The following is a 144,179-nucleotide window of genomic DNA, read 5'->3' on the forward strand; positions in this document are numbered from 1 at the left end:
GTAAGTCAGAAAGAGAAAGACAAATACCATATGCTAACACATATATATATGGAATCTAAAGGGAAAAAAAATGGTTCTGAAGAACCTAGGGGCAGGACAGGAATAAAATCGCAGTTGTAGAGAATGGACTTGAGGACATGGGGAGGGGGAAGGGTAAGCTGGGACAAAGTGACAGAGTGGCATGGACATATATACACTACCAAACGTAAAATAGATAGCTAGTGGGAAGCAGCTGCATAGCACAGGGAGATCAGCTCAGTGCTTTGTGACCACCTAGAGGGGTGGGATAGGGAGGGTGGGAGGGAGGGAGACGCAAGAGGGAAGAGATATGGGAACATATGTATACGTATAGCTGATTCACTTTGTTACACAGCAGAAACTAACACACCATTGTAAAGCAAGTATACTCCAATAAAGATGTTTTTAAAAAGTGATGGATCTTCTTACAGTTTCAAGGGTGAGTTTTGCCCTCCCCCTGAGTCTCCCTTTTGTTTGACCTCTCTTCCCTACTAACTCCTACTTCTTTCTCCCTTGCAGAAATAAAGCTGGTCCTTTAAAACTAGAAGCGGGAAGAAAAAACGTTTTCAGCATCCTCTGGCTGCCTTTCCCACCAGCTGCTGTTGCCATGGTAACCCACAGGTATCTGCCTGCTGCTTTCAGCTGTGCCTCCGCCCCTCCATGCCGGGTGTGTGGCTGGTCTTTCCCCTGCCCTGGGAGGTCCCAGAAAGCCACGTTTAGGAATCCCTTGTTCGTTCTTAAATTTCCCAGCCAGCCCTTCATATCCTTCCTGCTTTCTCTGTCTCTAACAATTAAGAGGTAGAAAGGACAATTCCTTCCAAACAGTCGTCCCCAAAGGGGGTGATAGCATTCATTCATTGACTCTATCAGTGTCTATGGCTGGCCTGCTGTGTGTGGGCACTGAGGCAAACAGAAATTTGTAAGTTTCAGAGTAGATGAAGAGGGTCCCTCATTTTGCATATGGGGAAACTGAGACCCAGAAATGGGAGGAGACTGCCCGGGTTCTACAGACAGCAGCAGAGCCTGTTTTAGAACCTGGCGTTCAGAACCCAGGTGGGTACTTGCTTTTGTTTTCATGAGCCTTTGCCAGCAACCAGCCACACGCTGGCCCAAGCCTTCCGTCTTTAAATGCAATGGAACCTTGGGTCCATAGGTAGTGAGCAGAACTGGATGGGCTCCCCGAGATTTTGTCCTGCTCCAGCTGCAGCTGGCAGGCTCAGAGCCCAGACCTCCTCAGGGACGTCCTTTTGGCCCATCTAAGCCAGGCCTTCCCCTGCTGCAGCCCCGTGTACTGCAGGAGGTGTCCAGGTGTGCGTGGAACCTCTTCTGCTCCCCCCATGGGCACAGCTGGAACGATTGTGGCTGCCAAGACAGCTCTGCCCCTCTTACCTGCCAGCCTCATCTGTGCACGCTGGCTGATGTCACCTGAGCCAGTAGCTATTCCCCCTGCCATTTTTTTTTTTTTTTTTTGCTTATTAAAACGCACAGGCCGTCCTCCTCTCCTGCACCATTCAAAGGTTTGCTCTGCAGCACAGACTCAACCTGCTCAGGAAAGGGAGGGAAGGAGGCAGGGCAGCCACACACAGTAAATATTAACTTGGAATGAAACACCAGCTCTGTATCCCCATAAGGTGGCTAGCTGGAGAGGCAGGTAGATACCGAAAGGCTCTGATCGCCTAATAAAGAATCCTTAAAAATGAGGGCCTGTTGATAATTGCTCACCCTCCAAGGAGGGAAATACCAAATGAAGACCCATGATGTGTCAGGCGCTGGGTGCGTCAAATCGATCGTCATCGTCACCATGACCACCACTTTCTGAGCGCTTCCTATGTGCCGGGTACTTGACCGAGCTCCCTAATTCTCGTTTTTATTTACATGCTTTCTCCCTTCTCTGCCCTCTTCTCCCTTCTCTCTTTGTCGTGCTCCTCAGGGACAACCACTTTCAATTGCTTTTGCTAATTCCTTTCATATTCCTGCCCATATCTATGGGCAATATATTTCTATTGCTCGACTTGGGCGCATTATCTCTTCACTTTCCACATGGAATTCCGTCCTCTTTACCACTCCCCACACCCAGCACATACGCATTTCCTGCCTTCATTCTCCCAACTTGGTGATTTTGCCATTTTATTTAGATCAGCAGCCAGTTTTGCATTATTAGAACAACGTGAATGCAGAGCCAAGCTGAGCCACGCGGTGTGTATGCGTTTGCCTTGGTGGGGGGGCCATGAAAACACACCACTCAGCTCTCTTGCTTCAGGGGGCACGACTGACTAATGACCTCAGCTGCTCCCCCTCTGACTCCATCTCCACGGTCACTCCAAGGCCTCAGTCCTGCAGCTCAATGACTGAGCACAGGCCCATTCCCACGAGACGCAAAACTCCTCCAATGGGCATCTTTGGCTGGAGAACTCCTCATCGTTCTGACCACTTCTTTCTGGAAACTGCACCACAGTCCAGATTTTTCCTACCTGACTTTCCTCCCTTCCCCCTCTTCTTCACACAGATCCACACCGCATGCGTTCCGAGGGCTCTCCCGCCTTCTGCTGCCCCCTCCCCCTCCTCTGCAGTTCACAGATATTCCCCCCATCAATCTTTTGAACAACTAATTCCATCTTGGTGTCCTTCTCATCCAACCTAAACTGTCATTCATTTTTTTCTCCCCCATACTCTCTGCTTAGTTTTTTTAATGTGCTTATCTCTAATTTAAACCTGGACTCTCCTGGTATGTAAGTGTCCTTCCAGTGTGTCCAAACACACCAGGTGATCTATCAATTTTGTCATGAAGAAACCTCTCCTGGAACCTTCAGACTTGCCCCGATCTGGACTGGCTTCCCTCCATCCGCCACGCAGCTGACCTCTAGGGATCTCCCTCTACCACCTTCCGGGGGATGCCCCTCACACCTGTCTTCTGTTGTACCCCATCTCCTGGTTTACGTGCCTCGCTCTCCCATGACTCACCCCCTCATTTCGATGTAGCACGTCCTCCAATAGCTTCCCAAGGAGAAGTGCGAGGGGTGTAAATTCTAAAACTGTCTGTGAACTTTAGTGATAGTCTGGCTGGACTTGTAGGTGAAAATCATCTTCCTTCAGAATTTGGAAGGCTGTGCTGCACTGTCATCTCACATACAGTGTTGGTGTTTAGAAGTTGCAAGCCATTCTGATTCTCAGTGCTTCCTGTGGAATTTGTTTTCCCCTCTGGAAGCATGTGGGATTCCACCTTGCCCACAGCATTCTGAAATTTCATGGCTATGTGCCTTAGTATGGGTGGGTCTACGTTCTTCTGTTGTCCTGGGCCTTGATGAATCCCATCACGTTACAGAACTCTGGTTCTGCTGGTCGTCACTCAAGAATCCAATACTGAGAGACGAGTATTGGGTACAAGGAAAGAGAGCTTTATTGAGAAAGCCGGCAGTCCTGCAATGGAGGAAGATGATTGACTTTTTCAACTTTTAGTGGAAACATACTCAGCCTCCTTTCAGAAAAGATCATATATACAACTTCCTTTTTTATATGAAAAAGTTATTTTCAGTAATGATCATGTAAGGATAAGTATTAATCATTTTAAATTTTTAAATTTTTAATGTCTTCTTTAGTTTTAAAGCAAACTATTAATGGTTAAATCAGAAGAATAAATTTCAAAGATATTATGCAAGTTCAGTAAAACATTTCAAGTAATAACTGAAATCTGCACTTACCAATCAAATGTACAGCATTCAATTCACACTCCCATTTACTGATTTAAATTTTAAGCATTAGTAAAATTCCATGTGGTCACATAGAATGACAAGGATGAAATAACTTAAGTTCTGTTCTGTTTTGTTTACAATTGTGTTTTTATTGTTGACTTTGAGTTTCCTTTATAAATGAGGGACTATTCAGACAGGAGACCCACTTCACACCCTAAGAATCTGGGACAGATCTGAAATGTTAGCAACTTGCTCTCAAACAATGCACATTGCCGAATCCACTTGTGCTGAGGGTTCTTTTAATTAACTTCTATGTACAAAAAAATATTAAAAGATGAGCAATAAAAAGGTGCTGTTTTGAAGCTTACATCTATCACGTTGCTGCGCCATCACCACCACTCATTTCCAAAAATTGTACCTTCCCAGATAGTGACCTTGTACCCATTAAAACAATTACCCGTCCTCTCCTGACATTCGTCATTCTACTTTGTCTCTATGAAGTTGACTACTCTCAGTACCTCATATAAGCAGAATCTTACAGTATTTGTCCTTTTGTGACTGGCTTGTTTCCCTTAGCATGTCTTCCAGGTTCATCCGTGTTGTTGCACTTGTCAGAATTCCCTTCCTTTTCAAGGCTGAATAATATTCCATTCTATAGATGCACTACATTTTGTTTATCCATTCGTCCATCCATGGACACTTGGGTTGCTTCCATTCTCTGCCTATTGTGAATAATGCTGCTGCAAATGTGGTTGTACAAATATCCCTTTGAGTTCCTTCTTCTACTTCTTTTGGAGATACACCAAGAAGTGAAATTGCTGTATCATAAGGTAATCCTGTTTCATTGTTTGAGGAATCACCATACCATTTTCCACAGCAGCTGAACCACATTCCCACCAACAATGCACAAGGGTTCCAACTTCTCTACATCCTCCCCAATGTTATTTTCTGTTTTTTTTCCCAATACTAGCCATCCTAATGTGTGTGAAGCATACTTATAATCAATTTTATAATTTTTGTGACGCTCTGTACCCAGAAGGTACGCCCTTGTTGCCTGTACCCAAGACTGACTCTCCTACCTCCTGCCCTTGGTACTTGGCCGACCTCCAGCAAGTAATGTTCTCCAGCAAATTCCCCTGTTTTCCAACATGGCGCCCTCGACATCCCAAGCCCAGAGCCCCTCTTTTTACCGTCTCCAGAGAATAAGGCTCTCATCTTCTGCTGGATCAGGAAAGCAGAAAGTCCAGTGACATGAAGTGTCAGAAGTGACACTGGCAGAAGTGGCAGAAAGAAGCTGGAAGTCGAATTGCTTCTTGAACTTTCAACCATTCCTCCTGTTTCTAGCCCCCAATCCCCCCCACTTCCAAAAGTACCATACACCACTTCTGCAATGTTCATCCATTGTTTCTCAGGTCCATTGCACTTAGGATTTAGTGCCTCTGATTTGCTAAATCACTTACATTTTGTCCCTTTGTTTCCCAGCTTCCAATTCCAGATCCCCGATTTGCTGCTGCCTCCTCTTCTTCTCCCTTTAGCCTTGATGGTCGAAGCCTTCTTAAAAATCCCTTTACTGTAATTTTGATGGGATTTCAGAAGACAGCAAAGCTAGACACATGTGTTCAATCTGTCTTCTTTAACTTCAAGCCTTTACTGGGCTTTAAAATGTATTGCTTAATATAAATTTTTCTATTAAAGGTGAAATTAAAAATGAGGAAACTGAGGCCCAAGACCACACAACAGGAAGTGGCAAGGCTAGGATTCAAAACCAGGTTAGGGCTCACTCCCCTCAGAGGCCATACTGCCTCTCAGATGACACAGCTGGACGTTGAGTCTGGGGCAAATAAGTAGTACAGGGAAGGTCAGGAGGATGCAGGTGCCACGGAGGGTGAACCCAGACAGGCCAGCTAGGATCAAAGTGGCCAGACTACGGCTCATAGCCAGCAAGGCCCAGGGTCCAGAAGTTCAAGGAGATAAGCACTGAAGATCGTGTGACACTGTGTGCTCATTCTCTTATGGCTGAGGCTGTTGGCTTCTGCTGGCCAATCCAGTAACCATGGCCTGGGACCGTGATGACTTGGATGGTCAAGGAAGAAATCCACAACTTGATTCCCTGCACTCAGTACAGAGAGTCCTATGAGCCATCCTACCCCAAACAGGCAGGGGTCCCAGCACATCCACAGCTTCCTTCAGCTCTGCCCTCAACACAGCACCACTGAGCACACCAAGATTAACTGCTTCCTCAGCATCAGCTCCTCTACCCTGCTCCCCCACCCCCACTCACAGACCCCATTTGGCCTATGTTTCCAGGGTCTTTCCGGCTCTACTGGGACTGTCTCCTGCTCGCACACACATACATCTACCACTGCTCTATACACAGTTGCCTTTTTGTATTTGCTTGTTTCTGATTTCCAGTTTCCTTTATTTGCTCAACAAACTTACCGGACACCTCTTACGTGCTGAGTCTTAGGTGGACGGCAGGGATGCAGAGGTGAATAAGAGAGCCCCTGCCCACAGGAGCTCACAGCCCCAGGGAGACAGGTAAACATGCAGTCTTTCTGCAGTGTGGGCTGAGCTGGGATGGAGGTGAAGGGGGCTATGGAAGTTCACGGAGGGACCCGAGTGCCGCAGAGGGAGTCATTGAAAGCTCCTCAAGGAGCGCTTTCAATGTAAACTGAAGCATGAAGCAGGAAGAGTTTGATTCTTACACCTGCTCTGTGGCAAGGACTGAGGCATAAATTTGGATTCATTTATTCACCCAACCACCCAAACTAATGTTTAATAGCTTCCACCATGTGCCAGACCTCACGTGAGTACCCAGCACATCACACCAGCCTGGGGATCTCCCCCTGAGCTCTCGGCTCTCTGGAACTCCCCCATCAAGAAGTCATCTGCTTTCCGAGGCCAGCCTCAGACCCTGAAAGGGCACCTCTACCACCTGGCACCATCTCCCTCTGCCTCCAAATATTAGTGGATTTCCCAGACTCGTCTGATTTTCCAAGGGGCCCTTGTATAACCAAAGTACCACAGTCTGACCTCCGAAAAATTACTGGAAAGTCTCTCCCTCCTCCTCCAAGCACGGAAGTTCATGCAAGATCATACAGAAGACGCTCTGATGAAGTAGCTAGATTGTGTGGAATTCGTTGTTGATGACAGCCAAGCCCAGAACACGTAATCCTGGAGGAAGTATCGGAACTGATTTGAATCTCTCTTCACAAAGAGGGGATCCAGGATTTAGAGTGTGACCTTGAACAAAACTCCAGTTGGCTCCTGGACTGGGCATCCACTCTGCATAATTAATTGAGAACATTGTCCTTATGACTGACCGGCTGGAAGTGATTATTTATCTTAATATTTGCTCCAGGTTCTGGGGATGTGCAAAGTGATTAAAGAAGGGGTTTTGGAAACAGTGACTTGTAGGTTCTCTATCCCTAATTGTTTGCTAACTGATTCACCATAATTACATGTAACATCTCCATGCTCCTTCAGGTAATACTTGCATAATATGGAAGCAAAACTGAACTTCCTAAAGTACAAATTCTGTGGGAGTTGAAGGCAAGCTGAGAAATTCCAGAAGCCATCACATATGTGACCTGCCAACCCAAGGCTCCCATCTCTTATACTACCCTGATTTGTACACTAACACGAGAAAAAGCGGCCCACGTGGAATTTTTGAGCTGGGTCACTTCACTGTAGGATATCCATGTGTGGTTAAGAGGCAGACATGTGACAGTGGGTGAGGCAATGAGTTAGCTCAGTTCCATCAGGAAATCTGGGTTATAAACGTGGTATTGCCATATTGTCCCTGAGTGTAGGAAAGGAATCTGGGACACAGAGAGTCTGACTGAGTCATCACGGATCTTCCTGAGCCCTGACCCATCCCTCAGGTCTCTCGGTTGCTGGACCCCATGTTACTTGCAAGAAGAGGAAAACAAAGTCCTGGTGCTGCTGTCGTCTTCTAACAGGCCAAGGGAGCCACAGCCTGGCACTCACCATTCAGCTCCCACAGCTCGCCCCTCCAAGCAACTGCTGAGCTGGGAATAGGTCGGTTGATTGGTATGGGGAGTAAGAGAGAGCCTTTGAGACACACGTTGGGACTCTCACATTCCCAGAAACCCCCATTCTGATTTGTCTTCTTTACGAGTCAGCACCACGGAGAGCGACAGCTCTGGTTCTGGACAACAAAAGACTGGATCTGTGATGACCTGAAAGGTCATGGAGTCTAGTCCCTTACACATGAGAACTCTGTGGCCCAAGAAGCAGAGGGGATTTTCCAGCATCAAGTTAAATCCAATTGCCGAGGGCAAGCAGTATTCAGCTGTTCCTCTGCCTGGACTCTGGGTTCCCTGGAGGCAGGGGCTGCCCCTAACTCATCTGTATCTCCAGAATCCAGCACAGGCCAGTCACAGAGGAGGTGCTCAATGGACACAGTTTTAACTTCTCTGTCGATCCAAATCCTCCCAGGAGCATCACCATAGGCCAGGCCAAGGAAAGGCTCCCTGGGGCTACGGCCCAGCCGTGGTTGAGAAGGTGTCTGTGCTTAGAGTTGGCATTACTATTTCACACGACAAACCTGTGAGTTATTGTGGCTTCTCCCCAACTATGTAAATTCTCAGCAAAAAGACTATAAATGCATATCCTCTGAATCTTTAATAATGCCTGACACAGATATCTGTAGGGTATCCACATGAAATGCTGCAGAGAGAGAGACAGAGGGACAGCTGGAAGGACAGAGACTTAGAGAGACAAAGATACTAAACAGAAAGTAGGCAGAACACTGTGCATCACTGAGTCACTACAATTATTCAACGGCCCACAAAACAAAAGAGGACCCCTTTGAGCAAGTAGGGCTCATAGTCAGAATTAAGACTGTCTGATCAAGAGCAGAAAGTAAACATCATGACTCACTGTTGGTTTAAAATCAACTCCCCCCAAACCCATACGCAAGACAAGTATTGATTCTATTCATCTTCCCTTCAGTGTACGCTCTGGGCAAAACCATCGCGTCCACACATTAGTCACTGGTTGTCACGTGCTTGCAGTGGAGGGACATGCTACTAAGTAAAGCCTCACAGCAGGAAGATTTACATCAGGTTTGCAGAAGCACGCATGTGAGTCACAGCCCTTGCGCCTGGGCCTCTCCCGCAGATAAGCTATTTGGTTGACATATGCCAGAGTTGACCAGCCGAAGGATGACAAAACCAGGAGAGATGAGCCTTCTTCCACCATTAGGAGACTCCCACCTGGATGGTCAAATAAGGGTCTTCAGGCTCCCACAAGGAAGTGTGGTTTTGTAAAGACACTGTTCTGATTGTATTTGGTTACTATTGGAGTCTACAAGGCTCTGCTTGGCCCACCAAGTCAAGCCCAGGCTGCTTAACCCGAATAGCAAGGCACCAAGGTCTGAGTCATCCTGCCGCTTTAGACTTGCCTTCTACCCAACATCAGCCATACCTTTGCTCTGTACTCAATGAACTTCTCAGGCATATGCAGCACGGCCATTCAAACCTCTGTACCTTTGCCCCTGCTCTTCCCTCCTAGGAATGTCTTTCTACTCTTCCCTGGCCCCCTTCAACTCCCTCGTCAGCTGGGGACTCTCAGGCATCTTTCAGGACCCTAGTCTGAGTCACACATCACTCCTCACCCCAGAGGTGAGCCTCATGTGTCCCCCCACCATAAGTTCCTACATTAGATGAATTTACTTACTGCCTCCATTAAGTTGCGAATCCTGAGGACAGAGGGTCTGTGTACTGGCTGATTGCCGAATAGCTCCACCATCCCCTATCCCCCCGATTTCACAACAGAATGAAATTTGAGAAAGTGATTCCATGTCCAGGGATGGGCATCTATTAGTCCAAGCTGTTGTGGTAACTTCATCCTCATTAGTGACGATTGGTCGTAAACCCAGGGCTAACCTCATCAGTGCATGGCCATGGCATTGCCCTGGAGAAGGTTGTTGGTTCAGAGGCAAGCACAAGAGCTTGTCCAATAAGAAGGAAGACAGGACCTTTACCTGTAGAGTTAGCAGGGAATCTCTCTCTCTCTCTCCCCTTCCCCCTCCCTCTCCCCCTCCTTCTTCATCTCTGTCTCCATCCCTACCTCTCCCTCTCTCCTCAACTCAGATTGGCCATGAATGAGGAAAAGCATTGACCCAGTGGCTCTTTGACCATGAGGAAAACCAGCCTCAGTGTGTATGCAGCTTCATGGATGTCAGAAGACAGAGGTGGGAGAAACCACCTCCTCCATGACACCGTGAAAACTCTTGATCTTCCAAACATGGGTTTCTAATTCTGCCGGCAATGCATTTCCTTACTATGTGAACCAGTCTGGGTTGGGTTGTCCATCACTCATAGCTGACACCCCTGAGTGATCCAGTGTAGTCAGCTTTGTATCCTAGTGCCCAGCACCCTGCAGGAAGCATGGTAACTGCTCAAAACCAAAAGTGTCAGCATCGCATGGCCAGGTTCTGTTGCCGCTTAAGGAAAGGAATGAATGAGAAAGAGGAGATAAATCAGCTGAGTGCAGTGAGTCCATCAACCACCAGGCTGGGATGGATGAAGGGCAATAATAACAACCCCCTCACACAGGTTCAACAGTGGAGCTAGTACTCACCATGGGTCTCCCTGGTTCCAAGTGCCCGGCTTATTTCTACCTTTGGTCCCACCTGGGGGCCCAGAGCACATGGAGGGCATTATTGGGACACACTGTGTATTCCATACTCGAGGTTCTTTATCAGGAAATTTTTTTAAGGTATATTTTAGAACTTGCCCAAAGAATATTATTTTGTATTCCTTGTGCATCAGAGTTACCAAAAAAAAAAAAAAAAAAAAACCTCCATTATCTTAACAAAACAACCAGGCTTATTTCTCCAGAGCCTCTGTTGATTATTATCAACTGTCAACATTGTTTTAATGCCTTCATGTCTTTGTAATCAATATCTCTTCCTGCTTCTTAAGCTTTTTCACTTACCTCTTTCATTCACAGGGAGGTGAATGAAATCACTGTGATTTGTCATATAAATATGATAATCATATTTATCATTTTTAATGTCTTGTAATAGCTTGACTTTGCATCCTCTGCTGTTGGGCATGTGGACTGCCCCTGGTTTGTCACTGGAACAGTCCAGTACTGATAGAACAGCTACTCAAGATGTTAATCTGCCAGTACTTTTTTTTTTTTTTTTTGGTGACTGCCAGAGGATAGAATGAAAAATAGGGATCCTGCGTCCCTGCCACCCATTGGTTTCAATCACAGTGCATTTGTTTGCAAGGACTGAAACTCGCTCAAGTCAGCAGAAGTAAAGAGAGGGGAATTTTAGTGTAGGGATAGAGGAGGACTCTTGGGAACCAAGCCTCAAGGGAGCAGCTAGGAACCTTTACATTTTTTTTCTGTTCTTACTATGCCCCTTTTTCTCTCTCTCTTTGTCTCCTGTCTTTCTCTACCTGTCTGTCTCTCCTTATCTGTCCCTCTGTCTATATCTCTGTGTCTATCTGTCTTTGTGTCTCTCTCTGCCTCTCTCTCTCCTCTCTTCTCCCTGTATGTCTCTGTCAGTCTGTCTCTCTGTCTCTATCTCTTTCTATCTGTCCCTCTCTCTGTCTCCTCTCTTCTCTCTCCGCCTGTCTCTCTCTTTGTCAATCTGTCTCTCTCTCTCTGTCTCTTGAGCATCTCCATCACCACCAGGCCCCCAATCCACACAGCCCTTCCGATCCAGTCCCATCATCAATTGACCCTGGGCTGAAATTCCTGGGGGATTGTGCTCATCTGGGGCAGACATGTAGTGAGGGGAGTCATGTGTTATGAACCAAGCCACCAACTTCTGTCTCTTCAACCAGTACTAAAGGCGGGGCAGTTTCCTTCAAAGGCTGGACCCTCGGATTTGAACCTGGCTCTGCCACCCACTGCTCTCTGACCTTGGGTAAATTGTGCCTCGGTAATGAGCTCCCTGTCAGTAGACATAATCAAGCTGAAAACCATCACTGACTGTGCTTGTCGAGCGTTTACTACATGCCAAGCATAGTATAAGCACTTTACATGAGCTAACTCAGTGAATATTCACCACCTCCTAAGATGAGGAAACTGGGGCACAAGAGCTTAAGTAACCAGCTCTGGACCAGACAACTAGTGTCCAGTACTCAGAGAAGTGCAAATCTAAATGAAGTACCACTTCCACTCCTCAGACTGTCGAAACAAGAACGTTGGGTGATATAAGTGCAGGCCTGGATGTGAGCAAAGTGATGCCCTCATGAGGTGCTGATATGAGTGGCATGTGTCATAGTCCTTCTGTGGAGCCGAAGCCTGGAGATGTTCATCCTCGTGAGTTTCTATTCAGTGACCCAGCAAGTCCACCTGCATGTTCATATCCCAGAGGAACTGTCCACAGAGACTCAAGGAAGCAAATTCAAAGATGTTCATTGCACTGTTGCTTACAGTGGCAAAGGACTGAAAGTAGCCCAGGCTTCCATCACTGGAGGATGGAAATGAACATGCCTTGTACACATTTATGTAGGAGTTGGCTCGATTTCTAAACCAGAAAGTAGAGTGAAAAACGTGGATTGGGAAGAGAGGATAAAGGAGGAAGAAAACTTGAAATGGGATGAAATAAAAATGTAAAAACTGGGAATCATCCTGAAAACTCAACTGCTCAGGGCTTCTGAGGATCACCCTGGGCAGGTGCAGAGAACTGCTGTGGACGCCAGATCGTCCCCTCTGAGCTGGAAGGTAAGGGGCCATGCAAGGCCTGCCGTCCCTCCATCCTTCTCTGAAAGAGGCATCTCCAGATCTCTTTGCCGTGCGTGGATGCGGCATCACATTTGTTCTGGACTTCTACCCATGTTTGGAATATTTAGCAAACACTTAAAAATCTTCTTGGTACTTAGGAAAGGATGGAAGCAGCTCATTTTTCACACTTGATTTTCTCTGTTAGGTCTGGTGGGAATAAAAGCCTAAGGGGAAAATGAGATGGGTTGAAAAAGAAACTTTGGGGAGCTCTGTGCTTCTCACACCCAAGGGCCCCCTAACACTATGAGAAACATTGTTTGCAGGATGCACTCTGCTCTCTTCCCGCAGGAGGCAAAGCCAGGCTCTGACCCCAGCTCCGTGGCATCTGTCAGCATCAGGACCTTGTGCAGCCCCCATGGCACAGGTGGTGGAAGTTGAGGCCCCAAGAGGGGACGGGGGGTGCAGTGGGTTGAATGGTAGTCCCCTCCCTCAAAAGCTATGTCTACTTGGAAGCTGTGAATGTGACCTTCTGAAGTCCATTCATGATGACTAGTTAAGACGACCTCAGAAAGCACAGAACAGAACGCCAGGGTAGATGGTCTCACTGAGCCCAGTCCCTCCTTCTGTGAACACAGTTCTCATCACAGGGCTGTAAGGATCCTGCTGCCTGCAGCAGAGTCCCACACTCAGCCTCGCATGCAAGGCCCTGCTGACTCAGAGACCCCACAGGCTAACACCCACCTCCCTGCAGCTTCTCCCGAGAGGATCACTGGCCACCCTCTGGCCCTGAAGACAGCTCCATTTCCACTGGTCTCTGGTACCCTGTTAAAGGGCAAATGCCCCAGAAAGGGAGCATGGACCAAGGCTAATGCAAATGGAGAGCGTTACCAGATTTTATGAGCATTAGGATCTTGAAGCTGATTAATTACAGAGAGAAGAGAAGGTGTCTGCTTAATTCCAGTTGGTTTTGCCCATCCCCCCTCATGAATCAAGCTGCCTCAGACATCTGAGCTGCCATGCTCATGAGCTGGCATGAGCTGGCATGACATCTGAGCTGCCATGCTCATGAGCTGGCATGAGCTGGCATGACATCTGAGCTGCCATGCTAGTGGCTTCATCATTATGAAATAGATTCCCCGGAATGGGGTTGCAAGGTTAAGGTACATATGAATTTTTGATTTTAACAGATGTTGGCAGATTGCTTTCCTGAAAGGTTGTAACAACTCACACTTCCACCCACAATGTATGAGAGAGCCTTTCTTCCTGAATGCCCTCTGGCAACAATTATCACTCTACCAGGCTTTGGGGGATAAAGTGCTATATCATTGTAACTTTAATCTGCATGTTCTTGACTGCCGGTGAATTTCCATACAATTTTTGGCCATTTGGAGTTGCTGTTGTAGACATCATTTCTTCATATAGGTGGCTTTTTTTTTTCAGCTGTGCTGTTTGTTCTTATCAAATTTTAAAGCACTGTGTATATATTGTATATATATTGACTGTCACCTGCGCTAGACATTTTTTTCAAATCTACCATTTGTATGTTTACTTTGTTCACGAGAGCTTTCTTACCATATATGTTTAAAAATTTTGTGTACCCAAATACGTCTACCTTTTCTTTTATAGCATCCAGATTTCTGGTCTTTGTTCGGAAAGTTTCTCCCACCCCTAGATGATACTTAGAGTTTATCTTGCAAATTTTTAACTTATCTTTTGAGACACAGTTTGTAACTGTGTCTCAAAAGATAAGTGAAAATGTTTTGTATGATCTAAAATGTTTTGTATGTTCGAAAATAGCAATTCAATTTTGTTTCCTTCTAAATGGAAAACCAGTTGTGTCGACATCATTTGTTCAAAAAATCATTCTTTCCACCATAGTGAGACACCGGTTTTATTATATATTAAGGTCTCATATTAAGTAGGACCTATTTTTTGCATGCTCATGCAAGATTCTGTTCCCCTGATCTATTGACGTAATCCTAACCCAGTATCAGATTGATTTGGTTACAGTGGCTTTGTAGATATTCTGACGTCAGGTAAGGTGAGTCATTCATTCTTCACCTATACCTTTGATGTATCTGGTGGGTCTTCTTTTCATGCCTACACCCACGTACTGTATGTGTGGGGACAACTATTAGGCATTTATTTTTCCACAAAAATGTATATGTTATATTATTCAATAACGTACTCCAGGGAGGGAAAAAGACTTTGACATTCTAATTGAAATTTTATTTCATTTACATATTTATTTTAGACAAACTGACATTTTTATGATAAAACATCCCTTTCTAACTCACAATATTCTTTCATTTGATCAGATCTTGATTTTATTATATATCCCTCAATGAGATTTTCTAATGTTCTTCATATAGATCCTGTCCTTATTATATTTATTTCAAAATATTCTAGAGGTTTTTTTTATCACTATTGCAAATGAAATATTTCTTCTTGTTTCCATCTCTGGATGCTGATTATTGGAAGAGACAAAGCCTACTGATTCCTGTATTTTTATCTTGTAACCATTTCATCTTTGCCATCTACTTTATTTTAAATATTTATTACTGGTTAGATTTTATTTTTTTAACCCAATATGAAAGGCTTTGTCTTCGAGTGTGAAAGTCCAACCATTCAAGCTTAGTGTAATAGCTGATAGACTTTATTCTATTCCTTACAGTTTATTTTATGCTCATTATTTGTTTCACCCTGTTTCATTTTTCCGTTTTCTTATTTTAAGTCACATGAATAAAAAGCTATTATTCATTTCTCCCATTGTTAGTTTGAAAGCTCTCTTATTCTTTTCCCTTCCATCAGTGTCTACTTATCCTTTGCCTGCTCTCTTCACCACGTATATATTTGCTACAAATATTTGGAACTAAAATGTTAACTAGTCTCCTTCACACCAAAGATGCATAGCGTCCCCACCAAGATGCTCTGTGTCACCCATACTTCCTCCTCACACAGTGAGATGGGTGCTGGAAATGTTTTCAATTTCCTCTTCTATTTTTCCTTCCACTTCACATAAGACTGTGAGGGTGCTTTCACTCTTCCCCCTCACCCCACCACTCCCAACTCTTAGGTTTTGCTGAGTTGGTTTTATATACTTTCAGTTGAGTAACATACATTTATATACTCTCAGCTGAGTAACATACATAACATACACACATACAGGCATAGCCTGTCCTTTCTATTTCAGGAGTCTTTATTCAACAAACATATTACATACCTCAGATAGTTTAAACTTATTTATTTATATTTAACTACACACAATTGTATATATAATATAGTTTATTACACACCACTGCTCACCATTGCTTCCCTTCTCTTCATCTCCTCCACCCTGAGGTCTCTTTTTGAGTTCGTTTATTATTTAATGAGCATCATTTTTCAGATGGATCATGTGGGTATACTCTTCTGGTGAAGGATGTCTTTGATGGAACCTAGGATTTGTGTCTTCATCCTTTGCGCTTAACTGTCTGTAGATGGTACTCCACTGTATTCAATCTTCTAGTTGATGCAGAGGAGAAGTCCAATGTCAGCTGGATTCTTTTTCCCTTGTAGGTAATTTGTATTTCTGCCACAAAGCTTGTAAGTGTTCTCTTTATCTTTAGAGTTGGAGGACTTTAGCAGGATATGCTTAAGACTGTGTCTTTTCTTATTAATCCAAACTGGAACTTGGCAAATTCTTTCAATCCACAGACTCAGGAGAGTTTTTTTGACTCATAAAAGTTGTCTTCTGTTATTTGTTCATCTACCCCTTTGTCATTTTCTGAAGTTCTTACTGTTCATGTGTTAAGTTCTTTGCATCTCTCCTCCTAGTCTTTTCTCTTTTCTCTCATGATTTCCAAGTTTTTATAGTTTTGTTCTGAGAATACAAATATTTTGAACACTTGCTCCTCTGAGCCTCTAACCTGGGTCTCAGTCTTGATCAACATCTCCTATTTGTTTTTCAACCTCAAGATCACATTTTTCAGTCCCAGAGAGTCTTAGTCACATTATCACCTACATCTCATTATGTTACTTTTTGTTTTAAAATTCAAGTTGTCATCTGTCTCCGCCAACCCTCCATTTCACTAGGCATCTTCTCCATGTATCATGACTTACCTCCCTCTCTCTGGCTCTGGGTTCCCTAGATAGGTTAATTTTTGTCACTCTTTAGAACTTCTGTTTAGTTTGATTATTAATGTGTCCTAAGCAGCAGAAGTTTTGCAGGTGAGAAGGTAGAGCTGGCAGTAGACCAATGAGCAGCCCCCTGCTAAGTAAGGCTCCTGGATAGAGGAGCCTCCCTGAGCTCAAGCCGTCATATGCTGTCCCAGCATCAAGGGCAAGGGGTGTTAGTCCATTGTTCTATTAATTCTTCAGCACTTGATTGCCAAGGGGACCAAGCCCATACAAGTAGGTGAATGTTGGCCTTTCCTTCATCCCCCCAGAGTCCTCAGGTCTCAAAGGGCCAAGCTCTTCCCACTGGACATCTTAAAATGTCCAGTTCTCACCCTGGAATTCCCATAAGGTGGTCTCTACGTCCTTGCTCGATCCCACAAGGCATAACACTTGTAATTGCCACAAAGCCTGGGGCCCCATTGGAATTCAGCTGTCTCTGGACTCCACAGGTGAGGCAACTAGAATGGAGAAGGGAGAGAAGGGCCTGGTCAGGTCACATATTTCCTGATTCTACCTCTTTATTATTATTTGTATTAAATATTAGGAGGGAAGATGGCACAAAGAAATTAGCAGAAGGGAGGAGCATTCGGCAATTCATCAAGATGTGAAGGAGGACTTCCCTGATGGTGAAGTGGTTAAGAATCTGCCTGCCAATGCAGGAGACAGGGGTTCGAGCTCTGGTCCAGGAAGATCCTACATGCCATGGAGCAACTAAGTCCGTACACCTAGAGCCCGTGCTCTGCAACAAGAGAAGCCACTGAAATGAGAAACCTGTGCACTGCAATGAAGAGTAGCCCCCGCTCGCCACAGCAAGAGAAAGCCCATGCACAGCAATGAAGACCCAACACAGCCAAAAATTTAAAAATTAATAAATAATTTTTAAAAAAAATATGAAGGAATTTGGGACTAATATTTATTGAGCACCTACTATGTGCCTACAGGCAGACATCAATGCTTTTGTACATTATCTCATTTCATCCTCCCATCAAACTTAGAATTAAATACATTCATCCCCAATTGTCTCAGTCAGCTCAAGCTGCTATAATGAAATACTACAGACTGAATGGTTTAAACACCAGATGTTTATTTCTCACAGTTCTGGAGCCTGCGTAGTCTGAGATCAAGGAGCCAGCTGATTCAGTTCCTGGTGAGAATTCTTTTCCTGGCTTGCAGACAGTCATCTTCTTTTTGTGTCCTCACATGACAGGAAGAAGCTCTGGTGTTTCTTCCTCTTCTTATAAAGGCACTAATCCCTTCATGGGGACCCCACTCTCATGACCTCATCTAAATCAAATTATCTCCCAAAGGCCCTACCTCCAAATATCACTATATTTAGGGTTAAGGTTTCATCATGTGAGTTGGGGGTGGGGTGGGGGGAAGGGTACACAAACATTCATTCCATAACGCCATTATAGTGAGAAAAGTTATGAATGAAAGATTCAAGTAGATTAAATATTTTGTTCAAAGTTCAGCAGCTAGAAGTGGCAGTGACGAAATTGAAACCAAGGTCTCCATTATTCCAAGGGTCATGATCTTTGTGCTACACCATGATGAGCAGAGACTTTCTTTTTAAAATTTTTCGTAAAAAAACAAACCAAAAAACCCCAAAAATGCTCTGTCCAGGACCGCTGGTTATTTTGTAAGGCTTTATAGCATTTGCTTCTCCCTGGGATGATGCTACTTGGAATAAACTTGCTGTTCCTTAGCAGAGACAGAATTCATTTTCCTCCTCTGGAATCTGTCAGAACTAAGAATAGGCCAGGGACCATCTGTGTATTTAATAACACTCTGAGCTGGGAGCACCAGCCTGGTGAAGCACCACCTTGGCTAATGGGATGAGACTGGCAAGGGAGGCAGAGAGAGGGCTGTGGCCACTTTGCTGAGGCAGGGCAGGAGATCACCTGTGCTTGCCTCTCAGAGGTGCTGGCCAGGCACACACTCACATATACACACATATACACACATGCGTGCACATACAAACACACATGCACATGAATTCACACACATATGCACATATCCTCATGCACACATACATACACACATATGAACATACACACACCATACACACACAACACACTGTGCAGTTTAATACCCTCTCCAACATGAAGTATGCTAGACTCTTTTATGAAACAGATTTAATATGGAAGTAAAAAAAATAAGCACTTCCCAGTTAACGTTTAAAAATTTGTCTTTTTAAAGATTCCTGATTTCTATATATTGCACAAGCAGCTTTATGCTAGCAATAAAGGAAATGAGAAAGAAGGGGAAACATTTGGTTAGAAACCCTCTAGTCCAGCCACACTTTGTCTTAATTCCCCCATGTTTCTCTGCATATCTTCCTCAGATGGAGAGTCTTTTGGCAAAGCTCCAATCCTTTCTTGCTCAGTCTTTTCCTGCTTTGCAGATTACTTTCAGAGTTATTTTTGTTATCATCCAGAGTTTAGTCCCACAGGGTGGGATTTCCTAATTTACTTTGTTGTATAAATACCCTTACTGCTGTATCTTTTTAGTTTGCAAATTTTTGCCACCATATATAACAGCACAGAGAATACTTTTGTGAAGTGGGGTTCTACTGTTTATGGAATACGTCTTAAGGATGAATGGATGGTCACTGGGTGGGCGATGGGAAAGGTCGGGTTAAAACTGTGTTTTATAAACTTCATCTTTGTGGGACCCTCAGGGACATCGAGAGATGCTATGCTTGCTGAATACAAGAAAATGAGAGGTCGAAAGACGGGCTGAGCTGGGAGGGTCTAGGCAACCCCACCTCCACTTCAGTTGGAGCCTTGCTTTCTTCTTCTATGTGTTGGACTCCTGCAGTCCATGTTGTTTCAGTAAAGAGTGGCACTGCTAAACACATGTTTGAACATTGGAGGTCAAAATTATTCCTAAGAATATTCCTATTCAGCTTTCATTTGTTCATTAATGCATATTCTCATGCATTTAATAATCCATGAGCGGGTATTTTCATTTATTTAATCATTCAGCAATTTTTGAAGATCCTTTATGTGCCAGGCTAGACATCAAAGGTAAAATATGGTTAGGAAGCCCCTGCTATAGGGCCCACAATTTACTAGGAGAGAGAGAGAGAGAGACACCGGTTACTGATTATGACGAGGAAAACTCAGAAGCCACCAGAGCATTAACTTACTTAATTCTCCCAAATGCCTTCTGGGGTAATACTTGTGATACCCCACCTTATAGATAAGGAGATTGAGGCTTAGTGACAAGTCAGAGATCACACGGCTGATAAGTGCCATGTGGGACTCAAACTGAATCTCTCTGACCAGAGTGGGAGCTCTCTACCACCATGCAGCCCTGCATCTCTTAGAGAGATGACTGATCAAAGCATGTGACACCTACTATACAGTATAAACCATGGGCTATAAGAGCTCCAAGAGAAAAGGGGAAAGTTGGGGAGGCCCAGAGAGGGTAAGTGACTCCAGCAAAGTTGCACAGCTAAGTTGGGAGAGAGCTGAGGTGGAACACCAGGCTCCTTGACTCCCAGTCCAGTGCTCCTGCCTCATCAAGCAAAGGACAGACCCCCGGCTCTGTGTCCTTAGGTGGGGAGAAGCCATGGATTTCCTGGGAAGTGATGTGCTGTCCAGGTCAAGGACAGCAGAAGCGACAACAGGAGAAATTTCCCTGGCAAGGGACAATGGAAATGCAGGATTTTACACAGCAAATCCTCTCGGGCTCTTTGAAAAACTGGGTCAGCTCCCAATCTGCATGCCCTCTTTGCCTGGAGTTTTCTACCTGGAACAGCATTTCATGCACCGCAGACATCATTACTGTCCCCCAGGGGACTGAACAGTCTGACAATGCTCCCCAAAGTTAATGACAAAAATTATGCAAAATCTCAGGGAAAATGTCCCTCACCTTGCACCACCCTCCTTCCCTCTGGGGCTGAAGTTCTAAGACATGAAAACCAATCTACTTTAACACACACCTCATCACTTCTGTACAGGATGAAAGGGTGCACTTGAAAGGGATGACAGAAGGCAGTGCAGGCCTCCTGGGGCTCAGCTTTATCACTACTACAGGTCGCAGAAAACGTTTCATTTGGGGAACAACAGTGCCCAGGACTGTGGGTCTGGATTACTGAGATCCAGCTGCCAACTCAAAGTGTGACCTTGGGCATGTCACTTCCCCCCAGTGGCCCTTAGTCTCTCCTCACTTGTCAAATGAAGGCATTGGACCAGGTGTATCAGTCAGGGTTCTCCAGAGAAACAGAACCAATAAGATACATGAATCTTTATATATGTATATATGTTTATAAATATATCCTTATATAGAGCAGAAACAAGAAGAACTGCAGTCCTGCAGCCTGTGGAACAAAAACCACATTCACAGAAAGGTAGACAAGATGAAAAAGCAGAGGGCTATGTACTGGATGAAGGAACAAGATAAAACCCCAGAAAAACAACTAAATGAAGTGGACATAGGCAACCTTCCAGAAAAAGAATTCAGAATAATGATAGTGAAGATGATCCAAGACCTCAGAAAAAGAATAGAGGCAAAGATTGAGAAGGTGCAAGAAATGTTTAACAAAGACCTAGAAGAATTAAAGAACAAACAAGCAGAAATGAACAATAAAATAACTGAAATGAAAAATACACTAGAAGGAATGAATAGCAGAATAACTGAGGCAGAAGAAAGGATAAGTGACCTGGAAGACAGAATGGTAGAATTCACTGCTGCAGAACAGAATAAAGAAAAAGAATGAAAAGAAATGAAGACAGCCTAAGACACCTCTGGGACAACATTAAATGCAACAACATTCTCATTATAGGGGTCCGAGAAGGAGAAGAGAGAGAGAAAGGACCCAAAAAAATATTTGAAGAGATTATAGTCGAAAACTTCCCTAACATGGGAAAGGAAATAGCCACTCAAGTCCAGGAAATGCAGAGAGTCTCATACAGGATAAACCCAAGGAAAACACACTGAGACACATAGTAATCAAATTGGCAAAAATTAAAGACAAAGAAAAATTATTGAAAGCAGCAAGGGAAAAATGACCAATAAATACAAGGGAACTTCCATAAGGTTAACAGCTGATTTCTCAGCAGAAACTCTACAAGCCAGAAGGGAGTGGCATGACATATTTAAAGTGATGAAAGGGTAGAACCTACAACCAAGATTACTCTACCTGGCAAAGATCTCATTCAGGGTCCATGGAGAAATCAAAAGCTTTACAGACAAGCAAAAGCTAAGAGAATTCAGCACCACCAAATCAGCTCTACAACAAAGGCTAAAGGAACTTCTCTAAGTGGGAAACACAAGAGAAGAAAAGGACCTACAAAAACAAACCCAAAACAATTAAGAAAATGGTCATAGGAACATGCATATCGATAATTACCTTAAAAATGAATGGATTAAATGCTCCCACCAAAAGACACAGGCTCACTGAATGGATACAAAAACAAGTCCCATATATATGCTGCCTACAAGAGACCCACTTCAGACCTACAGACTGAAAGTGAGGGAATGGAAAAAGATATTCCATGCAAATGGAAATCAAAAGAAAGCTGGAGTTGCAATACTCATACCAGATAAAATAGACTTTAAAATGAATAATGTTACAGGAGGCAAGTAAGGACACTACTTAAGATCAAGGGATCAATCCAAGAAGAAGATATAACAATTATAAATATATGTGCACCCAACATAGGAGCACCTCAATACATAAGGCAACTGCTAACAGCTATAACACAGGAAATCGACAGTAACACAGTAATAGTGGCAGACTTTAACACCTCACTTACACCAATGGACAGATCATCCAAACAGAAAATTAATAAGGAAACACAAGCTTTAAATGACACAATAGATCAGATAGATTTAATTGATATTTACAGGACATTCGATCCAAAAACAGCAGATTACACTTTCTCCTCAAGTGCACATGGAACATTCTCCAGGACTGATCACATCTGGGGTCACAAATCAAGCCACAGTAAATTTAAGAAAATTGAAATCGCAACAAGCATCTTTTCTGACCACAACACTATGAGATTAGAAATCAATTACAGGGGGAAAAAAACCCGTAAAAACACAAACACATGGAGGCTAAACAATGCATTACTAAATAACCAAGAGATCACTGAAGAAATCAAAGAGGAAATCAAAAAATACCTAGAGGCAAATGACAATGAAAACACGACGATCCAAAACCTATGGGATGCAGCAAAAGCAGTTCTAAGAGGGAAGTTTACACCAATAAATCCTACCTTAAGAAACAACAAACATCTCAAATAAACAATCTAATTTTACACCTAAAATAACTAGAGTAAGAAGAGCAAACAAAACTCAAAGTTAGTAGAAGGAAAGAAATCATAAAGATCAGAGCAGAAATAAATGAAATAGAAACAAAGAAAACAATAGATCAATAATAGATCAATAAATCAATAAACAATAGATCAATAAAACTGAAAGCTGGTTCTTTGAGAAGATAAACAAAATTGATAAATCATTAGCCAGACTCATCAAGAAAAAGAGGGAGAGGACTCAAATCGTTAAAATTAGAAATGAAAAAGGGGAAATTACAACAGACACCACAGAAATACAAAGCATCCTAAGAGACTACCACAAGCAACTTTATGCCAATAAAATGGACAACCTGGAAGAAATGGACAAATTCTTAGAAAGGTATAACCTTCCAAGACTGAATCAGGAAGAAATAGAAAATATGAACAGACCAATCACAAGTAATGAAATTGAAACTGTGATTAAGAATCTTCCAACAAACAAAAGTCCAGGACCAGATGGCTTCACAGGTGAATTCTATCAACATTTAGAGAAGAGCTAACACCCATCCTTCTCAAACTCTTCCAAAAAATTGCAGAGGAAGGAATACTCCCAAACTCATTCTATGAGGCCACCATCACCCTGATACCAAAACCAGACAAAGACACTACAGAAAAAGAAAATTACAGACCAATATCACTCATGAATATAGATGCAAAAATCCTGAACAAAATACTAGCAAACAGAATCCAACAACACATTAAAAGGATCATACACCATGATCAAGTGGGATTTATCCCAGGGATGCAAGGATTCTTCAATATATGCAAATCAGTCAATGTGATAAACCATATTAACAAATTGAAGAAGAAAAACCATATGATCATCTCAATAGATGCAGAAGAAGCTTTTGACAAAATTCAACACCGATTTAATGATAAAAACTCTCCAGAAAGTGGGTATAGAGGGAACCTACCTCAACCTAATAAAGGCCATATACAATAAAACCACAGCAAACATCATTCTCAATGGTGAAAAACTGAAAACATTTCCTCTAAGATCAGGAACAAAACAAGGATGTCCATTCTCACCACTATTATTCAACATAGTTTTGGAAGTCCTAGCCACAGCAATCAGAGAAGAAAAATAAATAAAAGGAATACAAATTGGAAAAGAAAAAGTAAAACTGTTACTGTTTGCAGATGACATGATACTACACATAGAGAATCTTAAAGACGCCACCAGAAAACTACTAGGGATAATCAATGAATCTGGTAAAGTTGCAGGATACAAAATTAATGCACAGAAATCACTTGCATTCCTATACACACAAGTTTATGATGAAAAATCTGGAAGAGAAATTAAGGAAACACTCCCATTTACCATTGCAACAAAAAGAATAAAATACCTAGGAATAAACCTACCTAGGGAGACAAAAGACCTGTATGCAGAAAACTATAAGACACTGATGAAAGAAATTAAAACTGATACAAACAGATGGAGAGATATACCATGTTCTTGGATTGGAAGAAACAATATTGTGAAAATGACTATACTACCCAAAGCAATCTACAGGTTCAATGCAATCCCTATCAAATTACCAATGGCATTTTTTACAGAACTAGAACAAAAAAATCTTAAAATTTGTGTGGAGACACAAAAGACTCCAAATAGCCAAAGAAGTCTTGAGGGAAAAAAACATAACTGGAGGAATCAGGCTCCCAGACTTCAGACTATACTACAAAGCTACAGTAATCAAGACAATATGGTACTTGCACAAAAACTGAAATATAGATCAATGGAACAGGACAGAAAGCCCAGAGATAAACCCACACACCTATGGTCAACTAATCTATGGCAAAGGAGGCAAGGATATACAATGGAGAAAAGACAGTCTCTTCAATAAGTTGTCCTGGAAGAAGTGGACAGCTACATGTAAAAGAATGAAATCAGAACACTCCCTAACACTATACACAAAAATAACCTCAAAATGGATTATAGACCTAAATGTAAGACCAGACACTATAAAACTCTTAGAGGAAAACATAGGAAGAACACTCTTTGACATAAATCACAGCAAGATCTTTTTTGATCCACCTCCTAGAGAAATGGAAATAAAAACAAAAATAAACAAATGGGACCTAATGATACTTAGAAGTTTTTGCACAGCAAAGGAAGCTACAAACAAGATGAAAAGACAACCATCAGAATGAGAGAAAATATTTGCAAACGAATCAATGGACAATGGATTAATCTCCAAAATATATAAACAGCTCATGCAGCTCAATATAAAAAAAAAAAACCCAATCCAAAAATGGCCAGAAGACTTAAATAGACATTTCTCCAAAGAAGAAATACAGATGGCCAAGAAGCACATGAAAAGCTGCTCAACATCACTAATTATTAGAGAAATGCAAATCAAAACTACAGTGAGGTATCACCTCACACGAGTTAGAATGGGCATCATCAGAAAATCTACAAATAACAAATGCTGGAGAGGGTGTGGATAAAAGGGAGCCCTCTTGCACTGTTGGTGGGAATGTAAATTGTTACAGCCACTGTGGAGAACAGTATGAAGTTTCCTTAAAAAATTAAAAATAGAATTACCATATGACCCAGCAATCCCACTCCTGGGCATATACCCAGAGAAAACCATAATTCAAAAAGACACATGCACCCCCAGTGTTCATTGCAGCACTATTTACAATAACCAGGACATGGAAACCACCTAAATGCCCATCAACAGATGAATGGATAAAGAAGTTGTGGTACATATATACAATGGAATATTACTCAGCCATAAAAAGTAACGAAATTGGGTCATTTGTAGAGACGTGGATGGATCTAGAGACTGTCATACAGAGTGAAGTAAGTCAGAAAGAGAAAAACAAATATCGTGTATTAACGCATATATGTGGAACCTAGAAAAATGGTACAGATGAACTAGTTTGCAGGGCAGAAATTGAGACACAGATGCAGAGAACCAATGTATGGACACAAAGGGGGGAAAGTGGAGGGTGTGTGTGTGTGTAATGAATTGGGAGATTGGGATTGACATGTATACAGTAATATGTATAAAATGGAAAACTAATAAGAACCTTCTGTATAAAAAATAAAATACAATTCAAAAAAATGTATGGGAATTATGAATATAATAACTTTATTGTAGAAAAATTCTTTTTACTCTAAGGGTAAAGATTTTAGAGACATATTTTGATTTTTATTCAGTAACCCCAATGTGGTAGGTATAAAAATATATATATATATATTTATATCTCATTATATATATCCTTACATATATCTTTATATATCTATCTACATATGTGTATATATATATGTCTTGATCCATACATATATGCATATATATCCATATATCTATATCTTTATATGTACCTTTATTATATAATCTATATCAATATTGATATATAAGGAGATTTATTTTAAGAAATTGACTCAGATGGTTGTGGAAGTTGAAATCTTTAGGGCAGGCCAGCAAGCTAGAAACTCAAGCTGGAGTTGATGCTGCAGTCTGAAAGCAGAATTCTTCTTCTCCAGGAAACTTCAGTTTTACTCTTAAGGCCTTCAAATGATCGAATGGTATGATGAAGATGATGGCATGATGGTGGTGCTGGGATGATGATGATGATGATGATAATAATAATGATGAGATATGATGATGATATTGATGGGATGATGAAATGAAGATGATGGCATGATGGTGGTGGTGGGATGATGATGATAATGATGATGATGGTGACATTATATTGATGGGATAATGATGGGATGATGAAGCGTGTACATACCCATGGATGCTGCTCTAATAATACCCAGTTTGGACAGAGGAAAAGATGGTCCGTGACAGGATACAAACTTGATGTGATCATGTCTGAGTTCTCATCCCTGTTCTATCACATTATAGCGAGTAGTTTAACCTACCTGAGCCTCATTCATCCAAGATATTTAGACAAGATTTCCCCAAAGACCCAAGGGATAGTCAAATTCTGCCCCTGACTGGCTGCGACTCCCCAGGAAATCTTTGAAGAAAATTTTGGCTCAGAGAAGAAGCAGACAGAGAAGGCTTTCTGACCAGCTACATGAAGAAGGCCAACAGTCACCTACACCCAGTGAACTTCTTTCCTGAGCTAAGCTGACTTGACTGACCTTGAGCTGATGTGGGTTGAGAGGTCTGCCCTGCTCCTACACCTCACAAGCTTGTGTCTGGTGTCACCTCCCTACCTCCCCTGACTTCCCCTCAGACTCCTTGCCTCTGAGATGTCACCCCCCCCAATTCTTTCTCTGCTTCCACCAGCTCCTCAGCTTCCAAAGACAGCACCCACATTTTTATAATGGCTTTTTAAAACATTTCCCTTTCTGCATGGTTTCACCTGCATATATACTTTAATTATTGAATTACCGTGAGCTTAAGAGTTTGAGTTCTGCTTTTCCACTAACATCATGTCCATTTAACATCATCGCTTGGGTTTATTTGCTGCATGTTATTTCTAATACCAACAAATCCCCTGGCATGAGGGCTGATTGGACTGCGTATCCACACTCAGAGTGTCAGAGGTGGGTACCATGCCAGGTCCATCTCAGCTTCCAGGGAGCGTGCAGCCTGATTTTACAATTTCATGCCCACACTTACTCAAATATTCCCTGATACTGGATGCTTGGGTTCATTCAGATTTCCCCTTTTGTAAATGATTCTAAGATTAATATCTTTGGGCATGGAGGTTTTCCCAATTTTTGGATCATTTATTTCTTGGACCATTTATGGAGCACCTCTGCACCATCAGGTGATCTATTTCAGCTTGGCAACATCTTCTTCTGGCTTCTCCACTGCATCTCAGGGGAAATGCACACAACCAATATTCCCAGAATCCTCTTCCAAGATGATTCCTATTTAGTTTCTGCAAAACAGAGGTCCTCTTGAGAATGAAAGGGAAAAGAGAAGAATCCATTAGTATTTGATACAGTTGGGATCATCAGTACCAAATATTCTTCATTTCAGGTGTCCACTGGAGTCAGCCTGCTCCAGTGCTACAAGCAGCTAGAATCAGGGATGGTGCCTCCCCTGTAATGCCAGAACCTTCATATTATCTCAGATGGACACTATGGTGTCCCCCGCATGTCCCCTCTTCAAGGATGATAAACACATCTCCTGGATTCGGATGGCTTACAGCTGTGTCCCTCACTGGGAACTGCCCTCCAAGTTGGGTAAAGCCATACCCAAGTTTATGTCCTCTCCAACGGATGGTCAGTGCCTAGACACATAGGCCCTACTCTCTTGCTCCAGTTTGGGACAATGAAGGGCCATCCCAGCTCCAGAGCTCCCCATAAGACAGGCTGAGGCCTCCAGGTAACCTCATTACAAGTCAACTTCTCCCTCCACCTGACCCTTCCTTCCTCACTTCCTTACAGGAGTATCTCCCCAAAACACTCTCCAATGGAATCTCACATACAACTCCTTCTCAGAGCCTGTTTCCAGGGAACTCAACCTAAGACATTGGTCTTTGCTGCCCAAGACTTTATAATGGTCGTGTAAATGGAGCAACCTCAGGGTTGGTTTGTTGTGGCAACTGGCACTAATTATCCTAACTACAACAGAAATTGGGACAGGAAGTAGACTTCTGTTGGAGCAACAAACCTAAAATGTGTGACTCTTCCTTAGTGGTAGTGTGACGGGCATTGCGGAAAATTAAGGCTTAGGATGGAAATATATCAATTCATTGTATTATAAAACAGCACAACATAGGGTCAAACTGTTGCTTGCAGTTACCTGGGAGGCAGACCATGGGCTTACTGAAATGGCAACTCCAGGGCAAGGATTGGAAAAATATCATTAGTGATACATGTTGGTTGCTATTGACTGGATTTGACAAGATATTATAAGAAGAGATGAGCTCAGCCAAAAAGAGGGCAATAGAGAGTCCAGAAAATTGGGGCCTTTCAGGGATGAAAAAGCCAACTGTTTCTAGATCCAAAACAGGAAGAGATGGGATCAAAAGAGGCTTTAAGATACAAAGTCCAGCCAAACGTCCCAGGAAAGATCAATCCACAGCAAAGATCAGAGTAAGACTGTGGGTTGCCCACCTGCTGCTCCAGATAACCTCAATGGGGCCTCTATTAAGTTGGGTGTAGCATGGGGCAAGGGAGCAAAGGAATAATGCAGATTGGGAACTAGTTTCAAAACAAGCTCTAGGTGCAGTTACTGAGTCATGGACCCAGCTGGAAGCAAATATATCAGTAATGTACTGTCTTTGAGGATCATATTACCAAAGAACTCACACAGCCAGGCTGAGGAAGCCTTTCACTGTTCAAGTCTTAAAACAATCCTTATGCCAAAACTTCCAAAACACCAAGTGGGCCAAGGAGCCAAGCAGTCCCCAGAGAGGGCTTATTTCTCAATGACCACTTCACATGCTACCAAGAAGTCTCATAAGAAAGGAGCCTCCTAGAAGGCTCTTCTAGGACTAATAGAGAACAATGAACAAGGGAATATCTCCCAAAGAGCAGAGTCGTTAAAATAGGGGCTTTGATGGGTCTTCCCTGTGGGATTTCAGAGCCATGATGGACAGAGACTCCTGGGTACCTCCCATCCTCCCTGTCTTCCAATGGAAGTGCTTATTGAGGTCATATTGTCCCAGTTCCAACATTATATCCTGGGTGTGGGATTGGCAAGTGACTAGTTTTTTCAGTTCAGAGATCCCTGGACCAAGAGGAAACATGTAGACCTGTTGGGAAAATGGCTGAACATTTTCAGCAAATCCTGGACTTAAAACTGGATGTAGCAACTGGAAGAGATTTTGGAGGAGGGGTTAAGCGGGTTGTGTGTAGGAGGGGAAGAGATCAAAGGGGTATTTGGAGCCCAGAGTGAATACTCAGTAGAGACAGTGCTCACCAAGTGTTCTGTGTGCTTTCCTACACTCCCCAGCTTTCTTTGCAGTTAGACTGGGGTCATGTGACAAGTTCTAGCCAATGGTTGGTGAAAGAAGTGACGTGTGTCTTTCTTGCAGGGGAGTATGCACCAAATGACATAGCTACAAGGTGCAAGAGGGGCCCCCTGAGCACATTGAACTTCACACAAGAAATAAATAGACCTTTATTGCATTAAGTCATAGAGATTCCTAGGTTTATTTGTTTCTGCAGCAGAGCCTAGGCTGTCCTGACTAATATTCCTACAATGTGCTATTTTCCTCAAATCACTGAGCAGTAACAGTAGATGAAAAGGTAATGCATTTAAGTAGTTAAGAAATTTCCAAAATCTGATGCTACTGGTCCCTGGACTTCTGGAACCTCTTCTGAACCAGTCCACAGGTTTGGTTGGATTCATTTTCTCTGTTGTTATTTCTGAGGAGTGAGGGGGGCTGGAGGATACCCTTCAGCTGATACCCTCCCTCCTCTTTCTGACTCCAGCCCTTCCACAAACTGTGTGGCCCAGACTCCCCTATGAAGGCCCCTCTCCCACTGTTTGTCTCACCAGAAAAGAGTGACAGGTTCCCAGACAATGATCATTACCCTTTCTGAAGACAGTCAGTCTAGGAAAGAGCCCACTCTTTGGGTCTGCAGCCCCACCCAGAGCCAGCCTTCTTAGGGCATTTCTCTCCACACTGTTATAGCTTTGTTCCAGTGCATTTAGACCAAGAGACTCTGAACCTTTCTGGGACATAGAGCCCTTTGAGGAGCATCTGTTCCCCATTCTAAGGATCTCTTTACCTAAAGTTAAGAATCTCAGGATTTAGAGCCTTAAACATGAAAGCCTGAAGGTATTTCTTCTTCCCAACTCTGATATTTAGGAGTGTGGAAAGTATGGGGGAATGATCCAGGCTCAGCTCCAGAAAGTGTCTAGGTCAGGATCCAGGCTCTGCAGATACCTGCCATATCTGGATTGAGAAGCCTTATCCATTTCTGCAAAAGACAGTTTCCCCATGAAGCCAGCCATCAACTGGCATGTGGTTTAAACAAGACTTTCTCATTCCTCCCTGAATAAACTTCGGCTTTTGAAAGTACAGAATCATCTAACTTATCCAGTAGTTCTTAACCTGCGTGTAAACCTGCCTTTAGTTTCAGGATGTTCAAAGGTTCCCTAAAGCCCTATCATGGGCCTCTTAGGGATTAAAAGGTTTTACCTAGAGAGGAAAAAAAAATACTCATATTTTAGGCTTTTTGTTAAATATATAAAAGGTCCTCCAAAGACTTTCTTAATGATGCCAATTTGGACCTTCTTTATTATTAAGTACACAACTTCAGTCCATTAAACTTGGAATCGTAGTGTTTCAGCAGTAGAGATGCTCTTAGGGATCAACTATCCCTGAAACAGGGGAGTGTCTGAAGGAGTTGCAGTGACCTCAAAGCCATAACAAAGTACTAAGTATGCCGGGAGCCTCATCTTCTAATTATTTCAAACAACTGATTCATTTTGATCTCTTTTATATTACGGAGGACCACATAAGGTTCTCTAGAGGCGGGGGTGAAAATATAGTTTAGCTGCTCAGCAATTAAATTACTGATCTCATTTAAATGACCTTCAACTTACTAATGGAGAAACTGAGGCTCAGACTGGGTTCTAGGATAAAGTAAGCCTTATTTTTTAGGTCTACTTTGTTTTATTTATTATAAACAATATTTGTTTATATATAAATACGTTTATAAATGTATTTATAAATAGTACTATCTTCAAAGACAAACCCAACCTAGTTTCCATTGCACTCTCTACTCCCACACTGGGTTACAGTCAGGTTTGAGGTTTCCTGTGAAACCAGGTTGTCTCATTTCTAAACTTTTGCTGCACTATTTCCTCTATCTGGAATGCCTTTCCTGACATGTGCTTGCTTCCCTGCCTCTCCATCCCCCAAACTCACCTGATGCACACGAGTCCATTTTTACAAATGGGGCTTTCTCTTTGCTTCCAGATAGAATAGACCACCTCTACCCTGAGCCCATGGAGCCTTCTGTCCATCAGCTTCTCATAAGTACTGCCTTGCCTTCTCAGCTGTGAGCTCTCTGAGCCCAAGATATGTGTTTCATTGTTTCTGTATCCCCTGAACTAGAATATATATTATTTTGAGTTATTCATGAGCCTTGGCTTGTGTGACTTTGGATTTAGGAAGAAGAGCCCTTTATACTTGAAGATTCCTGGTATGTTGAGAGACCATGCGAAGTGGGCAGCTGGGGCTACACTGGTCCTCAGGTCTGGGCAACCAACCACACCCTGCTGCAATTCCTTGCTCTCAGGGAGTCTTGTTCTTAAAAGTAAGGAAGCCTAAACTGCACACTTCTAACATAGGTCAAAAATGAATCTCAAAAGAAATTTTTTAATATTTTGGATTAAATGAATTAAATATTAATATATTATTTTAAAATATTTTGAATTAAACTTATCAAATTTATGGGAGGCAGGAAAATCAGCACTGAGAGAGAAATTTATAGATTGCATACAAATGTTAAAAAAGAAGAAATATCTAAAATCAATAATTTATGTTTCCACTTAAGGAAACTTAAAAAAGAAGACCAAATTAAGTCCAAAGTAAGTGGAAGAAAAGAAATTATAAGAATTAGAGAAGAAATCAATGAATTTGAAAACAGGAAATCAACTGAGAAAATCAATGAAACCGAGAGCTGGTTCTTTGAAAAGATCAATAAAATTGATAAGCCTCTAGCCAGCCTAACTAAAAAACAGAGACAGAGAGAAGACACAAGTTACTAATATCTGAAATGGAAGAGGGGACATCACTACAGATCCCACACATATTAAAAGGATAATAAACGAATACCATGAATAACTCAATGCTAACCACTCTGATAACCAAGATGAAATGGACCAATTCCTTCAAATATACAATCTGACAGAATTCACACAAGAAGAAATAGACTATCTGAATAGCCATATATATATTATAGGAATTCAATCAATAATAATAATCTTCCAAAACAGACAGCATCAGATCCAGATGGGTTCACTGGTGAGTTCTACCAAACATTCAAGGAAGAAATTACAATCTCTTTCTACAATCTCTTTCAGAGGATGGAAACAGAGGAAATATTTCCTAACTCATTCTATGAGACCAGCATCACCCTATTACCCAACCAGACAGAGACATTACAAGAAAACTACAGACTAATATCTCTCATGAATGTGGATGCAAAAATCCTCAACAAAATATTAACAAGTTGAATCTATTACTATATAACAAGAATTACACTCCACAACCAAGTGGGATTTATCCCGGGTATGAAAGTCTAGTTCAACATTCACAAGTAAGGGAGCCTAGAAAGAAAGTTGGGGGAAAGAAACCTAAGAGCTAAAAAGGGAGGATTTCCTGAATGAGCTCTCTCTTTGGAAATCCTCATGGAATAGGACAGGCCCTGGAAGACACTAATTCTGCCAAGGTTAGACATCTGAATATGGCGGGCAAACTAGATTTATAGTCAAGTTGTTCCCTGTCGTTGCCCCTCGACATTCAATGAAATCTTTGGAATTTCTTGTGGTCTCAGCTCAGGAATTCAAGAGCAGGGGCTTGGTCTTATGCAAGCTCCAATATTCAAGGGTGAAGGCAACCAGGTTGTCTCATTTCTAAACTTTTGCTGCACTATTTCCTCTATCTGGAATGCCTTTCCTGACATGTGAGGATATCTTTCTCCCAAAAGGCTCTTACTAAAACCAATATGAAAACAGAGCTTGGACGTATACTGAGCTATGGCCATCTCGTGTGTTTCTCCCTTACATCCACACAGACAAAGGAGACTCTTCACATACTAATGGCTACCGTTTACTGTGCACCTACTCTGTGCCAGGCACTTCATAAACATATTCCAATCAGTCCAGCAATGGTTGAGGTCCCCAGCTCTGATTTTGGAGGAGAAATCTGAAGCTCAGAGAGGTTAAGTGACTGGCCTGAGATCCACAGCAAATAGCAGAGCTGGGATTTGAACCCAGGTTTGTCAGATTCCAAAGCTTATGCTATTTCTATTTCCAGTTTCGCTTTGCACCTGCTGCTTTGTCCCCTCCCTGTTAAAGACAGCTCCACAATATTCTAATTTCCCTACTCACTCAGCCATTACCCCACTGCCTCCTGTGTACCAGGCACTGTGTACCATCAAAAATCTGGGACGACCAAGGCATGAACGACAAAGGGCAAGAAGACGAACTTCCTGAAATTTGCACCATCCAAATTGCCAAAGAAGATCTCAGTTGAATGTGAGATAAAGGCCAAGATGGTCAGTGTGCCCTTCCCATTTCAGCTTCCCATTTCCACTTGCCTGCAGTTGCAGCTTGGGTCTGCCAGTGCAAGAACTGGGGTTAGAATCCACACTCCTTCCCTGCCCACACTGCCACGGCCATGGTCATTTATCTACAAAAGTGTGACGGCAGAAAAGCCATCTCTGGCTCTAACCTCTAAGCTGACCTTCAAGGCCCAGGACTGGTCAGCTGGTGGAACCCCTGCTGTTCTTCCTGCAGAGCATTTTAACTGAATAAAGCACCCTTGGGAGCCAGTAGAATAAATCCATGGTGACGTCTAGGCAGGTGCTACAATAAGAGAGTTGGGGGCGGGTAAGGTCCTTCTGCCAAGCGTCGAATTACTGCGTCACGGCTGAGAAAATGTCATCAAACAATGTCATTGAGTGCTTTGCATTTTATAAACTCAAGTACAGTAGCTTATATAAAGGCACACTGGAGTGACACTGATGTTTGGACTTCGGGTCTCTGAAACGCTAATGGAAGCATTTCTGGAACCTCTACCTGAGCCCTTCCAATAACAGGAAACTCACTATTTAACACAGACTATTCTGTGTAGGGGTGCCTGGGAGTGGAGTTCCATCTCCTTCTCCACCAGACTCTTTAGGGCCTGGTCTTTATACCCCGCACAGCAGAAAGAGGCCTCTTTCCCTGGGCCCCAGCCAGGAGCTGGAAGAGTCTAGCTCTTTCTTCATCCGAGTTCATTTTGTTCACAGAAAGCAAACTCTTCCTTGGGGAAATTTAGCTGGTTAGCAGAGGCCCATTTCTTAGGCACTAGAGCTCCCTGCTGGCTACATATGAATCTTGCTGGTCCTTGAACATTCTAAGTTAGAAAGCTCCAAGTTTAAGATGTTCGGACTTCTTACTTGTGAAATCAAACCACACGCCACTCAAAATCCATGGAGAAGTAGGTGGTTTATTCCATAATGAGTGCTGAGGGTGAACAGTATGGAGGGGTGTGGTGGAGAGGATCTAATTAGATTCCACACTACACTGGCATGAATTCCAGGTGAATTAAAGAGTGACATATAAAAATATGGACTACTAAAAGAACTAGGAGAAAATATGCACATTGTTTGATTCATGGTGGAAAATGCTTTATAAATACAGAACCAAAATAAGATTTCACAGAGGAAAATATTAATAGATTTGACAAGGAGGACTATGTTCATTTCCTCGTGGCTGTTGTCTTGGGTTGAAACAGACATAGGACAGAGATTTGGTTTATCGCGAAGGGCTCACATGTCAGGGAAGGAGTGAGACAAGCAAGACTGGCAGAAAGAAAAGCTGAACTGCAGTGTAATTGCAACAGAGATGACCACAAAGGGAATTCTAGAACTAGGAGAGAGCCTCCAGCTGTCCTGAATCCAGGCAAAGGGCTCAGGCTTTTGTGCTCCCATATGGACCAGTCACTGGATGTGAGATGCCCTAGGGAGTCAGTTCCCAGGTGGGACTGTGAGAGCTGTGAGCCATCCATCAGCAGCCGTCCTAGCAGCTGGGGAAATGAGTGCCTCTATCCTGCCTTGAGAATCTGGGTGGCACACTACAGCGTCCAATACACCAGTATTTGACTTGCCCCTCTCATCCTACCCTTGGCGACATTAACAATGGATATTTTGAAATCATTGTCATTCTTACCCATGAAATCATTCATGGGTAAGAAATTGAAGAGTGTTTTAATTTACATCATCTTCTTGTTCCTATATTTACTGATTTTCCCCGTCTGATGTGACATGCCTAGTCAAATGCCTTGCTCCTTTTTCTACTAAACGTGGCTTCCCTATAAAGTGGAATAACCAATCAACAGAGGTAACGTGAGAGCAAACTATGAGTGGAAGAAGGCATGTCGTCTTCCGTCATCATTTATTGTAAAGCTTTAAGTGTATTCTTAAGAACAGAAAAAATTTACGTCCACATTTATTCTTACCCTCCATTCCAACCAGCTGTATTTCATTTTGATCCTATTCTCTTCCTTTTTGTTAAAAGCCCAAAGGCAACAACTTTGATGAATCCTGGCTGTCAACTGCTAAAATGATAATCAAGATCTTTTGAGAGAAACTTATCTTAGAGCAAAAAGGCACTTAGCTCCTTTGGGATATTCCAAAATCTAGATTTGATTACCAAACTTTCGTATCCCCCAAAATTGTATGTGTGTACTAGCCTCTTAAAAAAAAAAGTTGTTTTTTTTAAAAAGGCTTACCTTCTGAGCAAAAAAGATTATCACATTGTCAAGACATGAGACTTTTCTTTATAATGAGTGTAAATTTCACATGTTGGAATAGTAAAAGTGTTTTGAGAAGCGCTCTTGTTAAAATAGGCTTGGTGAAGTTAAAACTTTGAAAGTCACCTCTCTCAGAAAGAACAATAGACAATTCAAGATAGAAACAATGACACTTCCTGTTGTCACAGCAATTTAATTCAATTCCACAAGTGACTGCTGAGTCTCTGCTATCTGGAAGGCACCTGGTTAAGTCTGGGTGCTTTATGCCCACATTCCTCTATGCAGCAACCAAGGACCTTCCATGCTCCTGCACAGCCTACCATTCTAGACTTTTCTCCAGCCACACCCACCATGCCCCATAAAGTGCAGCCGCAGAGGACCCTGATATGGTCCCAGACGTGGCTCCCTGTCTCCCATCCTCCATAATTGTGGATGAGGTTCCCTCTCATATCCTCTTTCTCTACACAGTGAACTACTTCTGAGATCTCAGACTGCAGCTCAGATCCTCTTTCTGTGTAAACTGTTGTCTCGCCCTCTGTCCCCAGCAAAGTTCCTCTTCCTTCTCTAGGTTTCTGCGGTACTTTGTCCAACGCTGACCACAGTCTTTCTGAAGTTTTTGACAGTTGTTCTTTCCCACCATCTATGAGCCTACAGATTCTTCAAGGGAATGAGCTGTGCCCTCCAAGTTGTGCGGTGGGAAGCTGTAGACATTGTTAACACAAGTTTGTGAATGGGCACATGAAGAGATTTGGAAAGCAGTTAGTATTTACAAAATGTTTTCACAGAGTTGAAGTGATTTAGTCATTAAAACAGACATGCAGGCTTGATACTGTGTTATCCCATTTTTTTGTTTGGAAATAAAGAAGTTGAGAGACAGAAAGAGAGTGCAGGGATGGGGACAGGGGAGAGAGAAAGAGAGAGAGAGAGAATTAAAGAAGTTAAATTAAAGAAGTTCCTGCCCTCAAGGGGTTTACAAACTAGTGGGGCAAAGAGATATGATAACACTTAATAGTAATAGAAGCCTAAATAAGATACTGCAGAATGGGTCTTGTAGATCAAGAGGTAAAAGGGAAAATAATGTTCACTTTCATTTCCCTCCGAGTTAGGAAAATCCTAGCAGTAACTTAAACACACCACACAGGGGCAGAAGAAGCTCATTAGAATTAGGATTTAATCCTCAATGAGTTTGTTGCTGTTCATGCTTCTACATCGGGTAAAGACATGGAAGGAAGTTAGGTCCCTCACATTATTGAGTGCCTACTATGTGCCAGAAAGTTTACAGTTAATCATCTAGTGCAACTAATCCTGTAAGGGATTCTTATCTGTGCCTTTGACCCCCAATTCCCTCCCCATCCCTACATACCCTTCAGCCTCAGGGGTGCTGTGACTTGCCTAAAGTCACACATATGGTCTGCAGGGGAGTTGAGCTTCAAACCCATGTTGGATTCCAAAGTCTGTTTTTATTCCTTTCCTTTCCTTTCTTTCCTTTCTCCTTTTTACACTTTGTAGATTACACAAATAATACAAAAAGACATTCTCATTGTTAACAAAGATGTTCAAGATAAAACATATGTCACCCTTGACTCCCCCCCAGTCCCACTCCTCTCTCAAGGATAAATGCTTATATCAGTTTGTTGTGTCCCTTTCCAGAATCCTGTTCATGCATTTGAAAATATCGAGATATTTATTTGAACACAAATGAGTTCACACTGAATTGTTATTTCACTGATGTGGTATTTTTATTGATTTAAAGTGTGTCTTATACTGACATATTATATTTGAAATTTGATGATTTATAGGATTTGCTGCAAAATAATCCACTGGAGTGGAAGGAAATGAGATGACACAAGAGGGGTCTTGAGTTGATAATTGTTGTAGTTGGGTGATGAGGTTCACTGTTCTGCAGTTTATCATGCTAAAAATTTTTTATATACTCATAAACTTTCAGGCTCCACTTAGGATGTGGGAGAATGGAAAGAGCACTGCTTCCACCTTAACAAAAACAAAAAAAATGTAAAACAATCTGTAAATTCATAACTTTTCTTGAGCCCTCAGAGAACTGAGGTCAGAGGGTGACCCTTTAGTGCCACAGGGCAATAAACCCTGTCACCCTCAGGGCACTCGTGAAAACCCATCATCGCTATGGGAAGGGGACCAAAAAATGCCCTCTACTTTTGGGGAAGGCGCATGGTGACTGTCCATTGACCAGACCTACAGTTGGAGGTGGGTGGGATGACTGAGAAGGCCATATCTCCATTCCCAAGGGATGGAGCTCTTGCCTAAAACTGAGGCTTAGGCAGAACAAGAACTAATGCCCCCCGAATCCCCAGCAGAGGCAGGGGTGACTTTATGGGCATGTGACCTGTATAGTCACATGGAGCCCATGCTCAGAGTGTCCTGCACTTTGTTTAACACTTTGCTGTTGCCATCTTAAAATTTTTGATAGTTTTTGACCAGGGTGCTCCACATTTTTATTTTTCCCTGGACCCTTCAAATTGTGTAGTTGATCCTGCCACCAAGTGTCAAGTATCAAGTAACTGGCAGAAGAAACAGTAAACTTCAAGATAGTTTCATAAGCATTATCTATTCTGAGGAACAGAAAGGAAAAAGAGTTTAAAAAAAGAATGAGGTAAATGAACAGTTTCAGAGACTTATGAAACATCATCGAGTGTGCCAAAATGCACATCCTGGGGTATTAGAAGAAGAGAAAAGAAAGAAGAGGACAGAAAGTGTATTTGAAGACATAATGGACTAACACTTGCTGCTAAAATTTGATGAAAAACTTTAATACGCCCATGCAAGAAACTTAACAAACTCCACATTGGATAAACTCAAAACTTTCCACACCTGGACCCATTATAATCCAACTTTCAACATCCAAAGACAAAGAGAGAATCTTGAAAGCAGCAAAAAGAAGTGACACATCACGTACAGGTAATTCTCAATAATATTAGCAGCTGATTCCTCATCAGAAATCATGGAGCCCTAAAGGCAATGGGATGATACACTCAAAGTGATGAAAGCAAAAAACTGTCAACCAAGAATTCTGTATCCAGCAAAAATATGGATATAATTTGCTATAAAATCCAAAACTATGGATATGAAAGTTAAGATATTATCAGATAAACAAAGACTTAGACAATCAGTCAGTAGCAGCACTTCCTTATGAGAATACTAAAGAGAATCCCACCAGCTGAAAGGAAAGGACATTAGGCAGTAATTCAAGTCCACATGAAGAAGTAAAGAGCCCTGGTACAGGTAACTGCATAGTAAGTAAAAAGATGGTATAAATTAATTTTTTTATAATAACGCTTTTTCCCCCTTCTATCTGATTAAAGAAACTGCAGAAGAGTCAAAATTATAAATCTGTGTTTATGGTAGTAAAATGTATAAAGATGTAATTTGTATAATAATAGCACAAAATTGGGGGACGAACAGGCCAAATAGGTGCACTATTAAAATTCAATTGATATTAATTTGAACTAGATTATTATAAATTAAGATTTTAGTTATAATTTCCAGGACAGAAAATATCTATTTGTTACAAAATAATGGAGGAATAAAAAAGACCTAAGACATATAGAAAACCAATACCAAAATGGCAGACATAATTCTACCCTATCAGTAATTATATTGTAAATGGAGTAAACACTCCAAACAAAAGGCAGACATTGGAAAATGAATAAAAAACTTGGTCCAAGTACATTCTATCCACAAACAATACACTTTAGATTCAAAGACACAAACAGGATAAAAATAAAAGGATGGAAAATGATATAATATGCAAAGAGTAACCAAAAGAGAGCTGAAGTGGCTATACTAGACAAAATAGACTTTAAGACAAGAAATTGTAACTTGAGACAAAGAAGGACATTATGTAAGAGGGTCAATCCATCAAAGAGACATAAAAATTAAAAGCGTATATGCACCTAAGAGCAGAATCCCAAAATACATAAACCAAGAAATGACAGAATTGAAGACAGAAATAATTAATTCAGCAATAATAGTTGAAGACTTCAGTATCTAACATTCAATAATAGAACAACTATACAGAAGACCAACAAGGAAATAGAAGACTTGAATAATACTATAAGCTCTATTGGGTCTGTCCCTGAGAAAGACAAATGTTCCATGTAACATTTTTCAGAATAAATCATAAGTTTAGGCCATAAAATAAATCTTGACAAATTTAAAAGAATCAAAATCATACAAAGTATTTTCTCTGACTAAAATGGAATGAAATTAAAAGTCAATAAAAGATGGAAATTTGGGAAATTCATATATGTGGAAATTAAACAACATACTCCTAAATAAGTAATGGAGTAAAGAATAAATCACAAGGGAAATTAACAATTATTTTGAGATGAATGAAAATGGAAACATAATATACCAAGATTTGCAGGATGCAGCTAAATGGTGCTAGAGGGAAATTTGTAGCTCTAAATGCCTAGATGTAAAGCAAACTAAACCCAAAGCAAAAAGAAAAAGGAATAAAAATTAGAGTGGAAGTTAATAAAGAATAGAAAAACAATAGAGAAAATTAATGAAATGAAAAGTTGTTTTTTTTAAAAAAAAAGTTTTTTTGATGAGATTAACAAAGTTGACAAACTTTTAGCTAAACTTATCAAGAAAAAAGAAGACTTGAATTATTAAAATCAGAAATGGAAAGAGAGGGAACATTACTGCTGACCTCTGAGAAATAAAAAGAATTATAAGGGAATACTATGAACAACTGTATGCTAACGAAATAGACAACCTAGATGAAATTGACACAGGTCTAAGTCTTTGTGGTCTTGGATTAGACAATAGTTTCTTAGATATGACACCAAAAGCATAAGCAATAAAGGAAAAATATTGGGACAGCGGAGGGGACAAATCCCTTTTCACTCTTCCTGAAGTGTCCTCGGCAACCAAAGAAGCCAGACACCAACTGATTTCTCAAACAGTCACTCTGTTACAAATGTTTTACCCATTGGGTTTTTTTTTTTTTTTTTTGAGCAACGTACCATGCTAGAAATAAAATGGTTAAAACAACTGGAAATTGTCTGCATTTTACATACGAGAGACCAAGCGTTTCCCCAAGATCTCTGAGCTCCAGAGAAGTTCATCAGAGTTTCCAGTGTTGTCCCACTTTAGGTTCAAAAGCCCAATAATTGCTAGATCTTGATTTAAACATCAGTCCCAGTGAAGGAAACCAAGCCTTCTTTGAGAAATGTCTGGTCCCCAAGCTGGTCCAAAAACGTATGAGATGGGTGCATAACATCAAATTGTATCTTAAAAGTAAGTGAGTGCTAAAAAGAAAAAAATGAGAACATGTAAAAAGGACACAGAAACCAACTTGAACTAACCTGAAGGGGAGGGGCTCCTAATGACCAAATCTGAGACAAGGTGAACATCAAAATAATGTAGTTGCTTGGGATTAAGTTGTGTCTCCCCAAATCCATATGTTGCAGCCCTAAACCCCAATGTAATGGTATTTGGAGGTGGCTCCTTTGGAAAGTAATTAGGGTTAGTTGAGGTCATAAGGGTGAGGCCTTCATGATGGGATTAGTATCCTTATAAGAAGAGACACAAGAAAGAGCTTGCTCTCTTTTCCACTGTAATAAGGCAGCCATCTATGAGCCAGAAAGCAGGCCTTCACTGGCCACAGAATATGTTGCCACCTTACTCTTGGACTTTCCAGCCTCTAGAACTGTGAGAAAAAAATTTCTGTTATTTATAAGTCACCCATTCCATGGCATTTTGTTATAGCAGCTCAAAAGAACTGAGACACTAACTAACAAATATTCTACACTATAAAAAAAAAAAAGCCGGGCTTCCCTGGTGGCACAGTGGTTGAGAGTCTGCCTGCCGATGCAGGGGACATGGGTTCGTGCCCCGGTCCGGGAAGATCCCACATGCCGCAGAGCGGCTGGGCCCGTGGGCCATGGCCACTGAGCCTGCACGTCTGGAGCCTGTGCTCCACGATGGGAGAGGCCACAGCAGTGAGAGGCCCGTGTACCGCAAAAACAACAAAACAAAACAAAACAAAACAAAAAAACAAAAAAAAGTCGATGTCAAGAAAAACAAAGATAACTGACCTTCCCCCATACCTCTCTGGAGCAGTTTCTCAGAGCTATCTGAAATGCTGTCTCCTGGGCTATAGTCCTCATTTTACCCCAAATAAAACTTAACTCCCCCCCAAAAAAAAGAAAGAAAAGAAAAACAAAAATAAACGAATGAACCATTCCATACTAAAGGAGACTAAAAAGCAACAAAAATTAAATGCAATGCTTAATCCCAAAACTGAATCCTGGATGAGAATACAAATGATCATAACGGGCATTATTATGGGACAATTGGTGAAATTTGAATAAGTCCTAGAGATTAAATAATAGTATTATATTAATGTTAAATTATCTGATTTTGATCATTGTACTGTAAGATGAATATTCTTGTTCTTAAAAGCACACAATAACTATTTATGAGTAAAGATGCATGGTATCTGCAACCTTAGTCTCAAATGGCTCAGAAAAAAATAAAATTTGTATATTTATCTACAGAAAGAGAATGATAAAGCAAATGCAACAAAATATTAGTAATTGGTGAATCTGGGTGAAGCATATATAGGGAGTTTTTGGTACTATTGCAAATTTTTGGTGTTTGAAAATACATATCAGAATAGAGAGCTACCAATAAAGTCCAAAGTTAACTATATTCACCTATACCCCTCCAACATGTAAGGGAAAAAAAGCTAAATTCAGTCAAACTAAAGATTTCCACACCTCAGTAGCTAACTAGGTCCACATTTCTGTTGGGTTCACACAGCTGTGGAAATACTACAGTTGGCGATGGGGAGTTTCCCAAGTCATTTACATGCAGTTGGAGGCAAATGCTGAAAACCAAAGTCTTACAAAAATTCCCACTGCTCTTATATGCCAACCACTCCCACTCCAAGAATCAAGTTGAGTTCTTCTTTGTCAAGACTCTTTCAACTGCAAATAGCAGAAACTCAGTTCAAACTTGCTTAGCAGGAGAGATTTACTGGCTCACTTAACAGCAAGTTCTAGGGCTCCAGAGTGCCAGGAGTCCAGATGGTGTTGTCATAAGTCTGTCTCACTCGGTCTTTCAATTCTGATACTTATGTTTCCAGGCAGGATTTCCCTTCATAGGATTGAGATGCTACCAGCAAATCCAGACTTGCCTTCTACCACCTTCATAGCCTCAGGGGAGAGGGAATCTCTTCTTTCCTGGTATTTCCAGAAAATGTATTTGCTTGACACTTATTGGAATAACATGTCTATCCCTAATAGATTGTGGGATCTATTAGGATAACTGATCGTCCAGGTTTGGGTCATAGAGTAATCCTTAAGGCAGAGAAATTGGAAAGTGGAGGAGTTGTAGACCTGGTCTAATCATTCTGTGTGACAGTTGGGAAAGTCTGTTCCCCAAGGTGAAGACAGGGTTTTGAGAGTAAAAAAGGCAAGTGTGGATGTTGGGCAAATAAAATAATAGATGTCAATTATATCCTGTGTTTTGACTATCCACTTCCACATACCACCCCTTCAAAAATGCCTCCACCTACCAAAATGCAACAAAATCATGTACAATCAAACACTGTCCTCTGTCTCACCCCAAAATAGAGACAACTTAAAGGCCTGTCTTTATCTAGACCTGAATCCATTGTTTCTGGGTGAATTTCATTAATCTCAATTAGATCTGAGTATAGTTTCTAGAGGGGCAGCAACATATGGTTGAATGATAAATTAACTCCCTGTCTTAACACATCTCTTATACAACAATGGAGAAAGGAAAAGAAAAATAACAACAAAACTCCCTTTGGGGAAGAAGATAAGGAGAAACAATATAAGACTCACTGTCCATGGTGTTTAGCTTATGGATAATAGCAAGGACTTTCTCCTGGTGATGCACGAGTTCCTTGGTCAGCCACTTTGGGCTGCCCTGCTTCTACTATCTGAGAAGACCCCCCCCCCCCCCATCTGCTTATCTTCCCTACTGGATTGTGAAGAATGCTCCTTTGGAAGCTATATGTCTTTGGCAATCCAGTTTCTGCTGGTGTAGGTACAAGGCTTCATGATTCCCTTGAGGGTTGAGCAACTCAGGCTTTTAGTTTCCCGGATTGGTGTTTCTCTAGAAATTCAATGACATTACAATCTCATTAAGATTCTAGTCAACTCAATAGCAAAAAACCCCAAACAATTTGATTAAAAAATGGACAGGAGATCTGAATATACTTTTTTCCAAAGAAGACAAATGGCCAACAGGTACATGAAAACGTGCTCACTAACCATCAGGGAAACGCAAATCAACACCACAATGAGATATCACTTCATACTTGTTAGGATGGCTGTTATCAAAAAGACATGAAATAACAAGTATTGGCGAGGATATAGAGAAAAGGGAGCCCTTGTGCATTTTTGTTGGGGGTGTAAATTGATGCAGCCCCTACGGAAAACATTATGGAGGTTCCTCAAAAAATTAAAAATAGAACTATGATATGATCCTGCAATTCCACTTTGGGTATTTATCTGAAGAAAATGAAAACACTGACTTGAAAAAAATATATGGACCCCTATGTTCATTGCAGCATTATTTATAATAGCCAAGACATGGAAGCAACCTAAGTGTCCATTGGTGGATAAATGGATAAGGAAAATGTGGTGTATATACTTACGAATACTCTCCAGCCATAGAAAAGAAGGAAATCTTGCCATTTGCAATAACGCGAATGGACCTTGAGGTCATTAAGGCTAAGTGAAATAAGTCAGACAGAGAAAGACAAACACCATATGATCTCACTTATATGTGAGATCTAAAAAAACCCCCAGAACTCATAGATACAAAGAACAAAGTAGTGGTTGCCAGAGGCAGGGGGTGGGGTAGGACAATATGAGTGAAGGGGCTCAAGAGGTACGAACTTCCGGTTACAAAATAAATGTCATGAGAATATAATGTACAGCATGTGACTATGGTTAAAGATACTGGGTTTTGTATTTGAAAGTTAAGAGACTAGATCTTAAATGTTCTCATCACAAGGAAAACAATTTTGTAACTATGTAGAGTCATGGATGTTAGCTAGACGTATTGTGTTGCTCATTTGGCAACATATATAAATATCAAATCGTTATATTGTATACTTGAAACTGATATAGTGTTACATATCAATTATATCTCAATTTTTTAAAAAAAGATCCTGCTTGTTTCAGGACAACTTTTTGGACCAGCATCCAAAGCCGGAACTCTGCTTGAAGCAGGGTCCTTGCAGCCAGGCTGTGGCTTGGGAAATTCTACAGATCAGAAGCAAGTCTCCCTCCATTCTCTGTGTACCCCATTTGGCCAGGTAACCTTGCCAGCAAAGCTTAGGCAGACAGGTGTGCTCATCTGCTCTGTACTCAGGCTGCATCCCAGGGATATCTCTCTATCCCAGGGCAAGGCTCACCCTTGTCAGTGGCATACAGAGGACATGAAGGTGGTCCTTGGGAGGGATTGGAAGGTGAGTGTCACCCATTTTTAGGATCCCTACATGGCTCGCTCTGTTTCTTTCCCCCAAATGAACTTGCTTTGGAGGCAGATCTGGCTTTTCTAATCCTATGAGGGGGAAGCTTATCTGACTCAGTCAACTTGGATTATTGACCACAGGCAGAATAAATCTCTTTGAGGAAAGTCAGATTTTATTCTCACTTATCATTTGAACGGGCCAGTTTCCATCAAAGTTTATCTCTTTCTTGTAAGAACTTACTGAAATCCACAAGAAGCAGCCAACATACTCTAATATCCTTTTTCCTGCCATGTGTCCTAAAGTCCAGTACCCATGGGAACATGGACCCAGTCTCAAGACAAGCAAGTGACTCTCAGCCAGCTGGTATTTTCCTGTGTCACAGGGCTGCCAGCTTCCCTCATTGCTCCATGCCATTCACCATTCAACTGATCCCTCATTTTAGGTTCTGTCACAACACCCCATTTCTGCTGCTAATTTCAATATTGAGTCCGATATTTTGCCTTCAGGAGATAGAACTCCAATTTATTTCCTCCAGTGACTGAAAAGTCCAGAGGTAGATGTGCCTTCAGGCACCATTGGATCCAGGTGCTCATGTGATGGTATTGGGTACTTTCTTTCTTTGTCTCTCGGGCTCTGCTTCCCTGTGGGTTAACTTTGTAGGAAGATGGCTACTAGCAACTCCAGATTTACGTTCTACCAGTTTAGCAACTTCACAGATAGACAGCTGCCCTTTCCAGTTAAAATTCCAGGGCTAACTCTCACTGAACCAGCCTGGGATTACATGTCCTCCCCCGAATCAAATTCCCTGGTAGTGGGAGGTAGGAACAGCCCCAGCTGAGCCACATGGACTGGGAGTTGTCCAACCCCCAGCTGAGACTGGGGGTTGTCCAAGGAAAATTGGGGCACAGTCACTGGAAGAAAGAGAAGGAATGCTGGCAAGGCACAAAGAACACGCATGCACTGTAAGTTTCCAGAATTAAATGGCAGCTTCCTGGAGAGTACAAAGAAAAAGGGAATGAACAATTCTGGAATACCTACTGTGTGTCTTTTTTTTTTTTTTTTTGCAGTACGCGGGCCTCTCACTGCTGTGGCCTCTCCCGTTGCCGAGCACAGGCTCTGGACGCACAGGCTCAGCGGCCACGGCTCATGGGCCCAGCCGCTTCATGGCATGTGGGATCCTCCCAGACCGGGGCACGAACCCGTGTCTCCTGCATCAGCAGGCGGACTCCCAACCACTGCGCCACCAGGGAAGCCCCCTACTGTGTGTCTTTTAACTGCTTAGTTTTTCAACATAAATTTTTGAACACCTATTATGATAAATAATAACAGCTAATTCTTATATAGCATCTATTGTTTACTAGGGTTCACACTTAATTCATTTAAACCTCACAGCTCTGCAAGGTAAGTACTGTAATTATAGCCCCATTTTACAAGAAACTGAAGCAGAGAGCAAATTAGTTAGTTGTAGAGCTGGGCATCTGTATTAGTTTCCTAGGGCTACTGTCACGATGAACCCCAAACTGGGTGGCTTAACACAACAGAAATTTATTGTTAGTTCTAGATGCTAGAAGTCTGAAATCAAGGTGTCAGGAGGGCCCTGCTCCCTTGAGACTCTGGAGAGAATCCTTCCTTGTTTCTTCCTGGCTTCTGGTGTGGTCGGTAATCCTTGGCATTCCTTGGCTTCAAGCTGCATCCCTCCAATCTTTGCCGCCATTATCACATGACCATTCTCTTCCCATGTGTTTTTCTTTTGTCTCTTTGCTTCTTCTTATAAGGACACCAATCATATTGGTCTAGGGCCCATTGACTTTATTTTAATTTAATTACATCTGGAAGACTCTACTTTCAAGTAAGGTCACATCACTGGTATTGGGGGTTAGGACCTCAGCATATCTTTGGAAGGGACACAATTCAACCCACAACAACATCCAAGCCAGGCCTGGCTCCAGAGTCCCTGCTTGCCTCTAGCCTCAAGTCTAGGACACAGCTCCTGGGGTCACAGCAGCGGGAAAGCCGAGTGTGTACCTCTCAGGGGCTTTTGCACTCTAAGGAGACACTGTCTGTGTAGCGAGCAATGAAGGTGCTGATGAGAGTGGTCATGGAAACTGACACTACTCTGTCCCGGGCAGGTTCCCAGCTGGGGGGATGACTGCATGGGGCCGTGAGGGATGAGCAGAATGCAAGCAGGGGGGCTGGGATGGGTGTGTTCCAGGCTGAAGGAAATCATGGGCAGAGGCTGGGGGAGAGAGGGAATGGGGCTTGCTTGGATCTATCCAAAGAGTTCGGCATGGCCAGGGCAGAGAAGTCAAGGAGGGAAGTTGGAAGAGGAAGCTGAAGAGGTCGGTGGGGGCAGGACTGGGAGGGCGGGTGGGTCATGCTGCGGAGCCCACACCCTGTCCTGGGCATCCCCAGGAGCCGTGCGAGGACAAGCGCGGGGTTCCAATGGACGGGCTGATTTTAACTGAATCCTCACTGTCTTGTGAAGTCGGTCACATGAACCCCATTTTATACAACATAGAAATTGAGACTCCCAGAGATCAAGTGGGCTAGGTAGAGGTGGAGGCAGAATGTGGCCAAGCTCTGAGGATCCTCTTACTCCTGGGACTTGGGATATGAGGTGGTGACAGTGGACAGATCACCAGAGTGTTGAGCTCAAGTCCTGCCCTTCTGCTCATTAGCTCAAGACTTTAGGGAAGTTGCTTCTCTCTGCACAGTGACTCTAACACGCAGACACTTCATCCTGGCAGGGCTGCTATCGGCCGTGACCCAAAGGACCTGGGAAATCCACCTGCAGGAAAACGGGAGCAGCCTGGCAACCACAAGAGTACGCTCATCATCATCATTCTGGTTGTGGTTGTTCCTGGCAGACTCGTGGATGTGGCTGCCTTGGGCAGGCAGAGCTGCAGGAAGAAGCCTCTTCCTGCACACAGCCCTGCTGCCCTCCCTAGCAGACCCGCACATCCCCAACTTTCCTCCCAACGCAATCAGAGCTTTAATTAAAATGAGTTCATCAGACTCTGGAGGCGCACCCAACAAAGGAGGCAAAAATGACAATTACCTCCTGGGGACAGTGCCTGGAGCTTTGGAAGTTTCCTACAAAGAGGAGCAAGTGTTGAGTGGCGTGGAAGAATTCACCTGGGTGTTGGGGGAGAGGCAGACACTTTCCTCTCTGTCTGGGAGACACAGGCAGATGTGTGTGGATTTCTGGGGGCGGGGCACAGGGGATTTCTGAGGCTGTGTCATCCACACCCCAGCTCCCTGTCAAAGTCCCTGGTCTGGCCCTGTGATGCCAGGGTGGAGCAGGCTGTTATCTTCTCCAATCATGAAATGCCTCTCTGTTTTTCTACTTGGGAAACAGGAGAATTATTTAAAATTGTCCCCTGGCTGGAGCACCTTGTCTGTCTCCCTTTCTGCTCGCCTGCCCTAAACCAGCCCGTCCCTGAAAGCCACAAAGCTGGTCCAGACCCCTCCGGCGATCCTGTATCCCACCCCCTGCACCACAGATGAGCTTTTTGCTCTGACTTGTCTCTGCCAGTGCTCTTCAACAGAAATAGAATGCAAGCCACATACTACTTAAAATTTAAAAAGCCGCAATGCAAGCAACTTCAATTTTTCTAGTAGCACATGAAAAAAATCCAAAAGAAACAGATGTAATTGATTTTAATAATATAGCCAATATAGCCACTATATTGTCATTTCAACATGTAATCAATGTCAAAAATCATTAGTCTTTTTATAATAAGTTCCTCCCCAAATCCTGTATTTTATTCTTGAATCTCAATTCAGACTGGCCATATTTCAAATGCTCGATAGCCACATGTGGTCACTGGTTACTGAATTAGATAGTGCGGGTCTGTATTGTGTTGACATTGGGTGATGGCCTTGTCTCCATTTAACAACTCAGTACATTTCCCTCCCGTGGAACTATGGTCCAGCGAGGCTGTATTCACCCCTCCAGGGAGCCCTGCACAGGCCTGGCTCTTGCGAGGAACTTAGTAATTGTTTTGGAGTGAATGCATGATTGTAGGAAGGGTCTCTTTCCCTTTGTATTAAGAAGGGATGCTAGAGGAATTCCTTGGCAGTCCAGCGGTTAGGACTCGACGAGGCCGAGACTCGACGCCCCGGGTTCAATCCCCGGTCTGAGAACGAAATCCCGCAAGGTGCGAAACATGGCCAAAAAAAAAAAAAAATTCTACAAGTGATGTTAGGAGATGTGGGTCTCTAGCTCTCTCTGGGCGTGGCAATGGCCCAGGAATCCTGCTGCAGGTTTGCCTTCCCATGCTGTAGGAGCTCCACACCAACGAGGAAACAGGAGGGCTGGGCAGCTGAGCTTCTAGTATCTGGCGATCACTCACTTTGAACATCAGACCTGATGTGTGTGCACGGGCAAAAGAAAGCAGGTGAGGGGACAGAGGGAGACGTTTAACTTCCTGCATCCTCCTACTTAATTTCATCCATTCATTTATTGAACCATAAAATGCTTATTAACTCATTAGTTTGTTCATTCGGGAAACATTCCCAAAGCACTTTATTTAAGACAGGCATTTGCTAGGTGCTGGTGTGTTTCATGGATAAGTAAGAAACCATCCTAACTCTCGCTCTGTAACCCCCTGGAGTAGTTGTTCTAGCAGAACATGTGTTTGACTAGAATAAACATAAGCAAACGAGTAATCTCTGTATCGAACTAACACCCTCCCCTCTCCCCATAGACTTTAATTTTCCTTCTCTCCTTCCATGGACAGCACACCTACTATGTGCAGGTTCAGTGCTAGGCACTCTTTCCATCATCTCACTCAATCCTCCACTTTTAGAGAAGAAAAAACTCTGGCTCAGAGAGGTTAAGTAGCTTGCCTAATGTCACCCAGCTAGCAAGTGGCATAGCCAAGATGCAAACCCGATTCTTCAGCCTCCCCTCACAGGGAGCTTTGGACCCCTTGTCATTGCTGTTGAAGCTCTACACAGCTCTCGCCACCCTTTCCAGACATGCAGTGCCCAGCACGCAGGAGATGCTCAGGAAACACGTACTGAATGGATGGATGGGTGGAATACTTGTTGAATTAAAGAACTAATGAATGGATGAATTCTTCCTCACTTTATAGTGATTTGGTTTTGCATTGGTCTAACATATAGGTTCCTTACGGGCTGGAACCATAGTGAAGACATGTGGATTCTGGAATCAGATGGATCTGGGTTCAAATCCTGGATCAGCCCCTATTTGCTGACTGGTCAAAAGAAACATATCTCGCTGTGAGAATTGACAGGGGAGGGAGTGTTGGGGCCTGACTTCAAAGGAGTTTCCTGGGCATTTTGCTGTCCCCACTGCTGCTTTCCATTTTTTCTGCCTGCTAAAAAGAGGGTGGGTCTTGGCCCACCTCCACCCCTGTGATGTGCTGTAAATAATATATCAAGTGGCTTAGTGAGAAGCTCATGAATTCTTTTTTTTTAGCTGTACGCGGGCCTCTCACTGCTGTGGCCTTTCCCGTCGCGGAGCACAGGCTCCGGACGCGCAGGCTCAGTGGTCATGACTCACGGGCCCAGCCGCTCCGCAGCATGTGGGATCCTTGTGGACCGGGGCACGAACCCGCGGCCCCTGCATCGGCAGGCGGACTCTCAACCACTGTGCCACCAGGGAAGCCCGCTCATGAATTCTTAAACCCTTTTTAAAGCGCTCCCAGGAAGAGAGGGCATCTGCTCCAGGGTCTCAGTGGTCCCCTGCCCTCTCCATCTGGGTCCCAGATGAGGTGAAATGAGAGGGTCAGGTCCCCCCTGCTGTAGCCTACAGGCTGAGAGCCTTTTAGGGAACGGAATGTTCCTCTTCACAGGATCCCAAGTTCTCTGCGCACGTGAATTATGCATCCAATACTTAGCAGGACAGCAGTCTGGAGACTGTCCCTGGAACCCGAATCCTCTAAGTTTGCAGTGCAAAGACGCATTCCCTTGCCCTGTCCCCACACCAAGCTGCCAGGAGCGAGAGCATGCAGGTGGCCTGAGGCCAAGGACACTCAGAGCGCATGGCAGATTGCCTCTCCTAACAAGTAAATGCATTCAAAAAGGGAAAGATGCTACTGAAAAATAAAATAAGCTGTTTATATTTTAAGGATGGGTTACTTAAGGTCGGAACAGCTTCCTAGAGGAGGTGGTTTTTGAAGTGAAACCTGAACCATCAAAAGAAAGATCTGGAGTAAAAGAGTTCCAAGCTGAAGGAATAGCGAAGTCTACGTCCCTGCAGGGAAAAGTACTGGGTGTGGTGCTGAGACAGAAAAAAAAGCCTGTGTGGCCAGAGCATAGTGAACGAGCGGGTTAGTGAGCTGAGAGTGGGGTGTAAGGGAGAGAGGACTGAAGGACGACTCCTGGGTCTACTGGGAGGCCTTTGGGAGAATTAGCAAAGGCACACCTTACTCTGGACATACACGACCTTTAACTCACGTACAGGATTCCACAAGAGGAGCATGGCTGGATTTTAACCCCACCTGACTCCCCGCCAGGCACCCCTGTGCAGTGTGCAACATGCAGAACTGTACATGGAGGACCTGGGTAGAGCCACTATCTGCTTGTGATGCAGCAGGGTGGAAATCATGGCTCAGCGCTGGCTAGGTTCAATTCGAGATGCCATTAGCCACCCAGGAGAAGTTGCTGAATAGACAGTTGGACAGGCCTGTCTGGAGCTCAGGACAGAAGTCTGGGTGTCCTCACTGGATCATTACATGCCGGGATGCGGTCGCCCAGGGAGAGCTATAGAGTGATATTTCTAACATGCAGATCTGCCTGTGAAGTACTTAGTCAGTGGGTGAGGCCAGCAAGGTGCCTAGGAATTAAAATTTAAGGAGGCACTCTCAAGGTGACACAAGTGCAAAGCTGGCAGCTGAGAGAACATGCCATCTTAAATTTTGTGTCTTCTTAAATCTAGTCCTGGTCTGGGGTAATTCAATGGAGAAGGGAGAGTCAGTGGTGCTGGCACAATTGAAAATTCATTTGGGAAAGAAAAAAAAAGAAGCTCAACCTTTATTTCACATCATATATAAAAACAAAAATAGATCACAGACCTAAACACAGAAGCTATAACTATAAAACTTTGGGGGAAAGAAAAACAGAGAAAATCTTCATGACCTTGAGATGGGCAAAGATCTCTTAAATAGGACACAAAAAGCAAGAACCATAAAAGAAAAGAAAGATCAAGTAGATTTTATCAAAACTAGGAACTTTGCTTTGAAAAACATCATTAAGAAAATTTAACAAACCACAGACTGAGAGAAAATAGGTGCACTACCTATATCTGACATAGGACTTGTGCCCCAAACACACAAGGAACTCTTACAACTCAGTAATAAGAAGACAATTGATCCAATTCTCTTTAAATGGAGAAAGATTGGAATAGGCCCTTCACAAAAGAAAATATACCAATGGCCAGTAATGAGCAAGTAAAAGAGAGGTTCAGCATCAACATTCATCGGGGAAGTGCAAGTTTAAACCGTAAAAAAGTACCACTTTGTAGCCGCTCGAACGGCTTAAATTAAAACCGATGAAACTACCAAGGACTGGTGAGAATATGAAGCAACTGGAATTCTCAAACACTGCTGTTGGAAAGGAAAAATGTGCAAACACTTTATAAAACAGTCTGCAGTTTATTATAAACAGACAACTAAGCAGTTCCACTCTTAGGTTTTTACCCAAGAAAATGAAAACAAAACGTCTATACAGAGACCTGTACACAAATGTTCACAGGCGCTTTATCCATAACAGCCCAAAACTTAGAAACAGCCGAGTGCCCATCAGCTGGAGAATGGATACACACACTGGGGTACATCCAGACATCAATGCTTTTCAGCAATAAAAATGGAACTACAGACACATGCAACAATATGGATGATTCTCAAAACTATCATGCTGAAGGAAGCTGGACAAAGAAAAAAGTACAATCTGTATGATTCCATCTATAGAAAAATCTAGAAAACACGAATGTAACCTGTAGTCGCGGAAACGTGATCATTGTTTGCCTGAGGCTGGGGGCTGGGGGTTGACTGCAAAGTGATAAAAGAGAACATTTATGGGTGAGTGGAGTGTTCTATACCTTGATTATAGTTTTGGTTACACAGGTGTCCATGTGTATCAAGACTCATCAACCTGTATATGTAAAATGGGTACATTTATGTAAATTATGCATCCACAGAGTGACTTAAAAATACCTCAGTTCAGGCTTTAGCTGACAACCAGTCCTCTGGTCTCCTTGTCACGCTGAGTGCGGTAATGTAAGAATGTTTTCTTTCTTCAGGACGTGATGACTAAATAGTTCTGTCCACCTGCAGGACATGGTGGGTGTTAAAAAATGGACTCAGGGGACTTCCCTGGTGGTCCAGCAGTTAAGACTCCGCTCCCAATGAAGGGGCCCGGGTTCGATCCCTGGTCAGGGAACTAGATTCTGAATGCCAAAACTAAGAGCTCACGTGCCGCAGCTAAAGGTTCCACACACTGCAATGATCTCGCACGCGGCAATGCAGCAACGAAGATCCTGTGTGCCGCAACTAAGACCCAGCACAGTCAAAATAAATAAAGTCACATACTTATAAAAAAAAAATGGACTCAAGATTGGCGGGTCGGGATTTCCCTGGTGGTGAAGTGGTTAAGAATCCGCCTGCCAATGCAGGGGACGTGGGTGCGATCTCTGGTCCGGGAAGATCCCATATGCTACAGAGCAACTAAGCCCGTGCGCCACAACTACTGAGCCTGTGAGCCACAACTACTGAGCTTGTGTGCTACAACTACTGAAGCCCTCGCACCTACAGCCGGTGCTCCACAACAAGAGAAGCCACTGTAATGTGAAGCCTGCACACCACAACAAAAAGTGGCCCCCACTCACCACAACTAGAGAAAGCCTGCATGCAGCAACGAAGACTCAACACAGCCAAAGGAAAAAAAAAGATTGGCTGGGTCCCCTTTATTTAGAGATGAGGGAACTGGGGCTCAGAGAGCAGAAGAGACTCATCCAAGGACACACAGCGTTATATAGGTTTTGACTACAAGGTGTCGCTTGGGGACGTTTGGGTTTAAAACATAAAAACAAAACAAGCCATCAGACAGTTTGCATTGGTCCCGTCTCTCTTTTTCTTCAGAGCCGAGTTCTGGGAGAGGTCTGGATTCCCCTGCGGAAGGCCAGGTCTACAGGCTGGTAACTGCACAAACCTTGTCTGCAGAGCATCTTCTTCTCTGCTCTTCTGCAGAGAAGAGCCACCCGATCCGAGAACACCGTCATCAGGAAGCAGTGAGGGTACAGGACTGTGAGCCCTGCTGTTCAGCTGGTACCACCACGTGCTGCTCTCCCCACCTTCATCATTGCCCTCCCTGCCTCCCAGGGTCCATGTGGGAACATGAAAACATGCATGCCTGCTCTCAGCGCTCTTACTGAACCTAGACGTCTGGTCACTGCAAAGCGAGGATGTAAAGCAAAGCAAGGATGTAATGAAAAACCAGATCAGAAAGGAATAAATAAAATGGTCCCTCTTTGCAGATGACATGATTTCCCACATAGAAAATCCCGAGGAATCTACCAAAAAATTCCAAGAACTAATAAGTTCTAGGTCATAGAATGCAAGACAAACATACAAAATCAATGATATTTTTATACACTAGTAATGAACACATGGACATCAAAATTAAAGTGTAATACCTAAAAATTTATAGTCACTAAAAAAAAAGGAAAAGAAAAGAAAGAAATGTTTAGGTGAGCATTTAACAAACATGTCCAGGCCTTGTATGCTGTAAACTACACAACACTGATTAAAAAAAAAAAAAATCGAAAAAGATCTAAATAAATGGAGGAACGTATTGTCTTCAGTATGTCTCTGAACATACTGGATTGGAAGACTCAACATAGTAAAGATGTAATTTCTCCCCAGTTTGATACAGAATAATGTTTAACCAGCTATCTGGGCATCCTGTGGCCCAGTCAACTTGACAGATAAAGTTAACCACCATGGTAACTAAGTCAGAATAGCATTACTGCAGAAACAGAGGAACAATCAATGGACTAGAATAGACAACCCATCAACAGGCCCACACCTAGATTGAAACTTGACAAATTTGGTGCTGCTAATCAACGCCAAACAAAAAGGGCTGGACTGGTCAATAAAAGGGATGGGATAATGGATTATTAATATGGAAAAGATGAAATTTCTTCCTTAACCCGTACCAAAAAAATAATCAGTAAGAAAAGGGCTGAAATATGAAAAAATAAAACAAAAATTAAAAACTACAGGAGACTATCTCCATGGTCTCAAGTTGAGAAAGGATTTCTTCAACAAGGGCTAAGTGTATAGTTAAATATTAATAAACTTTGACTCAATTAAAATGAACTTCTGCTCTGGTGTCTCTTCTTAAAAGGGCATTAATCCCCTTACCAGAGCTCCACCCTCATGACCTAGTGACCTAATTACTTCTCCAAGGTCTCACCTCCAAATACTATCAGACTGGTTTCAACATATGAATTTTGAGGGGACACAAACATTGTCAGTAAGGCACTGGTCCCATTTGCTGAGGTCAGTGCTGCCACCACAGTGGGGTTCGGGGACGCCTGCTCGCTGCATGGCCTTCTCCCCGTCAGCTGTGCAGGCTGCTGGGCGAGCAGCGGCAGCGAGGTTTCGAGCACAGGCAGCAGTAGGGACATATATGGATCTGTCCTTTAAGGCTGCACAGGTAACGCACAACCCAGTCCCTACCAGTGAGCCCTTCAAGATGGACAAAGCTCCCACCTGCTCTCCTGTGGGCCAGTCACCAGGTCTGGGGTGTCACACACATACATGCACACATGGGAATAGGCTCCTTCCGGCATCTCTGCCATTGTCCGCATTTTAGCTATTGCAGCCGCACGTTTGGGATACTTGCTGGAGGTAGGGAGAGATTGAAACAGGGCCATAAGGTATCAGTTGTGCAAGTTGTGCACTGTGCAATTCTAGAAGGCACCATTCACAATTTAGTCTGTTATGTTATTAGCCATGTTAGAGCTCTCACTTATTGAAGACACTGTGTACCAGATTCATGATCTCATTAAATTCTCTGGTTCTGTTTTCTTCATTTTACAGATGACAAAACCCAGGCTCAGAGAGCCACTACCTTGCCCAAGCCGCAAGAGCAGAGCTAGGATTTAAACCTTCTTCTGCCCAGTTCGAGAGCCCCGAGGACACCGGACTCTGGGCGCAGTGTCGGTACAAAAAGCCTGTTAACCCTGACCCTGGCAAGCCAGCCCCACGAAAGCACCGCTGGCCCCCTAGGGAACTGGGCTCAACAGCACGGGGCAGGACGCCAACAGCACTGGACTTGGGTTCTGGGCTGCTTCTTGCACCGACCAGATAAGCGACCTCGTGCTTCTGCTCCTCCCTCCAGCACGCGGAGGTAAGCGACGGTGAGCCGTCCGGGGTTCTACCGAGCCCCGCCCTCGGGGGTGGGGCAGGGAGTGGTCACGTGAAGGGGCGTCTTGCCCCCTCCCTACCCCCGAGCCCCGCCCCGCCCCGCCCCGCCCCGCCCCCAGGCTCCAAGCCCTCCACCCAGGGAGCGCAGAGGGAGCTGAAGGCGCCGCGCGGGCTCGGGACCTGCCGCCTCCACCCGGTTGCCGAGGTCGGCGTCGCCGCCGTGGGGTTTCGGGGAGGCCTGCGCGCTGCGTGGCCTTCTCCCGGCCAGCTGTGCGGGCGGCTGGACCAGCAGCAGCAGCAGGGAGAACTCGAGCGCCGGCGGCAGCAGCGACACCATGGATCTGTCTTTTATGGCCGCACAGGTAATGGGGCTCCTTCCACGCGCGCCCCGGGCCGCCAAGTTTGGGCAGGTTCGGGGCCACGGTCTCGCCCTCCCCGCCGGGGCTGAGCGCACCGGGAGGGTTCAGGCCGGGCGGTGGCGCCCGCCGGCGATCCGAGCGCGGGTCCTTTGTCCGGAGCTGGCATCCCCACTGGGTGCGCGCGTCTGGGGCCGCGAGCATGACTCCCGGGGGCGGGGCAGGCTGTGCGCCCAGTGTTCCCCGGATCGACCTGTGCGAGGGGCCTCGGCAGGGGTCCCGTCCCTGCCCATCCCCCACCTGCTGTCCTCCCTCCGTTGCCTCGCAGCTCTCCAAGGCGGGGCAGCCCAGATCCGTGCGTACCCGGGTGGGCAGGCAGCCTCGCTCTTCCCCATTCTGTATCTTCCCGAGGCGCCGGGTAATCTGTCACTTGCTGCTGACCTCGGACGCCTCCCACCTCAATTTTCTCCCGTTTGGTGGAGACCAGACTCTGTAGCCCGAGGAAGGCGGCGAGACCCGCTCTGTGACCAGCCAAGCGCCAGAGCACAGCATTCGTTTTCTCCTTTTTCTGCTTTGTGCTGACTCTGTAGCCATCAGTGCCCGGCGCGACCATAACTCTTCTCTCGACACAAAACAGTTTCCCAGTGGCAGACAAAACAGATGACCTCTCATCGCTTGGATTTTTTTCTCCAGGGGAATCCCCGGAAGCTCTGAGCGTGGAGCGATCTTTATGTTTGGTGCCTTAACTCTGGAGCCAGAACAAAGGCAAACGCCTGCTTTCCGGAGCTGGAGCTGTCTGTGGCCTTTTGGAGTTACAGTCTGGCTCCAGGGAAGGGCCACCGCATTTGGGCTAGGAGAGTAAATCCCCAAGTACCAAATTCAGACCTTGCACCTTCTATCGAGTTGGTTATGTTGGGAGCCCAGTGGTAGGAAGGCCCCCCAGGTTCCCTCTGTCCCCTGGGCATGTGGCAGGGGCTCCACTGGTTGCTGTTTACTTTTCCAGGGAATGGAGTTTCAGGGCACACTTTCCTTTTCCCCCAAACTTCACCATGGTGGAAATCTGTTTAAAAAGTAACAGCAAAATCTAGGCAGTAGGGACAGCGAGCTCCCAACGCAAGCACGAATGGGTGCAGAATCCCCAGGTTGGCTCAAGGGAACCCAGATTCCAGCTCTTGGCAGTCTCTTAACAGGTTTTCCATCATGCTAATTGCTCCCATGAGCCATGCTGGTCTTTTTTTGGCCTAATTTTCTGTCTCCTGTTCCTAAACCCATGTTTATAAATATTGTCATATGGACATCATTTTAGATAGTGCTGACTGTTAACTGCGTGGACGGAGGAGGCTTCACCGGATTTATTTCTAGAGGGGAGAAGAGCTCACACGATATCTACCTCTGCCTCCCAGCTCTGGATCCCACCAAACAGCTGACATTTCCATGGTTACAAGATAAATTGATAACTGCTAATCCTGGGGCTGGCTGGAGCATCAGGAGTTGCTATGGTAACTTGACAAAATAAACATAGGGCTTTTCAGCATATCTATATAGGCAGAGCCTGCGCAGAGGTGGAGTTCTGGGTTTTTTTTTTTCTTTTTTTTTTACAATTCAAGTTTAATGTGGTCAGTTTATTACTGTGGACAGATGTTTGGGCATTGATTACACACTCAGTCCTGGGTTAGCTGCAGGGACAGAAACGTGAAGCATCACCAAACGGGGAGAGATGCTGACGTTTTGCTGAGCATCTGCTATGTGCCAGACGCGGGCTCTTACACACCTGATTACAGTGAATCCTTACACGTCTGTGACATTGGCACTGTTATCCCCATATTACAGATCAGGATACCAAACTTCAGCGAAATGAAACGATTTGCCCAGGACACACCATTAGCAAGGAGGAAAATGGGTTTCAAATCTGGGTCTGAGGATCTGCAAAGCTGCTGGGTTTCCACCTTATCGCTTCCCCCTGAGAAAGACACAAAATAAGGGACAGGAAGGACATATTTAAAGATGACTCATCTCTCCTCCTCCCCCCAGGAAGTGCTCTCCTCGTGGTGCGTTGTGATCGAATGGATTTCATTCTGGTGTTTCTCTGTCCCTCTTATCCCCACGAGGGTGGGAACTCTTACTTCGTCTGTAGCACTTAGCAGTGCTTGGCATGGTGAGCGCGCAGGATATGCTGTGGGTGTACAGTGACTGCTGCACGTGACCAAGTCAATATCCCCACACGTCAGCAGAGGGCAGTTTGATAGAGACATGTGAAGGCCTCCGTCCACTTGTTCAGCTAATGTTGAGTGCCTGCCTTGTGCCAAGCTCTGTGTCAGGCACTGGGACAGGGATGCTGGGGGACAAAGTTGAATGGGATGTAGATTTTCTTTCTGGATGCTTGGAGAGTAGTGGAGAAATGATGGACCAGGCCATTCCTTGAAAGGGCGACCAAAATGCCTGGTATAAAATAGGCCCTCCACAAGCATCTGTTAGATGATTGGATGAGGGTAAGACAAGATGTATGTGCAGGAAAAGCCATTAACCGGAAAAGATAGTGAGTTTGAGGTGTCACATGCCCCTGCGCCAAACACCTGTTCGTCGGTACTCGAGGCTGGGAGTTCTGATGGATGGGAACTAGAGGCAGATTTCCCCTGGCGGACCTGGGAATAAGGGCATTCTAAGCAGAGAGGTATGGAACTTCCCTGGCGGTCCAGTGGTTGGGACTTGGCGCTTTCACTGCTATGGCCCCGGGTTCAATTCCCGGTTGGCGAGCTAAGATCCCGAAAGCCACGCAGAGCGGCCAAAAAAATAAAAAATAATCAGAGAGGCATGGAGGTAGGAAAGCCCAGAATATATTTACAGAATCCTTCAGGAAACTGGAGGGTAGGGAGCACAGTAGAACTGGGAGACAGAGGCCAGGGCCAGGTTGTAGAAGGTGCTAACTGCCCAGGATGAGAAGTTCACATTTAATCAGTAGACAGTGGGAGCCACTGTAGGTGACTGAGCAGGAATAGCTTATAATTGAAGCAGTGCCCTGGGAAAACCCCAGCCGCCCGTAGAGGCCACAGCTGGAGGGATGGATGGAGTCGGAAGTGCACACCTGTTTGATTCACTGATGGAGTAAAAGAAACCATATTCTTGTGGCTCCAAAATCCAAGCTGTGAAATATGACCTCTTCATGGCTTAAAAAGACCTGGAGGATATATGCCATTTTAGAGAGATTTCCCACTCAAAAACTAAGCCTCAGAAAGACACTCTTGGGCTTCCCTGGTGGCGCAGTGGTTGAGAGTCCGCCTGCCGATGCAGGGGACACGGGTTCGTGCCCCGGTCCGGGAAGATCCCACATGCCGCGGAGCGGCTGCTCCCGTGAGCCATGGCCCCTGAGCCTGCGCGTCCGGAGCCTGTGCTCTGCAACGGGAGAGGCCACAACAGTGAGAGGCCACAACAGTGAGAGGCCTGCGTACCGCAAAAAAAAAAAAAAAAAAAGACACTCTTCTTGGATGTACAGAGTGGACATCAGTTATCCAACAAATCCTCTTATGCAGATGTGCCCTCCCTGGTGCGGGTACACCGGGCTGTGGGTTTGGGCTTAGAAGAGGCTGTGGTCGCTGAGGATGTAAAGACTCAGCTCGACCCTGAGCCCTGGAGGCACTCAGCCTCTCTTTCCCCCACCCTGGAAACACCCCAGCCCCACTCTACACAGTCCCTGAGTCCCTGGAGATTCTGGAGGGTTGAATAGTAAACAGGGGCATGCATTTCCCTATGGCCAGAGATGGCCAGGAGGGCAAGGCTGCCCAGACCCCCTAGGAGCTGGAGGGGAGGGGAGAATCGCAGATGTTGAAGACTGATCCTCAAATCCCTTTGTTGTCGGTGGGGTAGCCTGTCTCCAAAGACGGCCCCGTCTGTTCCTTCCCTACCTCCTGGAGGTACATGTTGGCCCCCTGTGAGGGAGTTTAAGATCTGATTCCCCTCCCCTTAATGTGAGCTGGCCTTAGTGATTTTTCTGACCAAGACAATGCAGTGTGAGTGACATTGTGAGATTAGCTTAACAATGTGAGATTGGTTTGTAAGAAGCCTGCAGCTTCCACCTGGGACCCTTGGAGCTCTTGCTCTGGCGGAAACCCAGCATCATGTGTGAAATTCAGAGACCCTGAGACCTCGGGAAGGGAATGAACATTTAAGAGACCTACTGTGTGCTGGGCCAGCGCACGGAATGAACTAGAGGGACAAGGAGCCCGTTTCCACGTTTCTAGGTTGTAACTCCCTGTAGAACAAGCATGCCTATGACATAAGAGCTCGCTCTTATTTTTGTCTTGCATTGTCCTTACAGTGACTAGTTTAAACCCAGTAGTTCCCAAATGTTGCTGCCACTACAATCACCTGGGAGCTTTTAAGGGTCTTGCTGCCCAGGTCCTGCCCCAGACACTCCCATCTGAGTCTGGAGCTGGGAGCCAGCATCAGTGTTTTCTTTTCATCCCCTAATTGATTCCAGTGTGCGATCAAGGTTGAGGCCCGGACCCCAAACCCGCATTGTGGGGCTGTTCCCCTCCCCCATCTTTGGATGGAGCAAGTCCTTGGTCCCTTTTAGGTCATAAAAAGTCATGTCGTCCCTGGAAGTCACTCCAATATCAATTCAGCAAATTAAAATATTCAGGCCCAAAGTAATGTAACCTGGGAGCTTGCTCCAAAGTTGAGGTTCTTGTTTGGGATTAGCAGATGCAAACTATAATATATAATATGGAATGGCTAAACAATGAGGTCCTACTACATAACGCAGGGAACTATATTCAATATATTGTGATAAACCATAATGGAAAAGAATGTGACAAAATATGTGTGTGTGTGTGTGTGTGTGTGTGTGTGTGTATAACTGAATCACTTTGCTGTACACCAGAAACTACGCAACATCGTAAATCAACTATACACATCGATAAAATAAATTAAAAAAAAAAGAAAAGATTGAGGTTCTCCCTTCCTCCAGACCACACCTGGCACAGGTGGGAAACCTAGAGTTGGAACGGGTGCCTATATTACTGTCATGGTACAGACAGGGAGAGAATGGAGAGCCCAGGTGGTTCGGCTCACAGGCTGGGGAGCCATGAGTGGGGCGGACACAGGAGCATCCTTCCCATCATCGTACCACCTCCCAGAGCAGTCCAGGTGCTGGGGGACGGTGGGAGGCCCCGGGATCCTTCCATGGACCAGCTTCAGGGAATCGTTGAGCCCCCGAGGTACGCAAAGTAGCATGTTTACGTACATTTTGAAACAAGTTTTTAAAGAAATCTCTCTTCATTTCCTACGGCTGCTGTAACAAATTACCAAAAACTGGGTGACTTAAAACAGCAGAAATGTAATCTCTCCCAGTTCTGGAGGCTCCAAGTCCAAAGTCGACAGGGCTGTGGTCTCTCTGAAGGCTCTGGGGAGGATAAGCCTGCGACTCCCTCGGCCTCATGGGTGTGGGCTGCAATCATTGGTGTTCCGTAGCTTGTCTGTTCTTCTCTTCCTATCAGGACACCAGTCATATCGGATTAGGGCCCACCCTACTGACCTCATCTTCTTTTGATGACATCTGCAGAGATCTTATTTTCAAATAAGGACACATTCACAGGTACTGGGGATTAGGACTTCAGTATATCTTTTGGGGAGACAACAGCTCAACCTTTATTAGGTCTGAAGATCCCTGAAGAATGAGGATCTTGGTTCTTGTGTTGGTGGCCACTGGTCTTTGAGAGGCAGTGGAGAGATCACTTCTCTAAGCCTCAGTTTCATCATCTGTGAAATGGGGACAAATGGCCTACCTCGTGGAACTGTTCATCTAGCCATTCAACAATCATTTCCTGTGTGCTAGGCCCTCCCTACGTGGAGCGCTGGGGGGCAGAGGGTCACAGGCCCTGCCGTGTGATATGTGACAGGGTGGAGGTAAACAAAGGCGCCCTGGTACGGCAGAAGAGGCACCTCACCCAGCTCTGGAGACCGGGGGAAGGCTTCCGGAGGAGGTTTGAATTGAGCTGAGTTTGAAGGATGCATAGCTGTTATGTAGATGAAGGAGGACACTCCAGGTGGGGGGAATGACATGAAATGGCTTGAAATGGAAGGGGCTTGAATAGTGTCTCTTACTGGGAATGAAGGTTGCAAGTGACCATCTGGTTGGGCCGAGGGGCATGTGGGAGGGAGCAGAGATGAAGCCGGAGGGACCAGGGCCAGGCAGGTGGCCTCATGGAGTGGAGCAGGGTGGGGTGGGGGGCTGCGGTGACCCGGAGAGCAGGGCTGTGGCCTGGAGGGGGCACAGACAGCGGCACTGAGCTCCAGCGACTTGCCCATGCTGTACAAACTCACAGGCCCGGGGCTGCGGGTGCTTGTGGGTTTTTAAGAAAACTGAAATCTCCGATGCTTATAAGCAGTCTGGATTTTCAAATGTTGACAACTAATTAAAAATTTTTAACTAACTGACCAACCACGATGTGGGCTGTTTTAATAATTACTTACTGCTTACCATTTCAGTTACACCGTGGTAGCAATCATTTCTTTTGTGGGATGAGAATTTAGGAAGAAGTGGGCTAGGCAGTTTGTTCCTGCCCTGATGGCATCAGCTGGGGCCTCGGGGCTGGAGTCTCACAGCTTCACACACGTGTCTGACACCTCTGTGCAGCCTGACCCTTCTCTCCACTTGGTCTTTCATCCTGCAAGTGTTTCTTTAGGCAAGTGGGGCCTCCTTCCAGCATGGTGGTATCAGGGTCATCGAACTTCTTGTGTAGCACTGCCTCCCCTCTCGAATCAGCGTTCCTAGGTGGACACTGCGAAGCTTCTTATGAACCAGACTGGGAAGTCCCAGAATGTCACTAACTCCACATTTGTTTGGTCAAGGAAATCTGAAGGCCAGCCCAGATCTAAGGACAAGGGAACCAGATTCTACCTCTTGATGCAGGAAACAGCATGCATGTCCAAGGGGGAGGGAAGGGTGAATGGCAAACATCTTTGGAGACAGGCTGCGCCTGGTCCAAACAGAATAGGTATGTGGACTGGATTCATCCTGGAACTGCCATTGCGATAAGTATCTCTAGACTAGACAGATGTGTGTGGAGCTTGACAAAACCTTGTAAAAAATTTCCAGGCCCAGGAGAGAAGTAAATTATTACTAAGGAGCTACACCGTAACTACTAGACTGAACCATATGAAGTTGCTGATGCTTGACCATTTTGACCTACAAAATGACAATTTCATATAGTTCAGCCTAGTAGGTACTAACTAGAAAGACAGTAGGTTCCTTGAGTTATGGAGGGAAGAAGAGCTGTGGGACACGGGATGGAGTGAGGAGCCGTGGGAAGGGGGATCACTACCTGCTGGGGGGAGATCTGAGGAGGCTTCGTGGTTTGAGGAGCAGGGCCCTCCCCTGACTTTCCCCCCTCAGCCCAGCTCTTAGAACCTTGGCCTTGCTGCTGGGAGGACACAGTCACACCTGGAACATTATGTCCCACTGAGTGGGTCTTTCTGGAAGATAAGATGCATGGTCTAATCATAGCTGAGATGCTGATAACATCCACTGCTAGGCCTCCTTCTCCCACCCTCCCTCCCCCTGGGCCTTGGCAGTCTCACGGTTAATTTGCATTTTAATCATTTTTCATGGAGGGGGGGAAAACCACAAACGACTTCTGGTTAAGTTGAAGAGGCGATTCTGTTATCTCTTGAAATGGTCGTAGCTATTCTCAGGGGCCAGTGGGAGCATTCCCAAAGATTTGCAAGAAACCAGCAGCAGTTTTCCCTCCCCAGAGGAACACAGCGTTTCCCAGAGAAAGAGAATTCTAGGGACTCTGGCAATCTGCTACTTAGAGAATGTGTTCCCCAGCCAGCTACTGCTCCTTTTTCTTTAAGCAAGAATTATTAAAATACAAATTGTCTATTATCTCATATGTTTTCAACCAGAGGGCTTGTCTTGAACTTTGAATTCCGATTTTAGAGATGTAAATATTTTATCATTCTAATTAGACCTGCCTCGGGAGAGCATATAGTGCTACATTTTTGCAGGGGTGTAATGAGACGTTAAAGACGAAGTGAAAATCTGTGGTACATTTTGTAGACCAAATTTCTAGATAGTGTTTTAAGGGTCAAGACATTCCATCTGACTTGAAACAATTATATCTCACAGAGCTAAGAGAACCAGGTCATCTGGAAGTGGATTACAAATCTGCAATTGAACACTTGAGTGTTTGTGGAGCACCTGCTGTGAACTCAGCCCAACTTTGGGGATCCAAACCCCAGCTTCTCTACTCTGAGATGATGGAAGCCCATCTCTGTTTACTCCCTCCCGGTTCTGTCCCCTCAAGATGTCCTTGTACCTTCCCATCATAGCTGCCTTTTATCAAACGTTTAGGAGGTAACAGGCAGGCCCTGGATTGAATAATACATAGAATCTCACTTCTAAATCCTATGACACCCCCATGGAATAGGCAATTTTAAGATCCAATTTTTTTTTTTTTTTTTTTGCGGCATGTGGGCCTCTCACTGCTGTGGCCTCTCCCATTGCAGAGCACAGGCTCAGCGGCCATGGCTCACGGGCACAGCCGCTCTGCGGCATGTGGGATCCTCCTGGACCGGGGCACGAACCCGTGTCCCCTGCATCGGCAGGTGGACTCTCAACCACTGCGCCACCAGGGAAGCCCAAGATCCATTTTATAGATGAAAAAACTGAGGCTTAGAGAGGCAAAGTCACTTGCCCCAGGGCACACAGGCTTGGATTCAAACCCAGATCTCTGTGCCTCTTCAGCTTATTTTTTAAATCCAATTTTACAATCTCTGCCTTCTGACAGGAGTGTTTAAACCATTTACGTTTAATGTGTTTTTCTATAGTTGCGTTTAAATTTACTGTCTCACTGTTTGTTTCCTATTGGTCCCACCTGTTCTTTGTTCCCCTTTTCTTCTTTTTCTGCCTTCTTTTGGATTCATTGAGAATTTTTTATTATCTCATGTTGTCTCCTCTCTTGGCTTATTGGCTATAATAGTTTTGTTATTTTAGTGGTTGCTTCAAGATTTAGAGTGTATATCTTTAGCTTAGCACAGCCTATCTACAAGTGATATTATGCCGCTTCACATTCAGTGTAAGAACCTTATAACAATACACTTCTATTTCTCCCCTCTAAACTTTTTTGCCATTATTGTTGCACATTTCACTTCTATGTGTGTTTTAAACCTCACATTGTATTGTTATCATTTTTGTTAGAAGTTAATTAATTTTTAAAGAGATTTAAATAGTAAGGGAAGAACTTAAATATTTTCCCATATGGACACTATTTCCAGTGCTCTTTATTCCTTTGTGTAGGTCCATATTTCTGTGTGTTATCATTTTCTTTCTGTCTAAAGGACTTTAACATTTCTAGTAGTTCAGAAGTGCTGGTGATGAATTCTTTCAGTTTTTGTATGTCTGAGGAAAAAAGTCTTTATTTTTTTTGGCTTTCATTTTTGAATGTTTATTTTTTACTTGGCATAGAATTCTAGATTGACTGTTTTTCAATACTTTAAAGATATTATTCAGCCATCTTCCTGCTTCCCTTGTTTCTACTGAGAAATCTGCTGCTGTCCTTATCTTGTTCGTTTGAACATAATGTGTCTTTTTTCTCCTTTGGCTGTGTTTACAGTTTTTTCCTTATTGATTTTTGAGCGCTTAGATTATAATGTACCTTAGTGTAGTTTTCTTCCTGCTTCTTGTCCTTAGGGTTTGGGAGCATCCTGTATCTGTGGGTTTATACTTTTCATCACATTTGGAAAATTCTCTGCCATTCTTTCTCCCCCCTCCTGTTTTATTGAGATATAGTTGACATATAACATTGTATAAGTGTAAGGTGTACAACACAGTAATTTCATACATGTATATACTGCAAAAAAATTACCACAATAAGTTTAGTTGACGTCTGTCACCTCACATAGTTACAATTCTTTTTTTATTGGGATGAGAACTTTTAAGATGTACTGTCTGAGCAACTTTCATATATACAATACGGTATTTAGCTATAATCACCATGCTGTACATTATATCCCCAGAACTTATTTATCTTATAACTGGAGGTTATAAGATTGACTACTGGGCTTCCCTGGTGGCGCAGTGGTTGAGAGTCCACCTGCCGATGCAGGGGACACAGGTTCGTGCCCCGGTCTGGGAAGATCCCACTTGCTACAGAGCGGCTGGGCCCGTGAGCCATGGCCGCTGAGCCTGTGCGTCTGGAGCCTGTGCTCCGCAGCAGGAGAGGCCACAACAGTGAGAGGCCCGCGTACCGCAAAAAAAAAAAAAAAAAAAAATTGACTACTTTCACCCAGTTCCCCACCTCCTGCCTCTGGAAAACACCAATCTGGTCTGTTCCTATGAGTTTATTTTTTTTAGATTCCACGTATAAGTGAGAGTTTCTTTCTCTGACTTATTTCACCTAGCATTATGCCCTCCAGATCCATCCAGTATGTCTCATATGACAAGATTTCCTTCTTTTTCATGACTGAATTTTATATATACACATATATACACATATACATGTATGTAGATATTAATATACCACATTTTCCTTAAGTATTCATCTGTTAATAGACACTTAGTTTGTTTCAGTGTCCTGGTTATTGTACTGTGTGTGTGGATGTCTCTTCAGGACAGTGATTTCATTTCCTTCAGATACATACCCAGAAGTGGAATTGCTGGATCATACGGTAGTTCTGTTTTTAATTATTTAATTTAATTTTTGAACCCCCATACGGTTTTCCATATTGGCTACACCAATTTACATTCCCATCAACAATGCACAAGGGATCCTTTTTCTCCACATCTTCTCCAACACTTGTTATCTCTGTCTTTTTGATAGTAGCCATTCTAACAGGCATGAGGTGATATCTCACTGTGGTTCTGATTTGTATTTTTCCCTGATGACTTGTGATGTTGAGCCCCTTTTCATGTACCTCTTGGCCATTTGAATATCTTCTTTGGAAAAATGCCTATCGGGTCCTCTGGCCATTTTTAATTAGATTATTTTTTATTGTTGAGTTCTATGAGTTTTCCATTATTTCTTTACAGATTCTCTCTTCCCCTGTCTCTCTCCGCTCCTTTGGAGATTCTAGCACGTATATCAGGCTGCCTGACATTGTCTCACTGCTTCCTGATGCTTGTTCATTTTTTTGAGGCTTTTTTTTTCTGTTTGTGTTTCATTTTGGATAATTATTATTTACATATCTTCAAGCTCAGCAATATTTTTTTGAATGTCTAATCTCTGCTAATCCTATCCAGTATATTTTCGACCTCAGACATTGTAGTTTTCATATCAGAAGTTTAATTTGGGTCTTTCTTATACTTTCAGTCTTCTTCTTAACATGTTCAATGTTTCCTCTAGCTTTTTTTTTTTTTCGGTACGCGGGCCTCTCATTGTTGTGGCCTCTCCCGTTGCGGAGCACAGGCTCCGGACGCGCAGGCCCAGCTGCCATGGCTCACGGGCCCAGCCGCTCCATGGCATGTGGGATCCTCCCGGACTGGGGCACGAACCCGTGTCCCCTGCATCGGCAGGTGGACTCTCAACCACTGCGCCACCAGGGAAACCCCTCCTCTAGCTTTTTAATATATGGAATACAGTTAACTGTTCAAAAGTCCTCATATACTAATTCTAAATGTGCATCAGCTCTGGGCTGGTTTTGATTGATTGCTTTTTCTCCTCATGAATCATATTTTCCTGCTGCTTTGCATGCCTGATAATTTTTATTTTTATTTATTTTTATTTTTTTAACATCTTTATTGGAGTATAAACGCTTTACAATGGTGTGTTAGTTTCTGCTTTATAACAAAGTGAATCAGCTATACATATACATATGTTCCCATATCTCTTCCCTCTTGCGTCTCCCTCCCTCCCACCCTCCCTATCCCACCCCTCTAGGTGGTCACAAAGCACTGAGCTGATCTCCCTGTGCTATGCGGCTGCTTCCCACTAGCTATCTATTTTACATTTGGTAGTGTATATATGCCCATGTCTCTCTCTCGCTTTGTCACAGCTCACCCTTCCCCCTCCCCATATCCTCAAGTCTGTTCTCTAGTAGGTCTGTGTCTTTATTCCTGTCTTAACCCCCTAGGTTCTTCATGACATTTTTTTTTCTTAGATTCCATATATATATGTGTTAGCATACGGTATTTGTCTTTCTCTTTCTGACTTACTTCACTCTGTATGACAGACTCTAGGTCTATCCACCTCATTACAAATTGCTCAATTTCGTTTCTTTTTATGGCTGAGTAATATTCCATTGTATATATGTGCCACATCTTCTTTATCTATTCATCTGAAGATGGGCACTTAGGTTGTTTCCATCTTCGGGCTATTGTAAATAGAGCTGCAATGAACATTTTGGTACATGACTCTTTTTGAATTATGGTTTTCTCAGGGTATATGCCCAGTAGTGGGATTGCTGGGTCATATGGTAGTTCTATTTGTAGTTTTTTAAGGAACCTCCATACTGTTCTCCATAGTGGCTGTACCAATTCACATTCCCACCAGCAGTGCAAGAGTGTTCCCTTTTCTCCACACCCTCTCCAGCGTTTATTGTTTCTAGATTTTTTTATGATGGCCATTCTGACTGGTGTGAGGTGATCCCTCATTGTAGTTTTGATTTGCATTTCTCTAATGATTAATGATTTTGAGCATTCTTTCGTGTGTGTGTTGGCAGTCTGTATATCTTCTTTGGAGAAGTGTCTATTAAGGTCTTCTGCCCATTTTTGGATTGGGTTTGCTTTTTGTTATTGAGCTGCATGAGCTGTTTGTAAATTTTGGAAATTAATCCTTTGTCAGTTGCTTCATTTGCAAATATTTTCTCCCATTCTGAGGGTTGTCTTTTGGTCTTGCTTATGGTTTCCTTTGCTGTACAAAAGCTTTGAAGTTTCATTAGGTCCCATTTGTTTATTTTTGTTTTTATTTCCATTTCTCTAGGAGGTGGGTCAAAAAGGATCTTGCTGTGATTTATGTCATAGAGTGTTCTGCCTGTGTTTTCCTCTAAGAGTTTGATAGTTTCTGGCCTTACATTTAGGTCTTTAATCCATTTTGAGCTTATTTTTGTGTATGGTGTTAGGGAGTGATCTAATCTCATACTTTTACATATACCTGTCCAGCTTTCCCAGCACCACTTATTGAAGAGGCTGTCCTTTCTCCACTGTACATTCCTGCCTCCTTTATCAAAGATAAGGTGACCATATGTGCGTGGGTTTATCTCTGGGCTTTCTTTCCTGTTCCAGTGATCTATCTTTCTGTTTTTGTGCCAGTACCATACTGTCTTGATTACTGTAGCTTTGTAGTATAGTCTGAAGTCAGGGAGCCTGATTCCTCCAGCTCTGTTTCTCGTTCTCAAGATTGCTTTGGCTATTCGGGGTCTTTTGTGTTTCCATACCAATTGTGAAATTTTTTGTTCCAGTTCTGTGAAAAATGCCAGTGGTAGTTTGATAGGGATCACATTGAATCTGTAGATTGCTTTGGGTAGTAGAGTCATTTTCACAATGTTGATTCTTCCAGTCCAAGAACGTAGTATATCTCTCCATCCCTTTGTATCATCTTTAATTTCTTTCATCAGTGTCTTATAATTTTCTGCATACAGTCTTTTGTCTCCTTAGGTAGGTTTATTCCTAGATATTTTATTCTTTTTGTTGCAATGGTAAATGGGAGTGTTTTCTTGATTTCACTTTCAGATTTTTCATCATTAGTGTATAGGAATGCCAGAGATTTCTGTGCATTAATTTTGTATCCTGCAACTTTACCAAATTCATTGATTAGCTCTAGTAGTTTTCTGGTAACATCTTTAGGATTCTCTATGTATAGTATCATGTCATCTGCAAACAGTGACAGCTTTACTTCCTCTTTTCCAATTTGGATTCCTTTTATTTCCTTTTCTTCTCTGATTGCTGTGGGTAAAACTTCCAAAACTATGTTGAATAAGAGTGGTGAGAGTGGGCAACCTTGTCTTGTTCCTGATCTTAGTGGAAATGCTTTCAGTTTTTCACCATTGAGGATGATGTTGGCTGTGGGTTTGTCATATACGGCCTTTATTATGTTGAGGAAAGTTACCTCTATGCCTACTTTCTGCAGGGTTTTTATCATAAATGGGTGTTGAATTTTGTCAAAACCTTTCTCTGCATCTATTGAGATGATCATATGGTTTTTTTCCTTCAATTTGTTAATATGGTTTATCACATTGATTGATTTGCCTATATTGAAGAATCCTTGCATTCCTGAAATAAAACCCACTTGATCATGATGTATGATCCGTTTAATGTGCTGTTGGATTCTGTTTGCTAGTATTTTGTTGACGATTTTTGCATCTATGTTCATCAGTGATATTGGCCTGTAGTTTTCTTTCTTTGTGACAGCCTTGTCTGGTTTTGGTATCAAGGTGATGGTGGCCTCGTAGAATGAATTTGGGAGTGTTCCTCCCTCTGCTATATTTTGGAAGAGTTTGAGAAGGATAGGTGTTAGCTCTTCTCTAAATGTTTGATAGAATTTGCCTGTGAAGCCATCTGGTCCTGGGATTTTGTTTGTTGGAAGATTTTTAATCACAGTTTCAATTTCAGTGCTTGTGATGGGTCTGTTCATATTTTCTGTTTCTTCCTGATTCAGTCTTGGCAGGTTGTGCATTTCTAATTATTTGTCCATTTCTTCCAGGTTGTCCATTTTATTGGCATAGAGTTGCTTGTAGTAATCTCTCAGGATCTTTTGTATTTCTGCAGTGTCAGTTCTTACTTCTCCTTTTTCATTTCTAATTCTATTGATTTGAGTCTCCTCCCTTTTTTTTTGATGAGTCTGGCTAATGGTTTATCAATTTTGTTTATCTTCTCAAAGAACCAGCTTTTAGTTTTATTGATCTTTGCTATCGTATCCTTCATTTCTTTTTCATTTATTTCTGATCGGATTTTTATGATTTCTTTCCTTCTGCTAACTTTGGGGTTTTTTTGTTCTTCTTTCTCTAATTGCTTTAGGTGCAAGGTTAGGTTGTTTATTCGAGATGTTTCCTGTTTCTTAAGGTGGGCTTGTATTGCTATAAACTTCCCTCTTAGAACTGCTTTTGCTGCATGCCATAGGTTTTGGGTCGTCGTGTCTCCATTGTCATTTGTTTCTAGGTATTTTTAAATTTCCTCTTTGATTTCTTCAGTGATCACTTCGTTATTAAGTAGTGTATTGTTTAGCCTCCATGTGTTTGTATTTTTTACAGATCTTTTCCTGTAATTGATATCTAGTCTCATAGCGTTGAGGTCCGAAAAGATACTTGATACAATTTCAATTTTCTTAAATTTTCCAAGACTTGATTTGTGACCCAAGATATGATCTATCCTGGAGAATGTTCCATGAGCACTTGCGAAAAATGTGTATTCTGTTGTTTTTGGATGGTGTGTCCTATAAATATCAGTTAAGTCCATCTTGTTTAATGTATCATTTAAAGCTTGTGTTTCCTTATTTATTTTCATTTTGGATGACCTGTCCATTGGTGAAAGTGGGGTGTTAAAGTTCCCTACTCTGAGTGTGTTACTGTCGATTTCCCCTTTTATGGCTGTCAGTATTTGCCTTATGTATTGAGGTGCTCCTATGTTGGGTGCATAAATATTTACAATTGTTAATTCTTCTTGGATCGATCCCTTGATCATTATGTAGTGTCCTTCTTTGTCTCTTCTAATAGTCTTTATTTTAAAGTCTATTTTGTCTGATATGAGGATTGCTACTCCAGCTTTCTTTTGGTCTCCATTTGCATGGAATATCTTTTTCCATCCCCTTACTTTCAGTCTGTATGTGTCTCTAGGTCTGAAGTGGGTCTCTTGTAGACAGCATATATATGGGTTTTGTTTGTGTACCCATTCAGCCAATCTGTGTCTTTTGGTGGGAGCATTTAGTCCATTTACAGTTAAGGTAATTAGCGATATGTATGTTCCTATTCTCATTTTCTAAATTGTTTTGGGTTCGTTATTGTAGGTCTTTTCCTTCTCTTGTGTTTTGTGCCTAGAGAAGTTCCTTTAGCATTTGTTGTAAAGCTGGTTTGGTGGTGCTGAACTCTCTCAACTTTTGCTTGTCTGTAAAGGTTTTAATTTCTCCATCAAATCTGAATGAGATCCTTGCTGGGGAGAGTAATCTTGGTTGCAGGTTTTTCTCCTTCAACACTTTCAGTATGTCCTGCCACTCCCTTCTGGCTTGTAGGGTTTCTGCTGAGAGATCAGCTGTTAACCTTATGGGGATTCCCTTGTGTGTTATTTGTTGTTTTTCCCTTGCTGCTTTTAATATGCTTTCTTTGTATTTACTTTTTGACAGTTTGATTAATATGTGTCTTGGTGTGTTTCTCCTTGGATTTATCCTGTATGGGACTCTCTGTGCTTCCTGGACTTGATTAACTATTTGCTTTCCCATATTAGGGAAGTTTTCAACTATAATCTCTTCAAATATTTTCTCAGTCCCTTTCTTTTTCTTCTGGAACCCCTATAATTCGAATGGTGGTACATTTAATGTTGTCCCAGAGGTCTCTGAGACTGTCCTCAGTTCTTTTCATTCTTTTTTCTTTATTCTGCTCTGCAGTAGTTATTTTCACTGTTTTATCTTTCAGGTTACTTATCTGTTCTTCTGCCTCAGTTATTCTGCTATTGATCCCATCTAGAGTATTTTTCATTTCATTTATTGTGTTGTTCATCATTGCTTGTTTCATCTTTAGTTCTTCTAGGTCCTTGTTAAATGTTTCTTACATTTTCTCTATTCTATTTCCAGGATTTTGGATCATCCTTACTATCATTATTCTGAATTCTTTTTCAGGTAGACTGCCTATTTCCTCTTCATTTGTTAGGTCTGGTGCATTTTTATCTTGCTCCTTCATCTGCAGTGTGTTTTTCTGTGTTCTCATTTTGCTTATCTTACTGTGTTTGGGGTCTTCTTTTTGCAGGCTGCAGGCTCGTAGTTCCCGTTGTTTTTGGTGTCTGTCCCCAGTGGCTAAGGTTGGTTCAGTGGGTTGTGTAGGCTTCCTGGTGGAGGGGACTAGTGCCTGTGTTCTGGTGGATGAGGCTGGATCTTGTCTCTCTGGTGGGCAGGTCCACGTCTGGTGGTGTGTTTTGTGGTGTCTGTGGACTTATTATGATTTTAGGCAGCCTCCCTGCTAATGGGTGGGGTTGTGTTCCTGTCTTGCTAGCTGTTTGGCATAGGGTGTCCAGCACTGTAGCTTGCTGGTCGTTGAGTGAAGCTGGGTGCTGGCGTTGAGATGGAGATCTCTGGGAGATTTTCTCCGTTTGATATTATGTGGAGCTGGGAGGTCTCTTGTGGACCAATGTCCTGAAGTTGGCTCTCCCACCTCAGAGGCACAGCACTGACTCCTGGCTGCAGCACCAAGAGGCTTTCCTCCACACGGCTCAGAATAAAAGGGAGAAAAAGTAGAGAGAAAGAATTAATAGAAGTAGGAAGAAAGAAAGAAAGGAAGGAAGGAAGGAAGGAAGGAAGGAGGAAGGAAAGAAGGAAAAGAAGGAGGGAGGGAGGGAGGGAGGGATGGTGGGAGGAAGGAAGGAAGGAAGAAAGGAGGGAAGGAAGGAAAAAAGAAAGAAAGAAAGATAAAGTAAAATAAAATAGAGTAAAATATAATAAAGTTATTTAATTAAAAAATAATTATTAAGAAGAAAAATTTTAAAAAAAACAAAAAACGGATGGATAGAACCTTAGGACAAATGGTGGAAGCAAAGCTATACAGACAAAGTCTCACACAGAAGCATACACATACACACTCACAAAAAGAGGAAAAGGGGAAAAAATCATAAATCTTGCTCTCAAAGTCCACTTCCTCAATTTGGGATGATTCGTTGTCTAAAGGAGGGAGGGAGGGAAGGGAGGAAGGAAGGAAAGAAAGAAGATAAAGTAAAATAAAATAGAGTTATTAAAATTAAAATTAATTATTAAGAAAAAAAATACCGACGGATGGAACCCTAGGACAAATGGTGGAAGCCAAGCTATACCGATAAAATTTCACACAGAAGCATACACTTACACACTCAAAAAAATAGGAAAAGGGGAAAAAATCATAAATCTTGCTCTCAAAGTCCACCTCCTCAGTTTGGGATGATTCGTCGTCTATTCATGTCTTGCACAGATGCAGGGACATCAAGTTGATTGTGGAGCTTTAATGCCCTGCTCCTGAGGCTGCTGGGAGAGATTTCCCTTTCTCTTCTTTGTTTTCACAGCTCCCAGGGGCTCAGCTTTCATGCCTGATAATTTTTGATTGGATGCCAGACATGGTGAATTTTGCCTTGTTGGATGTTAGATGTTTCTGTGTTCTTGTAAACAGTCTCCGGCTTTGTTCTGAGACGCAGTTATGTTACTTGGAAACAGTTTGATCCTTTTGGGTCTTGCTTTTAAGATCTGTTAGGCAGGACCAGAGCCATCTTTAGTCTAAGAGTGATATTTTCCCACTGCCGAGGCAAGGCTGCTCTGAGGGTTCTACCCAATGCCCTGTGAATTATAGATTTTTCAAAATGGCCAGTGGAAACAGGTACTGTTTCTGGCCTGTATGGATGCCAGGTACTATTCCCTGTCATCCTTTAGGGTGATTCTTTGCTGCCTCAGGTGTCTTCCTCACGCACATGTGCTCACCAGTCCTCTGCTGAATATTTGAGCGGTCCTTCTGCAGATCTCTGTTTAGCTCTCTTCTCTGCATCCTCTCCCTCATGGTCTCCAGCTGCCTTGGTCTCCCCAGACTCTCTGTCCCATCTCCTCAACCCCAGAGTCCACTGGGCTCTATCTGGGTTCCCCTTTCCTGCTCCACAACCTGGAAACTCTTCCCAGGCAGTAAACAGAGTCAATTACTTGTTTCCCATCTCTCAAAGGTCACTGTCCCTCACTGCCTGATGTCCAACGTCTTGAGAACCATTTCCCTATGTTTTGTCCATTTTTTGATTGGTTCCGTTGGGAGGGTAGATCCAGTCCTTGTTACTCCATCTTGGCCGGAAGCAGAATTTTCTTAACCCTGTGTTTTTAAGAAGTATGCTTCCACACCTACTCCTTTCCTCCCGTTGTGGGAAAAGGAATGTAACGTTGAGTCTGAACCTGGCCCACTGCCTCTCCCTCCCCTCTGGAACCTTGATCTGGCATTTCTCTGCCTCTTCTGAATGTCCTAAAATGTGGGTAATGTATGGAAGCTCACAGGTGAGTCTCTGATACCAGACTTAGAAAGCCAGACAGTGCAAGGACTGCCCAAATTCCTTTCTGCGCTGCCATTGTCACTTGCGTTCCTTCAGAGAGTCTTGTGACAGGATTGCTCCACGGGACATCGTGAGAGCCAGGGAGTGATCTGGGTGTCAGGTTTGGCAGCCAGAAGTTGGGCAGCCTGTTGAGCAGGGCAGGTTTCCTTGGGCCTCCATCCCAGGCACCTGGGCTCGGGGGAGCCTCATTCCCCAGGAGGATGAAAGTGAGGGGGCGGGGAGCAGGTTGCTCCAGCCTCAGGCCCACCCAGGGTGGCAGCCAACAGCTGGGACCCTGTTTGTCCTCTCCAGACCCCATTACAGCCCCTCCCCCATCTCCTCAGCACGGAGCTCTGGGAGCTGATTAGAAATGTATTAAGACTTAGCTTGGGCTTCCCTGGTGGCGCAGTGGTTGAGAGTCCGCCTGCCGATGCGGGGGACGCGGGTTCGTGCCCCGGTCCGGGAAGATCCCACATGCCGCGGAGCGGCTGGGCCCGTGAGCCATGGCCGCTGAGCCTGCGCGTCCGGAGCCTGTGCTCCGCAACGGGAGGGGCCACAACAGTGAGAGGCCCGCGTACCGCAAAAAAAAAAAAAAAAAAAAAAAAGACTTGGCTTCCAGCAGCTTTGAGGGAGACCTGAGGGAGGTGACTAATGAGCTCCCCGGGCCCCCTGCACCCTCGCCTCTCTTGGTTGAGCCGTGGCTGTGCTGCCTGCATCTCCTGCCCCCTCGCTGACATCCTGCCAACACTCCTTCACTCCCACTGGAGATCCCACCTAGGCCCCGCTGTGTATCCCAGTAACCAAATCAGTCAGGCAGGGAGGGCCATGGGGGCAGCATGCCATGGGACGGCCCCTGTGCTGTGTTGGGGGATGTCAAGGAACCAGAAAGAAGCTATCACCAGCCTTCGTCATCTTTGTCGCCCCCACCAACGTCATGTGAGCACAAATTACATACAGGATATCAACCTCAAGCACACAGGTGAGGCAGGAGACATCCTCGGGTGGAAGGAGAAGGGGGCGGATGGTGTGGATGAACTTGAGCACCTGCTGAGGGGCAGGCTCTGTGCTGCACGAGCCCCCTGCCAGGGCAGTGCTCTCGCACGCCCATTTTAGAGAAGAGGATAGCAAGGCTCGGAGACCCTGAGGGTCTGGCCCGAAGTCGCCCAGGCAGGAAGGGCTAAGACAGGCTGGGTCTGAGCCCAGGGCCCGGACACCAATGCTGAATAACAGCTGACAGATTGCAGAGCTCTGAAGTGGGAGTGGAGGGGGACCTGAGCCCAAGCAGGTGTGATTCCGTGTCACGAACGTCCGCGGCCCAGCCCTCTGGTAGACGGCATGGGCAGAGTGAATTGTGGCTGAAGCAGGTTGTTCCAGAGCTCAGATAGGCTGTCGCCAGCGGCAGAGGCAGAGCCCGCAGGAGGGTGAAAGAACCGGGGAGGGGTCTGGGGGAGTGGAAGCTTGCTCCCTCTGGAAGTGATTGGCCCTCCCTCCTCCTCTGAGCCCCCGACGCTCTGCCCTGCTCTGTCTCAGAGCATCCCTGTGTCTGAGGTTCCCCGAAGGCAAAGGTTCATGTCTCATTTATGCCAGCGTTGCTGCTGCCCAGTCCAGGGCCAGACATGGTAAATAATTAATAAAGGAATCACAAGAGAGCAGGGAATCGATAAAAGCGTGGGAAAAGCTGGGTAGAAAACCACGGGCTATGTCAGCTGGCCGGCCCTTCCTCCTTGGCCGGCATCGTACCTTCCCCGAAGGCACCAGTTACACCGAGTCCTGCCAGCGACCCCACATCCAGTCCCTCAAACTCCCAGGCCCCAGGGCCCTCCCTAGCCCTCTGCAGGGTATCTGCCACATGTGGGCCCAGGACTAGGCCTTTCCATTCAGCACAAGACAGCCTATCTTAGCCCTTCCTGCCTGGGTAACTTTGGGCCAGACCCTCAGGCTCTCTGAGCCTCACTTTTCTCCTCTGAAAAATGGGTGTGTAACAGCACTGCCCTCACAGGGGGGTCGTGCAGCACAGAGCCTGCCCCTCAGCAGGTGCTCACACCACCTCGCAAGGCAGCGGCTTCCACTAGAGGCAGGTAGCCTTGGGCTCAGACGTGGCCCTGCCACTGTGCATCCGGGGAAATCACTCCATCTCTCCAAGCCTCGGCATTCATACCTGTGCAGTGGGATGATGGTCGTTGTGGTAACTTACGATAAGTCAGGATTTTGAGGCTTAAATATGGTAACGTGGCACCTTGTAAGGGGTCAGTAAATGGGAATTACTCATTATGAGCTTCCTCTCTTGAGTCAAAAATCATCTTCCCTTTAACTCTGCCCGTTGGTCCTCGGAAGCGAGTCTAATCCTGCTTGCATGTGGTAGCCTGTTCTGTAATTGCCTGGGGCTGCAGAGAGCACCTGAGATGGGGAAGCCGGATGCCCAAGTCCCAGGCCTGGCTCTGCCCCTCATGACTTGGAGCAAGATACTTAACTTTTTAGAGCCTCAGTTTCTCTGTCTGTTAAATGGGAATAGTGACACCTAGCTCACAGCATGGGCAGGAGAATAAAATGAAATGATGGATGTAAAAGTACACACTGTACAGGACTACACAAACACCAGTAAGAGTTATTATGTTTGAACCATCATTCTGCATCTTCCCGCATCATCCCTTTTTTTTTGGATTAAACGTGGCCATTTCCTTCAACTATTTTTCCAAATGACTCTTCTCTCTGGAACCAGGTCAGGCTCTGGTCTGTCAGTCTTCTTATAAATGGGTTTTCTCAGAACAAGACATGATGCTTCAGAAGAACCTATCACCTCCCTGGATCTAGCCCTGATATACCCATTAATATGGCCACTGGGAGCTGAATCTTGCCCTGTGTAATGCCGTACCTTTGCCTCGTGCTAATGAGAGGTCCCTCTTTCCTGAGTGCAGCTGTTCAACCAGTTCTCCCTTCCAGGACTGGTGCAGCTGATTTTTGTGAACCTTAGCACAGATACGTCAAGAACGGTGAAGGGTGTGACATTTTACCTGCTTGCAAGCTAGCCTGCCGTGACGTAAAAGTTTCTGAACAAAGACCTTAGACTCATAGACAGAGGGCTTTATTGCTCACAGCACAGTCAGCAGCATGAACTTCACGTTCACATCAGTGCCTCTGACCCCGCAGGTCCCCCGGGGTCAGGAAGAGCAGCCCAGGTGGATTCTGTGAGTGCAGTGGGTTTGTGTAACAGTGAGGAACCCCACAGTTAGGAAACTCCCCTCTTTCAAAGGGAGCTGCTAGCAAACCTGCCCAACCTTTGTCTCAGAGGGAGATATTATCTCAGAGGGAGATAATCATCCTGGTTGGGAAATAAATGTGCCCAGAGGGGACGCTGTCTCTTTCTTAGGAGACACAGTTTGCTGTACAAACATTGTTGTACAAACATTGAAAAGATAGTCCTGAACAAGAGCTGTTATGCCTTTACTCAGAAGGCGTGCAGAACACAAAGACCCATGAAGAATTGTCTCCCAACAAGGTGTTTATACTTATCCTTCGAAACTGCACAGATCTGGGCTTGCATCTCCCTTGGCCATTCCAGAGCTGTGCCACCTTGGGCAAACTCCTAGCCTCTCTGGTCCTCAGTTTCTACAGTCTGCAAAAGGCATAATTCCTACTTGCCCAAAGTGCTGTAAGGAGTTCTTTGTAGTAGTCTCCTTGAAGCATCCTCACTATGCCTGGTACAGAGCAGACCACAGAGAGAAGGCAGCAGAACCGCAGTCACCGTGATCTGGAGGTCATCCTTCCGATACGTGATTCTCTCCCGTCTATCTGCATCCCTCCCAGACCTAGTCCTCGTGGCTCCTGTCAAATGGAGTAGAGTTGCCATCCTGGCCCCGAGCCCACCAGCCAGTGGCGAGGACCTGGGAAGCTGGTGTCGGGAAGCCCAGAGCAGAGAGAGCAGAGGCTGGTTCATCGGGGCTCCCGGATGAGTTAGTTTCTGAGCCTCAGCTTCCTCATCTGTAACACAGAGCCCACCTCCTAGGGTTTAAGGAAGAATGAAAGGAGATGATAAACAGGGGCTGTTTGGAGCGCATGTGACAGGCGCTCAGCAAAGCCGTTATGATGCCTTTTATGCCTTTTCCTTTCGGTAGCCTAAGACTCCTGAATGCCGTGTGGGGTTAAAGACGGGAGCTTTTGCTGCCTGGTGAGGAAAGTGGCCATTCTAGCTGCTCCCCGGAGGGAGCTGATCAGGAAAAGCAAAACAAAGAAGGCTGTGGGGTGTGAGCTTGTTTTGCAAGCTTCTTGCAGATCGCTCCGCATGCTGGGGGCACTCAGTAGCAGTTTATGGGCGTTCGGATGGCAGGACCGTCTGTGTTCTGCCTCCTGCAGGAATACAGATCTTCTCTCTGGCCTTGGCAATGACTGTTTACTTATTGTTTGACCTTGTGGGGGGGTGACTAATATACCCTCTCCGGGCTCCATTTAGGAACTCAGTGTAGCTTGATGGTTAAATGTTTGAGATGCAGAGGCAGACAGAACTGGCCTTGAACCCTGAGTTGGAAACCAGCTGGAAGGCTCCAGCATGTCATACAGCTTCCTAAGCCTCAGTTTCCTCATCTCTAAAGTGGGATAATGACCTTCGCCGCCTCGCAGAGCTGTTGGGAGGATCAGACAAGGCCATGCGTGTGCAGAGCCTGCCCAGGAGATGGTGCCTACTGTGATGCCGCATTCTTTTCTGTTTCTTGGTCTACAAAATGGAGTGGGAGGGTGGGCGCACAGAATCTCTTACTGCTTGGAGCAATGGAAGACTCCTGGAATCAAGGTCAAAGAATCCTGGTCCAAAGTCTCTTTAGCCTCTTCCTCGTTGTCTGTGACCTGAACAAGTCGCTTTACGTCTCTGCACCGCACCACCCATGGGTCCAGCTCATCACGTCTCCTTCCACCATGTATGGTGAAAACACTAGTCACCATGCCTGACCTGGGACCCTGGTCAGTGCTCAGGGCCCCTCTCAGCTCTGAGCTTGTCAATCTGCAAGGCTGCCAGCTTCAGAGAGCACCCTGTGTATTCAGGATGTACCGAGCAGGAAGGAAACACACACGGGACAATGTGGGGGGGAGGGGCAGAGGAGCACACAGGGCTGTTAAAGTGGGCTACAGGCAGGTGCCAGTGGCTGGAGCTGCCCGTTGCTCTGTCCCTACCCAGGGATTAGTCCTTGGGGCGTTTTTTGGGGCCACTGGAGTGGCTTAGGCTGATGGCCCCTGCAGCTCGTGGCACCCCAGCGGCAAGCAGGGCGGACCATCCCACGGGCAGACGGATAGGAGCAGCGTCTTTTGCAAAAGGAAAATCTGCTCCGCCTTCTCCTGATGAATGACGTTACTGGGCTCTCAGAGAGTGAAGTCTATTGTTTATACTTCTGGTCAGGAAAATTGAGTGGCACTCATGGGTGCTCTGGGGGGAGGAGCATGAGGCTCCAGTTCCCGGATCCATTGCAGAGAGGAGGCTCCTTCTGTCTCTCAGTTCACGTCACGTGGACTGGAGGAATGGCCCTTCCAGGATCTGGCAGTCCCTCGGGTCACTGTGACAGTGCCGACCACGGTAACTCCCACCGTTTGCCGGGTGCCAGGCTCTCTTCTGAGGGCTTTACCTGGATCAACACAGCCAAGCCTCACCACCACACTCTGAAGGAGAAATTCCAATTCTGCCCATTTTTCAGATGAAGCAACTGAGGCTCGAAGAGGTAGTAGCACGGTTGGGTTTTGAACCGGCCACCAGGCACCCACGGGCTCTTTCTCATGGCTTCCTCTCTGGACTCGGTGGCTCTGCAGTTGGGCTGCTTGGTTTTTCGACCTGAACTCAGCCTGAGCGGGGAATCGGAGAGTGGCAATAATTGGCCACCCTTACATCCCCACCGTGATTTGCAACACAGAGCTTTGAGTCCAGCGAGTCTGAGAGGGGAGCAGGGGTTACCACCTTCGTTTTCAAAGCAGAGACCAAGGTGCAGAGGGGAGAAATGGGCACCGTCTAGCCACACGGGATGCCACCTCCATGCCAGGCTGGATCCCGGCCATTCCGAAGGGGGCAGACAGGGATAGAAACGGAAGCAAGTGGGATGTGCAGGGAGCTGCTCCACGGGAGCTGAGGAAGCGGCTGGTGAGTGGCTCAGGGAGGTTCCTGAGCCGCATCTGAAGGGTGCTCTCTGCCTGCAGAGAAGAGCCCTGCGGTGAAGGGGCAGCGGGGGCTGGTGGGAGAGAGCTGCGCTGATGGACAGAACACAGGACACGTGCTGCATCCTTTGGCTTCAGGGCTCACTGGGGACGAGCCCCCCAGACCACAGCATGAGCCGACCATGCCACTCAGGGCTTCCTGCCAAGCCTTGTTTTCATTCCTTAAGCCACTTAATTCATTCAACAGTGGTCCCCTGGGCCTGGCTCTGTGCTGGGTATCGGAAGAAGAAATGACAAAGACAGTCCCTGCCACCCAGGGGCCAGCCATCCGGAGGGATAACAGAGGGACCAAGAGAACCGACAATACTCGGAGAGAAGGGTGGGGCTGGGCCACAGAGGGGGCACCTCAAGCAGCTTGCAGGGGCAGGCTCTGTAGGAGACCTTCCTGGAGGAGGTGTCCCCTCAGGCCTGCCATTACAAGGCTTCCTCTCCCGCTGCTCTGCTTCTGCGCCCTTGAGCCCTCCTCATGTGTCGCGGCAGCTCTGGTGTGGCCAGGGCTCTGGAGGGAACAGGCTGGCAGGTCTCTGAGTTCTGTAGTCTGGGTTCCAACCAGTCCAGGCTCTGTCTGGCTTGGGGCACCCAAATTTTGACATTGGGACCCTGAGAGCCCCTCAGGAAGGAAGGCAGGGCGGGGCAGAAGTGAAGTCTGGGTTGTCTCTCCCATCTTTTCCCACCCAGTGAGGCTCAGAACCCCTGCCTGTACCCCACTCCTCGTTCCCCCCACCCCCTGTAATATACAGGGCCCACTGTCAGAGGCCAGCTTTGAGCCCAGGGCGCCCCATGCCTGCCAGCTTCACTCTGGAACTGGCCTGGCTCCTCCCTGAGGCCCTGTGTGGATGCTTGGTCTCCGGGTGTCTGCCCTGGGGCTTTTGCCACCTGGGAACGTTGGTTCTCCATTCAGGCAGGAGACGCTACAAGGGAAAGCGAGTCGGGCTCATACCGCCAGTCACACACTTGCATCCTGCCGCCCTTAGGAGAGCCTTGGCCTGAGGTGCTGGGGTCTGCGTCCGCACAGATCCAGTGCAAGTCCTGCGTGCGACAGCGTTGGGGGTGCAGGAATGAACCGGGGGCAGGGTCTGCACCCTGGGTTGGAGCTGGCCTCTAGAAGAGGTGCCCTCCTAGGCCACCTGCTCTTTGCTACCTTCCTTTCACCGGCTTCAGCAACTGTCCCATCCTCACAATCCCCTAGAAAGCCTCCTAGTTCGGGGAAACAAGCCGCTCACCTGGGACCCCTGCCCCAGCTGCGATTGTGCCTTTGGAGGAAGACATACCTGCCTTCAAATTCCGTCATCCAGGCTGGTGCGTGACTTGAGCCAGCCACCTGACGCTCTACAACGGTTTCCTTGGCTGCAAAACCGAGCGAATGACCTTGGTCTGGAAGAGTGGGTGAAGGTGGGAAAGACCGGGCGTACAGTGCCTGGCGCAGGCCTGGCCCTGAGCCGCATCCAGATGCAAGGAAGGGAGGCCCAGGGAGGGGAAAGGCTGAGCGCCATCACTGGTTCAAGGCCACAAGCCCATGGCATTGCGGTTGCCTGTCGCCCATACTTGGGTGTGCTGACTGCCCTGTGCTCCCTCTGACCAGCCTGGCGCCCGCTGGTGAAGGCTCCTCACTCAGGCCAGCCCCTTCTCCCAGGACTTCATCTCAAATATGATGATCGGTTCCCATTTTTTGAACTCCTTCTGCAGGTCAAAGGTGGTGCTGGGTGATAGGGGAAGAATCGCATTGCATTTAAAAGCTCATCCGTCAGCCACATTGTTTTACTTGCAAAACGATTGTGTGCAAGGAAGCAAAAAGCCTTTAGCTGTGATCCTGGTTTTGAAGAAAATTAGCGCCAGCACTATTGAGCTGATTCACATCAGTTTAGAGAATTGGCCATCATCAGGCTGCTTCCAGCCAGGGTGATGGAGAAAATCCTTCTGAAGCAAACAGTTCATAACCTTGGGTGGCCAAAGAGTTTTCTACAGCAGATATTCTAACATGATAACAAACACTCATAGACTCAAGGCTGTAAGTCAGCAGCCCTTAGAATTGTTAAAACAAAGTAGTCGTTATTATAACAGCAAAGCTGGCGGCTTCTCTTGGCAAATAGAAGGGAGCTTGACCTTTTGAGGACAAGATGCAGAATTGGTACAGCTTAACTTAAATGTTATGGTAACTTATGTAAATGTTCAATCATCTTTTATCTGTTTAAACGAAGATAAAAAGCCCAAGCGTGGCTCAGATTTCATGCAGACATGCTGTGGATTTTATTTTATTGTTTGTTTCTGGGTTTATTATTTTAATCAAAGGATAACTTAACAGGCAATACAGAGCACAAGTCTTACGCGCCCAGCCCAGCGAATCTACATATTGTGCAGATAATTTACATAACAAGCCTGACTGCTCTCCTGGAAGAGCCCTGCTGACAAGGTCGGCCCTTGGCTGGGGTCCCCTCTATCCCGACTGATAAGGACGGTTCTCTGTGCCTACACTGTTCATGCACACAGTACAGTTTATGTCGAGCACCTGCTTTCCTTCTGGAAGTCGGGATTGGGTATGTGCTGGGCAGAGGGGACCTACTGACCAGCCCCCAGGACAAACCCTGGGTGCTGCATAACCTGAGTTGGCGCCATCTTAGACGTTGCATCACAACCTATTGCTGGGGAATTAAGTGCATCCTGTGCGACTCCTCAGGGAGGGATCTTGCAAGCTTGTCCTCGGTGTCCTGTGGCCTCTTCACCCCACACGCCTTTTCCCTTTGTTGGATTGGCTTTGTGTCCTGTGCTGTGGGAAGCATGAGTCCTCCCAGAGAATCTCCGAACCTCAAGCGGCTTGCAGCAGCAAGCTTTGTAGGAGACCTTCCCGGAGGAGGTGTCCCCTCAAGCCTGCCATTACAAGGTCTTGGGGACCCCAACATACATGTGTAGACACCCCGATAACTACCAGCCAGATCAAGAAGTGGGACGTTTCCTTATGTCCTCCCCCAGCCAGCGTCCTCGAGGACTTGATCCTTGTCACCCACGGCTCTGGCCATCCCCCCATCCCCGCCAGTAGTTCTTGGGGCACATCTTTTGTCTCCTGGAAATAGCTGTGCCCTGTCCCATTGTCCACTGGAAGAATGTTTCTTAATGACACCATTTCTGCCTGCCTCTCCTCTGACCCCCAGCCCTTAACTCCCCCTTCTGACTTTTAAAAACCTTGTGAATGGGCTTCCCTGGTGGCACAGTGGTTGAGAGTCCGCCTGCCGATGCAGGGGACATGGGTTCGTGCCCCGGTCGGGGAAGATCCCACATGCCGCGGAGCGGCTGGGCCCGTGAGCCATGGCCCCTGAGCCTGCGCGTCTGGAGCCTGTGCTCCGCAGCAGGAGAGGCCACAACAGTGAGAGGCCCGCGTACGGCAAGTAAAACAAAAACAAAAAACAAAAACCTTGTGAATATTGGTTTATTGAAAATGACGCACCTTATTAAAATGCCCTCAGGGGTTTTAAAAGTTTGCCTTCTTGCTTGAGGTTTCTTAAAAGGCTGTAATCCTTCACCTGCTCTGAGAACATTTTAAAACAGAGCAGGATTTATCAGAACAGTTTTTAATTGAAGTTAACTTTGTGGGTTTTCCCACACAGCCAGACACTCAAGCACATTGCAGAGGTTTACGTGCGACACTGGGAAATGCCAAGTGAGTCTGTTCTCTCAGGCAGAGAGCTTTGTGGGGTGAGAACCAGGAACCACCTGGCTCATCCAGACACACGATGGATCAGAGAGAATGGACATAAAACGGAGCCGGAAGGACCAGCCTTCCCAGAATTCTGGGCGCCTCTGGAATGCAGCCGCAGAGCTGCTAGCAGCATTCATCCTCCATGCAGAGTGGCCACAGATCGCTCAAGGAGCCCCAAGTCCACAGTCCCAGCTCAGCTACGATCCTTGGGTACCTGAGCAAGTTGAGTCCATTCATATGTCTGAAAATGGGCTCAGGACTACCTGCCATCCCACTTTATTCTGAACATTGATGCGCTAATGTATGCAAACAGCTTTGCAGATATAACAGTGGCAGTAAGGATGCAGCCTGCATTTATTGAGCACTTACTAAGTGCCCAATACTACACTTTATATGTGTTAATCTTCACAACACCCTGGAGCAGGAAGTGCTTTTTACCATCACTCCCATTCTGCAGGCGAGGAAACTGAGACTCAAAGGTTCCATCACTTGCCCAAGTCCTACAACGAATGAGTGGCAGAGGGGGTTTGAAGGTCTGCAGTTGGACTTCCTAGCTCTCAACCCCTGTGCCAACCTCACCTGTCAACTGCAGCATAACTTGTAGGATACTGTCTGCCTGGGGGCGGCCTCTGTTGAGGGGGCGCTAGCAGAGTGGGATGTTTCCTGACATGGGAACATTCATCCCCAAATCCCCTTGAGGCTGCTGCAGCTCTTGGCCAAGCCTCCTCTCCTCCCGGGACCATTGCAGGTGCCTCTCAACTCATGGGTTGTGTCTGGTTCCTTCCTGATCCATTTTCCTTTCCTCACCCCTGCCGGAGGAGCTTTATCCTGCTAAGGTTCCTCAGTGACCCTCCCCTGCCCCCCGGCCCATGGGATAACATCCCGATTCTTGGGCTGACCCTCCATCCCCGTGAGCAGACCCAGGCGTCCTCTCTAGACCTGGGGCCCCACATGCACCTTCCTGGTCCCCGCTTCATGCCGCCTGAATCCTCCATGCTTTCCCTGGAATGCTCCCTCCCCTCCTTCAAGGCCAGGTTCAGAACCCCCGCTCTGGGAAGCCAGTGCCTTATCTTAGACCCCTCATTCCAGGCAGCTCTTCTTCTGTACCAGTATCTCGGCGCTGCCCCCTCCCATTACTGGGCTGGCATTGGTGCAGACGGACGTCAGGTGCAGGTCCTGTGGCCCAAACTGGGTCATTCTTCCCAGCCTCCCCCAGCGTGGACCATGGGGCTGTCATGAAGGCAGGTGGGGCTGGGTGGCAGGCCCAGGTCTTAGCTGGACCCCCACACTCAGTGCGGGACCTCAGGCAAGTCCTCACCCCCCCGGAGCCACAGTCTCTTGGCCGGTATGGGTAGATAGTGGCCCTGTGTACACAGCGAGCGCTGAAAGAGCAGAGCCAGTGGAGATGTGCTCTGCGGGGTGTAGAAGTTTCCAGCATCGTGCGTGTTTCTTGGGCCCGTGGATAAGCAGTAGGTTGAGCTTATCCCAGAAGATGGTTTGCGTTCCCCACACTCTCTTTCTCTTGCTCTTAGCTGGGGACTCACCCTCCTTTTGCCTCATCCACTCACTTGCTTTCCTCCTTGGCCAGGCGCCTCTTCCCTCTGCTCACCACCAGCCAATCAACAAACACGTATCTGTCCAAAGAGGGATAAGCCCTACATCCCATCCGTCCCACCAAACATCAGAGGGTCCAAGATGCCATCTGGGAAGGGGGTGGGCAGAGGATTCCCTGACCCCCTACACACCCCTCCAGCCCATTTCCCCAGCTCACTGTTTGCTGCAGATTATTGAGTTGGAAGGAGAATGCTGAGCTCCTAATTCCAGAGTTTGAAAAGGTTCTCTTCAGAGATGCACCACCTTAAAGTAGTAAAAATAAAGTGCAAAGAACCACCAACTACTACGGCTAATAATAATAGTAGTAGCACTAGTTACTAGAAATATGGTAGCATATTAAATGGTGATCCATGCAGTGCCAGGCCCTGTGCTTAACACCCTGTTGCAAGCATTGAGCTCAGGTCTTTATATCTGTGGGCTCATGCAGTCCTCACAGCACCCCAAGGAGGGAAGTGCTCTCATTGGTCCCATTTTACAGGTGAGAAAAGTAAGGCTCAGAGAGGGTGAGGGATTCATCCGTGGTCACACAGCTGCTTGGTAGCCAAATCAGATGTTGACATCAGATGGCCCAACTCCTTGTCCTGAGCTTTCCCTCTGTTGGAGTAGCTGGGATTTGGTATAACTTGTTGCCGTTGGGCATGTGTATTTGTCGCCCCAGATTTCAGTCCGTAAATTTACTCAAAGAGCTGCCTGTTTTTTGGGTAGAAGTGTTTGACAGATAGCAAACAGGGCCACCAGGAGAGCCCAGAGTGGTTGCTGGCGCTGGGTGTGATGAACATCCAAGCTCCAGTAGCGAATATGATGTTTGTGGGTGTCTGTTTCCTTTACTGTTTTCTTTTAAGTAGAACTTGATAGCCACAGTAGAACCAGTATGTAACAGATGACGCCTGCGGGTGAGCAACATTTAAAGAAAGAAACGCCTCAGCCTAATTCCCTGGCTTTCTCACTAGTTCTCAGTGAGGGAATTCCTCTAATACTGAGTCTCTCTCTCGGTCACCACATCCCACCTTAATGAGGAGGTAATCAGAATTCCTGACGACAAATCCTCTATCCAAGGGGCTAGACCTTCGGCGCGCTTTGAAGTCAAGAGCCCTCGCAGGCAGCTTTCTTATCTGCTGGCTGCTTTTCTCCAGCAAGTCGCTTCACTTATTGAGTGCCTGCTGTGTACACATCATTTCTAACTTCCTCACGGCCTGGAAGTCGGGGTGTTGCCCCACAGATCAGGTGAAGCAGCTGAGCTTGGGGTGAAGTGGCATGCCTGTGGCCACACCATCCGTGGGAGACAGAGCCTGAATTTGCACCCTGACCTGAACCCCAGCCCTTCTTTCCACTTCACTTATGTGATGAGCATCATGGTCTTTGATTGCTCCCAGTTCATCAGGACAGAGAGGACCAATGGATCTTTGTCTTACCCTTTCATTTATCTGCTCTTTCTTTCTCTTTCTTTCTTTTTTTTTTTTTTTTTTGCGGTACGCCTCTCACTGTTGTGGCCTCTCCCGTTGCGGAGCACAGGCTCCGGACGCGCAGGCTCAGCGGCCATGGCTCACGGGCCCAGCCGCTCCGCGGCATGTGGGATCTTCCCGGACCGGGGCACGAACCCGCGTCCCCTGCATCGGCAGGCGGACTCTCAACCACTGCGCGCCACCAGGGAAGCCCTCTTCTTTCTTGCCTGCATGTTGCAAAAGCTGACGTGAAGTTTACAGCCACCCACGTGTGTCTTTATATTAATTATTTGAAACAACAGGACTGTCTTTTTCGATTGGAAAGGAGGCGTTTTCTGCCTCTTCTTAGAGCAAATTCCTCCTGCCCCATCCCCACCGTGTTCCCTCCAGCTGCTGGTAACAATCAGATACTCTTAACACCAATCCTCTGAGTGGCATGTTGTCAGACCCCTTAGGGAACAGGCCCAGATTCCTTTTCAGCTTAAACTGGACCAGGGTTTTTCCACAGAGGATTGAAGTGCTTTCTTTGCTCTTGGCTGTCAAACACACCCTCTCTTGGGGTGCCCTGGGCCTCGTTTGTCCTCGAGTGTTTTTAAATACTCTTGGGAAGACTACAACCTTGTTTCTAAGATGATTTCTCTCCAACAGGCAGGTTTCCTATGGTGCATAATACAGATGTGATTTTGCCCAAACAAGCCAGTGAGCATTTATTGAGTGCCTGCTGTGTTTCAAAACACTCAGCGTCAAAAATAGCACAAGTGCCCCTGCCCTGAACCTCAAAACAAGAGGGTGTCAGTACGCAGTAAAACCAGGACTCTTACCGCATAAAAAGAAAAATCTTTTCATCTGATGCGTGAAGAAACCCTGGGAGGTAGATGCGGCAGAGATGAGGAGGTGGGAGATGTTTGTTCGGTAAGCTGAGGCCAGAGAGGTTCTTCAGCAGCTGTTGATTTGCAGCTGCAGACAAGGTCTCAGCCCTCCTGGTCCCTGCAAGACCCCCGACGGTGGCTGGTTACCCTCGGGGACAGAAGAAGGAGTAGCTCTCAGTGGCCATGCCAGCTGGAAAGGAATTAAGGCTCCTTGTAAGCAGTTCCTTCTTAAAAAGTCCTCTTGACCCAAGGACAGGACTGTGGGGACTTTGGGGAAGAACAGAAGCCACGCCCTGTTATTTGCTTCCCGGGCGCGCTGAGATGCTCTTCGGGCTGTCTCTGGAGCCACCATGCTCTCTGGCGGGGATTACGTATATGGCCCTGGCCTTCTGTCTCCTCTGTGCCCTGTTTTCTTCACAACACACTAGGCTCTCTTTTCAGCCTTGAGTTTCCTGGGCTCACTGGCTTACTTTGGAGGGCTGCAATCGTTGATGACTGTGACATCCTTTGTTTACTGATATGGCAAGAAATAGTCCCTTTCTCATCCTCATGGAAACCTGGAAGCTTCCTAGTCATACCCTGCCTTGTGCTGTGTCTTCCCCTTCTTCCTGCACACACAGGTTTCCCTGGGGAGGAGCGGTGTGGCGATTCACTGGGACCTTTGTAGGTTGGAGGAGACCGGTGTCTTAAAAACGTTCCGTGGAGATCCCAGTGTCTCCCTCCAGTGTTGTTATTTGTTTCGTGTCATGGTTACTACTGAAAATGATTTTGTCGTTTCGTCCTATAGAGGAGGGGAGATTTAAAAAATGACCCAGAAGGATCCACTTAGGGGGTAGAGATGCTGGGTGTGCCTTCACTCCATCCTGCCTTCTCTCTGGGGTGCACACACTCGCAGATGTAAAACGCACTGTTTTAATTTTATTTCATTGGTAAATTCTGTCCCCACCCTCTCCCTTCCTCTCTCTCTCTCCCTCCTTCTCTCTCTTTCCCTTTCTCCTTCTCTCTTCCTCCAAAATAAAGATCACATGGCTTTTCTCTTTGCACCTCTGGCTTCCACACCGCCCGGGCTCTGTCCCGCCCCCCCCGCCCCACCAATGGAGTAGATGCCTGTTTAGCCGATGAGTGAACAGCGGAACAAATTTCCCACCATCACCCTAAGGCCACGGGTCCCCACAGGGGACACTCATTTGGTTACAGTGATGCCATTGAATCACTCCAAAGATGCTACTGACTTCCTTGGGGCAGAATAGGTACTAATTTATGACAACCGTTGCCAACTATTCCCTAAGGAAGAACTTCAGAATTCCCCTTTGTTTTGTGTTTGCTCAACTGCAAATAGCCATGGAGGCGGCATCATCCCGTTTCTCCTTGAGGTTCTCAGCCTCAGTCCTCGAAAAGCAAGTGATGGCCCCTGAATTCTCACTGCGGTCCATGTGGATGCCCTGTGAAGGATAGGGTCCTGGGAGCCCGGGACCACCACACTGATGTCTGGCCTTTCTCTCTCCAAGGCAAGTGTTCCCTTTATTCCTGGTAATCGAAGATGATGTGTTCTGACGAGACAGCATTTTCTCCTGCTGAGTTCCTATGGTAACGGTTTCAAAGATGGTGAATTTGATTTTTCCTCTTCATTCTGTAATGCTCTCAGGCTTTCCAAAAATATCCTTATTTTTCTGGGCCTTATGTGGGTCTAGAAATATTCTGCCACAGCAAGTAGGCCCACCTCATCCACCATGTAGATATTGTATCAAAGAGTGCAAGGTGCAAGTAATTGAGAAAACATTTAAAATATATATATCTATATTTAGTTTCTACTTTGTGTGAGTTGATGTGCTAGGCATCAGGGAGACAAAGAGAAATTAAACTCAGCTCTTATGCTTAAAAAGCTTGCAGCCCCTAAAAAAGATAAAGTACACAGCTAGCCATGATGCAATATAATATAATGTAACAACATGACATTATATACTCTAATGGAACACTAGTACATAGCTAACTATAATATAATGTAACATGACATGATGTAATGTTAGTACATAGTGAACTGTAATATGAGGTAATGTAACAATATAATGTAATGCGATATAAATATAATGTGATGTAACCTAAGAAATATAATGTAATGTAACATAATAAATATTTCATCAGTTGTAGGAATAAATTAGTGGAGAAAGCCGTTCAGTCTAGAGTGACAACAAGGGTTGGAGCCGGCAGACATGTATGTTGATTTCTGATCAGTTACTTATAGCTGTGCAAGCTTAGGGAAATGACTGCCCCTCTCTGAGCCCCCTGTCATCCCCCTGGTGTTGGGCTGGTGTGAGGGTGAAATAGCACCCATCCAGCCCAGAGCAGCTCTTCCTTGGGACTTCCTGCTCATCCCTGCTGGCCCCTCGGTGCTCAGGAGAGCCTCAGGAGAGGAACACAGGTGGAGGACCCACAGGCAGTAGAGGGGCAGGTGAGCAGCCTGAGGCAGGAGGTGGCTTTGTGAAAACGCCTGGCGAGTAGAGCTCAGGGGGAGGTAAGAAGGGCAGTGTGGCCCATGCAGGTGATGGGATCTGACCCGTCACCACCCCCGATCAGGAAGCTTTTTGAGAGTCACCGTTGCACAAGACTGATATCACAGTGGGTCCATGCTACCGAGGGAGGTACCAAAATAAACGCAGGAGCTGTGCTGACAGCTCTGCGTGTGCACTCAGCACTGGTCCTGATGGCATTGTGCCTTGTCACATTTGGGGGTGCTGCAGGCGTGATCTCCACCTCTCTCTCTGAGGGAATGAAACACCTCTCCTCTTGGTCCAGCGCAGCATTGGCACACGAAGGCACGTGTGTGCCACATAGAGCAGCTCTGGAGACGCTTGTGGGGCGATGCCTCACCACACTGCTCTCCCCTTCTCAGCACGTGCCTCCGCTTCCTCTCCCCACCTGTCCAACAACTGTGATGATGGTACCCGACCCGAGGGATGGTTCATGGCAAAATACCGCGCGCAGAGATGCCCAGGGCGTACCTGGCGTAGAGCAGGCTCTCAGTAAACATTAGCTTTTATTTTTCTTTCCTCCATTTTGTTTTTAATTAAAAACTCTTCAGTGTGTAAACACTGGCCAACAGGAGTGGCAGGTATTGACGTTAGGAAGCAAATATTGCCATTAACTTCAGCCTCCGTGGAAGAAACACACAGGAAGGTGGGCAGCCGGCTGTGTGCTGTCAAGTTTGATAAAAGGGCAGAACTGTTTTTCTCCTTGTGCTTTTTCAACAAAATAGCCAAGTTTGGGGGCCAGTTCTCTGCCAGGATATCATCCCCAGGTATCACGTGACTTCATGAGAAGGCCTTCAGGATTGGTGGTCTGGAGGCCTGGAAGCCATCCCCCCCCCCCGTCACACACACACACACACACACACACACACACACACACACACACACACACACACACACACACACACACACACACACACACACACACACACACACACACACACACACACACACTCTTCTGATTCCTGCCTCTTGCTAGCTAAGGGACCAACCTCAGGCAAACTCCTTAACCCTTTCCGGAGGCAGTATCCGTTTTTGTTGAAGGCCTTAATAAAAGTGACCCGCGCCAGACCCGTTAGCAGTTTGAAGATCCAGACTGAAGGCGTGCGGGGAAGTGGCCACACACCCCACACCCGGCTCTAGCCTCCACCCTCAGGATGCCCCTGTGTCATCTTGGTCTCTCCATCGGCCCGCGGGTCCCTAGCAGGCAGCCGAATGGGTGTGGGTGAAAGACTGCCATCCTGCGATGCTCTTTGCCTGCGGTTTGCAGGGACAGGAGAGCTCATTCTGAGCGTCCTCTGATCTGTTGAGAGAGGGAAACAACATCCCATGAAGTGTGAATTGTCTGAATAGAGGTTCCATCTCAAAAGTCATTTGAATCAAGTTCAAGATTCGTGTACAAAATTCACTCTTCCCCCCTTCTTAAAGGACAACTTTTGGAGTAAGATAGACACGCAGGAAAGCGGACGGCTTTCTGCATCTCCTCCAAGTGAGCGCGCGCATGGACCAGCACCCAGGTCAGAGCACAGCCAGCCCTCCCCCCCCACCCCAGGAGCAGTTCTCACGCTGACACAGGATATTAGTTTTGCCTGTTTGTGACCTTAATAAAAACCACACTTTCCCAGCCTGGACACTATTGACATTTAGGGCTGGATGATTCTGTGTTGTCGGGGGCTGTCCTGTGCACTGTAGCGCATGGAGCAGTATCCCTGCCCGCAACCCACTAGGTGCCAGGAGCACCCCCCTGTCCGCCAGCTGTGACAATCAAAAATGTCTGTAGACATCACCAAAAGTCCCCTAAGGGACAGAATCCCTCCCAGTTGAGAACTACTGATAGAAATGGAATCACACTGTGTGTTCTTATTTGTGTCTGGGTATTTTGTTTTGTTTTTGTCATCATTGCATTTGTGAGATTCATCCATGCTGCTGTGTATAGCTGTGGTTCATAATCATTGCTGTGTAGAATTCCGTTGTGTAAATATTGCCGCAATGTATGTATCCTTCTACTGTTGATGGGCACTTGGATTATTTCCATCTTGGGGCTGTTCTAGATGGTGTCGCTATGGACATTTGGGTACAGGTGTTGAGCACATGTACACCTTTCTGTTAGGTGTGTAGTCTGTTTTGTGATGTCTTTTTGCCTCTCCTGCCAGCCCCCATGTGGCTTCCATGCCTCCATCACAAGGGAACTTCCTCATATGGTGAAATGCCCTGGCTAAACCCCTGCCCCCTTCAGCCTTCTCCTGGACCCGGTGGCATAAACTCCGGTGTTCTGATTGCCATCAGGGCTGGTGCATCACTCCAGTTAAGCCACTAACACTCACCACACTGCCCAGCAGGGACCCCCAGCCTCTGGCCAACTCATCACCACAACTGAATATTCTCTCCTGATGGGGTCTGGGGGAAGCCTGTTGACCAGCCCTGTAGCCCCAGGGGATGGGACCACTCAACCTTGGGATCCTGTACTCCAAGATGGGCCCTGGGGGGAGGGTGACGGGCAGCAGTTCCCACTCTGATGACTTTTCACATGATTGTCACTTTCCTTGATCAGAAAGTTCTCCTGACCCATGTTATGTGCTGACCAAGGTGGCAGGATTTGGATGTTAAACTTGCCAGCCCTCGAATCAAAGCCTATGTTTTCTTCCTTCCTTCCTTCCTTCCTTCCTTCCTTCCTCCCTCCCTCCCTCCCTCCCTCCCTCCCTCCCTCCCTTCTTTCCTGTGTGCCATATCATGTACATATTTTGTTAGATTTATAGTAGTGTTCTGTTTTCTGGTGCTCTTGTAAATGAAACTTTAAAAATGTTCTATTCCAATTGCTCATTGCTTGAATATAGAGATGTAATTAATTTTTAATGTTCACCTTGTATTCTGTGACCTTGTTAAACTCACTTATGAGTTATATGATCGTTTTGTAAATTCTTTGGGATTTTCTCTGTAGACGATCGTGTCACCTGCAATTAGAGACAATTTTATTTCTTCGTTTCCCATCTATGTACCTTTTATTTCTTTTCCTTGCTTTATTGCACTGCCTAGAACTTCCTGTACGACATCCTTGCCTATTCCTTAGATCTTAGAGGGAAGGCATTCAGTTTCTCACCATTAAGTGTGATATTAGCTCTAGGTTATTTGTTTGTTTGTTTTTTTGGAGGTACTCTTTATCAGATTTAGGGGAGATCCCTTCTATTTCTATTTTGCGAAGAGTTTTTACCACTAGTATATGTTTAGTTTTGTCAAACGCTTTTCCTGCATCTATTGATATGATGATGTTTTGTTTCTTCTTACTTCTGTTAGTATAGTGAATTACATTAATTGATTTTCGAATGTTGACCCAGTCTTGCATTATCCTTTCTTATATGTTGCTGGATTCAATTTGCTAATATCTGTTGTCTACTTTTTGTCTGTGTTCAATTAGGAAATTGATCTTCCATCTTCTCTTCTTGTCATATCTTCGATTTTTGTAGCAGGATAATGCTAGCTTCGTAAACATAATTTGGGAAGTGTTCCATAAAATAAACTGGAAAGTGTCTTCTCTTCTGTTTTCTGGGGAAGACATTGTATAGAACTGGTGTTATTCTTCCTTACACGTTTGATAGAATTTGTCAGTGAAAGCATTTGGAGATTTCTTTTTTCGGAAATTTTGCCTCATTTTATGTAAGCAGTGGTCCTGATATCAGTTCTGACTGTGACACCTTTGCAATGTTGTTCAGACTCAGGGGTGGGTCTGGGCTTGGGCAGGGGTCTTAGTTCTGTTCTCAAAGGCTTTATTACTATTCCGTGGTTCGTTTCTGTGCATGCACAGCTTGGAGCGAGCCCAGAATGTGTGAGGTTTACACACGGAATTAGGGCACCCCTTCTCCACTCTCTCCCCCCTGAAATTTACTCCCTGGGATCTCTTTGGCTCCAGGAATGGTGTTTCCTAACCCTCTAGCTAGAAAGTCAATGTTTCTGTCAACTTTCTCCTCCTGTGCTGTCACCCAGCTCTGCACAGCCAGGATGCCTGCTCTGCAAAGCAGATGAGAAAAGAGAAAGAAAAGATAAGGGGATCTCTCCACACTGTTCAGACTATGGGGGCCCTTTTCTCTGTCCTGCTGGCCAGAAAGAAGGGTTTTCTCTTGTGTTTTAGGTCCCGTGTCACAGCCGCCACCATCACTGCCATCCAAGCACAGTCCAGAGACTGAGACCGGCCCTGGGGCAAGTCCAGGAGAGAGAAAAGAGAAAAAAAGAAAGAAATTGGAGATTCTACCAGAACCCCCGGCTCCCAGGAGCCCCCTCCTTTCAGTTCTCCATCTAGAAAGAGGGGTTTCTCCCAGGGCTTTTCTGTGGAAGCCAGAAGGGAAGGAGGGAGAGCCCCAGAAAGCATCCCCTGCTGTCTGCCTTCAGGGTCCCCCCCCCCCCCCGCCCCGCCCAGCCCACCTGCTGTGCTCCTCGCAGAGTCAGGCCCAGAGTTCCTAGCTGCGCTGTGTCTCGGCACCAGAAACCTTTCATTGTAGTTTAATGTTTTTATAAGGGTTCCCTGGGTCTGGGGCTAGAATCCTCATTGTTCAGACAGGAAATGTACCCAGCAGTAGAAGTGGCCCAGCTGGGCCTGGAGCCAGGATGGCATGTCCTCCTGGGGCATCTCCAGGCATCTTGGCCCAGTCACGGCTGCGTGGTTACTCCCCTCCCCGGGTCTGGAGGTAAAGCGCCCTTGCGGCCAGTGTGGTGCACCCTTCAACCCAGACCTCCTGGGAATCGTTATGATTGGTAATATCCACAGGCAGGAAATGGAAACTTGGCCCCTTTCTCTCTCCTGCCCTGATGGGCCTTCAAGCCTCACCTTCAGAATGCATTGTAAGGGGATCCTGGTTTATCCTGCAGTGGGCCTTGAATTCCATTTCACATGTTCCCAGTGGAATGCACTGGAAATTAACCAGATCCAAAGGCACAAAATGGAGAAAATCAAAAGAGATTCACTGTGGCGAGGCCTTGAGAGGAGAGCAGGCCCGGCTTTCCGCCCTGAGCCCTTGGGGTCCACCCAGCTATGACAGCAAGGGTGACACTAACAGTTACGGCTCGTGAGCATTGGGTACTGACAGCTGGGACATTGCATATTTCAGACACGAGCACCCTGGGGTGGGCGTAAGGAGTCCCACTATTGGCCTCATTTTACAGATAAAGAAACTGAGGTCCAGAGAGAGTCAGCCACTTGCGTGTGTCACACAGCCAGGAAGGGACAGCGCTGGGGCTCTACCTCATGCCTGATTCTTCAGCCCACGAAATTGACCTCAACTTGCCTTGTTCTTATCTCTGTCAAAGTGCAGGTAATTCCATTTTATGACAGTGTGTTTGAGTCTGTATTCCTCTAAAGTGTGAGCCCTGCAAGGTCCGAGGTCACGGGTTACCCCTTGGCATCCCTCATGTCTGTCCCACACCTCCTGGAGCCGAGTGGGCCTTCAGCGTTTGTTGAATGAATAATGAATGGGTGAATGACACTCTGTATCTATCCAGCCTTTATATTTGGAACACAGAGACCCCCTCAGGAATTTAGAGATGAGACAAATTATCTTGATAATGTTTGTAGTGTGGCTGGAGGCGTCCCTGGAATTTTCCGATGAACCAGGTCACACAGGATCCTGGGCCACAGATGGCAGGCTTCTGCAGAGACAAAACCGAGGGGATGGTTCTTTGTAAAAATTCTGAAATTGCAGCTCTTTCTCTGATTGCATGGAGGTGCCAGATTTAGCAAATAAAAACACAAGACAGAGGCCCAATTAAGTTTGAATGTCAGATAATTTTTTAATACAAATATAAATTTTTGCCGTAAGTATGTCCAATGCAATATTTGGGATATACTTATATAAAATTACTTTACTATTATTATACTAAAAATTATTTTGTTGTTTATCTGAAATTCAGATTTAACTGGGTGTCCTGTATTTCATCTGAGGATTTTGTTTTTTAATTTTTATTGGAGTAGAGTTGATTTACAATGTTGTATTAGTTTCTGGTGTACAGCAAAGTGAATCAGTTATACATATATCCACTCTTTTTTAGATTCTTTTCCCGTATAGGCCATTACAGGGTACATAGTAGAGTTCCCTGTGCTGTACAGTAGGTCCTTATTAGTTCTGAGGATTTTATCTAAGGGCTTATCTGACAATCCTCACCACTCAGGCTCCCACTTTAGGGCCATTAATAACTGGCTCCGGCCTTCTTAGTATCTGGCAAGACTTCTGAGCACTGGGCTTGACCTTGGCGGTCACTCATCTGAGCTGCTCCCTGGTAAGTAAGGCTCAGAGAGAGAGGCAGGGCTCCAGCAGGGCCAGAACCCAAGTCTCCTGGCCCCAAAGGGACAGGGGACAATACGAATGTTTTTACTGCGGAACAACTTTGAAATCCACAGCCCAGGAGCAGTGAATGTAGCTGTGGCTCGGCCAGGATCCTGCAGTGCCAGGGACCTGAGGACGGCCTTCTAGGGAAAAGAGTCTGGTGGAGCCCAGGGTACAGCCAAAAAGCTCCCCTTCACAGAGCCGCCACCAACAAGTGGCCATTCTCTCTCATTTCCCCTCCTCTGAAAGGTGCTCGTTATTCAGGAAAGTGTCTGGCTGGGCCACCTCTGGTGACCGTGCTCTGAAGATTTCTTTTTGAAAGCATCTTCTGTTCCTTTCCCTGGAGGGGCCCAGCTTAGGGGAGATTTATGTAACCTCCGTCTCCTCAGTGGGAACAGACGGAGACCTGGAGGGCCCACCTCCACGGAGCTGCGCTTCTGTGGGGGGCAGGGTGGGCACCCTGGAGGATGGTGCCGCAGTGTCCATGACAGCCACGCCCTCCTGGAGGCCACACATGCCACGCGGTGACCCCAGCACTGAAGGATGGCGACCTGGAGCTCTGGGTACCATCTTTGCTTCCAAGGGTGGCTGGTCCTACCGTCTCGCGTGTGATGCTCTCCAGTGTTCAAAGGATTGCTCTTAATGTTATAAAGTGTAAAACACCAAAAAGTGACAGACATCCATGTGCCCACTAACCAGAGTAGAACACTTTCGAATATTTTATCATGTTTCTTCATCTTTTCTTATAATAAAATATTACAAACAAAATCAGTCTCTTTCCCATCTTCCCCTTTCTCAGAGGCAGCTGCTGCTGTAAATCTGGCTGATGTATTCACAGTCCATGTCTGTACGTTTACATATATGTGGACCCACGCATAATATATAATGTTACTGTTAGGCGTGTTTTTAATTTCAGGGATGGCAACTGAGTTTATTTTGTGACTCGCTTTTCTCCCCAGAAAGCGTTTTTTATGTAGTGTAAGCGTCTCCCAGCATCTCCCTTCTTCTCTGAAGCAGTCTGTATTATTTTCCCCATTTTTAAATGAAACACCTGAGCCTCAGGTGAAGAAGTGGGTCTCGGTCCCACAGAAAGGAAGTGTTGGCTCCGGGCCCAAATCTCAGCTCGCCCTCAGGATTCTTGGCCGATGGTTCAAGAATTCATTCATTCACCAAGTGTGTTTTGAGTGTTGGCTCTCTTCTAGGCTCGGGGATACTGTGGGAAAGAGGGAAGGTCCCTGCCTTCCTGGCAGCTGTAGTCAGGAGGCTTGTAGAGGTAACATTGACCTTGAACACTGGCCATTGACCTTGACACTCTGTCCTGGTATCCCCTCTTCAACAAGCCAACCAGAGTTTTTGTGATCTTGACAAGATCATCTCTTATGAGGAGACGAGTCCCCCCACCCTGTGTCCTTCTGATTGTTAATGTCTAACTGAGCCAGAGGAGACTTCCTCTCTTGTTCTGCCTCCTCGGGTCACACTCTTTTCTGCATGGTGGACCTCTGAGCGTTTGAAGTTAGGAATCATCACCCTCAAATCTCTGAGCCTTAACCTCATCCAAGCCAGTGACTACACCTGCCCACGGGGTTGAGAAGGCCCAGTTGCTCATCTCAGTAAGGGCATGACACCCGGAGGTCATTTCCAAAAATGGCTTAAAATTAGACCTGGCCGGCTGGAGGGCCTTTCGGAAAGACCTTCCAGAGGCTTCTGCCATCACCTGCTTCTGAAGTGACTTCAGCCATCATTCCTTCGTTCTTACCATGAGTCAGTTTCTGATCAAATCTTCCCAACTTCCAAATGGCAGAATTGAGGCTGACCTTTTTTGGTTTTCTATTCGTGGGATTTTGCTGTGTAAAGTTATTTTCATGTGTAACCCGGCACTTTGAAGTAGAATCTGTTTTACAAAGGAAAAAACATCAAAACCAACACAGCTGAGGAGTTGGATTGAGCGACAGTGCTGGCTGAACTCAGCAGAACTTGGTGGGAGTGGAGGGCCGCCTGTATGCAGATGAGTATCTGATTAATTGATTTCACAAAAGCACACAACTGGAAATGGCAGGTTCCCGATTCCGTCACTTTAGCTTAAGCAATTGGATAAGAGGGGCACGTCTCTCGGTTTTGAATTACTACACGAACAAGAGGAAAGAACGTTAGGAATGACTGAGCGACTGGTGCCACGTTTTATTTATCATATATGATCTGATTCCCTCCTTGCGAGAATCCTGCTGGTTCCACTGTATCATCTTCATTACTTACAGGGAAGGAAACGGAAGCCGGTTGGTTAAATTCGCTTGGCTGTACTCTCTGTAATGAAGCAGGATTCACTCCCCGAGTCTTTCTGACAGTAGAACCCACTCCACCCCTCACACTCTGAGGCGGCAGAATCAGATGCCACCGGCTGCGACCTCTGGCAGTGCTGAGCTGTCCGTCAATGAGGTGCAGGGCAGAGAGGGGCTCAGCGTGGAGAATGAGCTGTCTCATCGCCGGGGAGCTCTGAGAGCGGGTGTATGAAGTGCAGCCGATGGGGGGGGGCGCTGTCTGCTGGTTTCAAGTTCATTAATTCCACACGGTTGTACTTGTCACTCTTTCTGTGTTACAAATGGGGTTGAGGGAGCATGAGATGAGGGGGCCATGGCTTTGCCTTCAAGAGTTCCCTGTGTGGTGGGAGACCTACCTCCAGTTAACCGAGCCTGCGGTTGTCACCTTACGTGGCCAGAGACCTTGCAGACGTGATGAAGGTGTAGGATCTTGGGATGGGAGACGATCCAAGGGAGCCCAATATAATGAGCGCAGTCAGACATCTGAGCTCCAGAGCGGTAAGGTAACGAATGTGTGTCATTTGAAGCCACTGAGTTCGTGGCGATTTATTATAGCAGCTACAGGAAACTAACACAGGGCGTTACCTACCCACAGGGAAGCAGAGAGCAGGAGGGGGCGCAAGGGAAGGGCAGCTGCCCCCGCGCAGGTAGGCAGCAGGGCTGTGTCAGCCTGGGGGCTGCTCTCTCCTCCCCCCACCAAAGGCTCTGTCCAGTGCCCCCTTTTTCTCCCCCCCGTGAATTGGATGAAAATGCTCATCGAGCCCACACGTGTCCCGAAGAGAGGAGAGGGAAGATGCGCAGGCTTACGTCCAGAGACCTCAACAGGATGGAGAGCGGAGTCGAGGCATCTGTCCAAAAACCCAGGGCCCTTGGGGAAGGAGGAGAGGCTGAGGCGGGTCGCTGGGCAGAGGACAACGGGCATGGGATTAATTCCGGGCAGGGGGAGTGCAGCAGGGGCGCCAGGGGAGGGGGCTGTAGAACCCGCAGGGGAGGGAGAAGGGCAGCTTCCTGTCTGGCCTGATCCCCACTCTCTGGCATATAGTCTCCATGAGCTCACCTGAGTGATGCTTTCGCCATGGGTGGGTCAGATGAAGGTTCTGCCGATTTCCCCGAGAGAAGCGTGGTACCATCTCAGGGCAGCAGGAGGAAAGGGTACCCGCCAGGTAGGGGTGGGGTCAGTGGGGGGCTGCCGGAGAGGCAGAATCAGCCAACAGTGTTGTTGGTCCAAGTTGAGGGTGGGTGTCATTCACCCGTCACTCAACAGGGATTTCTCAGGCACGACTGTGCTCCCGACCTGGGCAAGGCTCTAGGAGTTCCACGATGAGAATCAACTCATCTGCTCCCCCCTCAGAGCTTCCCGGCCACTGGGGGACGCAGATGGGAACTGCATCTTGGGGTGGGTGCCCCCAAGGGAAGGATGTGGTCTTGGGGGTACTTGGGAGGGGAGGCTATAGTGGACAGGACCATTGGCTGGGGTTCGAAGGATGAGTAGGTTTAATGGGAAAGCTCGGGCCCCTCCCTGCAGGCCAGAGCATCGCTGCCTCTGCTGCCCCCTTAGGACGGATGTGCCCGATTCAGCTGTAACCCATCTCATCTGCATCACCAGCTGGGGGACAAAAGGAGGTCACAGTTCTCCTATTTAAACTTTCAATTGTATTTTTAATAGAATATATGTTAATTGTCATTCTCATTTGTGTTTGTCATCATATCTCTTTAAGATATACTAAATATGTTAATATACTGTTTACTATAATACACATATAAGAAGGACGCATATATAAATGCAGCCCTGGATGAAGTCTCACAAAGTGAGCTCACCCCTGTAACCAGCGGCCCCATCGAGGATCTGCACGTGGCCTATCCTCAGCGCCCCCTGTTGGCCTCTTCCTGTTATTACAGCCCCAGATTGACAACTGCCAGGTCCCCACCGAACTATAGGACCAAGCTGTGTTACTGGGGAAATGCCAAGCTCCTCTCAGCACGAGTCTGTCAAAGGCTGCCCTTCTCAGCCCAAGCAGGTGCTCGGAAGCACCCATTGACACAGTCATGGGCGTCCTTTAAAAAGAGGCCATTGAGAGTCAGAGCAGGCCACACGTGGAGCTGCCTGGAAGTAGCCTCTCTGAATTCTCTGATGGTTCGTGTTCCTTTCAGATATTCTTTCTTTTTTACTCCTTCCTTCCCTCCCTCCCCTCTTTCTCCCTCCTTCTCCTTCCTTGCTCTCATCCCCACCTGGAGCGTGGCCCTCACCTGTCTGGCTCACCACTGTCTGCAGAGTCTAGGACTGAGGCCCCTAATTAATCATCCCTAATACAAGTCAGACGGGCGGCTGTGTGAGGTGGACCCCACTCTGCTCCCACCACCCCCCAGGGCAGTGCACATGTGCCCGGCTGGAGCGTGGCCCCTGGGGGTAGTGATTGGTACATCTCCGGGGCCCAGTATTGAGTCTGACCTGGGAGTCGGAGAGGCTGTGGGCAGAACGGGAAGCACCCTGGCTCCACAGTGGGACACACCCGACTCTCAGCCCTGACTCCAGCACAGACGAGTACAGTGGCCTTGACCTTTGCTTACCCATCTGAAGTGGGGGTACCGTGGTATGCTCCAGCAGGATAGTTGAATGATTAAATAAGACTATTTTAAAATCTCTAGCACATTCCATGACCATAGCTGGGCCTCCATGCTGGTAGTAGCAGTAGTAGCTCAATAAACGTGTATTGAAGGAAGGCTTAACTGTTCAGTGCTCGTTCGTTCATGTACCATTAAAAAAACACGTTTATTGTGGGCCTCACACTTGACAGAGCCAACCCTGGGGCTTAAGTCGTGTCAGCCTCTGGACGGGTCTGGAAGGGCCTGGATGGCCTGGACATTGGTCTTCTGGACTGCATCCAGGTCCAGGCCCTCCCTTTGAGCAGCCCAACTCACCCCTACCCACACACCTGAGTCTCAGGAATAAGGGGCTTTACAAACGCAAAGAGGAAGCCCTGATCCCTGGAGTGCAAACCAGCCGCTTCTTGTACAGCAAAGCAAGGCCTTGGGAATTAGTCACTCTTCTGGGGAGTTTGTCCCTGTTCATTAGAAGCTCTGAAGCATCATACCCGCTGACTGGGAAGCTCTGTATCTGGGACTGCCTAATAAATAAAAATGCACATGCAGGGCTTCCCTGGTGGCGCAGTGGTTAAGAATCCGCCTGCCAATGCGGGAGACATGGGTTCGACCCCTGGTCCAGGAAGATCCCACATGCCATGGAGCAACTAAGCCCGTGCGCCACAACTGCTGAGCCCATGTGCCACAACTACTGAAGCCCGCGCGCCTAGAGCCCATGCTCCGCAACAAGAGAAGCCACCACAATGCGAAGCCCGCACACCGCAAAGAAGAGTAGCCCCCGCTCGCCACAACCAGAGAAAGCCCGCGTGCAGCAACGAAGGCCCAACTCAGCCAAAAATAAAATAAATAAAATAATAAAAAATATAAAATAAAGGTAAGCAACTGATATTAAAAAAAAATGCAGTGCAAGCATGTATGCGTACCCAAACGTATGTACAAGGATGTTTACCAGTACATTGTTTATAATAGGAAAGCATCAACATTCCTAAATCTCCAATTCTAGAGGAACGGTTAAATTATGGCTTGTGTTTATGACAGAATATTATACAACTGTGAAACTGTATCTTGGTAGGCTTTTTTTTGCAGTACGCGGGCCTCTCACTGCTGCAGCCTCTCCCGCTGCGGAGCACAGGCTCCAGACGCGCAGGCCCAGCGGCCACGGCTCACGGGCGATCCTCCTGGACCGGGGCACGAACCCGCGCCCCCTGCATCGGCAGGCGGACCCCCAACCACTGCGCCACCAGGGAAGCCCTTGATAGGCTTTTAAATACAGGAATATAAAGCCACATGTTTAAAACTTCTCTCTCTCTCTCTCTCTCTCTCACACACACACACCACACACACACACACAGAAAAAGATTAGAAAGGAAGATGTGAACAGTGATTATCCCAAAGTCGTGAGATTATGATTCTCTTTCTTTTCCTCCTCTTTTGTATTTTCTTAATGTTCTGTGCTGAGCCGATATTACTTTTACAATTAGAAGAATAAAGACATTTGACGATGTGTGCTGTCATGGAGGGCCTGGCATTTAGAGAGGGAGGGTCTGTAAGTCCCAGTGAGTTGCCAACTAGCCTTGAGATAGTCTGCTGAGCTGCTCGGGGCCTTAACCTCTTCATCTGCAAAGTGGGCGTGAGTGTCTGCCTCAGAAGGTTGCTGTGAATGCTAATTTTTCTAGATGAAAATATGCACTGTCATTTATTTAAAAGACCCAAAGCAAAGCCCAGTTCGGTGCTGTATCTTAGAGGGGCCTGCTTGACCAGGCAGCTGCCCCTCTGCGGGCAGCCTCCCAGCTCCCGAGGGCTCTGGTTAATTCTCTCTCTCCTTCTTCTCAGCTGCCCATGATGGGAGGCGCCTTCATGGACTCGCCCAACGAGGACTTCAGCACCGAGTACTCCCTCTTTAACTCCTCCACCAACGTGCACGCGGCCTCCAACGGCCAAGGTCAGCCAGAGGAGCCGCCAAGGTCGTCCAACGATGCCGTCTTGCTCTGGATCGCCATCATAGCGACGCTGGGGAACATTGTCGTCGTGGGGGTGGTGTATGCCTTCACCTTCTGAGCCGCGGGAGCTCCGGGACGGCCCCCCCTGCGCCGGGCTCACAGCGGGGCACTGTCGCTGTTGGCCTTTGGCTGCGCCCGCGTTCTAGAACCAGGAGTGCTGACCAGGTGCGCGGTCTCTCCAAGGGGAGTCACCATGCGTCTGGGATTTCCCCAAGTGGCCCTGATTTCAGATACTCCAGGCTGTGGTCCAGCTGATCCAGAAAATATGGGAGCCTGGGCTTCCAGCCCCCGGAGGCACGCCGGGGCAGAGCCTTCGAGGAGTAGATTGGGGAATTCTTGAAACTGCATTCCACGAACACGAGACCAGAGGGAGCAGCCAGTCAGTTTAAAATACAGACATGGTTGGATGATCCTTTGCTGGCACTGAATAATCACTTCTGTGTCTCGTTTTTCTGCCAGCTTACCTGAGGGCAAGGGCAGCCCTCAGGACTTGAGTGTTGCCACCCCAATCTGGTTTCCCAGTCAGCCCCTCGGAATATTGGTGGTGGTCACTTGAAGGGTCATAGAACGTTCCTCATTTGACTTGGAAATGGCGTCTTTGTTACCAGACACCTGGCCCCTTATGAAACCCAAGGTTGGGGGATTCCTGGTGACGTGGATTTCAGGGGTGGCAGTGATGGTGGTTTTTATCTGCTGGATGGACTTTCTCTTCTTTGTGGAAAGAGGAGAAGGTGACTTTAAAAATTAGATCTGCCAGGCAGTTAACTCTTTAGATCACTCACTGAAGATGCTCTTTCCTCTCTGAGAAATCACGGAATTTTAGGGATGAGGTGGGTGTACCTCATCGATTGGCGGGTGGGAGGGAGAGGGACGTGATTTGCCTGTGGTCCCAGGGCATGTAAAGGGCAGGGGTCAGAGCAGGAGGGACATTTCCTGCCCATCAGTTCTGGGCTGTCTCTGCCCCATCTAAGCACTGTCTTGAGCAGATTCCTGCCTTCTCAGCTGCCCTGGGCAGAATGTCCAGAGGGTCTGGAAGCTGTGTGCAGGGTGGGCAGGGAGTTAGACACCCACACTGTACCCTTGGTTTGGCTCCCATGCACTCTTGCAGGTGTAAGTATGCTCTGCCTGAGTCAGTTCCCTTACAAGCTTAAATGGCAGCGGCTGGGGGGCTGGCAAACCTGGGAGCCCCTCATCAGGGCCAGAGCGCTGCTGGCCTTTGGGTGCACCCACGTGCTGGGGGGATCAGTATAGGAAAGGGCTCACTTGTCTTCATGGCGCAGTGCCCCCCTTCCTGAAACAGCTCTCCCTGTGCCCCCGAGTGGGACAAGCTCAGACACGGGCTTGCTTGCCTGCAAGCCAGGAGTGGCTTTCTTCTTCCTCCCTGCTCTGTACAGAAGAAAATAGAGGCATAAACTCCTCCTCTGTGGTTGAGAGACTTAGAAGACCGGTACAGAAGCCCTCATGCATACTCGGGGGCAATTGCAAAAAGGCTGAGTTTGTCACTGTGGTCTCAGGAGAAATGAGTGTTTTTGATAGGCAAAGGGACACCTTAATTGTCCAGAGGCAGCCACTCGTCTGTGGGAGGTTGGCACCGAGCTGCCATGATAACAGGATTACCGGCCCACGCTGCAGACAGCGCCGGCCGCCAGCCCTTATTGGCCGCATCTGTCACTGCCGCCTGGTGTCCATCCACAAGTGCTTCAGTTCAAGTGGAGGTCGTGAGCACAGAGAGCTGGCGTGACCTTTGCGGAGCGGGAGAAGGGCTGTGGTACCTTTGGCCTGGACTCCTTCTGGAATCGCTGAGCGCGCCCTGCTGTCTGGAGGCAGGACCAGCCTGGAGGCGGGGCTGGATGGCGGCCGTTGTGAGCACATCATTCCAGCTGCTTCTCCAGCAAACTCCTGTCCATCAAGGCCTGGCATCTGCCCCGTGAGCAAGGTCTTTCTTAGACACGCGGCTTTATGAGGGAACCCAAGGGGGGGACTCCAGAGCCAGGGTGGGGAGACAAGGTGTCTTCATGGGGGCCGTCCAGCCCCAATACCCTGATTCTTTGTCTTCTGACCCCACATCCCCAGGGAGCCTGCAGCCCTGTAAGAGGCAGGTGGCAGCTCCCCGTTCTCAGATGGCCTGTGGGGATGGCTATGGGAGAGAAGGTTCTATGTTTGATAACAGGGGGAGGAGTGGGGAAGAGAGGAAATGTTGGCTTTTAGCTCTAAGGAGACCGCCAGCCTCCCAGGGCAGCCCTGGTGGGCCCTGTGTTCGCTGGGCATTTCTGGGCACAGAGGTCTCCCCTCTGAAGGTTTTGTTTTCCCTGACATGAAAACTGACATGCTGGCAGTTAAATTCAACTTCCAGGTCTTTCTTTTCAGTGTCAGGGCCATAGATGGTCAAGAGCTTTAAAGAGCTCCTTGTCTAAACCGTGCATCGTACGGATCACAGTGACTTGCCCAGGATCACCCCATCTCCATCTCCTGTGAATTTTTTTTCCCTTCACTCAGATAGCAGCAGGGATCGATGTGCGTGTTAGATTTCTAGCCAGAGTGCACTGCCCCTTCCCTCGTGCTGCAGTTGGGGTTCTGTCTTTGATGTTAAGTAAAGGCCAAGAGATCTGACATCATCGCTTGAGTCTTGTGTCCAAGCCTTGTGCCAGATTCACAGGCACAGATATAACCCCTACGCTTACCTTAGAGCATCACTGCTCCAACACACAGTTAAAGGACCAGAAGCCCCGAGGAGCGGAATCACTTGCCCGCGGCCACACGGCAGGAAAGTGAGGCTTAAAGCCGGACTCTTTCTGGAACAACGCCATGCTGCCTTCAGTGGCTGGGCGACGCCTCCAGGGCACATTTAAACCAGGCCCTGAGTCTCCAGAGGCCGTTTCCCGAGCTCCCACGTCATGACGTGGCCTCTGCAGGTTGAAGTCTCTGACCATCCTTGGAATGGGGCACGTTCATCCCCCCTTCTCTGCCCAGGCTCTGGGGGGGGGTCCCTGTTGCCTGCACCCCCCCCTTTAAGTTGAACTCAAGTCTCTCTGCATGGCCAGAGAAGTTCCCAGAGACCAGCTTTCTCGGGACCCATGAAGAAGGCCCTGACCCAGACCCGGAGCCCCACAGAGGGACCCACACGAGGAGTGAGGCTCACGCAGCCAGAACTGATGAGAGTCATGGGATGGTCTATGCTGCAGGCTGGGACCCAGCCCAGACTCAGGTCTTCCGCGGAGCCCCAGGGCTCTCCCGAGCAGCTGGGGATGGCCGCTCCTCTCTCGGACCCCAGCCTGGGGCTCCCGTTCTGGCTTCTCCCATGTGAGGCTGGCCCCTGAGCCCACCCTGGCTTGATGGGTCCGTGCTGCGGAAGGAGGAGTTGCCTCTTCAGTAGCTGTTCCTCAGAGAAGGGGTCCTACCATTGCTGGAATATGCGCCTCTGCGTGCTTCTGCATTTCCCCTCTGCCAGCTGTGGGTGTCGCACACCTGTGTGTGTTTGCGCTTCACCGCACAGACCAGCACTTGCTTTATGAGGTCATGAGTTGCAGTCCTTGGAGCTTTGGAGGAGAGGCCAGGCCAGGGGACACTTTAGCCGGGCATGTCCTAAGGGGATTCCGCCTCCTATAGGCCTTGGGAGAGTCAACCGCCGGCCCCTGCTCTGTCTTTCCTGCCCTTTCCATGGGATTAAGAGGCAAATGAGACTCCCTTGACCCCGTCTGCCCCCCGGAGAAAGATGCTCATACTTCCTTTCAGGGGTCCCCCGGAATCTGAGGGAGAAAAGCAGGGAGGACAGGCTAGTACCACTGGCCTCGAGAGACAACAGGCCATTTTCCAGCTTGTTCTGAACGGGACTCGCTGCCCGCCAACCCACTAGCATCTGTCGGAATCCCTCCCTGGAGACTGGAGACACTTGGCTGCCATCGACACTGCTGCCCGAGTCCTTCCAGACAAACGGTCCTCTCCTTCTGCAGGAACTTGACCTTCCCTCATTATTAGTCGTGATATTGTTAACAATGATTATTGCTGTCATTACACACCTTCCTTGTGCTGTGTGCTGATGTATCTCATTTGCTTCTCAAATCACCCCTCGGGGACAGGAGTGAGGGTACAGAGAGGTGCACGGTAATTACTGTCCCATTTTTCTGTTGAGAAAGCTGAGGCCAGGCTGTGTACCTGAGACTCCATCGCTGAGGAGCTGTGACTCAGACCCAGATCTGCTGGCTCTGCAGGCTGGGCGGTCGCCTTGCGTCTCGGTCTCCCTGCATCTGCACCCTCCACGATGAGCCCTCTGGGATGGACCAGCCCAGGATGAGCCTCTGAGGCTCGGCTGTTCTGGTCCTGGAGAAGGGATTTTGAGTGTACGTCCTAGAAAGGGGCGGGCAGCACTGCCCGGGTATTTATCAGTTGCAGAACCTCACAGCAGCAAGAGGCTTTAGAGAGCATCTAATCAGGACCGTAACTTTCGGGAGGTCAGCTGCGGCCACATCATAGATTAGTGGAGAGCTGACAGATCCCCGGACGGATGCCTGGCCCAGGGCGCTGTGCCTTCACTGGGGAACACAGCAGGGCCCCGGATTGCCAGTCCCAGCCTTGGGACAGGCATCATGTTCTCTGCCGGTTGTCATCTGGCCCCCTTCAGAGCAAGTCCTGGGTGGGTTGGGCTGCCCTGATGGAGACGCCCAAGGAGCTGTGCTTCTGGCCCAAGGGAGCAGCTGGAACCTGAATGTCCCGTGTTTGCCGGGCCCACCTCTCCTGCCTCACCTGCTCCACAGGGCCCTGACCTCAGTCATGTGGTAAGAAGGTCATGATAGGGATGGAGGGGAGGCCGGGTGGCTGGGCACTGAGAGCCCACAGGGGTGGAGTCTGTAATCTCCAAGCAGAAAAATAAGCCACTCCAAGAAACCCAGGTCATCAGAATCCAGTGGTGGCCAGGTGTCCCCAGCGAGTCACTTCTGAGATCAGACGTTGAGCATTTTCTTTCCTTCTTTTTTTTTGGGATGGGAGGCTGGGGGTAGACAGGGGACAAAACAGTGCAAACCATGGTGATTAAAGGTAGGAAAGTTCCCTCCAGAGTGAGAAAACAGCAACTATCAGGAGTGCCATGGAATTGTCAAAAGTACCTGAAAAGGACTATGTAAATTTTGGAAAAGTCTGCATGGCTTGTTCTGAGTCTTGGTAAAAAGTCATACTTTTTTTTTTTTTGTCAAGATAGAGAATAAAAGCAGAGCAAGCCCTTGGAGGGGTTGGTTGGGCTGCACAGTTCCGGGATGTGGGGGGCACCTGCCTTTTGACCATCGTGCACTTGCACCTGCCCAGACCTGTCCAACCAGCTGTTTGATGAGGTCCATCGTCTGCTCCCGGGTCCTTGTGCAAGCTGACTTCCTGCATTCCCAGGAGGAGGTTTGAGACCCGTGCTGCCTTGGGAATAAATCCTGACAGATGTACGAGTCACCTTTGCAGGAATTTGGGTGCCACAGCTACTGGGGGAACCAGAGCCTTCCCTCCCCACCGAGCCCTCTCCACATGGTTGAGCAGCACCAGTGGCCCCAGCATCAGTCTCAGCAGCTGTCTCTCCCCCAGTGTCTAATGAACCAGAGAATCACTGCATTTAGAGTTCAAAGCATTGTCCCAGCAATCCAGACGGTTGTGACCTAGGCTCTGTAAGCTGGCAGGAAGGGAGCTTCCAAACTTTTACACTTTCCTCCAGGAAACTGAGTCTCCGAGAGTTTCGGGAGAGTTGCCAGGTCCTGTTTGGGTGAGCAGGAGAGCGGGGTCTTGAGCCCAGGGCATCTACCAATGAAGTTTCTGAACCACTAGGACTGTTGTTCTCAACTGGGGGTGACTTTGTCCCCCAGGGCACCTTTGGCAATGTCTGAAGACAGTTTTGGTTTTCATGAACTGGAGGGATGTGTTCTGCTGGCATCTAGTAGATAGAAGCCAGGGATGCTGCTGAAGAGCCCCCAGGACAAAGAATCATCCATCCCCCAAATGCCATCCATCCCCCAAATGCCGTCCATCCCCCAAATGCCGTCCATCCCCCAAATGCCGAGGTTGGGAAACCCAGGTTTAGGCTGTGCCGTCTCTGACTCCAAAACTATGGGTATCTTCCAAATCTTCACCTTTCCCCGTTTGTGAGTCATTTAATAAAAGTCTCCTGAGCTACAGAAGTGAACACGGTTGCTGCCTCAAGTTCAAATAATTCCAGCCAAGGGCAGTGACCTGGAATCTAGCAAGTTGTTTGGAAATCCAAGTCCTCTCCCTTTCCATCGTCTTGGGCTTTCATGGGGAGTCGCCCTGGATGGAGAACCGTACGAAGTGGATGTGACAGTGGGGATGAACTTGTCCCACGTCCTCCCACCCAGTAACTGTGGATCTCTGGGACCTTGAGGGACCTGGCTCCTCAACAATATATCTGAGAGGTGCTTCTTGGGGAAAATCTTAGATAGGGTGGAGGTAGGGGAGCTGGTTCACAGCCTTTGGGCAAATCTACATCTCCTGTTCTGACCTTTTCCCGCCCTATTTCTCCCAGTTGAAAGCATACTAGCACTCTTTCTACTATTTAAACTTTCTACTATTTAAAGTTTTAAACCTTATTCTTGTAACTAGCTGCAGTCCAGATGCCAATTCTTCATGCCCAGAGAATCAGAAATGTTTCTGTGTCTTACTAACGTTTGCATATTCAACTTGTAAGTGCAAGCAGTTTTCTTAATAAAAAGGTATTTTAACTATTCATGTAGTCCTTTGCTACTGAAGACCCCAGTTTTCGCGATGAGGTCACTAACTTTTACTACAGTGAAAAGGCTATGTCTTTTTTTTTTTTTACATCTTTATTGGAGTATAATTGCTTTACAACGGTGTGTTAGATTCTGCTTTATAACAAAGTGAATCAGTTATACATATACATATGTCCCCATATCTCTTCCCGCTTGCGTCTCCCTCCCTCCCACCCTCCCTATCCCACCCCTCCAGGCGGTCACAAAGCACTGAACTGATCTCCCTGCGCTATGCGGCTGCTTCCCACTAGCTATCTACCTTACGTTTGGTAGTGTATATATGTCCATGCCACTCTCTCGCTTTGTCACAGCTTCCCCTTCCCCCTCCCCATATCCTCAAGTCCATTCTCTAGTAGGTCTGTGTCTTTATTCCCGTCTTACCCCTAGGTTCTTCATGACATTTTTTTTCCTTAGATTCCATATATATGTGTTAGCATACGGTATTTGTTTTTCTCTTTCTGACTTACTTCACTCTGTATGACACACTCTAGGTCCATCCACCTCACTACAAATAACTCAATTTCGTTTCTTTTTATGGCTGAGTAATATTCCATTATATATGTGTGCCACATCTTCTTTATCCATTCATCTGTTGATGGACACTTAGGTTGCTTCCATGTCCTGGCTATTGTAAATAGAGCTGCAGTGAACATATTGGCACATGACTTTTTGAATTATGGTTTGCTCAGGGTATATATGCCCAGGAGTGGGATTGCGGGGTCGTATGGTAGTTCTATTTGTAATTTTTTAAGTAACCTCCATACTGTTCTCCACAGTGGCTGTATCAATTTACATTCCCACCAACAGTGCAAGAGGGCTCCCTTTTCTCCACACCCTCTGCAGCATTTATTGTTTGTAGATTTTTTGATGGTGGCCATTCTGACCGGTGTGAGATGATACCTCATTGTGGTTTTGATTTGCATTTCTCTAATGATTAGTGATGTTGAGCATCCTTTCGTGTGTTTGTTGGCAGTCTGTATATCTTCTCTGGAGAAATGTCCATTTAGGGCTTCTGCCCATTTTTGGTTTGGGTTGTTTGATATTTTGTTATCGAGCTGCATGAGGCTATTTCTTAACGTAGGGTTTCAACATACTCTTTTGATTCAAAATCTCTAACCTTAATGGATGTAAAAATATGGCCATGTGGAATCATGTCCCTTTGACTCATGGCACTGTTGCTGTTGTCGTCATGTTCTATTATGATAATTAAAAAAAGAAAAGAAAACGTTAACTCCTTTGTGTCTGACTCCAAGCTGTGCTTTGTCTAAAGGTTGCTGTGGACTCACCTCGGTGAGGCTTGGTGCCAGCGTTCCCTCCATTCTTGTGCTCCTTCTGATAGGGACAGAATAAAGGGACAAAGCAGGTGATTAAACAGTTCATCCCACTAAAGGATCATAAGTAAAGGAAAAAGTATGGGAGATCCCTGTGAGTTAATGATCACTCAAGAAAGCAGGTTTGCTAAACCACAAAACCAAGCAGGCTTGCTTAGCAACAACACCATGCAACAGAAGCATGAGACTTGCCCCCAAAACAATAAAGCAGTGGTGGCAGGAGACCCACATCCTGCCCGGGGAGGTCAGTAAGTTAATGATTCCTAGGACACGCTTCTCTGCGCACACGAAAAACAAAAATATAAGGAAAAGGTGACATTATACTGAAACCGTATGATTTACCGTATTTTAGTATGTGTTACCGCCTTTTTGCTCATTTCCATTGTGCCACGACAGTCCCAGTCTGACCATATAGGGGCCCAGAAAACTCCCCCCCACCCACCAACGTGGAGGAGGAACTGATCATGGAAGCATGACATCTACTCAAGAACGAGGAAGAAGGGCTTCCCTGGTGGCGCAGCGGTTGAGAGTCCGCCTGCCGATGCAGGGGACACGGGTTCGTGCCCCGGTCCGGGAAAATCCCACATGCCGCAGATCGGCTGGGCCCGTGAGCCATGGCCGCTGAGCCTGTGCGTCCGGAGCCTGTGCTCCGCGGCAGGAGAGGCAGCAACAGTGAGAGGCCCGCGTACCGCAAAACAAACAAACAAAAAAAATGAGGACGAAGGTTGTCTTCTCCTCCCCACTTTTCCTTCGATTATAAAACTGTAGCCCACGAAGTTCTCAAGGCGGCACTCCCTTGCCCGCCCGCTTGTAAACCTCACAACCGTCCTGTTCTCATAAATCACTTCTTACCTATCACTTTGCCTCCAGCTGACTTCTCTCTGCGCTGAGACAAAGAACCGGGGCTCCTTGGAGCACCTCCTCCCCCAGACGCATTTCTGCAGTGTCACTTCTGCCCCCCTGTCCCAGGCAGAACAATCCCCTCCCCGCTGTGCCCCTCACACACCGCCCCATCGTCACACTGCCTGCAGCAAATCACAGAAGCTACACTCACTTACCCATCAGTTTCCCCACCCTCTGAGTCATCTCTGAGCAAAATTTATCTTACTCAATGTTTTATCCCACGCACCTAGCACAGTACCAGGCTCATGGCAAACACACAACAGACATTCAGGGAATGAATTGAATGAATAGTATCTGAAGGACCAGCCCAGTGAATTTCAACATTACATGGTATGGTGAGTGTGCAGTTATAGCTTTATTCAGTCGCTCACTGGTGACAGCAAACATGGCACTGACTAGGGGTTCAGGGCACTTCTGAGCTCTTTACATGTGCATTAACTCACTTCATCTCCACAGCAGTTGTATAAAGTAGGTACTATTGTTACCTTGTCGACTAAAAAAAAAAAAGCACAACCTAAAAGTTGAGAATTATGTTTTATTTGGCAGAAAAAACTGAGGACTCAAGCCTGGAAGACAGCCTTTCAGATAGCTCTGAGGGACTGCTCCAAAGAGATAAGGGAGAAGCCAGGATATAGAGGAGTTTTTGTAACAAAAAACAGGTAGTCGGACATCAAAAGATTACTGTTAATTAGAGAAAACCAAACATCTGAAGTAAATGAATTTAGAGCTTTTCTATGGACAGCAAGATGCGAGAGTCTGGTCTCACGGAGTCACTCCTTTGATCCGCACCTTAACTATCTAGGGTCAGTATCTTGGTTTTTGTCCATCATGATTCCCCTTGGGGTGCACAGTTGGGAGGAGCTGCAGTGGCTGCTGCTTGACGGCCGCAATACCCTTTGTTTTCTGATATGGTAGGCAGTATTTTTCATCCATACTCTCCTTCCTGTTTTTACAAATGAGGAAACCGAGGCATGGAACAGTTTCTTGCCCAAGGCTGTGTGGCTGGTGAGTGCAAAACCAGGACTGGAACCCAGCACTGGCTCACGGCCCCTATTCTAAAGGCTATAAAATGCCTCTCAGTGTTTGCTGAGCATCGATTGTGTTCGAGGCCCCGTGCCAGGGGGCAGGGATGCTGCCCTGGAACACATTTTTGAGGGGGAGAGAGGCACAAATAATGTCACTGTCAGGTATCGCATACTGAAATGCTAGGGGACCGAGTGTTGGGTTCTGCACTAGGGTCCCTTATGAAGGGTCCATTTCAGGCCCTAAAGGAGGCCCGCCATGATGGCCAGGACCACAGTGAAGCAAGGGATGGATCGGATCAGTGGCTTATAGAATAGTTAACAGCTAATGGGAGATTGGACCCAGAGCTCCGGGTCCCAGCTGAGAACCTGGTCATCCTAAAAGGTAGGAGGGGTCTACCCATGGGGCAGGTGCAGGAGGGGCAGGCCAATCAGAAGATTCATGGGTTGAGTACCAGGCTTTTATGACCAGGAAGCCTTGGGCTGTGAAGGTTTTCCCCTCCCCCAACTATAGGCTTGGACTGGTCCCAGCTCTTCTAGTCCCTTGTCAGGCAGGAAGATTCCGGTGCTCAGGGCTCCTAGAGCAGGGTCATTCTGGGCTGGGCAGATAACCTACATCTGCCACTCTCAGGTCCAGCTACCTAATTTGCAGGTCCCACTGTAGAATGAAAATGCAGGGCTCTTGTTCAGAATTATAAAGAATTTCAAGATGGCGACCACAGGGCATTAAAGCAAGTGTGCGGCCCTCTGAGCACGGGGCCCCGTGTGACTGCCCAGGTTACCTGCCCACTAAGCCAGCCCTGGCCGCCACTGCTCTGAGCCGTGCAGCCAGGGGAAGAAAGGGGCAGATTAACTCACTCCACACCACACCATGCAATTCGCTCCCCTGGGCTGCTCTTCAGGGAAGTCCATGTTGACTGTGGGAGGGGTGGAAAGGGCTAGAAAATATTCCCATGCTTACATGCAAACTCCTTTCTCAGTGTGACCTTGCAGCTCCATCATCCAGAGGGGGAGACTGTCTCCCCAGAATCTGACTCTGTGGACTGGCTTTGTAACATGCGTCCACACAGAGGGATTACTAGGACTGACGATGGGCCAGTCCTGGGTGTTGGGAGGGCTTGCAGCTTCCTCTGTTGATGACCTTGGAACCCTGTGGAGCCGAGGCTAGCCGTCCCGAGGAGGGGGGCCCAGAGCCTGGCTGCCCGTCTGTCACAAGCCCACAGCCTGCCAACTGCCCCACAGGTGAGTGAGCCAAGGCGAAGAAGGTTTTCCACAATGTAAGTGCTTCACAGGGCTCGTGAGGCACCAAGTAAAGCTAAATAAATCATGGAAGGCTGCCTGGAGGAGGCAAAATTCAACCTTGCATAAAATCTGGAGAAGCAGGTGCACAGCAGAGGGGTGCATGGGCGCTGGGTGGTGGGAAGCCAGGCTGGAGCCCGGAGGTCAAGGCAGCGATGGGGATAAGGCTGCCAAGCTGATCAAGCCAGCCTGAAGGGGCCCCGAAGGACAGGGTGAGGGTCATGGTAGGTAGTGGGTTGCCATCAGCAGCACGCAAGCAGGGCTGATCCTCAGAGGGAGGAGCACAGTGTCTGGAACAGGGAGGCAGCAAGGAAGCTAGGAAGTGACTCCTGACTTTGCCTCTCAAACCTGCCCCTCTGGTCATCTTCCCGGCAGCTGCCCCTGCCCCCAGCTTGGACCTATAGCCTTGGGTCTTCCTCCCCATGATACAGCATGAGAAGATGGCAGAGGCCATCACACTGCCCAACAGACTCTGTTCTCAAGACTGATGGGCATCATTTTGAAAGAACAAAGAAAGCAGGTGGCAAGATTTTTCAAGTGAAGGAGACAGCTGCAGTCCAAGCTGCTATATTTCCATTTTAAGAGGCTGCAGCCAGGCCAGCCCTTACCAAAAAATGCCCCCACTGCCCCCCTCCCTGCTAGCCCTTATACTAAATTGTTGGCTTTACAAATTTGGTTTGTAAATACATACGTTCACATTCTACTTGCCTGCTACGGATCATCTTTGATATTTTAATGGTCTGAAATGCGTCCAGCCTGTTTACAGAACTCCAGAGCCCACCCTCCGGGGGCACCTTTCCCTTTGGCCCAGCCAGGCCCCTGTTGGTTCAGGGTCCTGCAGGGCACTGGCCTGACTAGGGCAGCAGAAATGGTCCCATGATTAATATTTATACAAGCCAGGCTGCTGGGGCCGTTTCTGCAAACTAAACAAATAACATTAACTACCACGGCAACCAGCACTGGTGGAGGTGCTGCCTTCAGGGTTTGCAAAACACTTTCCAATCCAGCTTCGATCCTCTGGACAGGCCCCTCCCAACCAACGCCTACCTGCCCCCTGCCACACCACCTGTCTGGGCTGGACCAAGGCAGGGCCCCTATTCTTTGTCTTGGGAGGATGGGGATACAGAGGATCAGCTGAAGACAACGGTGTGTAAGTGTGGACAGTGGGAAGCCTGGGGTGGCCAGAGGAGGGTCTCCTAACGAGGCTGGCCTCTTAACGAGGCTGGCAGCCCAGGCCAGAGGCCGAGCCTCCAGTTTTTAGAAAGGAAAAATGAAGTTCATGTACTTGTTTATTCAACAATTAATGATTGAGCACCTACTCTGTTCGTCTCATGGTGATGGGAGATAAGAAGCAAATAAAGAAATAGTTAAATAATATAGCTGTGACATCATAAGAAGTATTTATATCACAGTGTCTGTTGCTAACAATACTGCACTGTATACTTAAAATTTGCTAACAGGGTAGATCTTACGTTAACTGTTCTAACAGTAACAACAAGAACAACAACAACAAGAATAAAGGGGGATGGAGGAAACTTTGGGAGGTATGGATTTGTCTACGTCCTTGATGGTGGTCATGGTTTCCCTAAATGATGGGGATGGTGACACTTAGCTCCAAACTCATCGAGTTTTGTACCTTAAAGGTGTACAGCGCTTTACATATCAATCATACCTCAATAAAGTATTTTTTTTAAAAAAGGCAATATATATTTGGTCTCTGCCCCTGGTCTCTGACACAGGATTCCTAAGACCCTTGTCCTTTCCTGAGTGATGAGAGCATCTCACAGAGAGCTCCTAAATCCCTTGGGACTTCCTGGGTGACAGGAGCATCTTTTGTTCTAATGAGGTGGCTGTTAGTGGGCTCCTGGATGGGGGCTGGTCACCAGAAAGACCAAGTCACGATCAGAAGATTGGAACTTTCATCCGCATCCCTCATCCTCTGGGGAGGCGTGCGGGCTGAAGACTGGGCTCATTATCCGTCCTGCCTACGCGATGAAGCCTCCATAAACATCCCCAAACTGTGGTGTCGCGAGAACTTCCTGGGTGATAGACACATCCACGTGCCGGGAGGGGAGCTCACCCCAGACTCCACCGGGACAGAAACTCCTGTACTCGGGACCCTTCCAGGCCTTACTCTATGTTCCCCTTCATCCGGCTGTTCATCTGTATCCCTTATAATACGATAAACCGGTAAACGTAAATCAAGTGTTTCCCTAAATTCTGTGAGCTCTTCTTGCAAAGTATCAAACCCGAGGAAGGGCTGGTGGGAACCGCCAATTAATAGCCTGTCAGACAGAAGTGTAGGGACCCTGGGGACCCGGTAGTTGTGACCGGCGTCTGCAGTGGGGGCAGTCTTTGGGGCTGAGCCGTTAAACCTGGCATCTGACGCTAACTCCAGGTAATTAGTGTCAGAATGGAATTAAATGACAAGACCGGACACCCAGTAGGTGTCCAAGAGTCAGTTCGTGTGGGGAAAATGGTCCCTCATCTTTGGTGTCAGAAGTATCGTAAGGAGAAGAACAGTTTCCTTTTAATACCGAACGGTGCTAAGTGTTACGGGAACAAAAATAAAGCTCATGATGGGCTAGGATGCAGAGGCACGCTGTTTGGAGAGGGCTGTCAGGAAAATGGCAAAGACGACGCGGGCGGGAGTTGAAGCGGTGAGAACAGAGCTTATTCAGTAACAACAGACAGCTTCTAAAGTGAGGATGAGGGAGGGAGGAGAGGCGAGGGGCGAAGTGCGGGGAGCTCAGGGAAGTGAGAAATCACAAAGGATGGGTCAGTGTAAATGTACTGAGACCAGCTGTGTCTGCTAGCTGGCAATTCTATAAATACAGTCTTTCCCCCACCACCCAGGAGACTGGAAGACAGCGGCTCCCTCCTTCCCGAGGATCCCAGTTCAAAGCAATGGCTTTCAGGTCCTTGAGAAAGACCCTCCTGAGTTGTAGGAGATCCCTAGATGTCTCAAAGGGACACAGGGAGGATTCACAATTGTTAACCGCTTTTTAGTCAATAATCTAAGAAAAGGCGGTCGGGGGACTATGTCGGGTTAGCTAGAAAAATGGTAAATTCTTCTGAGAGCCGGGAGATTTTCCAGACAGGAGCTCACTCGAAGGGGGCTGTGTCATGCCGGGGACAGTGCCGGGGACACAGCCTCAGGCTGCTAGAAGCCCGCAGGTGTCTTACGGTCGGGGTTTGGACGGAGCTGGCAGATGCAAAGAGAGCCCTTTGCAGTTCTCAAAACTTCTGCTCCCAGGGTAGAAGTGGCAGTGCTGGCCAAGCCCAGGATGACAGCTCAAAGAGATGATCCAGTCACCCCGAGGAGCTGGGTGGAGAGGAGAGTTTTGTATCCAGTTCTTACAAAGCGTTGTCTTGTCCCAAAAGTGCCTTTGGAAATAGCATCATTCATTCATTCATTCATTCATTCAACCAACAAGCATTCACTGAGCTTCCACTCTGAGCTGGACAGACAAGAATACAGCCTGGTTCCTGCTCCTGAGGGGGCCACTGTCGAGGCTCGAAGTTCCACTCAGAGATGATCACATGACATGATCCAGCTCTCCCCTGAGATGAAGCCCCTGAAGGCATCTTATTCCCAGCAGGAATGTACATGTGGGTGAGACACCAGCAGGGGACTCTGTCCTTGGGGCATGCCCGGGGGGTGCCCTTTATCTTGTTGGTCCCTTTTTCTAAGTGGAAAGGGCACCCCTGCAGGTGCCCCCTGGGATCCAGCGCCTCTAGCAGTCAGGGTTCACTTCCGGCTCCGAGGCTGATGTGTGTTGGTCTTGGACTGCCCAGCACACATTGTCCCCCTTTTTGCTACAGAACCCATCTTCTATTGGCCAGCTACCCCCTCAGTTATGTACTCGGTCCATCCCAGGCTCAGTGGTCACAGTGATACGTGCAGGGTAGGCACGTGGCCCTAGCCCAGCCGCCTCTGATATCCCATCCCCCTGGCACCGGTGATGGGGCCAGGGATGATTGATTACATGACCAAGTGGGTGCAGGCAGGATGGTCCCCTGACTTGTACAGGAAAACCTCGAAGAGACGCTTTCTGTTTGATGTGAGCCTGCGGTGGCCGAATGCCATCTTGCCCCTGTGAGAGAAGAACCATCTAAGAATGGAGCCACAGAGGAAGCAGAGCCCAGGGGTGGAGAGAAAAAGGTTGCTTCTTCATGGGTCTGCCTGGACTCCTGGATCAAGCCACACCTGAAGACCTACCCATGGGATCCTCAGCTGTCTGAGCTAATAAATTCTCTGTACATCTGAACCAGTTTGAGTTGGGTTTCTTCCCCTTGTCACAGAGAACCTTGACTGACACGCCCTCCATGCACTCTGACATTAACCCCTATGAGAACTGGCCCAGTGGGAGCTCCAGGGGCCCTGTCTCATGCATCATCAACCAACCCGGGCTCTTTACCTGGCTGCCACCTCAGTCTGTTCCTGCTCCCACTCCAGCGCCCCCTGCCCCCAGCATCTTGTCCTCTGAGTCTGACCACAGGTTCAGCTTTTCTGGCTTGATACATAGCCCCTGCTCTCGGCCTTTTTTTTGGCCTCTGACGGCCCCAGGTATGGCCCAGCCCCAGTACAGACCTGTGTAATTATGTTGCTTTGGGGAGCCTAACATAACCAACACATGCACGGCACTTTATATTTTACAAAGTTCTTTCACTTATGTTTTCTAACTTCATCGGGTCGCAGCCCCTACAGAGCTCTGCCACAGTCCCTCCGAGGACTTGCACATCTCGGCTTGCCCCGCCACAGCTGCAGCGCGCTTTTGCCTCCAGCTTTGACGCCCGCGAACTGCCCTGCGGCTGTGGGAGCAGCAGCTTTGCCCACGTGGCAGGAACAGCCAGAAATGCCTGGGTTTGCTCCTCACTTCCCACCGCTGGGGTGGCCCTTAACCAGTGACCGACAGGTGCCCCTCCTTTGCCCTCAAAGGGAGGCAATGTACACTCCAGAGCTCCCTGCGGGATCAGGCTGAGGCTGCCTTCTGCAGGACGTTTCCTAACTGCTCCCCCAGCTTTGTTCCTGCCCCTGCCTCCTCTGCTCCCCCGATATCTCCCAATATCACCAGAAGCACTTCCTTAATAAATCACTTGCACATGATCCTTGTCTCAGGACTGTTTCTGAGGAACACATCTAAAGCAATCATCCTAACTGCCCTGAGAGCTAAGACCCCTTCATCTCCATTTTACAGATGGAAACGCTAAAGCTCAGAGAGGTTAGGTGACTTGTCCAATGTCACACAGCCAGTGAGTGACAGGGTAGGCTTCAAATCCAGTTCTCCCGGACCCCACAACCCAAGCTGCCCCCTCCTCCACTGGTTAGCTACCCAAGGTTGCCACCAGCAATCAGGCTACCTAAGCCCGGCTTCAGCGCGCTCTCTCCTCTCACACCGTGGCATGTGCTGCTTTGGATCTGCAGGCGCTGGCTGACCCCCAGCGTCATGTTCAGGACCTTAGGGAGCTCTCTGCAGCCTGGAGTCATCGTTCAACATGGCCATGCAGCCACAGACCCGAGTTGGGTCCCTCTCTCACCTTAACCTTGTCCATCCTCTTTCGTGCTTTGTGAGTCAATAGTGTCGATCCTAGGATGGAAGCCATCGCCTGTCCATCCCTAGTAGCCCTGAAGGTGATCAATATGGAGAAGTTCCTACAAGATCCAAACACAGCTGTGACTGCTTTCCAGTCAGAAAGATGCTTGCTACAAACGTCAGTACTGAAACCTAATCTTTAGCTGCCATCTTGTAGGCATGAATGAAAGTTCACCAAGCACATATTTTGTTGTGTTGTACACTGCAACTAAAAAGCCAAGGGTCGGGCTTCCCTGGTGGCGCAGTGGTTGAGAGTCCGCCTGCTGATGCAGGGGACGCGGGTTCGTGCCCCGGTCCTGGAAGATCCCACATGCCACGGAGCGGCTGGGCCCGTGAGCCATGGCCGCTGAGCCTGCGCGTCCAGAGCCTGTGCTCCGCAACAGGAGAGGCCACAGCAGTGGGAGGCCCGCGTACCGCAAAAAAAAAAAAAAAAGCCAAGGAGTCAACATATATTAGGTGTATGAGCTATTTCCCAAAACTGCAAACTAAAAATAATAAATTGTCAATGTAGTTTAGAATTTGCTAATTTTATTACACTCTTTTGTTGTGTATAGGAAGGGAAGTCAAGGGATTATAAATTTGAGTAAAATTTAAAACCATATATTTTATGACAGAGGGCCTTTGACGTAAGATGGCCAAAGCACTGATAATATATATTTGCTGTAAAGAGAATTAGTATGAGTTTTGATTTTCTGATATTAAATATTACTTAATAAAGACTTGTTTCCATTAACTTGGGGGGGGCGCTGGGAAGATGTTTGGCACAAAGCCACTTACATAGATTTCTTTATGTTCACTCAAGACTTCCCCCTCCTTAGGGTTATTTTATTACGACTGGAGTGGGGGAAGGAGAGCTGGGGCATTACTCAGCAATATTAGAATGAAAGTGCAGCTTGACTAATGATAGTTCAGCTGTGGGCACATGAATGAATATGTGATGACCCTTGTTGATTCCACTGGGGCATCAGGCACTGCTGGAGGGCCCTGGGGACATTTGGCAAGAGCCTGACTACATCTCCCCCCTTCCCCACTTGTGGGACTCTCCTACAGGAAAGGAGTATGTGTGTGTGTCTGTACGTATGTTAATACTCACTTTTCAACCCCCGAGAAACCCATTCAAAATCCCGCCTTGCCCGGAAAACTCCAGTGCATTTAATTGATTATCCAAATTTGCCCCCAGAGGGCACCAAGACTTGCGGGGCCTAGGAAAAGACAGACAGAAACAAAACAAAACAAAACAAAACAAAAAACCCACAGTAGGCCAGGACCAGCAGGGGGCAGTGTGGCTCTAGGGATGTGAACAGGTGGAAACGGCCAATTGGGCAGGTGGGTTCCAGGCCCACGTCTGCCACTTAGTGGGTAAGACCTGTGTGAGAAATGTGCCTACAGGAAGCACCAGAAGAAGCTCTGAGATGGTATCTTTCAGCAGATTATGTTCCCACAGGGAGTAGCCCTAAAACACGGAGGAAACCGATCAAAACCTTGTGTGCCGAGACCCTAACCTCCGAAACAAATGCCAAGCAGACATTAAAGCTGGGGTCCAAACTGGTGGGCCCTGGGCCGAACCCAGCCCTCAGACCTCTTCTGATGGGCCTGGGCATGGCTCTGTTTTGATAAAGCTTTATGTTGAAGTATGACACACAGACGGAAACTGCACATGTCCTAGGCGTATAGTTCAATGAATTTTCAAGGTTCTCACAAGCATAAATCAGGGACTTGGGTCCCATAAACTAAACGTTCTCAGCTCATCCAGAAACCCCTTCAACCTGCACAATGCTGTAAAGTTCATTTTACTTAGTTGCCAATGACAACAGCAATAGAAAATCTGAATTTCTTGACAAAATGGAAATGATTCGTCTGCTGCTGCCTGCCCACAGGTAGAGGGAGCTGAGGTTGGCTACCAGCTTTAAAGGAGGTGGAAGCTTATCCGTTCTTGCCAGCCCCACTCCCCCGGCCCCGGCAAGAGGGCACCCAGCTCTGAGCCCACATTTGAAAGGACCCGTCCCTAAATCAAAACCATAAGGAGGCGTTCCCTGGTGGCACAGTGGTTGAGAATCTGCCTGCCAATGCAGGGGACATGGGTTCGATCCCTGGTCCGGGAAGATCCCACATGCCGCGGAGCAACTAAGCCCGTGCACCACAACTACTGAGCCTGCATGCTGCAACTACTGAAGCCCGTGCCCCTAGACCCCATGCTCCACAACAAGAGAAGCCACTGCAGTAAGAGGCCACGCATCACAACGAAGAGTAGCCCCCACTCGCCACAACTAGAGAAAGCTCATGTACAGCAATGGAGACCCAACACAGCCAAAAATAAAATTAAAGAAAAACAAATAATGAGATATTACTTTATACCTGTCAGAATGGCTATCATCAAAAAGAACACAAATAACAAATGTTGGTAAGGAAGTGGAGAAAAGAGAACCCTCATATACTGTTGGTGGGAATGTAAATTGGTGAAGCCACTGTGGAAAACAGTATGAAGGTTCCTTAAAAAACTAAAAGTAGAGTGACTGTATGATCCAGCAATCCCACTCCTGGGCATATATCCAGAGAAAACTCTAAATCAAAAAGATACGTGAACCTCAATGTTCATAGCAGCACTATTTAGAATAGCCAAGATATAGAAACAACCTAAGTGTCCAACAACAGATGAATGGATAGAGAAGATGTGGTACGTATATACAATGGAATATTACTCAGCCATAAAAAAGAATAAAATGTTGCCATTTGCAGCAACATGGATGGACTTGGAGGGCATTAAGTGAAATAAGTGAGACAGAGAAAGACAAATACTATGTGATATCACTTATATGTAGAATCTTAAAAATACAACACATTAGTGACTATAACTAAAAAGAAACAGACTCATAAATATAGAGAACAAACTAGTTACCAGTGGGGAGAGGGATGGAGAAGGGGCAATATAGGGGTAGGGGAGTAAGAGGTACAAACTATTAAGTTTAAAATAACCTACAAGGATATATTGTACAACACAGGGAACATACCAATATTTTATAATAACTATAAATGGAGTATAACCTTTAAAAGTTGTGAATCACTATATTGTATTCCTATAACTTATATAATATTGTACAGCAACTATACTTCTGTTTGGCTGGCCAGGTGGCCCTATCTACTCTTTAGGAAGCGCTAACACTCAGTCTTACCTTCTAGGGCAGTGTTGGCAAGCTTTTTTGTAAAGGGCCAAATAGTAAACATTTTAAACTTTCCTGGCCATGTGGTTTCTGCTACAACTGCTCAACTGCTCTTGTAGTGCTTAAACAGCTCTAAACAAGATGTAAGCGAGTAGGCACGCTGGGTCCCAATAAAACTTTATTTACAAAAACCAGCAGTGGGCCGGACTTGGCCCCTGCCACCCCCAGAGCAATTTCTTTTCTCTTGCCTCCCCCCAGCACACTAACCAACCAGACAGGTGCTTCCCAATGAATTTTAAGGCAGAACAGGCCCTGCCTCAACTCTTCCAACCAGGAGAGAACAGGTTTTAAGGGGTAAGGGGAGACTGGATGGATACATTGAGCAGTGAGCCCACAAAGTGGTATTACTGGCTAGGTCTGGGAGTACGTGCCATGCATAAGGCCAGCTCCTGACATCATCTCATTAAGTCCCTAGGACGCTCCTGCATCCTATTCCCGGGAAATGGAACTGTAACAACCTCACTTCCCTGGCTGAAACACCCAACACAACAGGGAGGTGGGAGGGACCTTTATGGAAGGTCACACATCCTCACGGAGTAGAGCCAGTCTGATATGAACAGGCAGGCTGCTAATTCCACCCTCCTCACCCCTTTCCAAACTGATGCTTTGTTTGTTTGTTTCTTTTTCTTTTTTTTGTTTGTTTGGTTTTTTAAATTTATTTTTAATTGAAGTATAGTTGATTTACAAGGTTGTGTTAGTTTCTGGTGTATAAACTGATGCTTCTTAAATCCAGCGTTGCAAACCCAGTTCCTACAGGAGCCAGGTGAGTCAGGTGGGACTGATTCCGGCTGCTATAAGACAATCTGGAGTTATAGGTGGGCTGCCTTTAACCTGTGCCAGGCCAGAGCACTTGTACAAACAGAGGCCCACATAACATGTGTCCAAGTGTGTGTAAAAGTTCTAAATCAGCTACTGATTGAAATATTCTGCTATCTCCTATTCTCCTTTCTTGACAAATACACCGTCACAACAAGCTGGATTCGGATATAGATTTCTTGGATTCTATTTTGGTTAGATTTCTGTGTCAACCTGGGTAGGCGACGGTGGCCCAGGTGTTTAGTCAAGCGCTAGTCTCGATGTGGCCATGCAGGTGTTTTGCAGCTGTGATTAACATTTAAATCAGTAGACTTTGAGGAAAGCAGATTGCTCTCCATAATGTGGGTGGGCCTCATCCAATCAGTTGAAGGCCATAAGAGAAGAGCCTGAGAGATACTATTCCCAGAAGAGAAAGGAATCCTCAAGACTGAAGCCTAGAAACTCTGAGTTTACAGCCTTGCTGACCTGCCCTACAGATTTTAGACCCGCCAAGCCTCGCAACAGCATGAGGCAATGCCTTAAAATAAATCCCTCTCTATATATCTATCTGTATATCCTTGGTTCTGTTTCTCTAGAGAACCCTGACTAATACAGACCCTGTGGGGCTCTGTGCTGGAACATGGTCTCCAGGGGGAGTGGACTCTGGTCTGGGGCCTGCACCTATCTCCTGCCACCCCCATAGCCTGCCCATCTGAGCTCCATCCAATGCCCCACTTTCCATCTCACGAACAGTTGCCCTTGGCACCACCCCTAAGTGTGCAGACATCTATGCAGTCAGTTCCTAGAAATACTCACCACCCAGATCTAGCAGAAAGCACAGAATCCTGGGGTCTTGGGCCTGAAGTGTGGTTTGGGAGGGGGAAGGAAGGTGAGGGGTCCAAATGGACGTGTCTTCTGGGCTCTTTGGACCGTTTGTCCTACAGGGCATGAAGAGGAGAACAGGGAAGTGCTATTTTGTTATTTTATTTTATTTTATTTTATTTTATTTTATTTTAATTGACCTTTAAGGATATAACACTTTTCCATCCATATAGAGATAAAAATTTGCAGAACGGAGAATAACATTTGTCTTGTTGGAGGTTTACGGGAACATCGTGACCTGATCTACGTGGTCAGCTACAAGAACAAAGGATTCTGACACCAAGAAGTTTGTAACAACAAACCACGCCCCTCCCACACCTGGCCTTTAAAAATGCTTTGCTGAGGGCTTCCCTGGTGGCGCAGTGGTTGAGAGTCCGCCTGCCGATACAGGGGACACGGGTTCGTGCCCCGGTCCGGGAGGATCCCACATGCCGCAGAGTGGCTGGGCCCGTAAGCCATGGCCGCTGAGCCTGTGTGTCCGGAGTCTGTGCTCCGTAGCGGGAGAAGCCACAGCAGTGAGAGGCCTGTGTATCGCCAAAAAAAAAAAAAAAAAAAAGCTTTGTTATAACCCTTCGGGGAGTTTGGGGGTTTGGGGGCAAGAGCCACCCATTCCCCTTGCGTGGCCCTGAAATAAACCTTTCTCTGCTCCAAACTCCAATGTTTCATTTGCTTGGTCTCACTGTGTCGGGCACATGACCTTGTGTTTGGTAACACTGAGAGCTTAGGAGGAGGCGGTTCTGTGCAAGCTGGCACAGGGAAGGCAGACCTACATCCATCTGCTCCCATCTCCTCCATCTTTACCCCCAATAGCCCACCCATCAGCCCTTGGGTTAAGAGGGGACATACATGGAGCCAGCCTTGGTGTCCACATAGGCTGCATAGGTTATCATTACACTGAGGAATTTGACCCAGGGGGCATCTGGTGGGTTAAAATCCAGCTCATGCCACTCACCAAGCCATGTGCCTGGCATGGGCTACATCTGCCCAGAGAAGAGGGCACCTCCTAATTTTCATAATGAGCTAGTGTGGCAGCTTTGGTGGCAGCCTGGAGTTTGATTCCAAACCTGGCCCTGACCTTGAACAAGAGACACAAATTGTCCAAACCTCAGCGTCCTCATCTGTCAATGGCAACAAGAGTAGTGCTATGACAGGTGGAATAAAGGCCCCTCAGGGATGTGCTCAAACCTATGACTATGTTACCTTGTGTAGATGTGATTAAATTAAAGATCTTGAGATGGGAGATGATCCTGAATTATCCAGGGTGCCTAATATAATCTCAGGGGTCCTTATAAAAGGAAGGCAGAGGGTCAGGGTGAGTAGTAAGAGATTTGAAGAAGGAAGCAAGAGGAGGGAGGGATGCCAGGAAGGGGAGACAAGCCAAGGAATGTGGGCTGCCTCTAGAAGCTCAAAAAGGCAAAGAAAAGGACTTTTCTTTGGAACCTCCAGAAGGAACCAGCGCTGCCAACACCTTGGCTTTAGCCCAGCGAGACTGGCTTTGGACTTTTAGTTCCAGAACTGGCTTTGGACTTCTAGTTCCAGAACTGAAAGAGAATAAATTTGTGTTGCTTTCAGCCATGAAACACATGGCCATCTGTCACAGGCAGCAGAGGAGACTCACACAGGCACCTGTCTCAGAGGTGGTTTTAAGGATGGGACAACTGGTCACCCGACTCAGCCCTCAGCAACAAGACAGCCCCCCACCACCCAGGGTGGCTTCCACAGGGCTCCACCCCTCCTCCAGCAGGATGGCTTTGTTTGGGGGCAGTGGGGAGTCCTGTGAATGCAGAGGGGCTGCCTGGCCTCAGGCCCTCCCCACGCTATCCCTCTGCCCAGAATCTTTTTCCTTCCGGTTTTATCCAGAATCTTCTTCCTTCTGGTGTATCACGGCTGGCCCTGTTCAGGGACCCTGACCGCCTCTTCTGTAACAGGCCTGCTCTGTAGGTGTCACCACTCCTGTGCCTCTTCTGTCACAGGCCGAGGACCACAACTATATACGATGCTTGTCTCCCGGACTAGATTTCCGCTTTATCCACCTGAATCCTCAGTACCCACCCTAGTATCTGACATACAGCTGGCACTCAATAAATACTTTTTGAAGGACGGAGGGAGGAAGGGAGGAAAAAGAGAAGGAGGGTAAAGGGAAGGAGAGAAAGAAGAACCCCCAAGGAGTCTATGTCCTTCAGATTCACAGCCCTCAAGATGACTGATTCACAAAAACACACTCCAGGCAGAAGACAGGCTACGTGGTGTTTAACTGGTGTGGATGGAGAGTGGCCAGTTGCTGTGTGAATCTTCTAACTGCTGAAGAACAGGTGGAAGAGGTGGGACTCACCAAGTGCTCACAGGAGTACAGGCTGCCTGGTTTCAGGTCAGATAGACATCATCTGGTCCTCAAAACTGTATCAGGCCCCACCTACGTGTGGACCTAAACCAGAGCAGCTGAGATGTCCCCAGCCCAGACCTGGACAAGGCAGAACAAAGCTTTGATCCTCCGAAAGCGAGCTCCCCGCCATCCCAGAGTCTCCTCCCCCGAGTGCTGAAGCTGTCCTTCCGCTCCCCTACCCTGTGCAAGCACGTTCATCCTCGTGTCCATGGCAATGACCGTGGGCTTCAAAGTCCTTCTTCCCATTCTCCCATGAGATGCCAGGGCTGTGTGCAGAGGACTCCTCTCAGGAGCTCTCGGCGGGGCTCACCTTGCAGATGTGAGCACATGGGAGGCAGCCTGAGCAGGTGCAATTCAGGCCGGGATGAAGATGCCACGGGAGTCCCGTCCGCAAAGACTTACTGAGCATGCGCCGTGTGCCGGGCCCTAGCCGGGGAGATGGGCAGCACACAAAGAAAGAAGCTCACCTTGCCGTGGGTGTGATGAAGAAGAGAAAAGCAAGACTGGTCCACTTTTGCCACTCGGTAGACCAGGTAGCAGGCCCATTTCCCCCATCGTTCCCCAAGGCTTCCTCCCATGCCTCGGATTTGAGCCAAAAGGGTGACTAATCAAAGATTAGGGATAATATCGTATATTGTAAATGGAGAACGAGATGTGAGTATAATTAGAGAGTCACCTTTGAGGTGAGATTTGAAAGAGCTATGAAACTTTTAAACACGTGTACAGCCCTATCACCCAGAAATTTCACCTCAAGGTATATCTACTCCGGAAAAAATCTCTACACTTACACACAGAAGATACGTACAAAAACTTTATTATAGCATTGTTTGAAGTAGCTATAAACTGGAAACGATGTCTACTGATCCATAATATAGGAAGAGCAGTTTAAAAGGAGGAAGAGGATTTAGCTGCACTGAAGTGAATTCTCCAAGATATGATCATTGGGTGAAAGAACAAGTTGTAGAAAAATAAGTGTAACATAACGGCATTAGTTCAGCCTTTTTGGGTCCATGGTAATGAACGTAAATGCACGGAGGATAGTAACCATGGTTACCTCTGGAAAGAAGGCTAGAGGGAGGGTGTGGTCAAAGCCTACAGGCTCGACTCAAATACTCCAGTTTTTACACAGAGAATTATGTGTAGATTGTCTGCATAATTTTTACATCTGTATAATTAAACATTTGAAGGAAAGGAAAACAAGGTGATAGAACAATTCCCAAGTTCCACACCTCAGTGCCAGCTCAGATGTCATTGTCTAGTTTGACAATAAAAACAAATGCCCTGATTGCTGTTTACAGAATACACACCCGCACACTTCACTCAGATGGGATAACAGCGCTATTACTTAGCTTTTGTTTTATTGCGTTTAAAAAAACAACCACTCGAAAATGTCGTGCTTAAAAGCACAATCATTTTATTCGGCTCACACATCTGTGGGTCAGCTGAGTGATGACTGGATCTGGGCCAGCAAGGCTCACGCTTGCTGGGTTCGCCCACGAGTCCGTGGTCAGCGGGCAGCCAGACAGTCTAGAATAATCTAACTCATGTATCTAGAATGTGACACTCTCTTCTCCTTGGCCTGGCTCTCATCCTCCGACAGGCTAACTCAGGCTTATTCATGTGGTGGTGTCAGAGGTCCAACAGAATCACAGTGAAATCTGCAATGCCCCTGGAGGCTCTGAAATTCACAGTGTCACTTCCACCACCTTCCACTGGTCAAAGCAAATCCTGAAACCAACCCATGTAAAGTCTTGGGAAATAGACTCCACTCCGCCTGGCTAATAATAGGAACCACTACTGTGTGCCAGGCCCTGTGCTTAGCACTGTGGGTATATTTTCTCATTATCTGCTGATAGTAACCCGTGCAAGACTCCAGGAAGCCTTTAACCCACCCACAAATTCTCCCCTGCAGATGTTTAAAATGCCACCATTCCTAGTTCTTTTCTGCTATGAGCTGAATTATGACCCCCACCCCCAAGACTCTTATTGCGAATCCCTAACTCCCAGTGTGGCTGTATTTGGCGTTAGGAAGTAATTAAGGTGAAATGAAGTCATAAGGGTGGGGCCATGATCTGATAGGATTAGTGTCCCTGTAAGAGGAGACTCCAGAAAGCATCCTCTCTCTCTCCACCACATGAGGACACAGTGAGAAGGTGGCCATCTGCAAGCCAGGAAGAGGGACCTCACAGGGCATGGAGCTAACACTTTGATCTTAGACTTCTCAGACTCCAGAACAGTGAGGAAGGCGTTTCTGCTGTGTAAGTCACCCAGTCTGTGGCATTTCTTAGCCTGAGCTAAGACACTCTCTGCCCCCTTCTAAGATATAGCACCCCTTGAGCTGACGGCCAGACCCCCTCTGTAATTCCTCAGAGGCACGTGCAGTTTGCTGTTCTGCTCTCCTTCCCAGTGAGACAGACTTCAAGGTGAAATCTCCCAGGACACCGTGTTTCTGTGTAGAACTAGTCCAACCCCCCTTTTTCTCTGCTTTTTTTAATTCTTTTTCTGCTTGGAAGACACAGGTTTGGCAATGACTGCTTGAACCCAACAGGTGTGTCCTGAGTCGAAAGAGAACATCTCAGGAAGAGAAATGGGTCTGAAGGCACCTCAGCTGTTAGTGAGTATCTGTTGTAAACTTTCCAAGGATAATGAGAATAAAGGAAGAACAGAGCTCCACCTGGCAGTGCACAGGCACCCCCCCCCCATTCCAACACTCACCCGCCCCCCACAGGGTTCAAGCCCTGGCACCAAGCATGAAGGTCAAGGGCAGTGATGCCGACACCAGACCACCCGAACTCACATCCCATCTCTCAGGTTTTAGCTGTACCTTTGGGCACATCTCCCAACCTCTCCAGCCCTCAGTTTCCCCACCTGTACAATAGAGATAACAGTACCCTTCCTCATGGGGTGACTGACAGCATTAAATGGGTTAATGCCCATCGAGCTTTCAGGGCAACCTCTGGGCCACAGGAAGAGCCAACACATATTAGTCACAGTGTAACCACGGTATATACCCTGGAGGGAAGGGCTGGAGGGGAAGGCGCTTGCCTCCCTGCCCCTCCCTGGGGCTCCTGAAGGAACTCTTCTGCACAAGGGCGCAGACCATGTGTGTGGGCTTCACACACATCCTACTCCTTCACCTTCACAGCAGTGCTCAGAGGAAGGTGTGGGGACCCGTGTTAACAGGTGGAAAAATAAGGCTAAGAAAATTCAGCATCTCGCCCTACATTACACACCTGGTGAGCAAACACCAGATTCCCCACTCTGTTTCTGACCTCCAGGAACATCTTAGCACACTTTAGATGAGAGGGATGGATGCTGGAAGGTCCCCCAGAGTCACCTGACCCCGTGTTCCCATTTAGAACCTACCTCCATGCATGTCCTTCCTAGCGCTTGCAATGAGGAAAAGCAGGCAAACCTGGGTTTGAATTCAGGCCCCACCACCTATGATTTAGGTAAGTCACTTAGCCTTTCTGAGCCACCATTCCTCAACTGTAAAATGCATAGATTATTAAACAAGCTGTTAAAAAATAAGTGACAATGGGGCTTCCCTGGTGGCACAGTTGTTGAGAATCCGCCTGCCGATGCAGGGGACACAGGTTCGTGCCCCAGTCTGGGAAGATCCCACATGCCACGGAGCAGCTGAGCCGTGGCAAAAAAAAAAAAAAAAAAAAAAAAGTAAGTGACAAGCCCAAGATAGAGGTATTTGTGCTAAAACCAAGACTTAATATTTGACCTTATTGCGGTTACAAATAACCCTCCCCAGGAATGTAATCCTAACCAGTCAGTGTGGAATTTTCTGGGCAGCACCAATGAGGTCATCCTTTCCATCTCCCAAAGGAAGATGAGGTCATCTACCACATAAACCTCATCCGTCCCCCATGGGTATGTTACCCAAGCCCGAAATAATCTTCTTTGTTTATGACGTCCTTGTATTGCCTTTAAAAACCTTTCCCTTTCTGTAGCCCTTTGGAACTCCCTTCTGTTTTCTAGATGGGATGCTGCCTGAATCATGAATCATTCAATAAAGCCAATTAGATCTTTAAAATTTACTCAGTCGAATTTTGTTTTTTAACAGATTGGTGGCAGTGATGGAGGCATCCAAAGCAAACTTCTGATGGCGTTCAGGGACAATGAGAAACACAGGCATGGTACCCACAAAGCCTTTTTTGAGTTCACTGTATTTCTCACCATTTGTGAGGGCTGTAGGTACGTTCCTCTTGGTTCTGAGCTCTGCTCCCTTTGCATTGCGCTCCTGATATAATTGGCTTTCCAGCCAGTTCACCATTTGTCTGGAATCACTCATTCCACGTTGGGGGCTGCTGCTAGTTCAGACCACAATTTCCCATTTGATTAGAAAGCTCAGGCTTTGGTTCTGTTCCCAGGTACTACATTGGGCACCTCTGGTGGCAGCTGTGGTGCCTCATTTGAGGTCTCCTGGTTCAATCCTTTCCCCCGTCCCGGGTTCCACTGGGAACTAGGGAATTGGGGCTGGTGCGCACAGGGCCTTTTTCCTGGCCACTGCTGGGGGTTAGGGCGCACATGTTTGTTTTGTTTTGTTTTGTGCAGATAAAGTCTAACTGAAAGAGATGAGATATTTAATTTCTAGAGTCAAGTACATAAGAGTTCTGGCACACTTCTTATTTTATGTCTAAGAACTATAATCCTGGAAGCTGTAAATATCTACAAAAATGGCCAAATCTTACTAAAAACAACCTGGAATTACAATGGCCATTAGAAGGAATGTTCCAATTAGATAAGATCACATGAGAAGTACATTATATATATATATACTTACATTAAAGTATAGTTGATTTACAATGTTGTGTTAATTTCTACTGTACAGCAAAGTGATTCAGTTCTCTATATATGTATACACACTACACACACACACACACACACACACACATTCTTTTTCATATTCTTTTCCGTTCTGGTTTATCACAGGATATTGCATATAGTTCCCTGTGCTATACAGTAGAATCTTGTTGTTTATCCATTCTATATATAATAGTTTGCATCTGCTAATCCCAGACTCCCACTCCATCCCTCCCACACCCCCCTTGACAACCACAAGTCTGTTCTCTACGACTGTGAGTTTGTTTCTGTTTTGTAGATAAGTTCATTTGTGTCATAAGAAGTGCATTTAAAAGTAAGAATTCCCAAATTAAACAAACAGAATGGAATATCTATTTTATTGGTATACAGAAGCTTCCAAAAGTCTTCAAAATTCCAAAATAGCTTCATTTAAAAGTTTGTTACAAAAGGTTAATGAAAGTTTAGAGACTACAAGACCATAAACAAAAGTCCACCAAGTTGATGGCCTTACAGACACCACCATGTTTACCTTTAAGGGAAGGCCTTCATTTGGGCCCCTCCCAGAGCTGACAGTACTCTGATGAATTTTCTAGTAAACTGCTACAATATTCCCTTAAGCAGCCAAGGGGAAACAAAAATTAAAACTTTTTAAAATCTTGCCAAATTCTGAAATTGATTGAAACTGTGTTCTCCACTTTAAACCTCACTCAGAGCAGGCAGATGGGATCCGGGGAGAGCTAGCAGAACCTGGCTAAGGGTGAGAATTCTTACCAGAGTCAACTTGCCCAGATCTCTGTCTGTAGCGCCCAGTCGGAAAAGGAAAATAAAATTTCATGTTGTCCCTTCCTTTCCAAATCCAGATCCATTGGTTATTATCCTTTCTCTCCTGGGGATAGCTATTGCCTTCTTGCTTTTCTCATTTTGTGTCCTAAGAGCTTGGCTTGGATTTCCACCTTCCTGGGACCTGCAGGCTGTGGTTTCTTTCTTTCGGCTATCTTTGAGGGTGTCTCCAGATCTTGGGAAGCTAATAACTTTTACACCCTCTTTGAGGATGCCTCTTTGGTCCATGGACTTGTTTAATACTGTCTGAAATATTTACTCTTTGTCCCAACTGAAAACTGACAAGGTATATATTTAAAAGAATTTTTTTGTAGCTCTGTAAGTCAAAAGGTGGCCAGATTAGAAGCTGATATTCAGAGTTTCCTAGGAGAAATTTTTTATGCCTTCTCCCCTAAGCTAAGATAAAACTATGTACCCAGAGGGAAAGAAGCAGCAGACTTGGGAGAAGATCTGAAGGAGTTACACTTTTGTAAGAAACATTGACATTTGTAAAGGAAATCTCCATTTGTAAGGGTGTCTCCCTCTCTGTACCAGGAAAATCAGGATGACTCTAAGTCTCTAGAAACTCTTATCAAGGGAAAGGGCCATGAGCTACATCTGCATCACAACCTTGCCCTTGTTTACTGTGTGTTCCTGTGTGTTCATGACTGACTCCCTACCCCGACATCTTCTTTTGTCTTTAGCTGAAGATGGTATTTAAGGTGAAGGCTTGGGCCAGGTGGGAGAGTTACCTCAGTTTTTCTGGATACGTCCTGGGTACACAGGAGGTATACCTGTTATTAAACTTTTGTGTGTTTTTCTCCTGTTCATCTGTCTTATATCAATTTAATTATTACAGCAGCCAAAGAACGTAGAAGGGAGGAAGGGAAAAGTTTTCCACCCGTACATGTGGATTAAATTAGATACTGCAGGTAATAATCCTTATGTAGTAAATGCTTAGCAGAATCTAGTGTTCTTCTCCCCTGATGGACACAGAAGGTGGTGGTACCAAACAGAACTTGGGTCCACTCGCCCACCAATGTACTGACACTACACTGTGGTGAAGGAAAATACAGCATTTATTGCAGGACCCAGCAAGGAGTATGGGCGGCTCATGCTCGAAAGACCCTGAACTCCCTGGTGGTCTTCAGGGAAGAGTTTTTAAAGGCAACATTTGGGGTGAGGGCTGCAGGGTGCATGACTTTCCTCTGATTGGTGGGGGAGTGAGGTAACAGGGTAATGTTTCAGGAATCTTGATCAGCAAGCTTCTGGTTCCAGCCTGTCTGGGGCCTGTGTGCTTGTGTTCAGCATGTAGTCACCATCTACCACCTGGTTGGGGACCTTAGTTTCTGCAGAACAACTCAAAGACATGCATCCTATTGTTAAGTATATCCCTTGAGGAAGAACTAGGACTCTGTTTTATTGCTGAACTATTTTTTCCTGACTGCTTTCCCTCTGTTTCTGCATTGCCTCACTCCCCTAATTAGTGACAGCTTGAATCTGCTCTTTGGAACTCAGGGAAGGCCTAGGAGACTGAAGCCTTTTTCTACAAACAAGAAATGGGGATCTCAGAGGGGCTTTTGCAGCCAGGAAGACCCCACAGGATTCTGCTTGGTGTCAGGGGGAGAAGAACCCCAAAGTCATGGGGCCTCCAGCTGCCCCTGGCCAAAAACTTCACAGTTTCTGGGCTCTCTCTCAAGCTCCCAGGTGCTGACTATGGGATTCCTCCAGGAATTTGCTGGTAAACGTCTTAATCTGCTCTGAGAGGCACTGAGTCAAAGAGGGAAAATGAACATTTTAGAAGCAAGTGCATCTGCCGTGGGTCTGATGGAAGATATTTGAAAGCCTCTTTATCAGCCCAATTCTGTACCTTTCCAGGTCAAATTCTTCTCAATTTCCAGAGATCCTGAAAAATCATTCTTTCAACCTTCCATTGAATAAGCATTTCTTGAGCACCTCCTCTGCACCGAGCCCTGCACTAACCACTAAAGAGATGAGAGTGCCTGCTTTCTCTCATTTGTTCAAAGGACATTTCCTGAGTGCCTACTATGCACTGAAAAATTCATTTTTCTTCTACACTTGTGAGCTCTTGGCCGAGACCTCCTGTAATAAAGACAGATGAATAAAAGAATAAAAGAAAAATAAACAGAAATTTATTAACATGTATACTTCATATGTCCATGGGAGATATCCAGAGAAAAATAAGTAGTTTCCCAAGGTGACCTGAGTGAGCCGTTTAAACACCATCATCTTCAGCAAAAGACAAAGGAAGGTGTAGGGTGGAGACTGTCATGGAAGGTGACCAGGAAAAGCACAAGGGTAAGGTTTGTCATGCAGATTGAAGTCAAACCTTCTTCACTGATAAAAGTTTCTAGAGATTTAAAGAAATTCTTCTTTGTCTGGTACAGAGAGAGACATGCTTACAAATGAAGATTTCCTTTAAAATGTGAATGTCCCTTACAAAAGGGTGACCACTATTCTGTTTTCAAAGCTTCTCCTGTATCTTCTGTTTCTCAGAATAACCTTTATGTCAAAGAGGGCTGTTTTGGGGTGGCATATTCTCCTACCCTTCAAGTGCAAGACCCAGTGGACACAAAGATGGAACTCCTCATCCCTGACCCTGAAGGATTCCATAGTTCCAAGTACAGACAGCAAGAAATACAACAAACACAGAAAAATTACTCCTACCACCTGTCCTCCAGAGCCTTCCTTCACACTGAGTGCTAGTAACATGAGAAAAGGAGCAACATTTTAAGCTACAAGCAGTCATGGAGGAATTCCAGGCTTCCCAGTAAGGGTAATGGAAAATTTGGGAGAGGGAAATGGACCTTCCACAAAATCTTTGAAATTGGACCATGTAGGTGATACCTAAATGCTGATTCACCCAACCATTTGACAAATATTTACTGAGTGCCTACTATGCACTAGGCATGGTATCTAACTAGTGCACAAGTCTTACTTCTCTTTTCCCTTCACTTCAGACAGAGCAGAGGCCATGACACTGGAAATATACAGGCACATCCCAGCATTATAAACATGGGTGCCCAAGAAGTATATTGGATACCCTTTTAAGAAAACAACTGCCTTCCTCTCAGGAGAACCATTGCCATTATTAATTCAAGAACATCTTAGAGAAATCACTCCCTGTCAGGGATGTCAGTGTAGGGGTGGAAAATTTTCCCTATTTTCCTTCTAGTTTCTTTGGCTGGTCTAATAATTAAATTGATGTAAGACAGATTAACAGGAGAAAAACGAATTTAATTTTGTATGTACAGGAGCCCCATAAGTATATGAGACTCAAAATAATGACCAAAGCAAGAAACCTTTTAGACAAAGAAACAATAAATTTGTGATGAATTGAAAAGACAGATGCGTTTGGGCTTGGGGTGGTAAACTGGTAAGTAAATGACACGTTTTGTTTATATAGCATTCTTGGCCGTAAATTCCCTGTATCTGGTGACAAGGTTGCCTCCTACCCTCCTGCTATAGGAAGGGCACCTTCACAAGGAAGATTTACCTCCTGCTTTTGGGACACAAAGGAAGGTCAGAGTGCCCTTTTGTACTGGCTGTTTCTCAAGTACCTATAATTCAAAATAATCAATATGCCAAAATGACATTTTTTGGGGGTGGCATATTCTGCTCCCTTTCCTCAGTTTAGGAAGAAAGTCACTCCCTCTCCTGTCAAAAGCCAGACTGGGCTGCATGGTCATCTCCTGCTTGTCTTTACAGCTCTTGGATAAATAAGCCCCAGACCAGCTTGGCCTCCATTTTAAACTAATGAGGTAGGCTAACTAAAGAACGCACTAAAACAGCAAGACCCTGAAGGGCCTCCGGGGTACAAAGGCCTCTCCATGCCCCCTCATCTCTTGTTTGTAGAAAAAGCCTTTATTTATAGCCTCCTAGGCTTTCCCTGAGTTCCAAAGAGAAGACTCAAGCAGTCACTAATTAGGAAAGTGAGGAAATGCAGAAACAGAGGAAAAGTGGTCAAGAAACAATAGTTCAGGGACTTCCCTGGTGGTCCAATGCTCCTAATGCAGGGGACCTGGGTTCAATCCCTGGTCAGGGAACTAGATCCTGCATGCCGCAACTAAAAGATCCCACATGTGGCAACGAAGATCCCGCGTGTCGCAACTAAAACCTGGAGCAGCTGAATAAATAAATAAAATAAAATAAATAAATATTTTTAAAAAGAGAAACAATAGCTCGGAAATAAAACAGAGACTCCTAGTTCCTCCTCAAGGGATATCCTCAACAATCTGATGTGTATCTTTGAGTTGTTCTGCAGGAACTAAGGCATCCCCACCAGCCCAGGTGGAGGATGGTGACTACATGCCAAATGCAAGCACATAGACCCCAGACTGGTTGGAACCAGAAGGTTGATGATCAAGATTCCTGAAACACTACCCTGTTACCCCACTCTCCCACAAATCAGAGGAACGTTATGCACCCTGCGGCCCTCACTACACATGGTGCCTTTAAAAGCTTTTCCCCGAAAGCCATGGGGGAGTTCAGGTCTTTGGAGCATTAGCTGCCCATTACCTGGCTTGGCCCTGCAATAAATGCTGTACTTTCCCTCACCACAACCCAGTGTCAGTACATTGACTTTGCTGCATAGCAGGCAAGTGAGTGAACCTAAGTTTGGTTCAGTAACAGTTTGGACCTCTGATCTATAGCCAGTTGGCCACAAGCACAGATGACAACCTGGAATTGCAGGTGGTGTATGAATTTGGGGTGGGGTGGGGTGGGCGGGTGTGATAGTATTGCAGAACTGAGCCCTTATCCTTTGGGATCTGATGCTATCTCCAATGTCAGTACTGAATTGAACTATAGGACACCCAGCTGGTGTCGGAGACTTGCTCGGTGGTGTGAGGAGGAAAAACCCACACACTGGAATTGGTGCAGAATCCTAAAATGACATCTTTTTTTTTTTTTTTTTTTTGACTCAGTTCTTGCCCAGCCCTACCACATAGCCAGGCCCAATGAGTTTGCTAAAACAAAAATTGAAAAGACAAAATAAGGCAGCCCACAGTTGCATGTCAAGGCGTAGAGTCAAAGCACAGTATTGTACAGATGCCAGAGACGGGAGCAGACAGGAAAGGCAGTCTTCCCGGGGCTCCTCCCATCTGTCCACAACGGCTCCCTGCTTACCTGGGCCTTGTACTGGGATTCTTTGTTCTTTTTATCGTAGAATTTTCAAAGTAAACATAGAAGTAGGGAGAATCATATAATGAACATCCCCCCAACCATGTATCCATCACCGGCTTCAATAACTACCCACATTTTGTTCATCTAATTTCACCCTCTTTTCTTTTCCCAGAATATTTTAAAGCAAATATTTCACCATATCATATCATTTCACCCATAAATACTTGTTTGTATTACCAACAGATAGGGCCTTTAAAAGTATATAACCACAAAATTATTATCACGTGTAATAAAAATAAAAGTAATTCCTTCAAGGGCCAAATTTCTCCAACTGTCTCAATTTTGTTCTAATCAGAATCCAGATATAGTCATTGCATTTGGTTGATGTGTCTCTTAAACCTCTTTGAATCTGTAACAGTCCCTTTCTCCCCTTTTTCCTTTGGAAAAATCAGGCTGTTTGTCTAGGAGAATTTCCTGCCTCCTTGTAAAGTCCTTTAATGGGTTCCTCTAACCTTTGGATTCCCTGTGAGCCAGAAATTCAATCTGGATGCTTGATTATATTCAGGTTGTATGATTTTGGCAGAAAGCATTCATCGGTGGTCCTGGGTATTTCCGATTGCATCACATACCAGGAACGTATAATCTGAGTGGGGTTATGTCTCCCCATATAAAATCCCTCATTAACCTTTTACCTGTTGGTATTAGCATCCAATGATGGTTCTTAACTAGGTCATGAGAGGTCGCAAAATTCCAGCTGACCTTTACAAGACAGGATTGCTCTGAGCTGAGTCTCAGGGCCTAACTTTGTATATAAGGCTAGACATCGGTGTCTCACCCTCTGAATACAGCCTGAAGATGTATTTCATTTAAAATTAAGTGTTTTTTGGGACTTCCCTGGCAACCCAGTAGTTAAGACTCCACGCTTCCACTGCAGGGGGCACAGGTTCAATCCCTGGTTGGGGAACTAAGATCCCATATGCCACAAGGAGTGGCCAATAAATAAATAAAATGTTTAAATAAATAATAAAATAAAATTAAGTGTTTTTTTTAAACAGTTGAGCCAATGTTTTAATGTGGGGGTATCGTACATTTCAAACATGCATATTTCCAGACTCTTTTGAAAAATCAGGAATCCAGCAGTGCTGGGTCAGCCCTTCCACAGGGTGGCAGTCTACAGTATCTGACTAGTGGCTGACACCCTAGAAGCAGTGTGTGTTCCTGGGTCTCCATGTCCCTGCCACACCCTCCTGTATCCCCAGATCTGAGACTGGGACTCAGAGGCCTCTACTTGCTGTGCTGTTTTCCTGATGATAGAGAAATTGTTCTCTGTGCCAAGGCCTCCATCAAAAGTTGTAAACCAAAAGATATACCAAAGGGGAAGCTGGTTTCAAGAAAATTAGTAAAGAGAACATTTTCTTGTGAAAATGACTTTTTATTTTTTTTAATGAGAATAGTCAAATAAAGTATATCTGTGTTAAAAGAATATGACTTCAGATGCTATTGGCTTTCTGCCAGCCCAGTTTGTTCATTAATTTCTAGGCCACTGAGTTTTCACACCTGTTTACTCTCTCTCTCAATAATATCATTCCCATGACTTCAGCTACTATCTTGTTAAGAACTGAATTGTGTTCCCCCCAAATTCATGTTGAAGCCCTAAGCCCCCAGTGCAGAATGTGACTATATTTGGAGACAGGACCATTAAAGAGGTGATTACGTTAAAATGAGGTAATATGTGTGGGCTCGAATCCGGTATGACTGGTGTCCTCATAGGAAGAGGAGATTAGGACATATAGAGCGATACCAAGTGATGCTGAAAGCTTGGCCTCTGTGCATTGGTGCCAAATCGAATCTCAGAGATAGAGTTTTGGGTGAAGTAGAAAAGAATAGCTTTATTGCTTTGCCAGGCAAAGGGGGACACAGCAGGCTTGTCCCTCTCAAAATTGTGTGTCCCAACCTGGGGAAATTTGGTGAGGTGTTTTATAGCAATGGTTCAAGGGTGGGGTTTCTGATAAGGATCAGGGTGCGTGCAGGGCCTGCGCTCCTTTGATCTGGCCTCACGTCTCACGTGGTCTCCTGATGAGCTTCTCAAAGATATTGTTATGTGTAAACCTTGAGGCAGAGCCAGGACTCTGCCCCAAGGTTGCCTATTGTTCCTTTTTTTAAATTTTTTTTAAAGGCTGAAATGGCCCAAGCCCTTCCTTTTCCACATGGGGAAGTAAAACCCAGAAAAAAGGGAGGTCATTTGCTCAATGTCACACATTCGTCCTTTTTCTTTTTCTTTTCTTTTTTTTTTTTTTTTTAACATCTTTATTAGAGTATTGCCTATTGTTTCTTGGTGGCTTCTCCCCTGTTTCTGCATCCCCTCCCTTCCCTGATCAACAACTGTTTGAACCTGCCCTTTGGAACTCAGGGAAGGTCATGGAGGCTGGGGTCTATTCCCTACAAACAAGAAATAGGGCACACAGAAAGGCTTTTGTGCCCAGGAGCCCCACAGGGTCCTGCTTGGTTTCACAAGAGTGTATGTTCACAGAGAGATGATCATGTGAAGAAGCAGCAAGAGGGTGGCCATCTGCAAGCCAAGAAGAGAGGCCTCAGAGGAAACTAACCAAGTGGCACCTTGATTTTAGACTTCCAACCTTCAGAACTATGAGCAAAAATGTTTCTGTTGTTTAAGTCACCCAGTCTGTGGTATTCCATTATGGCAGCCCTAGCAAACTTATACACATCTCTATGATGAAGATCCCAAATCCATGTCCCCAGCTCACATGACTGCCCTAAGCCCCAGACCAGAACATCCAACAGCCTGCATTGTAGCTACAAGCAAAACTCTCACAAATTTGAGCCAAGGTGCAGAGGTAGGAAGTGACTATGTTGGGAGGATACAGGGGTAGATAGATTAGAGAGTAAAGAGAAAGAAGTCTGGACAAGTAGGTTGCAGGGAGATTGTGAAGTGCAAAGAAGCAGTAGGTTT

General features: G+C 46.3%; 1 protein-coding gene across 1 annotated transcript; it reads left to right on the forward strand.

Moving 5' to 3' along the window:
* The first annotated feature begins 57,302 nt into the window (after window positions 1-57,302).
* Window positions 57,303-113,478, forward strand: C2H14orf132 (chromosome 2 C14orf132 homolog). Its single transcript, XM_030883455.2, has 2 exons — window positions 57,303-57,543; window positions 106,081-113,478. Exons 1-2 carry the CDS (start codon window positions 57,517-57,519, stop codon window positions 106,303-106,305), a joined length of 252 nt encoding a protein of 83 aa, XP_030739315.1. The 5' UTR covers window positions 57,303-57,516; the 3' UTR covers window positions 106,306-113,478.
* The last annotated feature ends 30,701 nt before the right edge of the window (window positions 113,479-144,179 follow it).

Source organism: Globicephala melas, chromosome 2 (genome assembly GCF_963455315.2).
Source record: "Globicephala melas chromosome 2, mGloMel1.2, whole genome shotgun sequence".
Taxonomy (NCBI): domain Eukaryota; kingdom Metazoa; phylum Chordata; class Mammalia; order Artiodactyla; family Delphinidae; genus Globicephala; species Globicephala melas.

Excerpts from the sequence above, each read along its gene's own strand:
- C2H14orf132 (XM_030883455.2), top strand. The coding sequence starts at position 57,517 with ATGGATCTGTCTTTTATGGCCGCACAG. Across the intron at positions 57,544-106,080 it reads TGTCTTTTATGGCCGCACAG|CTGCCCATGATGGGAGGCGC; the intron begins GTAATGGGGCTC and ends CCTTCTTCTCAG.